Here is a 144,179-nt window from a genome sequence, read left to right as displayed (position 1 = left end):
TTGCATGTGAGATGGGTTTCCTGGATACAGCACACTGATGGGTTTTGGCTTTTTATCCAATTCGCCAGTCTGTGTCTTTTGATTGGGGCATTTAGTCCGTTTACATTTAGGGTTAATATTGTTATGTGTGAATTCAATCCTGTCATTTTGGTGCTAGGTGGCTGTTTTGCCCTTTGGTTGATGCAGATTCTTCATTGTGTTGATGCTCTTTACCTTTTCGTGTGTTTTTGGAGTGGCTGGTACTGGTTGTTCTTTTCTATGTGTAGTGCCTCCTTCAGGAGCTCTTGTAGAGCTGGTCTGGTGGTGATGAACTCTCTGAGTTCTTGCTTGTTCACAAAGGATTTTATTTTTCCTTCACTTATGAAGCTTAGTTTGGCTGGATACGAAATTCTGGGTTGAAAGTTCTTTTCCTTAAGGATGTTGAATATCGGCCCCCACTCTCTTCTGGCCTGTAGGGTTTCTGCTGAGAGATCTGCAGTGAGTCTGATGGGCTTCCCTTTGTGGGCAACCCGACCTTTCTCTCTGGCTGCCCTTAGTATTTTCTCCTTCATTTCAACCCTGGTGAATCTGATGATTATGTGTCTTGGGGTTGCTCTTCTAGAGGAGTATCTTTGTGGTGTTCTCTGTATTTCCTGGACTTGAATCTCGGCCTGCCTTGTTAGGTTGGGGAAGTTTTCCTGGATGATATCCTGAAGAGTATTTTCCAGCTTGGATGCATTCTCTTCGTCACATTCAGGTACACCTATCAAACGTAGATTAGGTCTTTTCACATAGTCCCATATTTCTTGTTGACTTTGTTCATTCCTTTTTACCCTGTTTTCTCTAATCTTGCCTTCTCGTTTTATTTCATTGAGTTGATCTTCGACCTCTGATATCCTTTCTTCTGCTTGGTCAATTCGGCTGTTGAAACTTGTGCATGCTTCACGAAGTTCTCGTGTTGTGTTTTTCAGCTCCATCAATTCGCTCATATTCCTCTCTAAGTTGTCCATTCTTGTTAGCATTTCGTCAAGTCTTTTTTCAAGGTTCTTAGTTTCTTTGCATTGGGTTAGAACATGTTCTTTTAGCTCACGGAAGTTTCTTATTATCCACTTTCTGAAAGCTGATTCTGTCATTTCATCACACTCATTCTCCGTCCAGTCTTGTTCCCTTGCTGGTGGGGAGTTGTGATCCCTTGTAGGAGGAGAAGTGTTCTGGTTTTGGGTGTTTTCATCCTTTTTGCGCTGGTTTCTTCCCATCTTTGTGGATTTTTCCACCTCCTGACTTTGTAGTTGTTGTCTTTCTGATTTTGGTAATTTTAAGTCTGCTGTGGCAGAACTCATAAACCCCCTGCTCTTCCCCCGAGGTGTTCTGTCCCAGGGAGTTACTGTTTTCTGATGTTCCCCTGTGCGGTTGCTGTTTTCCCTGCCCACAAGGTGGCAGCCTAGTCACACTCAGGTTGCAGAGGCTTCGCTAAGCTGCTGTGGGCTCCACCCAGCTTCCGTGTGAACTTCTGGGTGTAGTTAGAACTGCTTCCGCTATGTTGGCCCGCCCCTGTAGTGACGGAGTCTCTGTAGTGGCGGATTGCCTTGGTACAGAACAGCAGGGTGCCTATGGAGAACGCCCCTCCTCCACAGAGCTGGACCGTCCCAGTTTCAGTTGTGTTTCAGGTCTTCTTGCTGGGTAAGAGGGGACACCGTCTCATCCGATCTGCCTCCGGAGCCGCTGCGTTGGCTAAAGCCGCGGCTCTGAGATTCGTGGCGCTGGCCTGGCTCCCCGTTTCAGCTCCCCTTGCTGGCTTATAGGGGACTCAGACTCTCTCACTTTATACAGTGAGCCGTTGCCTCAGGGTGCCGGCCCAGCGGCTGTGCCGTTCAAGCCAGCGGCGCCAGCGGCGCTGGCGACCCGTGTGGCTTCTCTGCGTGTGAATCTCCTGTTCTGTGGGCAGTAAAAATCAGTCTGGAAATACGGCGTCCACTCACCCTCTGTGCTTTCTCTCGGAGCTGCATTCCCGAGTTCCTCCTAAGCGGCCATCTTGGATCTCGGCTTTTGTGTTTTTGTCCTTCAACTGTGTATTAGTCCATTTTCACACGGCTGATAAAGACATATCCAGGAATAGGAAGAAACGGAGGTTTAATTAGACTTACAGTTCCACATGGCTGGGGAGACCTCAGAATCATAGTAGGAGGCAAAAGGCATTTCTCACATGGTGGTGGCAAGAGAAAATGAGGAGGAAGCAAAAGCAGAAATCCTTAATAAAACCATCAGATCTCGTGAGACTTATTCACTATCACAAGAATAGCACGGGAAAGACTGGCCCCCATGATTCAGTTACCTCCCTCTGAGTCCCTCTTACAACACGTGGGAATTCTGGGAGATACAATTCAAGTTGAGATTTGGGTGGCGGCACAGTTAAACCATATAAAACTGTTATTTTAAGTTCAGGGGCACATGTGCAGGATGTGCATGTTCGTTACATAGGTAAATGGGTGCCATAGTTGTTTCCTGCATAGATCATCCTACCAGCTAGGTATTAAGCCCAGCATCCATTAGCTATTCTTCCTGATGCTCTTCCTCCCCTACTCCCGACAACAGGCCCCAGTGTGTGTTATTCTCCCCCATTTGTCCATATGTTCTCATCATTCAGCTCACACTTATAAGTAAGAACATACAATGTGGTTGATTTTCTGATCCTGTGTTAGTTTGCTTGCAATGGCTTCCAACTTCATCCATGTCCCTGAAAATGACATATCTCATTCCATTTTATGGCTGCATAGTATTCCATGGTGTGTATGTACCACATTTTCTTGATCCAGTCTATCACTGATGGGCATTTGGATTGTATCCATGTCTTTTATATTGTGACTAGTACTGCAATGAACAAATGCATCCACGTATCTTTATAATAAAATGATTTATATTCCTTTTGGTAAATACCCAGTAATGGGTGATGTTGAGCTTTTATTTCATATGTTTGTTAGTTGCATGTATGTCTTCTTTTAAAGTCCTTTGCAGAACTCAATTTTTGCAAAGAAGAATCTCATGTCCTTTGCCCACTTTTTAATTGGGTTGTTTGTTTCTTCTTGTATATTTGTTTAAGTTTCTTGTAGACTCTGGATATTGTACCTTTGCCAGAAGGAAAGATTGCAAAAGTTTTCTCCAATTCTGTAGGTTGTCTGTTCACTCTGATGATAATTTATTTTGCTGTACAGAGCTCTTTAGTTTAATTAAATCCCATTTATCAAGTTTTGCTTTTGCTGCAATTGCTTTTGGTGCTTTTGTTATGAAACCTTTGCCTGTGCCAATGTCCTGAATGTTATTGCCTAGATTTTCTTCTAGGATTTTTGTAGTTTTGGGATTTGCATTTAAGTCTTTAATTCATATTGAGTCCATTTTTGTACATGGTTTAAGATAGGGGTCCAGTTTCAATTTTCTGAATATGGCTAGCCAGCTATCCTAGCATTATTTATTAAATTGGGAGCTCTTTTCCCATTGCTTTTCCTTTTGTCAGATTTGTCAAAGATCAGGTGGTTCTAGGTTTGTGGTCTTATTTTCTGAGTTCTCTATTGTGTTCCATCAGTCTATGTGTGTTTGTTCTTGCAACAGTGCCATGCTGTTTTGTTTACTGTAGCCTTGTAGTATAGGTTGAAGTCTGATAAAGTGATGCTTCTAGCTTAGTTCTTTTTGCTCAGTGTTTTATTGGCTATTCAGACTCTTTTTTGGTTTTATATGAATTTTTAAACAGCTTTTTTTTATTATTATTCTGTGAAGAATGTCAGTGGTGGTCTAATGGGAACAGCATCAAATCTATAAATTACTTTGGGCAGTATGGCCATTTTCACAATATTGATTCTCCTCATCTATGAGGATTTAATGATTTTCTGTTTGTTTGTGTCCTTTCTGAGTACTCCGAGCAGTGGTTTGTAGTTCTCCTTGAAGAGTTCCTTCCCTTGTTAACTGTATTTCTAGATATTTTATTATTTTTGTAGCAATTGTGAATGTGAGTTTATTCATTTTTTGACTCTCTTCTTTCTTGTTGTTAATGTATGAGAATGCTAGAATTTTTCACACTGATTTTGTATCCTGAGACTTTGCTGAAGTTGCTTATTAGCTTAAGAATCTTTTGTGCTGAGACGATGGGATTTTCCAGATATAGAATCATGTCATCTGCAGACAAAGATAACTTGACTTTCCCTCTTTTTATTTGAATACACTTTATTTCTTTCTCTTGTCTGATTTTCCTGGCTAGAACTTTCAGTACCATGTTGAATAAGAATGGTGTTAGAAGTCATCCCTGTCTTGTGCTGGTTTTCAAGAAGAATGCTTCCAGCTTTTGCCCATTCAGTATGATAATAGTTGTGGGTTTGTCATAGATGGCTTTTGTTATTTAGAGGTATATTTCTTCAATACCTGGTTTATTGAGAGTTTTTAATATAAAGGGATGTGGATTTTTTTTTCAAAGGCCTTCTCTGAATCTATTGAGATAATTATGTGATTTTGTCTTTAGTTCTGCTTATGTGATTAATCACATGTATTATGTTGCATATGTTGAACCAGCCATGCATCCTGGGGATGAAGCCTTCTTGATCATGCTGGATAAGCTTTTTTAATGTGCTGCTGGATTTGGCTTGCTAACATTTTATTGGGGATTTTTGCATTGACGTACATCAAGGATATTGGTCTGAAGTTTTTTGTTGTGTTGTATCTTTGCCAGGTTTTGGTATCAGGATAATGCTGGCCTCATAGAATGAGTTAGGGAAGAGTCCCTTCTTTTCAATTTGTTAAACCAGTGTAAGTAGACATGTTACCAGCTCTTCTTTGTACCTTTGGTAGAATTTGGCCATGAGTCCATCTGGTCCTAGGTTTTATTGGTTGGTAGGCTATTTATTACTGTCTCAATTTCAGAACTCATTACTGTTCTATTTGGGGATTCAATTTCTTCCCATTCAGTCTTGGGAGGGTGTATGTGTCCAGGAATTTATCTATTTCTTCTATATTTTCTAGTTTATGTGCATACAGGTGTCTATAGTATTCTCTGATAGTTGTTTGTATTTGTACGGGATAAGTGGTAATTTCTTCCTTGTCATTTCTTATGATGTTTATTTTGTTCTTCTCTCTTTTCTTCTTTATTAGTCTAGCTAGCAGTCTATGTTATTAATTTTTTCAGAAAAACAGGTCATGAATGTGTTGATTTTTGAAGGATTTTTGTTTTTCTATCTCCTTCAGTTGAGCTCTGATCTTGGCTATTTCTTGTCCTCTGCTAGCTTTGGCGTTTGTTTGCTCTCAGTTCTCTAGTTCTTTTAGTTTTGATGTTAGGTTGTTAACTTTAGACCTTTTCAGCTTTTTGATGTGGACATTTGGTGCTATAAATTTCCATCTTAACACTGCTTTAGCTGCATTCCAGAGATTCTGGTGCATTGTATCTTTGTTCTCTTTAGTTTCAAAGTATTACTTGATTTCTGCCTTAATTTCATTATTTACCCAAGAGTCATTCAGGAACAGGTTGCTCAATTTCCATGTAGCTATGTGGCCACCAAAATTCTAATCTGACACATATAAAGCATTTTAGAACTGACAGATTATACCCAAAGAACTATAAATCGTTCTACTATAAAGACACATGCACACATATGTTCACTGCAGCCCCGTGTACAATAGCAAAGATCTGGAACCAACCCAAATGCCCATCAATGATAGACCGGACAAAGAAAATGTGGTACATATACACCATGGAATACTATGCAGCCATAAAAAATGATGAGTTCGTGTCCTTTGTAGGGACTTGGATGAATCTGAAAACCATCACTCTCAGCAAACTGAAACAAGAACAGAAAGCCAAACACAGCACGTTCTCACTCATAGGTAGGTGTTGAACAACGAGAACATGTGGACTCAGGGAGAGGAGCATCACACACTGGGGGCAGTTGAGGGGGTAGGGGAGAGACAGTGGGGGGTGAGGAGGGAGGGGAAGGAAGGGATAACATGGGGAGAAATGACAGATATAGTATGCACCTAAAGTAAAATAAATAAATTAAAAAAAAAAAAGAACTGACAGAAGCCCTTTTAAAGACCCCTGTTTCAAGGCCTTACAATCCTGCAAAGGAGGCAAGGTAGAATTTATTGCTCCCGTTTTACAATCTCAGGAAATGAGATGCAGAGTTTAATGTAATGCCTAAAATCACAAGGCTACTAAGTACAAAGCAGATATTACATATGTGTAAACCTGGTAAACAATTTAGAGCTTTTTTTTCTATAAGGACAGATTACCTTCAGTGTTTTCTTTTTTAAAAAAATATGACTAAAGGACAACCCTACAATGGAATAACTGCACTGGGGAATCAAGAGACTTGGGTTTTGTTTATTTATTTACACATTCCTTGAATCTGAAAGAATTTACTAAGTATCTACCTCATGCCAGGCCTATCTTTAGAGTACAGAGATGACTAAAACAAAATCTTTGACTTTGAGGAATCCCCTGTCCGATGGTGTGACAGAAATGTCTACAAATTATTGCAGCAGGATATAATAAAGACATATCCACAGCTGGAGGGGGCACTGGCACTGGTAATCTAGGGTGGCTTTATGAAGGATATGATGCCTAAACTGAGCTAGTGTCACCTCTGCTTCTAAATTACACTTTTTAAAGTGAGAACTTGAACTATCTAGCCTCCAAGAAAACATCTAGTGTATTTCAAGTGGTGGTAGTTCAGAATAGGAGAGAAGTACATGTCTTTAAACCTTCAAAGGGACCAAGATTAATAATTATGCTTCTTTTTTGTCTTACTGCCTTAATACTTGTAACCACCTGGCATGATGCAGAGATGACTTAGTAGAATAACTAAACACGGGTGCTTCTCAGGAACGTGAGGGTTCACAACCCATTATTCCTGTCTACTTGCCTTTCCCTGGTTCCTACTGTCATAACTCTTTAACAAATACTTTCACCTTTCCCTTCTTTCTACCTTCTACCTCCCCAAATCATCTGAAACACCCCAGTCCCTAACAAGCCCTGTCTTCTTCAGAATTTTAATCTATTTTATGTACCAAAAATGTTTGAATACCTAATATATGCCAGGTATGGTGCTTGTTGCTGGGTATAGAATCAATCATGAACCAAAACAATCTTGGTTCTTTTCTTCACTGAGTTTGCATTTTACTTCAGGAAAAACAAATTAATTTAAAAAGTCACACAGATGAAAGTAAAATTACTGGTAGAATAAGTGCTGGGAAGAAGAAGTACATGGAGCTATGAAAATGTATTAAAAAGTGAAACTTTCTTTAGTCAGAGATAGGGAAAACTTCCCTGAGCAAGTCACATAAATTAAAATTTGAAGAAAGAACAGAAGGCCACCAGGTAAAGAAAATGTGTTTGTAAAGACGGGGGAAAATGTTTCAGATACAGCAGTATGTGCAGATGCCCTGCAGCAAGATGCATTGAAGGTACTGAAATAAGAGCAATAAATCTGGAGCACAGAAAATGAGGAAAAATATAGCAAAAGTAGAGCTGAAGTGGTAGGCCAGGATAGACCATGCAGGGCCTTCAGGTCATAGTAAGGATTTTTATCTTCATACTAAAAGTAAAATAAATAAGCTGTTGAAGTGTTTCTAAGAAGGGATAAGTGTGGGTAAAATGATCAGATTCATGTTTTGAGAAGATAGCTTTGGCTACAGTGCAGAGAACAAATTCAAAAGCATTAATTCAGATATAGTTAATGAGAGATCATTTTAGAAGTCAGAGTGAGAGAATAGAATTGTGGCAGTAAGATTGGAAATAATCTTATTAGAAATATTCTAGAAATAATGATAACAAATTAAGGAGATATTTCAGAGACTGGTGTCACTGACAGGATGAAGCAATAGATTGGGTATGTGTGTGAGGGAGAAGCAAATGTCAAGAATGACTTCCAGGTCTCTGGGTAGATGGTAAAGCCACTAACTGAGGAGAAGCCTATAAAAGAATCAGATTTGGGAAGCAAGACCCGTGTTGAACAATGTTGAGATGAAGGAAGATTTATTACATCCTAATTTAAAATTCAATTACACTGTTGGATATAGAGATAGGATTTTCAGAATGGAAGAGTGGGCTGGAAATACAATTCTGGGCGTTTTCAGCATGTGCATGATAATTAAAGCCAAGAGCTTGAATAATATCACTTAGGAAGAGAGTAGATATAAAGACAACAAAGTAGAATGAAAGATCTGAGGCTCATTAAGTACTCAAGGGCAACTGGCCTCTATCTGGTAGAAGAAACACATGACTTATGTAGTGCTCCAGGGTGCAAGATAAAGGAGCATTTTCCAATAGCCTGAGTGCTCCTAAGATGGAATTGGATGCCTTGGGAAATAATGTATGAAGTTTTATCACAGAAACTAGATGGTTTGTCACCAGAGATGCTACACAAAACCTTGAAGTACCAAATGATAGGGCTAGCACGAAATACCTTGTAAGCTGTCACTAGGTCCTAAAGTCAGCCAATGCTACAAAATTCTGCCTTCCAATATGCAAAGAAGTAAACCAGCAATGTCTGTCTTTGGGAAGAAAACTTGGCATTAAACACAATGGTCCAAGGAGGCCCAGATCTCTTAAATCTACACCTTATCCTGGGTGGTCAAATACCTGAAGTGCAAAGCTGACTTACTACTCTCTTCATCTGGTAGATATTTGGTATATGAAAATACTCTAAAACTGTTGAAATCTTTGCTCGAGTTCTTCTGTGAATCCCAGAGGCAACCAACAAAGTTTGAACTCCTGAATGACAGCCTTTTTTTCCTTTTTTTGGAAACACTTGAAACTTCTGGAAAGGGAACAGATACTGAGTACTCAGTATGCTCTGGGTACTTTAATTCTCAATGCAGCCATGGAAGAAACTATTATTATCTTCATTTAACAGATGAATAAATTAAAGTATCTAGAAGTCAGGAAACTTGTCCAAGATCATATAACTAGAAAGTAGCAGACCTGGGATTTTTACCCCAGATATTCCTGACTCCAAGTCCAGTGGACCGTCTCTGAGGTCCAGGCCATTCACTCTTGCTTCATAAGCAAAATCTCTTGTATCATTTACCCTCACGATCTTGTTATTCACTATTTTTTTTATTTGAAAAGGATTTTTGACTCATAAAAGTTACAAAATGTTACAGAGAGTTCCCATGTACACTTTAATTTTCCCTGATGATAGCAACTTGCGTAGTCATAGTACATTATCAAAGCAAGAAAATTGACATTGACTTAATACTCTTAACTAAACTGTACATCTTATTGAAATTTCATCAGTTTTTACATGCAACATTTGTGTGCATGTGTATGGTTCTATAAAATTTTTATCATATTTATAGATTTATGTAACCACCACCACAATCAGAATACTAATTTCTTTTATTACAACAAAGATAGTCCCTGTGCTCCTTCTTTAAAATCACACTCTCTCAGAACTCTAACCAATGGCAACTACCCATTTGTTCACAACCACAATTTTGTTATTCTGAAGAGTCTATGTTCTGGGTACTTTAAATCTTAATGCAGCCAGGGAATGTCTTATAAATGGAATCATATAGTAAGAAACTTTTGGAGATTGACTGCTCAAGGAAATAAGAGAAGACACAAACAAGTGGGAAAACATTCCATGCTTATGGATAGGAAGAATCAATATCATGAAAATGGCCATACTACCCAAAGTAATTTATAGATTCAATGCTATCCCCATCAAGCTACCATTGACTTTCTTTACAGAATTAGAGAAAAACTACTTTAAATTTCACATGTAACCAAAATAATAAAAATAAAAAAGCTTGTATAGCCAAGACATTCTTAAGTAACAAGAACAAAGCTGGAGGCATCACCTTACCTGACTTCAAAGTATACTACAAGGCTACAGTAACCAAAACAGCATGGTACTGGTATCAAAATAGACATATAAACCAATGGAACAGAACAGAGGCCTCAGAGATAATGACACACATCTACAACCATCTGATCTTTGACAAACCTGCCAAAAACAAGCAATAGGGAAAGGATTCCCTATTTAAGAAATGATGTTGGGAAAACTGACTAGCCATATGCAGAAAACTGAAACTGAACCCTTTCCTTACCTTTTATACAAAAATTAACTCAAAATGGATTAAAGTCTTAAATGTCAAACCTAAAACCATAAACACTCTAAAAGAAAACCTAGGTAATACCATTCAGGACATAGGTATGTGCTAAGACTTCATGACTAAAACACCAAAAGCAATGGCAACAAAAGCCAAAATTGATAAATGGAATCTAATTAAACTAAAGAGCTTCTGTATAGCAAAAGAAACTATCATCAAAGTGAACATGCAATCTACAGAATGGGAGAAAATTTTTGCAATCTATCCATCTGACAAGAGGCTAATATCCAGAATCTACAAGGAACTGAAACAAATGTATACACACACATAAAAAAAAACCTATCAAAAATGGGCGAATAAAGGATATGAACAGATACTTCTCAAAAGAAGACATTTATGTGGCCAACAAACATATGGAAAAAAGCTCATTATCACTGATCATTAGAGAAATGCTAATCAAAACCACAATGAGATACCATCTCACGCCAGTTAGAATAGTGATCATTAAAAAAATCAGGTAACAGATTCTGGAGAGGATGTGGAGAAATAGGAACAGTTTTACACTGCAGTTGGGTGTGTAAACTAATTCAACTATTATGGAAGACAGTGTGGTGATGCCTCAAGGATCTGGAACCAGAAATACCAATTGACCCAGCATTACTGGGTATATACCCAAAGGATTATAAATCATTCTAGTATAAAGACACATGCACACATTTGTTTATTGCAGCACTGTTCACAACAGCAAAGACTTGGAACCAATCCTAATGCCCATTAATGATAGGCTGGATAAAGAAAATGTGGCACATATACACTATGGAAACTGCAGCCATAAAAAATGAGTTCATGTCCTTTGCAGGGACATGGATGAAGCTGGAAACCATCATTCTCAGCAAATTAACACAGGAACAGAAAACCAAACACTGCATGTTCTCACTCATAAGTGGGAGTTGAACAATGAGAACACATGGACACGGGGAGGAAAACATCACATGCTGGAACTGTCGAGGGGTGAGGGCCTAGGGGAGGGATAGCATTAGGAAAAATACCTAACATAGATGACGGGTAGATGCGTGCAGCAAACCACCATGGCGCATGTATACCTATGTAACCAACCTGCATGTTCTGCAAGTGTATTCCAGAACTTAAAGTCTAATTTAAATAAATAAGTAAAATTTAAAATAACAATAACAACATAACAATAAAAGGTAAACATTTTAAAAATTCGATATAATAACTATGTATATCCCATTTTCATTGTGTTAGTTATTACAAATAATCTAAAGACTATTTAAATTATACAGGCAGATGCACATAGGTTATATGTAAACACTATGAGTTGTTTTGATCAAAACAGATTGTAGCAACTACATTGGCTAAAACCAGCTAGGATTAGGAATTATAATACATTTCATAAGACACTCCCACTGGCACCATGACAGTTTACAAATGCCATGGCAACAACCCAAAATTTACCTTATATGGTTCCAGAAAATCCTCGTCCTTTTTCCAGAAAATTTGTAAATAGTCTGCCCCTTATGTAGTGTATAATTAGGAGCAGGTATAAATGTAGCTAACTGGCACTCCACAAGTGCTACGCTGCCTATGGCATAGCCCTGCGCTGTGTATGGAGCAGCCATCTTTCTGTACACTGTTGCTCTAATAAACTTGCTTTCTTTCACTGCCAGCTCACTCTTGAATTCTTTACTGAGTGAAGCCAATAACCCTCTTGGTTTGAGCCCCAATTTTAAGGTTCGTTTGCATCATATTTATATTATAAATTTGGAAAGACACTTAGAAAACTAGTCATATTGGTTGCCACTACAGAGGGGAACCACATGGTTGGAAAATAGAGGTAAAAGGAAGAATTTTCACTTTTTATTTTTTAAAATTTTAGAAAAAAAACTAGGAAGACCTTTGAAAAGTAAACTAAAGCTAAGTCTACTGGAGATCCCTGATATATTTTAATCAGCAACTCAGTTCTGATACAAAAATCATACAAGTCAGGTTAGATTATGAACAAATTATCAGCCTTAGACTATGGATATTTTAACTCAACCTTTTTCTATAACACAGTCAAAGCTCTCTGCAGTCTGAAAATGGAGCTAACTAATGATATGGCATCTGAAACGTTTTATGTTTGTTTTCTTCACAAGGCCTGTGAAGAAAAGAATATTCTCTGCTGTACTGGGCCAGTGGCCAAGAAAAGATCATGATGTAAAGTAGTGCTATTCCCATCTACTACCTGTGTTTAATCACCTAAGGCAAATACCTGAAATGTTGAAAAGACTCAAATATGCTCATGAACACGTGACTTGCAAAAAATGAATCCATCAGAAGTATTTTCTGAGTACTGTGCACTCAGCACTGGGTAAGGCACTGTAATTATAGGAAGCAAACTTTAAAGTTGACATTGAATGGACTGCCACCTCAAGGTTTGGAATCACTTTGAAAAACAAATTTAGTGGAGAAAAAAACACATCCAACAAACAAACAAAATAGATTCTTCTTCAGTATAATCCTTGCCCGAATTCCTCCCAGACCAAGCTGACCCTGTTTTCTAGGGCAGCGTGGCCTTTTCCAACAGGGTTCTGGTTCCATGGAGGCAGCAGGCAGAAGGATACGTGCCGGCCTGAGTTTTCAGGTGCAGGCGGAAGTGGTGCTCATCCACATAGTGCGACTCCATGGAGTGAATTACGCAAGCTCGCACAGCCAGGGGCCTTCGGTGAAGAACGCACAAAGGTGTTTTCTGGTAGATCTTTAAGTCCTTTATGTCATTCAGGAATTCAACGTCTTTCTTCTGTATCACTTTATTTGTCCATATTAAGGCACTGTAGGTCTTTGTTTTTTCTTCTTCACCTTCTTTCATATGTCCTATTGCCTCTCTTGTGACAAGCTTCAAGTCACGTACTTGGATTTTGTTAGATGAGTTATTAATTTTCTGCTGAAATTCCTTAATTTCTTGTGAAGTGAAATGTACTCTATGAGGATGGATTCACCAGCTCAATTGCAAAGGGCCTTCCATTTCCTAATGTTCTCACATCTACATCTTCTCTTCCAGAGGATGAAAAATTAAAACTCTCTGCTTTGAATACTGTCAACAGATGATCTGAAATTAATTCTTCCACTGAAGATTCCAGCTTCCTTTCTCCATTAATTATCCAAGGAGTTTGTGGTAGATTCCTGGAGTATTTATTATATCTCCCAGCCACAAAAATAGCACCATGAGCACATTCAATTTCAAGAACAGTGCATATAGCCTTTGGTGAGTTTGGAGGACAAGGAAACTGCTTAAGGAAATCCTCTTCTTTTATCTTATTCAAGGCTTTCATAACTGTCATTCTAGTGAATACAGACTGGTTTTGGCTGGCTTGAAACAATCTGGGCATTTCGCAGCTAGGAAGTGGCAGTCCTCAACTGTTTCTGGGTGAGCAAAGACTACACTCACTTCAAACAAGCTCTTTCCATCAATGGGAACACCCAATTCCTCTGAAAACGGGGCGAGTTATCCATTTGTAGGCTTCTTTTAGCTGAACTATATCATCTCTTCCCAGCGACAGACTCTGCTTTCCCATTTCCTGTTTTACCAGCAACCATGCAGCATGCTCTCTTACAGACAGTTGTGGTGGGAAGGAGACTGAAAATACCAAGCTGGTGAATTCAAACCCAGAGGCCTCAACCTTTTGGCACACCTTTTTAATGAAATCTTTCTCACAGAATTCTTGAAGAATTCCTAGGCATATATTACATACATTTAAATTTGAGTTCTTGGAAGCAATGTTTCCATATTGACTAACAGAAATCCTTCCCTCTCCATTCTGACTTAGATTATCAACACTATCTTCCAGTTCTTGCAGTCGAATTTTCTTGGGAGGTGGGTTCATAACTTCCAAAATTAATTCATCTTTTTCAGTTTCCAGAAATTTCTGTAGTTCACTGAGCAACTCCTTGTATGGAAGTTTATAAGGTGCATGAAAATCCACACCACAGAATCTCAAGATACATCTTGGACAAGTACCAGTATTGAGCAACAACTGGGCCACACGCTTGCTTTCCTCGGTCAGTGGGAACATACTGAATAATTATAACCACCTCACCTTCTCCCCAGATACTGGAGCCTCATTTTGTGTTTTTAAGAAAAATTCCAAAGGTATCTCAGTTACCTCAGTCTGTTATATTCCCTGGGGCAGAGGGCTCTGGACATGTGGTAGCCCCATCAGCGCTGTTAAGATTCCTCAATGCTTCACTAAGGGGCTTGTGTTTGATCCCTTACCTTAGATGTGAATCCTTCTGAGGTATTTATTCCTGACCTCAGCATTCCTCCCCCTGCTTGTTTTTTGTCCAGGGGAAGGGTTTGTTATGCAGCATTTAATGTATAGTTGAGCCTCGTTCTATAAGCATTCTTGCTTCCTATGGATTAGGAATTCTAGCATTCCTGCAACTCCTTGTATAATTGATTTAACCCAGAAATGCCCTAAAAGGTCCCTAGCCTCTCTGTCAGGCATATTGTGGCTACTCCTTAGCTGGGGCTGATTGACTCTTGGGTGACCTGTGTTTTGCTAGAGTAAAGTTACTTATTCTTTGCCAGTAAAAGACCCGTCATACTCTCTCACTGGCCAAGGTGAAGTTTAAGGTATGTTGTTCTGAGGGTTAAAGTCTTGATTGATCTCCAGTTTATACATTCAATTTGGTTGGTACTAACTTGTCCTAAATGGTAGCTGGGCCCTGAGTCCTTAGAGTTTTCAGTCCCCTGGAGTGACTGCTGTGATCTCTGCCTGTCTTTGCTTTGGTTACACCATGGGGTTCATATTGAAAGATGTGGCATAAAGGGGGAGTGGGTCACCAAGACTGATCATCAATTGGCATGTACAGACACAAACTTATCAATTAAATATGAAAATACATCCAATCAGAGTGGTAAACTAGCACTGCCATTGGTTTACCCAAGTGTCCTCTCCAGGCTTCCCCATTATCAGGAGCTATAGGATATATCCCTGGCTTGGTAGCCATTCTCCAGGATGGTGCAGAGCCTCTAGCCAGGGCCTTGTTAAGTATTTTCAACACTGTGTTCAACATACTATGGCCTTTGCTTCTTTGTCAAAGATCAATTGACTATACTTATATGGACCTGTTTATGTCCTCCCTAGTCGACTGAATTGATTTATTTGTCTATTCTTTCACCAAGATCACACTATCTTGATTACTACAATTTTATAAGTCTTGAAGTCAAATAGTGTCAGTCTTTTTACTTTGTTCTTTTCTTTTAATATTGTGTTAGCTATTTTGTCCTTTGTCTTTTCATATAAACTTTAAAATAAATGTGTTGATATCCACAAAATAACTTGATGGGATTTTGACTGGAATTGCATTGAGTCTATATATCAAATTGGAAAAAGTAACATCTTGACAATATTGAGTCTTCCTATTCAACTCTTCATTATTTAGTACTTAGATTTCTTTCATCAGTTCTGTAGTTTTCCTAATATAGATCTTGTACTTATTTTTTAGATTTATACTTAAGCATTTTCTTCTGCGGGATGTGCCTGCTCCATCACGATTGTACTTTTCCTAAGGTCTCCCCAGCCATGTGGAACTGTAAGTGAAATGATTTGGTTCTTTTTCCCCACCCAAATCTCATTTTGAATCGTACTCCCATAATTCACATGTTGTGGGAGGCACCTGGTGAAAGATAATTGAATCATGGCGGCAGTTTCCCCCATACTGTTCTAGTGGTTGTGAATAAGTCTCACAATATCTGATGGTTTTATTATGGGTTTCTGCTTTTGTATCTTCCTCATTCTTTCTTTGCCTGCCACCATCCACATAAGATGTGACTTGCTCCTCCTTGCCTTCCACCATGAGTCTGAGGCCTCCCCAGACACGTGGAACTGTAATCCATTAAAGCTCTTTCATTTGTAAACTGCCCAGCCTCAGGCATGTCTTCATTAGCAGGGTGGAAATGGACTAACACAGTGAGTCAACTAAAGCTTTTTTCTTTATAAATTACCCAGTCTTGGGCGGTTCTTTATCGCAGTTTGAAAATAGGCTAACACATCATTTGTTTCAGGAGCATTTACAATTACTCATGGAAACATTTTTTATGATGGCTACTGCTTTAAAATACTTCTTGGGTAATTCCCACACCTGATTTATATACACCTGATTTATATAAGTATTTGTGTCTATTGATTGACTTTTCTCAGTCAAGTTGTAATTTTCTTTGTTCTTCATATGATAAAATTCTGAGCTATATACAAATTCTCTATTGCAGCAGCCAGTCAGTCTGTTTAGGTTTAGCAAATAGGTCATGGCATAATTTTGTGTACCAATAACAACATAATTTTTAGAGACTTCAATGTGCCATTTTATTTTGCTTGATTCCTTTGGTGTCACGAGGGCTTTTACTGACCTTTGGCAGAGGCAGAGTCTCTGGATAGTGAGAGGCATTCTCTAGCTTGGAGGAACAAAGAGTGCTTCCTGGATTGGTCACCTTGCTAGGTTATGATAACCCCTTCTAAGTGCCACCTTGTGCCTAGTTGAGGGAGGGAAGTCTCTGGCCAGTGGAGAGGAAGAGCAGTTCCCCTGACCACTTAGCAAACTTCTTCTTGGTCTCTCTTGCCACTGCTGCTAGGCCCACCTGAAGTCATCAGTAAGACTCTCCTCCCATCTCAGGCTGCCTTTTGTTACAATAGGAGATGCTGGGCCTGTGTCAACTTCTATTTATGGGTTGAGGCTTATAAGATGTCAAGTTTCTGTATTGCTCTTCCAAGTCTGCATACCCAGCCAGTCTGCCTTTCTCCTTTTACCTTTTTGAATACTTTTATTGTTGTCTCTCTCATGATTTCCAGTGTCTGTTCATCTTAAAGGAGAGACAAGTCTATGACATTTTATTCAAAATAGAAGCCTAATTTATATGCAAAACATTACTTTTCTATGTGAAGAATAAATTGGACAAAGCTAGTGAGAATGTAAGAAAATTAAGCAGGAGACTACTATGATAGTTCAGGTAACATATTGTGGGAATTTTTATTTTTAATTTTTAACTTTCATGGGTACATAGTAAGTGTATGTATTTATGGGGTACATGAGTGGTTTTGATACATGCACTTCACGTGTAATAATCACATCATAGAGAATGGGGTATCCATCTATTCAAGAACGTATCCTTTGTGTTGCAAACAATCCACTTATGCTCTTTCAGTTATTTTTAAATATAAAATTATATTATTATTGATGTAGTCACCCTGTTTTGCTATTAAATCATAGGTTTATGCATTTTAAAATTATTTTTTGTACCCATTAACTATATCTACCTCCCTGTTCACTACCCTTCTTAGCCTCTTGTAACCATCCTTCTACTCTCTATGTTCAAGAGTTGAATTGTTTAGGTTTGTAGATCCTAAAAATAATGAGAACATGTGATGTTTGTTTTTCTGTGTGTGGCTGGCTTATTTTGCTTAACGTAATGACCTCCAGTTCCATCCACATTATTGCAAATGACAGGATCTCATTCTTTTATGGCTGAAAATGCGTATATGTACCACATTTCCTTTTTCATTCATCTGCTGATGAACACTTAGAGTGCTTCCAAATCTTGGCTATTGTTAACAGTGCTGCAACAAACATGGAAGTGCAGATAGCTCTTCAATATATTAATTTCTATTTTTTTCAGTGTATACCCAGAAGTGTGATTACTGGATGCTACAGTACCCCAAGTTTTAGATTTTTTTCTTTTTATTTTAGGCTTGGGGGGATACACTGAAGGTTTGTTACATAGGCAAACACATGTCACCAGAATTTTTTGTACATATTATTTATCACCCAAGTATTAAGCCCAGTACCCAATATTTACCTTTTCTGCTCCTCTTCTCTTGCCCTCCCCCATTAAATAGACCCATGTCTGTTGTTTCCTTCTTTGTTTTCTTAAGTTCTTATCATTTGGCTCCCACTTATAAGTGAGAACACATGGTATTTGGTTTTCTGTTCCTGCCTTGGTTTGCTAAATATAATAGCCTACAGCTCCATCCATGTTCCCACAAAAGACATGATCTTGTTCTTATTTACGGCTGCATAGCATTCAGTGGTGTATGTGTACCACATTTTCTTTATCCAATCTGTCATTGATGGGCATTTATGTTGACTCTAGGTCTTTGCTAATGTGAATAGTGCTGCAATAAACCTTCACAAGCATGTGTCTTTATGGTAGAATGATTAATATTCCACTGGGTATATACCAGTAATGGGATTTCTGGGTTGAATGGTAGTTCTGTTTTAAGCTTTTTGAGGAATCACCATCTGGTGATTCACTGTACACTGTTGGTGGGAGTGTAACTATACTGCTTTCTACTATGGTTGAACTAATTTACACTCTCACCAACAGTGTATAAGTGTTCCCTTTTCTCCGCCACCACACCACCATCTGTTCTTTTTTTTTTTTTCAGCTAAACAAAAACAGTTTTTATTCCAAGCACATTAAAATATACAAAGAAATCATAGCACAAGCATTGCTTTTGGCTTTTATTTTCTTGTGTACTTTGTTTTATGAACAAACTTTGAAATGCACTTAAAAATACGTGCTACCTTTAAAAGTATCATCTGAAACACTTTCATGCTGGGAGTGGTAATTAGTTCAATTTCCTGTAATGTTATGGACCTGACCACTATTTTTTTTTCTTTTATATATATATATATTTTTTATTGCATTTTAGGTTTTGGGGTACATGTGAAAAACATGCAAGGTTGTTGCATAGGTGCATACGTGGCAGTATGATTTGCTTCCTCCCTCCCCTTCACCTATATCTGGCATTTCTCCCCATGCTATCCCTCCAGAACTCCCCACCCCCCCGCTGTCCCCCCCCAACAGACCCCCGTGTATAGTGCTCCCCTCCCTGTGTCCATGTGTTCTCCTTGTTCAACACCCACCTATGAGTGAGAACATGTGGTGTTTGATTTGGGGTTCTTGTGTCAGTTTGCTGAGAATGATGGTTTCCAGGTTCATCCATTTCCCCACGAAGGATGTGAACTCCTCGTTTTTAATGGCTGCGTAATATTCCATGGTGTATATGTGCCACATTTTTCCTGTCCAGTCTATCATCGATGGGCATTTGGGCTGGTTCCAGGTCTTTGCTATTGTAAACTGTGCTGCAGTGAACATTCGTGTGCATGTGTCCTTATAGTAGAACGATTTATAATACTTTGGATATATGCCCAGTAATGGGATTGCTGGGTCAAATGGAATTTCTATTTCTAGGTCCTTGAGGAATCACCACACTGTTTTCCACAGTGGTTGAACTAATTTACACTCCCACCAACAGTGTAATAGTGTTCCTATTTCTCCACATCCTCTCCAGCATCTGTTGTCTCCAGATTTTTTGATGATCGCCATTCTAACTGGCGTGAGATGGTATCTCAATGTAGTTTTGATTTGCATTTCTCTAATGACCAGTGATGATGAGCATTTTTTCATATGTTTGTTGGCCTCATGTATGTCTTCTTTTGTAAAGTATCTGTTCATATCCTTTGCCCATTTTTGAATGGGCTTGTTTGTTTTTTTCTTGTAAATCTTTTTTAGCTCATTGTAAATTCTGGATATCAGCCCTTTGTCAGACGGGTAGGCCCAGAGATTCTGGTATGTGGTGTCTTCATTCTCGTTGGTTTCGAAGAACATCTTTATTTCTGCCTTCATTTCAGTGTTTATCCAGTCAACATTCAGGAGAAAGTTGTTCAATTTCCATGAGGCTGTGCGGTTCTGGGTTGGCTTCTGAATTCTGAGTTCTAACTTGATTGCACTGTGGTCTGAGAGACTGTTTGTTATGGTTTCCGTTCTTTTGCATTTGCTGAGGAGTGATTTACTTCCAATTATGTGGTCAATTTTAGAGTAGGTGTGATATGGTGCTGAGAAGAATGTATATTCTGTGGATTTGGGGTGGAGAGTTCTGTAAATGTCTATTAGGTTTGCTTGTTCCAGGTCTGAGTTCAAGTCCTGGATATCCTTATTAATTTTCTGTCTCATTGATCTGTCTAATATTGACAATGGTGTGTTGAAGTCTCCCACTATTAATGTGTGGGAGTCTAAGTCTCTTTGCAAGTCTTTAAGAACTTGCCTTATGTATCTGAGTGCTCCTGTATTAGGTGCATATATATTTAGGATCGTTAGCTCTTCTTGTTGCATTGATCCTTTTACCATTATGTAATGTCCTTCCTTGTCTCTTTTGATCTTTGTTGCTTTAAAGTCTATTTTATCAGAGATGAGAATTGCAGCTCCTGCTTTTTTTTGCTCTCCATTTGCTTGGTAAATCTTCCTCCCTCCCTTTATTTTGAGCCTTTGTGTATCCTTGCATGTGAGGTGGGTTTCCTGCATACAGCACACTGATGTGTTTTGGCTTTTTATCCAATTTGCCAGTCTGTGTCTTTTGATTGGGGCATTTAGTCCATTTACATTTAGGGTTAATATTGTTATGTGTGAGTTTGATCCTGTCATTTTGATGCTAGCTGGCTGTTTTGCCCATTGGTTGATGCAGATTCTTCATTGTGTTGCTGCTCTTTACCATTTCGTGCGTTTTTGGAGTGGCTGGTGCTGGTTGTTTTTTTCTATGTGTAGTGTCTCCTTCAGGAGCTCTTGTAAAGCTGGTCTGGTGGTGATGAAATCTGTGAGTACTTGCTTGTTCACAAAGGACTTTATTTTTCCTTCACTTATGAAGCTTAGTTTGGCTGGATATGAAATTCTGGGTTGAAAGTTCTTTTCTTTAAGGATGTCGAATATTGGCCCCCACTCTCTTCTGGCCTGTAGGGTTTCTGCTGAGAGATCTGCTGTGAGTCTGATGGGCTTCCCTTTGTGGGTAACCTGACCTTTCTCTCTGGCTGCCCTTAGTATTTTCTCCTTCATTTCAACCCTGGTGAATCTGATGATTATGTGCCTTGGGGTTGCTCTTCTAGAGGAATATCTTTGTGGTGTTCTCTGTATTTCCTGGACTTGAATATTGGCCTGTCTTGCTAGGTTGGGGAAGTTTTCCTGGATAATATCCTGAAGAGTATTTTCCAGCTTGGATGCATTCTCTTCATCACATTCAGGTACACCTATCAAACGTAGATTAGGTCTTTTCACATAGTCCCATATTTCTTGTTGACTCTGTTCATTCCTTTTTACCTTGTTTTCTCTAATCTTCCCTTCTCATTTTATTTCATTGAGTTGATCTTCGACTTCTGATATCCTTTCTTCTGCTTGGTCAATTCTGCTGTTGAAACTTGTGCATGCTTCGCGAAGTTCTCGTGTTGTGTTTTTCAGCTCCATCAATTCGCTCATATTCCTCTCTAAGTTGTCCATTCTCGTTAGTATTTCATCAAGTCTTTTTTCAAGGTTCTTAGTTTCTTTGCATTGGGTTAGAACATGTTCTTTTAGCTCACAGAAGTTTCTTATTATCCATTTTCTGAAAGGTGATTCTGTCATTTCATCACACTCATTCTCCGTCCAGTCTTGTTCCTGTGCTGGTGAGGAGTTATGCTGCCTTGTAGGAGGAGAGGTGTTCTGGTATTGGGTGTTTTCATCCTTTTTGCGCTGGTTTCTTCCCATCTTTGTGGATTTATCCACCTATTGACTTTGTAGTTGCTGTCTTTCTGATTTTGGTAATTTTAAGTCTGCAGCAGCTGAACTCATAAACCCCCTTTTCTTCCCCCCAGGTGTTCTGGCCCAGGGGGTTAGGGCTTTATGCTTTTCAGCTGTGTTGCTACCATTTTCCCTGCCCACAAGGTGGCAGTCTAGTCACACTCAGCCTGCAGAGGCTTCGCTGAGCTGCTGTGGGCTCCGCCCAGCTTCCGTGTGAGCTTCCCTGCAGTCCTGTTTATATGGGTGTAGTTAGAACTGCTTCCGCTATGCTGGCCCACCCCTGTAGTGACAGAGTCTCTGTAGTGGCGGGTTGTCTTGGTTACAGCAAATTGCCCCGGGAACTGCAGGGTGTTTCCCGATGGAGGACACCCCTCCCCCACAGAGCTGGACCGTCCCGGGTTCAGCCGTGTTTCCAGAGGGGCCCTCTTTGCCCGGGAATCTCTTGGCTTGCCTCCTTGCCTCAGCTCCCCTTGCTGGCCCAGAGGGGACACAGTCTCGTTCACTTTGCTCAAGGAGCTGCTGCTCCCTGCCCCTGGTGCAGGCCGAGCGGCTGCTCTGGTCCAACCAGCGGCGCTGGGAACCTGTGAATCTCCTCGTCTGTGGGCAGTTAAAATCTGCTGCCCTGTGTGCCGCTGTGTCAGCCGAAGCAGCGGCTCTGAGATTCGTGGTGCGTCCTTGCCCGGGGGTCTCCTGGCTTGACTCCCTGCTTCAGCTCCCCTTGCTGGCTCAGAGGGAACTCTGTCTCTCTCACTCTGCATAAGAAGCCACTGCCCCCCGCCCCAGGGTGTAGGCTGAGCGGCCACGCCGCTCAAACCAGTGGCGCTGGCGACCCGTGGGGCTTCTCCTCCTGTGAATCTCCTGGTCTGTGGGCAGTAAAAATCTGTCTGGAAATGCGGCGTCCACTCACCCTCTGCGCCTTCTCTTGGAGCTGCAATCCCGACTTCCTCCTAAGCGGCCATCTTGGATCTTCCTCTATTTTTTTTTATGAGGTAGCTAGAGTAGTCAAAATCAGAAACAGATTGAAGAGTGGTAATTGACAGCAGATGATCACAGGATCCCATAGTAGGCCATCTGCAAGGTGAGGATCAAGGAAGCCAGTCTCAGTCCCAAAGCTGAAGAACTTGAAGTCCAATGTTCAAGGGCAGGAAGCATCCAGCAACAGACGTGGAGACTACCAGCTGCAGGAAGGAGCTGCCAACACTTCAGGTCTTCTCAACTTGTCAGGACGACTTGCCTGCATAAAGGGTTTCCTCTCTACTGCCAGTCTCTCTGCTGAGAGCTGGACACTGGTCGGCACGACCTGCCTGCAGAAAGGAGCCACTTCAGTCTCCTGAGAACCATTCCGCTGCTCGATGACGCCCCCCCATCTGTTTTTTTCTGACTTTTTAATAATAGCCATCCTAACTGTTGTAAGATGGTATCTTATTGTGGTTTTGATTTAAATTCCTCTTGATCAGTGATACTAAAAATTTTTACATGCTTCTTGGCCATATGTATGTCTTCTTTGGAAAAGTGTCTGTTCAAGTCTTTTACCTTCTTTTTAATGGTGTTTTATTTCTCTTGTGAATTTAAGTTCTTATAGATGCTGAGTATTAGACCTTTGTCAGATGCAGAATTTGCAAATAATTTCTCCCATTCTGTAGGCTGTCTGTTTACTCTGTTGATGGTTTCTTTTGCTGTGAAGTAGCTTCTTAGTTTAAATATCCCATTTGTCAATGTTTGCTCTTGTTATGATTGCTTTTAGTTTCTTTGTCATTAAATCTTTGCCCATTCCTATGTTCAGGATAGTATTGCTAAGGTTGTCTTTCAAGGTTTTTGTCATTTTGGGTATACATTTAAGTCTTCAATATATCTTTATTTGGTTTTGTGCATGGTATATGGATTGGGGTCAGCTTCAATCTTCTGCATATGGCTAACTAGTTATCACATCACCATTTATTGAATAGAGAGTCATTTCCCCATTGCTTGTTTTTGTTAGCTTTGTTAAAGACTAGATGGTTACTGAACGGGCAAAAACTGGAAGCATTCCCTTTGAAATCTGGCACTAGACAAGGATGCCCTCTCTCACCACTCCTATTCAATATAGTACTGGAAGTTCTAGCCAGAGCAATCAGGCAAGAAAAAGAAATAAAGGGTATTCAATTAGGAAAGGAGGAAGTCAAATTGTCTCTATTTGCAGACGACATGATTGTATATCTAGAAGACTCCCTCATCTCAGCCCAAAAGCTCCTGAAACTGATAAGCAACTTCAGCAAAGTCTCAGGATACAAAATCAATGTGCAAAAATCACAAGCGTTCCTATACACCAATAACAGACTTAAAGAGAGCCAAATCAAGAACGAACTGCCATTCACAATTGCTACAAAGAGAATAAAATACCTAGGAATACAACCAACAAGGAATGTAAAGGACCTCTTCAAGGAGAACTACAAATCACTGCTCAACGAAATAAGAGAGGACACAAACAGATGGAGAAACATTCCATGTTCATGGTTAGGAAGAATTAATATCGTGAAAATGGCCATACTGCCCAAAGTAATATACAGATTCAATGCTATCCCCATCAAGCTACCAATGACCTTCTTCACAGAACTGGAAAAAACCACCTTAAACTTCATATGGAACCAAAAGAGAGCCCGCATAGCCAAGTCAATTCTAAGCAAAAAGAACAAAGCAGGAGGCATCACACTACCAGACATCAAACTCTACTACAAGGCTACAGTAATCAAAACAGCATGGTACTGGTACCAAAACAGAGATATAGACCAATGGAACAGAACAGAGGCATCGGAGGCAACACAACATATCTACAACCACCTGATCTTTGACAAACCTGATAAAAACAAGCAATGGGGAAAGGATTCCCTGTTCAATAAGTGGTGTTGGGAAAACTGGCTAGCCATATGCAGAAAGCAGAAAATGGACCCCTTCCTGACACCTTACACTAAAATTGACTCCAGATGGATTAAAGACTTAAACATAAGACCTAACACCATAAAAACACTAGAAGGAAACCTAGGCAAAACCATTCAGGACATAGGCGTACGCAAGGACTTCATGACCAAAACACCAAAAGCATTGGCAACAAAAGCCAAAATAGACAAATGGGAACTAATCAAACTCCACAGCTTCTGCACGGCAAAAGAAACAGTCAATAGAGTGAATCGGCAACCAACAGAATGGGAAAAAATTTTTGCAGCCTACCCATCTGACAAAGGGCTGATATCCAGAATTTACAACGAGCTAAAAAAGATTTACAAGAAAAAAACAAACAAGCCCATTCAAAAGTGGGCGAAGGATATGAACAGATACTTTACAAAAGAAGACATACATGAGGCCAACAAGCATATGAAAAAATGCTCATCATCACTGGCCATTAGAGAAATGCAAATCAAAACTACATTGAGATACCATCTCACACCAGTTAGAATGGCAATCATTAAAAAATCTGGAGACAACAGATGCTGGAGAGGATGTGGAGAAATAGGAACACTTTTACACTGTTGGTGGGAGTGTAAATTAGTTCAACCATTGTGGAAAACAGTGTGGCGATTCCTCAAGGACCTAGAAATAGAAATTCCATTTGACCCAGCAATCCCATTACTGGGCATATATCCAAAGTATTATAAATCGTTCTACTATAAGGACACATGCACACGAATGTTCACTGCAGCACAGTTTACAATAGCAAAGACCTGGAACCAACTCAAATGCCCATCGATGATAGACTGGACAGGAAAAATGTGGCACATATACACCATGGAATATTATGCAGCCATTAAAAACGAGGAGTTCGCGTCCTTTGTAGGGACATGGATGAACCTGGAAACCATCATTCTCAGCAAACTGACACAAGAACACAAAATCAAACACCACATGTTCTCACTCATAGGCGGGTGTTGAACAAGGAGAACACATGGACACAGGGAGGGGAGCACTATACATGGGGGTCTGTTGTGGGGGAGTGGGGGGGACAGCGGGGGGGTGGGGAATTGGGGAGGGATAGCATGGGGAGAAATGCCAGATATGGGTGAAGGGGAGGAAGGCAGCAAATCACACTGCCACATATGCACCTAAGCAACAACCTTGCATGTTTTTCACATGTACCCCAAAACCTAAAATGCAATAAATAAAAATTTTTTATATAAAAAAAAAAAAAAAAAAGACTAGATGGTTATAGATGTGTGGTCTTATTTCTGGGCTCATTATTCTGTTATATTGGTCACTGTTCCTGTTTGTGTACCAGTACCATGTTGTTTTGGTTACTATAGCCTTGTAGTATAGTTTGAAGTAGGGTAACCTGAGGCCTCCAGCTTTGTTCTTTTTGCTTATAATTACCATGGTTATTTGGGCTCTTTTTTGGTTCCATATGAATTTTAGAACAGTTTTTTTCTAGTTCTGTAAAGAATATTCTTGGTAGTTTAATAGAAACAGCATTGAATCTATAAATTGCTTTGGGCACTATGACCATTTTAATAAAATTTATTCTTCCTATTTATGATCATGGGATATTTTTCCATTTGTTTCTGTCTTCTATTATTTCCTTGAGCAATGTTTTGCAATTCTCATTGAAGAGGTCTTTCACCTCCATGGTTAGTTGTATTTCTAGGTATTTTATTCTTTTGTGGCAATTGTGAATGGGATTGCTTTTCTGATTTGGCTCTTGGTTTGGCTGTTGTTGGTATATAAAAATGCTAGCAATTTTTGTACATTAATTTTGTATTCTGAAACTTTGCTAAAGTTGTTTATCATCTGGAGGAGCTTTTGGGCTGAGAGTATGAGATTTTCTAGATATAGTATCATGTAATCTGCAAACAGATATACTTTGACTTTCTCTCTTCCTATATGGATGCACTTTATTTTATTACCTTGCCTGAATTCTCTGGCTTGGGCTTCCAATAGTATGTTGAATAGAAGTGGTGAGAGAGGGCATCCTTATTTTATGCAGATTTTCAGGGGAAATATTTCCAGCTTTTGCCTATTCAGTATAATGTTGGCTGTGTATTTTGTCATAGATGGCTTTTATTATTTTGATATATGTTCCTTCAATATCTAATTTATTGAGAGTTTTTAATATAAAAGGGTGTTGAAATTTATCAAAAGCCTTTTCAACCTCTATTGAGATAATCATTTGGTTTTTGTCTTCAATTCTGTTTATGTGATGACTCACACTTATTGATTTGTGTATATTGAACCAACATTGTATCCTGGGGATGAAGTCTACTCGATTATATGAATTAGTTTTGCAATGTGCTGCTGGATTTAGTTTGCAAGTATTTTGTTTGACAATATTTGTATTGATATTTATCAAGAATATTGGCCTGAAATTTCATTTTTTTGTTTCTTCTCTGCCAGGTTTTGTTATTAAAATGATACTGGCCTCATAGAATCAGTTCAGGAAGGGCCCCTCCTTCTCAATCTTTTGAAATAGATTTTGTAGAAATACCACCACTTCTTTGTATATCTGGTAGAATTTGGCTGTGAATCCATCAGATTTCAGGCTTTTTTTGGTTGGTAGACTACTCATTGCTGATTAAATTTTGGAGCTCATTATTAGTCTGTTGAAGTAATCAATTTCTTCCTGGCTCAGCCTTGGAAGGATGTAAGTATCCAAGAATTTATCCATCTCTCCTAGGTTTTCTAGTTTGTGTGCACAGATGTGTTTGTAGTAGTTTTTGAGAGCTGTTTTTATTTCTGTGCAGTTAATAGAAACATTTCTTTTACCATTTCTAATTGTATTTACTTAGATCTTCTCTGTTTTATTCTCTATTATTCTAGCTAGTGTTCTGTTTTATTTTTTTCAAAAAACTAACTCCTGAATTCATTGATCTTTTGGATGGTTTTTCATGCCTTGATTTTGTTCAGTTCAGCTTTAATTCTGTTGTTGTTGTCATTTCTCATCTTCTGCTAGCTTTGGGGTTGATTTGTTCTTGCTTCTTCAGTTTTGAAGTTAGATTGTTGAGATCTAACTTTTTGGTGTGGTTATTTTATGCTATGAATATTTCCCTTTTAACACTGCCTTAGCTGTGTCTCAATGATTATGGTATGTTTTATCTTTGTTCTCATTATTTTAAAAGATCTTCCGCATTTCTGCCTTACTTTCATTATGTACCCAAAAATCGTTCAGGAGCATGTTGTTGAATTTCCATGCAATTTCATGGTTTTGAGAAATTTTCGTAGTGTTGACTTCTATTGTTATTGTGTTGTGGTTTGAGAGTATATTTGGTATGATTTTATTTTTACATTTGCTGAAGATTTTTTTATGTCTAATTATGTGGTTGATTTTAGAGTATGTGCCATGTGGTGATGAAAGGAATGTATATTCTCTTGCTTGGGATGGAGGTATCTGTAAAGGTCTATCAGATCTATTTGGTCCAATGTTAAGTTTAGATCCTGAATATATTTGTTTATTTTTTGCCTCAATGATCTGTCTAACACTGTTAATGGAGTGCTGAAGTCTCCCAGTATTATTGTGTGGAAATCTGTGTCTCTTTGAAGGTCTCTAAGAACTTGCTTTATAAGTTTGGATGCTCATGTGTTGAATGCATATATATTTAGAATAGTTAGGTCTTCTTGTTGAATTGAAACCATTACCGTAATGTAATACACTTCTTTGGCTTTTTTGATTTTTGTTGGTTTGAAATCTCCTTTGTCTGAATTAAGGATTGCAATGCTTGCATTTCTGTTTTCCATTTGCTTGGTATATTTTCCTCCATCCATTTATTTTGAGCCTATGAGTGTCCTCATGTGTGAGATGGATCTCTTGAGTACAGCATACCATTGAGTCCTGCTTCTTTATCCAGCTGCCACTCTGCACCTTTTAAGTGGGGCATTTTGCCCATTTACATGAAAGATTAGCATTGATATGTGTGGATTTGATCCTGCCATTGTGCTTCTGGCTTTCATTATGTTGGCTTGTTTGTGCAGTTGCTATACACTAACACTGCTCTGTGTGTTTGAGTGTGTTTTTATGTTAGCTGGTAGCAGTCTTTCCTTTCTGTTTTTAGTGCTCCTTTCAAGATCTCTTGTAAGGCAGGTCTGGTAGTTATAAATTCCCTCAACATTTACTTGCCTGAAAAGGATCTTATATCTCCTTCACTTAGGAAGCTTTGTTTGGCTGGATGTGAGATTCTTGATTGAAGATTTTTTTTCTTTAAGAATGTTGAATATAGGCCCCAAATGACTTTAGGCTTGTAAGGTTTAGCCTGATGGGGTTCCCTTTGTAGGTGACCTTCCCTTTTCTGCTAACTGACTTTAACATTCTTTCTTTCATTTCAACCTTAGAATTTCTGACAATTATGTGTGCTGGAAATAATCTTCTTGTGTAGAATCTTGCAGGAGTTCTCTGTATTTTCTGAATTTGATTTTTGGCCTCTCTAGCATATTCTGAAATATGTTTTCCAAGTTGTTTGCTATCTCCCCCTCCCTTTTAGAGATAACAATGATTTGTAGATTTGGTCTTTTTACATAATCCCATATTTCTCGGGAAGATGCAAGTCAGCAATCACTCAGTGCAATCATCCCAGGATGAGGGGTTTGTGCTGTGTACCCAAACTAGGAGTTCTCTGGTAATGAGCAGAAGCAGTGTGGCAGTCATGGGGGACAGACTTGCCTCTTCTCCTTGGGTCCACAGCAGCTTGTTGGAGGTACTTAGGGTCTTTGCTCCTTCATTAGTCTGAAAGTGGCAAGAGCAATTCTACTGCAGAGGCAGTGGCAGAAAGGCTTTCAGTTGCTCCTGGAGGCTCTGTCCAGAGAGTTGCTGAATTGTTACTGGATCAATAGCTCTGGCAGGTGACGGCTGGAAGTCCAGATCTGGAGGACCTGCCTGGTGAGGAGAAATGGGAACAAGGAAGTTATGTGACAGTCCAGCCACTTTTTCTTAGGGCTCCTGCAGTATGCAGCCCCTACTCACCTCAGATTTTCCAGTTTCTGGAAGTCTCACCAGTGAAGCCTGTGAAACAGCAAAGATGGCAGCCTGTTCTTCCCTCTGGGAGCTCTTCATCAGGGAGATATGGGCCTGTTGCTGGCCCAAACACACCTGTAGGAGGTGGCTGAAGACCTCAGTTGGGAGGTCTCATCCAGTGAGTAGAAACAGGTTCAGGGATCCACTTTAAAAAGCCGTCTGGCCATATATTGGTAGAGCAGCTGTGCTGTGCTGGAAGTCTGCTTCAGCACCCCAGTTGCCTCAGACACTCTGAAGCCTGAAGGCTGGAATGGACATGTCACTAAGACAGCAAAGATAGTGGATCACCCCTCCCTCTGGGAGCTCACAAATCTCTGTCTGCTTCAGAACACCAACAGCAATGGTTGGAGGCCCCAACTGGAAGTTCCCACCCAGTGAGAAGAAATGAGATCGGGCACTTGATTAAAGCAGCAGTCTGGCCATGTTTTGGTAGAGCAGCTGTACTTTGTTGAGGGATTCCTTCTGCCCATGGTCAGCTTGGATTCTACAAAGCCAGAAGGCTGGAATAGCTAAGGCACCCAAACAACAAAGATGGTGGCCCACCCCTTCCCACAGGACCTCATTCTTAGGAAGGTGCAATATGGTTACTGAAGGCTGGCTGAAATTCCAAGCCAGTAGGTCTCATCTTGTGAGGTACCATGTGCCAAAGAAATTGGGACTGCTGGCAGTCGCTGCTCAGCCCTCTGAATTTAGCCTTTTTCTAGGGGTATGTATGGGGGTCTAACCTTCCACTTTGCCAAAGTTGCAGCTATTTTTGCCAAAAACCCCAAGTAGCTAAAGCTCTAGGGTCTCCATGCATGCCTGAGCAGATGCCTTGACAAGATTCCATGTAACTCTGCCTGTCAGACTGAAGGCTTCAGTGGAGTGGTTTCACCAGGTGATCTCCTGACCTGAGGGCTGTAAAGATCCTTGGGGTAACCATGGTGTCTCGGGGGCAAATATTCACTTACCACTTCCTTAGGTGGGGGAGGTTCCCCTGGCTCTATGTTGCCCCCAGGTGAGCCATTGTTCCGTCTTGCTTTTCTTCATTCTCCGTAGGTCAAGTTGTTTCCTTGATTAGTACCAAGGTGAATACCTGGATATTTCAGCTTAAACTGCTCTATTTACTCACTCCTTTCGTTCCTCTCCATGAGAGATAGAATCATGCACACTAGCTGCTTCTGGTCAGCTATCTTGGCCACTCCCTATTTTTTAGGTTCTTTTCTTTTCTTTTTTTTTTCAGAAACTTCCAAACTGTTCTCTATAGTGGTTATACTAATTTATGTTCCTACCAACAATTTATGAGGGTTCCCTGTTCTCCACATCCTTGTCAGCATGTTATTGCTTATCTTTTGGATAAAAGACATTTTAACTGGGGTGAGATGATATTTCATTGTAGTTTTGATTTGCATTTCTCTGATGATCGATGATGTTGAGCACTTTTTTGTATGACTCTTTGCCATTTGTATGCCTTCTTTTGAGGCATGTCTATTAAAATATTTTGCCCATTTTTTATTAGGTTACGCGACTGTTTCTGATATATTTGTTTGAGCTCCTTAAATATTTTGGCTGTTAATCTCTTGTCAGAAGGGTAGTTTGCAAATATTTCCTTCCATTCTGTTTGGTGTCTCTTCACTTTGTTGATTGTTTGCTTTGCAGAAGCAACTTGATGTGATCTTAACTTGATGTGATCCCATCTTTCCATTTCTGCTTTGGTTGCCTGTGCTTGTGGGATATTCCTTGAGGTATTTCTGCCCAGACTAATGTCCTGGAGATGTTCCTTAACTTTTTCTTGTAGTAATTTCATAGTTTGGGGTCTTGAATTAAAGTATTTAATCCATTTTGATTTGATTTTGGCATATGGCAAGTGATAGGGTTTTATTCTTCCATATAGGTATATCCAGTTTTCCCAGCACCATTTATTGAAGACTTTCTTTTCCCAAGTGTACGTTCTTGGCACCTTTGTTGAAAATGAGTGAGTTCACCATAGCTGTGTGGATTTGTTTCTGAGTTCTCTATTCTTTTCCATTGGTCTATGTGACCACTTTTATTCTAGTACAATGCTATTTTGGTTACTAAAACTCTGTATTATAATTTGAAATCAGGTAATGTAATATCTCCAGTTTTCTTTTTCCTGAGGATAGCTGTGGGTATTCTGTGTCTTTTATTGTTCTGTGTAAATTTTAAGATTGTTTTTTCTATTTCTGTGAGGAATGTCATTGGTATTTTGACAGGGATTGTATTAAATCTGTAGATGGTTTTGGGTCACATCGTTGTGTTTTAAACTTAGGTGGCAGCAATGGAGATGAAAACAAACGAATAGCAATGGACAGAAATGAATAGGTTAAACATATTTTGGCAAGACTCACTGATGTGTTGACATTGATAATTTCCAGCTTGAGAATCAGAATGAATGGCAATGTCACTTGACTGTCAAAAATAGCTACTACTTGCCTTCCTACTTGGAGCAAACTTACTAGAAAAATACATTCTTTCTTAAATACATGGGTTCTGAGTTTCTATTCCTTGACTTGAAGCAGGATTACAAAATAAGAAAAAATGCATCCCATCTCATCTACCACTCATAGTCTCTTACATTTATAAATGATACCAAGCTAAGAACCTACCAATTGTATGCAAATTATAACCATTAATTGACTGGAATTCCTAGCATGTACTTGGTCTTCATTAACATCCATGGTAACTGCAGGCCAAAAGAGTTCTGCTGCTGTTAAATGCATTGATTCTGCATGGCTCAAATACTAACCCTAGGATGACTAGACATCTAAATCCCCCTTTCACCTCTTAATATGTTTCTGAGATTCTCTCCGGGAAGCCATTGACCATGGTAAAACAAAAGGAATAGTAGCCTCTGGATTGCGTTTTCCCCTCCAAACTTTAATATTATATGGTAACTGAACACCAGCTTTGTGGGTTTTTACATTTTATCTGCAAGAGATCACTATCTAGACAGATAGACTGCTGGACAGACAGAAAAGTTGGAATCAATATAGGTAAGATGGATGGAGATTAGTGGATATTTTCATAATATAGGAAGATGAAATAGGTATTTTAAGTCAAATAGATGAATACTTGAATCCCTGCTCAACTTCTAGCTGAGTGGTCTTGGATGAAATCACTTAATGTCCATAAGCTTTTGTTTACTCAAATGTATAAGTGGATAACATTACTCAAATGTAAAATGACTTACCCTGAGGTAAGCCAAATGCAATCAGGAGTTAAAATGTTTTTTAAAGTGTAAAACGGTACATAATTCAGTTATCATCTTTACTCTCCCTGATACCTCTTCTGTTCTCCATTTGCCATGTGGTACAGTGTTATGGATACTGCAGTGGGATGGGCCATCTTACCCAATCTCAAATTTATGACTTGTCTGTGCTCGCTAGCCAATGTTTTACAGAGGCTCAAATTTGCATGTAACAAAGGAATATTGCTGTAAAATACCAGAAAGAATGACTCTGTCCTATAAGGAAGCCCTCAAAGTTGCAACTAGACCTCTCATACCACCACTGCCAAAAAGGCCCCACAAGATATGGTCCCACTTCCCGTGGCCCAGGGGATAGGTTTGAGTCTGATCTCAGACTTCTATTTCCCTCTGGAAAATTGTATTGGCACTCAGAAAATTTTTGTCATTTATGTGATAGCTCCTTTTCTAGGGTAGTACCCAGCACTCTTTGATCTTCCTCTGGAACAGCTTCCTTGCCTCTATAACACAAACTTGTAGGCTCTACAAAGGCTAGAAAAACCCATAATATATTCACTCACCCCCTAAGTTTTTCTGTTTCAATCATGGTCACAGAAACCACAGAGACCGTCAAAAACCGTCAAATTCAGTCTTTCAGTGTTCTAACAAGTACTTTAATGAATAGGGTTTGTTGTCTAAAACATGGAGAGATCACTCAACATTCCTTTCAGTGCCACTGTGTAGGAACTTAGAGGACTGGCTTTCTTGAGGAGCTTCTGGCTTCAGAGGTTGTAGGTGCTCATGGCAGCAACAACCCATTCACCACTTCTCCAAAGTAGTTCACTGCCAAGGTGAATCAAAATTCAATTTGGATTTCCAATTCCCAGCCTACCTTCAATTTCCCATCAAGCCTATGTTCTTAGCCCTTGGTTTAAATGTGGGTTATCTTAACAGCTCACTTGGCCTCAGTTCAAAGTGAACTTTCCTGAGTCCTTGAAAGCAGTAGAAACCCAATCAATGAGTTTTTCTCTTGGTATCTACTTTGTGAGAAGGATCCATTTCTACAAATTTCAAGACCTCCCAAGTGTCAGAAGGCAATATAATGTAGACATTGAAATTTGTGATGTAGGCTACTAAGGTACTCCCTTAGTCCCAGGTGCCCACGTGGAGCAAAGAAACTAAAGAAAAAGTAAAACTGTATCATTTCCATGTAAAATAAATAAAGGAAGAAATACCCAGATAAGCTTGATTCCCTCTTCCACTTCTCCACCACCCATACCCTTTTGACAGTGGAGTTAGCTACTAGTCTGTGGCCTGCTGCGAGTGCAAGACAGATGTGCTTTCTGAGGATATACCCGGGCTCCAGATATTACTGCTTGAGAGACAGAAGCTTGAAGCTGTCATCCAGGATGGATCTCCTATTGCGTCGTAGCTTTCTCTGTCGATGTTGGTAGCAAACCACACCACCAAGAGCCAGAGCAATGAGCAGGAAGGTGACACAAATGGCAACCAAAACAGAGGCCAGCATCTCAACATTCTTTATGGGGATCGGCATGCCTAGCATATTCACATTGCCTTCTTCAATGTCTCTAGGGGCCACTGCTGAAATGGAGAAAGAAGAAAACGAACATCCTGGGATGGGCAGTACTCTAAAAGGTAACTTTATATAGTCATCTCCTGAAAAAACAAGTCAATCCAAATAGGGCAGGAGATCCATCCTTATCCTTCACAAAACCAGCTTATGAAGACAGATTTAGAGGTTAAAGCACATAATCAAGGAAACATGATGTTACAGCTAAAAGGGTCCCTGAGAATCATTGAGGCCTCAGTCCAGTCATGGAAAGAGCTAAGACTCAGATTACGAAGGCCCTTGATACATTTTTTAAAATTTCAAAAGGCCTGTGATATAAAAAAGGATGAATTTGATTTGTTCCATACGGTTTCAGAGTGTAGAATTGGAAGCAATAAGGGAAACTTCAGAAAGAAGTTTAACTCAATCATGCAGCTGATCAATAGCAATTTTGACTATTAAACCATGACAAGAACCTGCTTCTAGGCTGTCCAGTCTTACCTGTTTGGGTCATATTAACACTGATGTAATATAGATCTTTCCGAGTGAAATATCTGATTGTTAGTTCTTGGCATAAAAACTTTTGATGATTCCCAATTAACCTACAGAGAGAAGCTCAGACTCTTAAACCAGACATTCCAACTTGAACTATCACGCTCTAATCTATCCTTCTAGTCCTATCTACTACTATTCAGCCATAGCCACTCATTCTTTCCCCCTTATAATAAGTGAGCCCCTTTCAGGCTTCTAAGACTTTGCTAATGCTAATCCCCTTGTCTGAACACACTTTCCTTCTTCTCATCTTTCTACTCCTATCTTAAATATTACATGTCTCTTCAAAGTTTTCTTTGATTTCATTAGACAATTAATTGTTCTTTCCTCTCTGTTTTCCAAGGGCCTGTAACTTGTACTCCCATAATTTACGTATTGTGTGACCTTGGGCCAAGTGACCTAATCCCTCACTTCCCATCTAAACCTGTTTCCTCTTTTATAAAATTAAAATAATAACCATACCTAACCCAGGGCCATATTGTAAAATTAAAGTGAATTAATACTTATAAAATAGCATAGCACTTAGCAGACAGTAAGTGCCCAATAAATGTTAGCTGTTATTATTGTTTGCCATTTTTGTACAACACACAGCATCCAGCATTGCAATTACTGTTTCTGTGCCTCATTCCATTTTTAGACACTGAAAAATAGTGACCATGTCTTACTTGTTTTGATATCCCTGGTACCTGACACCTGTTTGATGACTGTATAACTGGATGAATTAATGTACTAACACAACTGAGAGACTATAATATAATGAGTTCAAACAGAAGCTGAAAAACTTCCTGGTTCTGAGTTAACATTCTACCACATATTCCTTTTGTGACCTTGAACAAATCACTCTCCATTTCTCAGCTTCTCATGTAGAAAATTATTGGGTTTTATTAGACCAACAGTTTCGAAGGCTTTTTTCCCCCATTGTGGAAACATTTTAACAAATGAGAGCCCATGAGGAATGTATAAATGTACCTAAAATACGTATGTACAAATGTGCATACGAAGTATGTGTGAAGACAAATATATAGAGAGATAGATAATTTTTAAATATATGTAAAATAATTGAGCTGCTCTGGTTGAAAAAGAGACGTTCTGAAGCCCCATCCACAAAATCTCACCTTGCCTCTTCCCACCCCTTCCAGGACGTATCCTCGTCCCCTGGTTAGCAGTTCATGACATACTTAGGCAGATCGTTAAGACTTCTCCAAAACAGCTGTGAAGCCTCTAACTAAACTGATTATCTCTAATGTTCCTTTTAGCTCTCATAACTTTCCGGAGCTTTCCTCGTCCAGAGACAAATGAGTTGGAGAATAACAACACTATTTGGACCTGGGCTGCACAGAAAAATAATCTCTGTAGTATTGAAGGTCAGAAATGGCTGGTTCCAAAGGTTTAACTCTTTGGTATTTTATAGATGAAAGGGAAAGAGGCAAGAAAAAAAAATAGCTGTTGAAAAACATGTGGTGTTTGCTCTAGTTGCAAACTGTCCCTATGGGGAATTCATGTTTGTGCAACAACTTTTCCATGACCAACCTAGCAGGACCTCAATTAATATATATATATATATATATATATATATATATGTATATATATATGTGTGTGTGTGTGTGTATATATATCAACAAATATATGTGTGTGTGTGTATATAAATATATATATATATATATTTCAACAGCTTTAGGAGTACAAGTGGTTTTTGGTTACATGGATAAATTGTATAGTGGTAAAGTCTGGGATTTTAGTGCACCTATCATGCAAGTATTGTACATTGTACCTAACAAGTAGTTTTTTATTCCTCATTCCCCTTCTACCCTCCTTGCTTCTGAGTCTCCAATGTCCATTATGCCATTCTGTATACCTTTGCATACTCATAGCTTAACTCCCACTTATAAGTGAGAAAATGCAGTATTTGGTTTTTGACTAGCATCTAGAATTTTCTGTCCCCCTCTCACATTAGATGGGAGGCTAATATAGCAGCCTTTAAATGGGGAGGAGGCTGTTTTCCCCAACTCAGGAGGTTTGGGGTAGAAGCCAGAGAGAATAAACCTGCTGAGGGAAGATAAACCTTGGTTCTCTGGCTTCTGAAGTCTTACAGAAGTCTCAGGATACTTTCTGCTGATGTATCCTAACTTTTCAGTCACATAAGTCCCATCCCCTAAAGGTACCTCCTCCTACCGCCCACACAAACACACTACATATAACTACCCAGTCTGTGCGTCATTTTACGTACCTTTTTCAGTCTCTTTGGTGATGGTGGTGATAGTGCTTAAGTGTTCTGGTTGGGGGGAAGAAAGACAAGAGGTTAGCCCTGTTGTTCTTCCTACCAATCCATAGGACCCCTGTGAGAGGTCAACATTGGTTGCAGAAATTTCTCTGTGATAAAGTAAGCAAAATAAAGATAGAATTTACTACTTTGTAGTCAAATTAAATATTGGTATATTGATTTGGTTTTTAACAGTGACATGAAATATGGGCAAGAGAACAGGCTTGGAGCCCAAAATGTAAATCACCCCTCTGCTGTTATTTACATGTTTCTTGGCACTTCCTCTATTCCCACTATTGCTCTATTTTCCATCATCTGCCACACTTCCTTCAAGAAATCCCTGCTCCTTGTCAAACATACTTCCCTACACATTCAACATCTTCTCAGAACACTTCTTCCTCTCCTTCATTTAATAAAGCTGAGTTCTCTGAGGACCATACTTCATTTATGTCCTCTCAATACTTCTTTGAGGTCATTGTTCCTCCTGTTTTTGTAAAGATAGATCTCTTTTGAGGCTCCTATTATTTGGCTAGAAGACCTACAATCATTTCTTGTTATTGTTAGCTAGGAGTTCTCTTCATTTATGAAAGTCTTTAACACCTGGCTCAGTCTTCCTCTTCCTCAATTCCAACCATTGGTGCCGACCCATCAAATACTCAAGCCTTACAGTTTCTGGAGTGACTTTGTAACTCCAGTGACTTTGATGTCTACTTTAATTCTACCAACCAATCCCATGGTCACATTCACCTTGTTATCCAGAATTGTTACATCTCAGAAATCTAAAATCTAATAACAACCTCCCATTCTTTCAGTGCTCTAATACACTTTATTTCAAAAACCTGTTATCCTCCCCTGCCATGAGACCTCTAGCTTTCGAACTCTTCCATTTTTTTCCTCAACCTTGGAGCTTCATCCTGTCTTTTCTTCCATTCTTGACCAAGTGAGAGTCTAAGGTCTATTACTTCAACTACTAATCTACCAAGAGGGTTGCAATAATCTACCAAAAATCTAGTAAATGTAATTTCCCTGTGTTTGGTCTGATATGCTGAATCCTGTCATAGAAAAATCACACAATTGTAAAGATTAATATTCTTTGTGTCCAATTTCAACTAAGCCCTCAATGCTGCTTAGTGAAATAATTAATTGATTTATTTCCCATCCCCCAGAGTGGCTATTTCAAACTTTTGTCCACTTCCCTCAAGCCCTGTACCCTACCACCTGTCCTTCATTCTCAACAGATGACACTATTTGTTCCATCAGAGAGGAAAGAAAGACCATAGGCTGAAATTCTGTTCGTCTGTCAAGCCCCCTGGTCAAACCTACACATTGATCCTTATATTTTCTGTCTTCTTTCTTCTTACAGTAGAAAGATAACTTTCTTCCACTCTTGCACTAATCTTGCATGTTAGCTCTGATTCTCATTCCCTGCTGCCTTAGCAGAAGCCTTGTTCCAACAATTAGTCTTTCCTCCCTATCTTTTCAACTCTTCCTTCCTGTTGACCTGTTAACACATATGGAATTGAAACAATATGAAAAAAGACCATAGTGGGGTATAAAAAACAAAAGGGTAAATAGAAAAGATTTATGGGCTGACTCATTGTTACAGAGAGATATGAGCTATCCTTCCTCATGGAAGTACCCTGACAATATGTATTAAAATGGTCTCATATATTGCATGGCCCATATTTGAGATAACCCATTACTACATATAGAGAAAATCTGTTGTCTTGGATCTATATCATCCTGATGACCTATCAATTGATCATTTGAGTTTTGTTCTATGTACTGACAACACAGTACATAGTTAAGTGGCAGCCATATTCTAGCAGTATTGGTTGACAGAGAATAAATCTCTTAAATGATATAGGAAGTCATAATGTACAATCAGTCATCTCCATCCCTGAGGGTAAACAGAAGAGTTGTATTCTCTACCCTGGTTTGCTAAGTCTATTTAAATATTCAAAGACATTTTCCCACTTACTACTGCTCTCAATAGAATGCCAGTGGCTGACAACCCTGGAATACCATTTTTGTTTAAATGGTGGCTGTATATTCTTTAAAAGCATAGAAAAAAAAAAAAAAACAACCTTGATTTCTGTGGGCCCCAGGAGGCTCTGTAGGGCTTCTTGGAAGGCAAATAATGTTAGGGGCTGTACTCGGGTCAAGAAGCTTAAGAAGTAAGACATTTGACCCTTTAATTACCCAGAAAGACAAAAGCCAACACAGCCTACCCATCTACATTTTTTGGTGAAGAACAAAGAGTGACTGGTAAAGAAACTGCCCCAGTTACTCCCTCTCCGTATAGAATATGAAGAAAAAGGTTTTTTTCCACTCTTGTTGCTAACTCTGAGATAAGCTATAATTGAAGGTCAATATCTATTTCCATCCTTAGAAGTTATTCAGAAACCAAAAAAAACTGTCTTGCTAGATATGTTGGCTCATTCCTGTAATCCCAGTGACTTGGGAAGCTTAGGTGGAAGGATTGTTTGAGCCCAGATATTTGAAACCAGCCTAGGCAAAACCCTGTGTCTAAAAAATAAAAACTAGGCTGGGTGCAGTGGCTTATGCCTGAAATCCCAGCACTTTGGGAGACCAAGGTGGGAGGATTGCTGCTGCAGCAGGTGGCCAAGAGTTTGGGACCATCCTGCATAACATAGGAAGATCCACTTCTCTACAAAAATTATAAGAGTGTAAAAATTAGCCTTGTGTGATAGCACATCCCTGAAGTCCCAGCTACTTGGGAGACATGTGGGAGGATCACTTGAGCCTAGGAATTTGAGGCTCCAATGAGCCATGACTGCACCACTGCATTCCAGCCTGGGTGACAGACCAAGACCCTGACTCTAAGGAAAACAAACAATAAGGAAAGAATTGCCTTTCACAACCCCACAAAACAAATCAATTTAATGAGTGACTGTTAGACATATTCTCTTTTTTAAAAAGACTAATTAGCAATATTACTTGAAATAATCAGTTACTCTAATGCAGTCTAAGTAATACATTTGTATATAAATTAAATTTATTTCAAAAGAAGCAGACCTGCACTAGGCTTCACTGCATAGAGCCAAACCAGTTTCAGGCTGGGTCAACCAATATGAGCTCAACGGGTTTTGAAGTAATTAGGAGAGGGACAGGTGTCAGGAGATTAGAAATATTGGTTGGAGCAATGGAGGGATAGGTGCAATGGAGGATTAGAAATATTGGTTGGAGCAATACCTAGAAGGAGGCTATACTCTGTCTTAAGACCTGCCTATTCTGGGATCAGAAGGAGACATGCAAGAGGCTTTTTGGTATGACCTCGTTCCTATAGGTTAGATAAAGTGTTAGAAGATGATCCTTTTGGGGAAGTTAAAACTTACCTGTTTGAGACAAAACAGTGAAGAGGGTCTCCATGCCAGCATGGACATGGTCAGTCACATGGCAGTGCATCAGCCATGTCCCAGGGTTGCTGGCCACCATCTCCACAACCTCAAAAGTCCCTGGGAACAGATCCACCACATCTGCCCGGTAGTTCTCGCCATTCTTCAAGAGAGATCGGGAATGGGGGAGAGGAAATGAAGGATATAAAGATCATCTTAGAGCTTTCAGGAACTAAAAATTTGTGACATCCACATTGGGAAGATTAGACTCCAAGGTTCTTAGACCAGTGAGTGGCTTTAAAAGTTCACTTTATCCATATCTCCAATGAACCCACCCACAGAAACTAAATCAACAGAGGTGACTTTCACTGCTTAAAGTGTCCCAGAGTAAAAGAATTTCTAGGTTACTTTAGAGGGTTCAAAATAAGTATCTCCATACTTTTCAACAAGCTAAAATATGTGGAATTTGGCTTAAGCTTTAACCCCTATGAATGAGGCATGTATTTCCTTTAGAAATTGATTCAAATAAAAGTGTTATCCTTGCCATTGTTTTTCTCAGTACTTCTAAATCTCAAAGTCTCTATCAATGCCCCCAACTCTTCCTCCTTTACCTAAGACTAAACTGTCTTCAAAATCTACATATTGTTCCATGTAGCTCCTAAATTTAAGCTCTTCTTATGACGGATTAAGGGCTTTCAGCAATTCTGAGATGCTACTCTGAAATTCCTTGTTCTTAAAAATCACTGCTCATTGAGTCTCAAATCCTTGACTGAGATTTGATAATGATTCTTTTCAGTCTCCTTACCCATAAATGAGTCATTTTGTCTCTTCCATGTCGGAAGGGAAAGCTAGGGCCTAGAGGGAAGTTATTGACCCTGGGATACACAGCTGGACTAGAATTTCCAGCTCAGGACTCCATGTACTAGACCTCTGCTCTTTTAACTAATTGTTACCTTTTTCAATGCTATTACCCGTTTTCTCAATTGCTGCTAAAACACTCTTCTAATCATCCTTGAGGAACTCAGCCCTCAGCCCACTTTCCAGCTCACCCGATAGAGGAAGCTCTCTGCATGAAAGTGGATGGTGTGTAGATCCACATCTTGGCCCATGGCCAGCATGTACCAGGCCACTCGTTCTCCTTGGTACATGGTAAGACCCCTAAGATTGGCATAGAGTTTCCCATTGATTGCTGTAGAAAAAAAAAAAAAAGCTTCTTACATCTCTCCTTTTGACTTCCCATTGCCACTGTCCTAGACCTAATCTCTTTTATCTAAGATAGCAATGGACTCCTAATTTGACTCATCTTTATTCCATCTATCCCTCTTCGGGGTATCTTCTTACATTGATATTACCAGAATTATCTCTCTAAATAATTGAATCTGATGATGTCATTCTGCTGCTTAAAATATTTTAATTACTTTCTCCTGCCCCAAAGAGTAAGTCCTTACGTCAGCCAGCAAGAACCTTCAAAATATAGCTCCAAACCACCTTCCCAGACTCATCTCCCACTACCCAACACATTTATTCCAATTGGGGTTATTTCTTCACCACTCCTTAAATGGTCCATGCATGTTCTTTGTTCTTGTGTTTCTAAGATTCCTTACTAGAAATCCTGCCTTCTTTTATTCATTTTTTTAAAGTCCAGTCAAATCTTCACATCCCCCAGAAAGACTTTCCTAATCTCCTAGTTCCTCTCCATACCTCTCATTCCCTGCATCCTCTTCCTCCTGTGAGCTCCTCCAGTACTGTCTGCATGAGTCATTGGAACTCATAAGAAATTGCCTTCTACCTTTACCTGTCTTATCATGTGTGAAAGCTTACATCCCCAATTAGACTACAGGGTCTTAATATTCAGGAAAGAATGTATGTATATACTACATTACTATAGCTTCCTTGTATTTTTTCAGAACACCCAGTAGACAGCTGAGTTTACAATAGATGTTAAAAAGACCTATCACATTCATGGAATTAATAATATTAATGCATGAAATTAACAATGATATTAATGCATGGGTCTCTTCCCGGACCACATCCTATGCTCCAAGGACATCAAACTACTCATTGTTATGTTAATTCACACTTCCAGGACTTTTTCCTAGACAATTTTCCTCCACTTCTCATGTTCTTACAGAGGGAAGGTAATTTCCACTTTATTCCCCAAGAGAGGAAGCAACCACTTATAATCTGTCTCTATGTCTATCTCTACCAAATTGTGGATTTCAGAGAGAAAACTAAACATGATCAACTCAGCCTCTTATTGATCTTTTTTCTCTCTCATCAATCTGGCCGTAGAAATGGGCAACAGCTGATTCATTATTTCACTGTGGGTAAGATTCTCCCTCTGCAAAAGAGGAGAGTATTGCTGTTCATCTATGTCAGTGACAAGGTGGAAAAGTTTATCTGTTGCCAGATAATTGTTAGTAAGCCCATTTAGTTGTAGAACTTAAATCAGTTTTTCAATTAGTCTTCTTAGTAATATAATTCACATTTGATCTTAAGCATCTCTCTTTCTCAGTTGGTTCAGGAACCTGAAAGGGAAGAGAGGGATATTATTTATTTACCCCTCAGGTGCAAATATGTCCAATGCTAGCACTCAGAAAGTGCTCAACAAATACCTGCTAGATGGATATGTAGATATATTTATACCTGAAGAGTGTGGATAAATAGACACATAAACAAACAGAAGAAAGTAAGCATTAGCCAAACTGCTGCATTAACAGTACCTAACTGTACCCTCATTCTCTTTTTGTCCTGGGCCATTTCTCTGATTGGACAGGTGCTAAAATGTACATCTTGCCAAGTTTGTAAATCATCTGTTCTAATGTAAATCATTCATCACTCCATCAAGGAGAAATAGCTAAAATCTGTGGGATAATAAGATACCACTTTTTAGTTCCATTAGAATCAGTATCAAAGCTATGCCTCATCCTCATATCAAAGAAATCTTGGGCTAGAAGGAATAGTGAGAGATCACTTCATACATTCGACTGCACTTATGCTCTTCTTTCTTTCTCTTGTTTTTTAAAAGCTACACAGATCTCTTGAGCAAAGGAAGGCTTTGATGCACAATTTCCCTCCCAAATCCCTTCAAGCATCAAAAAATTATCCTCTGCATCTAACAGAAATCCAGCATGCTTCTCACTAAGGCTCTTTTTTTCAGTTATTCTATCTGTAAATTGAAACTCTGTTTTAAAAACAGACTAAAATACAAGCTTTCATCTGGCTGTATTGGAATCCATTGAGATAACAGATCCCAAAATCAGAGTGGCAAATAGGTAAGATTTTATTAGGAGACTAAAGTCAGGGTTTTAAAATAGAGGGGAACTAAGCAGTCAGCTTGACAAGTACATTGAGGATCTTGCATGTCCATTTTGCCTTCTCTAATATGTTAAAATTCGCTGGTATCACCGTGGCAACTTTACAGAATCAACTTCCTGCTTTTTGGACACTCAGTCTAATCTGGACTACATATTTGCTCTGCATATATAAATGTACAATAATAGGAAACATTTCTTTTAACTCATTCCCGTTTTACCTTCCCATATTCCTATCCTTTCTGGAATTGTATTCCCTTAGGTAGTAATGGGCCTATCAGATATCCCCATATAACCAGTAGGCACTTCTCTGGAGGAAGAGTGGGTTTTTTTTCTACTGACCATGCATTTTATTGCTCTCCAAGAAAGTTTCATCCTGTAGGTTAACATTGCCTGGATCCTGGGACCCATGGGTTGCCACATTTTCCTCCAAATACCAAGACTGGTTTTCATCAAAAATCAAAAATAACAAGGCAAATTCCCGGTCCATGTCACTCCGTCCTCCATGAGGCTCCAGGGTGCCCTTCCGGCAGATAGCCAAGGGCCCTACCAGGCCACTATACATGTCCTGAGGAAGGGAGGAAATGGGAGAGAAAGAAAGAGGTGGAATTGTTTCTGGGTAGCAGTACACTGCAGGGAGCCAGGTTCTCATACAAGCCTATTGTGCCTGTCATCATTTCCTCATGATATCTTACATTTATAAATACCTCACTATATTATTTGAATTCATTCTCACAATTAACTTGGGACTTAGTTAAGATACACTATCTAACCTATGCTTTAGCTAGGCTAAACTATTTATTGACCTCTTAGCCTACCAAGCATTTTTACAACCTAGTGGCCTGTTTGTACTGTTTCCTCTGCCTGCAATGCCCTCCTTCTCATCATAGCCCTTATCTGATGGCATAATGTGATTCAGCTTTTGAGGCCAAGAGAACATGCACCTCCCATTGTTATGCTTTCTCCAGGTTCCCTCTTGCTCAACTAGACTATACTCTTTGAAGACGGGAAATCTATCTTAAATTTATATCATCCAAAGCACCAAGTAAAATGCCTAAAATGCAGTAGGCACTAAATAAATGATTGCTGATGGCTGGCTGTAGATGGATGGCTAGATCGATAAATTCATTTTCCAGATAAGGAACAGAGGCAGAATGACTTATTTAAGGTCACTCTAAAAGCATGCTATAACCAAATTTGGGACTATAGCCTCAATCTCTGTACAACCAACCTGAGGTGTTTTTTGTTTGTTTGTTTTTGTGTTTGTTTTTTAATAATAAGAACATGTTGCTTTATAGGATCCAAAATGAAAAGGTAAGGAAGGCAATCTTCATGACAAATATCTGATGCTACCCATTCCCTTCCTCTCTCCTCCTGTCTATCAAAATAAGTCCAGCTTTTGAGGAATGTTTCCCAAATTCTAGGCTCTAGTATCTCAGGAGTAAGATTCTTACTACATCTGCTTAATAGCTTCTTTTTGCCAGAGAGTTTGACCCACCTCCAGGCAACCAATCTTGTTTTTACCTTGATGGGATCCACTGCAGAATAATAGATCCAGGAAACGCAAGCAGAGTCATTGGGCCCAGGGCCAGATCTCTCTGGGATGTTCCATTGATAAGTGAGCACCTCACCTAGGAAGTATAACAAGGAAACTACAGTTGCACCGGGTCAGAAATTTCTCTCAAGTCCCAGGTCTCCCCAAGAGACAGTGGTGGGTGAGTCCTATCTTCTTTAAGATCTTTCTTTATCATTCCTCTATCATTTTATTCTTGTGACCTTGCTCTTCTCCCCCATGGGATACCCTCAACCTTTCTTTTCTACTTTCCCTATCCTCAAAGGCCCAGGTCCAATCCTCTGGTAAGGCAGCCTTGCTACTTTTTTTTTGCTTATAATGTCCTTTTTGGAGTGGGGGGCTCTGCTTTGGTTTATTTTTTCCAGCTGCTACCTCCTAAATGCAGTTGATTGCACAAAGTTCTGTCTCAGTTCTCTTCTCTCTGTCCATACTCTTTCCTCGGAAGCTTTAGTCACTTTTCTGAGGTCAACTATGATCTGCACATCAATGACTCTTAAATACTTAGTTCCAGCCAGACTCCTCTTGTTAGTAAGCTCCAACTCCAAATTTTCAATTAGATGCTGAATATCTTTTAAAGATTCTCCTGACAGCACCTGGAAAACAGATTGCATGAACTCCCTCCCTCCTTTGAAAAACAACCCTGTTTCCTAATCTGTGCTCCCAGTGTCTAGAAATAGCATTATCACTCTCCTACTTACTCAGACTAAAAACTTTAATCTTCTTTACTTCTTCACTTTCATAATTCAGCATCTAACCAAATGGCAGGTCTTATTGATTCTACCTCTACACTACATTTTAGAACCATCCTCTTCTTTCAATTATCACTACTCTTGCCCCAGTTTAGACCCTTGCTTTCTTAACTATTACAAAGCTCTTAACATATTTCTCTGCCTCCAGCCTTGACCTCTCCAATTTATCTCCCAATTGATGCTATATTAATCTTTTTAAACAACTTTATTGAGATATAATTTGTATACCATACAATTCACCCTTTTAAAATGCTCAATTCACTGTTTTTAGTAAATTAACAGAACTTTGTAACCACCACCATGATTTATTTTACAACATTTCATTACCACCAAAAAAACTCCTGCACTGCCCTCACCCCCTAATACATCCACCCACCCTCAACCCATCCTACCCACCCAAGGTAATCACTAATCTACTTTCTGTCTCTATAGATTTGTCCATTGTGGGAATTCCATAGACATTGAATTATATTGTATAGTTTATTTTGTGACCCACCCAAGGTAATCACTAATCTACTTTCTGTCTCTATAGATTTGTCCATTGTGGGAATTCCATAGACATTGAATTATATTGTATAGTTTATTTTGTGACTGAATTTTATTTACTATGCTTTCATTGCCCACCCACATTGTAGCAAATATCGAAACTTAATCATGTTTATTGCCAAACAATATTTCATTGAATAGATATACCACATTTTATTCATTCATTCTTCAGTTGATGAACACTTGGGGCATTTTCACTTTTTAATTATTAAGAATAGTGTTGCAAATAGTGTACACAAATCAGTATTTGTGTCCAAGTTTTTATGTGGATATATTTATTCCTGAGTTATATGGTAACTCTATGTTTAACCACTTAAATAATTGCCAAACTGCTTTCCAAAGCACGTGCACCATTTTGCATTCTCATCAGCAACATATTAGGGTTCCAATTTCTCAACATCTTCATGAAAACTAGTTATTGTCTGCTTTTTAAAATTTTTTATTTTAGTTATCCTGGCATGTGAAAAGTGTTATCTCACTACGGTTGTGATTTACATGTCTCTGATGAGTAACAATGTGGAGCATATTCTCCTGTGCCTAATAGCTATTTTAACATCTTCTTTAGAGCAACATTTGTTTGAATTCTTTGCCCATTTTAAATTATGTTATGTGTTTTTTGATAACATTGTCAAGTAACAATGACATCAAGTGATAGTTTCTTGTAGATTCTGGGTAGAAGTCCCTTATCAGGTATATAATTGTCAAATTGTTTCAAATCTTGTGGGTTGTCTTTTCACTTTTTTGTGGTGTCCTTCAAAGCATATTTTAAATTTTAAGGTATTTCAATTTATTTGTTCACTCGTACTTTTAGTGTTGCATATAAGAAACCATTGCCTAATCCAAGGTTATGAAGGTTTTCTCCTTTGCTTTCTTCTAAAAGTTTTATAGCTTTAGCTTTTATGTTTAGGCATTTGATTCATTTTGAGTTGACTTTTCCGTATGTTGTGAGTTAGAGGTCCAATTTCATAGTTTTGTATGTGGAAATCCAGTTGCCTCAGCACCATTTATTGAAAAGACTATTTTTTTCCCATTGAAAAGTCTTGGAACTTCTGTTGATAATGAATTGACCAAAAATGAGAGGGTTTATTTCTGGATCTTCAATTCTATTCTATTGATCTATGTGTCTATCCTTACGCCAATGCCACACAATCTTGAATTTTATGCTTTGTAGTAAGTTTAAAAACCATTAAGTATGAGTTCTCCAACTTTGTTCTTCTTCTAAACATTGTTTTGTCTATGCCATATTAATCTTTCCAAAACCTTTATTTGTTCATGTCATGCCTTTTCTCAAAGACCTGTAATGGCTTCCTAATAATCAAATAATAATTTTCAAACATTTTCCAAGCATCTAAGTTCTCTCTAACTCAGCTCTGGCCTACCTTTTCAGCCATGTCTCTTATTCTTTCTAGTTATGCAAAATACATACTGGCCAAACTTTACTACTTGCTCATCTCTGGACATACTTCATACTTCCACAGCTCTGTATCTTTGATTATGTTGTTCTGTTTAATTGAACTTCTCTCCAACCTCTCTGTTGAGTTCAAGACTTATTCAGCTGCCTTCTTGGCACCTCCATTTGTCTAATTGTTATCTCAGATTCAACATATTCAAAATAAATATTTGACTTCTCCCCCAAACTTATTCCTTTGCAGTCCTTTTTATCTTAATAAATAGTGCCACCAGTTATGTAAGCCAAAAACTCAAGTTATCTTTCATTCTTCTCACTCCCTCACATCTCATATCCATCAGCATGGATATGAGGGATCTATCCAAAAAATATATCTCATATCTATCTACTTCTACCCATCTTCACTGATACCACCATAGTCTGTGCCATTATCTTCTGTCACCTGGACAACTACAATAGCCATCTATCTTGTTCCTCTCATAACATATGCTTCACATAACAACAAATACAACCTTTTAAAATACAAAGTAAACTATACCACATCTCTGCAACAGTTCCTCACTGTGAGTAAAACAAAATAAAAATTCCCTTCCATGGCTTGAGAGATGCTACATGATCTTACTGATCCTTCTTTATCTCTAAAAACTGATTTCTTATTATTCTTCATCCTTCTCAGTATGCTACATCCACACTGTCTTCTTCTTATTCCTCAAATACACTGAGATAATTCCTATCTCAAGGTATTTACACTTGCAGTTGAAGTTGTCCTGTAAGTTTCTTAGTATGGCTGATTTCTATGCTACATTCAATTATCAGCCTAAATATAATTTCCTCAGACAGCCCTAGACTGACCATAGTAGCCAAGGCTTCACTCTTGTATCCAAGATATATAATTCTTAAATTTTTAACAAAATAAAAACAAACAACCCAATTAAAAATGGGCAAAACAAAGTTGATCTGACACTTTACTACATAATATATGAGTGACAAATAAACATATGACAGATGTTAAACATTATTAGCCATTTGGAAAATGCAAATCAAAATTACAATGAGATATCATTACATACCTGTCACAATGGCCTTTAAAAATCAGTGATAACACCAAATGCTGGCAAGAATAGGTAACAATTGAATCACTCACACATTGCTGATGGGAATGTAAAATGGTTCAGACACTCTGGAAAAAGCCTGGCAGTTCCTTATAAAGTTAAATATCCCTTTACTGTATGGTCCAGAAATCCCAGTTCTTTGTATCTACCATAGAGAAATGTGAGCAATGTTCACACAAAAGCTTCTACACAGCACCTGTTATCCTAACACACTGGAGGCCAAGGCAGGTAGATCACTTGAGATCAGGAGTTTGAGACCAGCCTGGCCAATATGGCAAAACCTTGTCTCTACTAAAAATACAAAAATTAATCAAGTGTGGTGGCAGGCACCTGTAATCTCAGCTACTTGGGAGGCTGAGGCATGAGAATCACTTAAACCTGGGAGGCAGAGGTTGCAGTTAGCCAAGACCATGCCACTGCACTCCAGCCTGGGTGACAGAGTCAGACTCTGTCTCAAAAAATAAATAAACAAACAAATAAATAAATACTTCTACACAGATAGTCATAGCAATTTTATTAATAAGAGCCAATGATTGGATACAATCTAAATTTCCTTTAACAGTGAAAGGTTGTACATTCATGCCATGGAATACTACTCAGCAATAAAAACTAGTAAACTATTAATACATACAACAACTTAGATGAATCTCCAGAGAACTGTGCTGAGTGAAAAAGGTTAATCCTGAAAGACTGCATACTGTATTATTCCATTATATACATAAATATATCAATTTTTATGTAGGTATCACTTATGTAAATCAAAATATATATATGCATATATATGTATTTCTTTTCTAGGAAAAATGTAACTGGGAATTGAGAACAGATCAGTGCTTGAAAGAGGGTGGGGAGAGCAAGTAAGCAACTGCTCTAATTCCTAATTGTGGTGGTGATTATACTAATCTATACATGTGTTAAAATTCATAAACTGTACATCAAAAAAGGCAACTATACTGTTACCTAAACAACTACAGGAGTCCAGAGGTATTGATCACTGGAGAAAGTGTTATAGGAGAGTTCAGACTTGGTCTGAATCTCAAGGAATGGGAAGAACTTAGAGAAGAAGCGTCAGAGGTGAAAGCATGCAATTTTTTCTCACTCATACAATCAACAAAACTGTATTGAACACATATTATATATTGAGTGTTGGCAAGAGTCATAAACAAAACAACATACTCCCTGTCCTCTTATAATCTAGTGGGGAGAGGAAACAATATACAAGTAAACCAACAAAAAACATGTAGAATTACAAACTAGGATAAGTGCTATGTCCCTGTGAAGATCCCTACCCTCCTCTACCTTTTTTAATCAGATCCCTACTGACTCCATTTTTTTCCCTATCTGGTCTAAATTCCCTCACTGGCATGGTCAGCATTTGAACTACTCTTTTACAAATATCCTGCACTCCCACGTCTTCTTGCCTGTTACTCTATTCTACACAATGCATCTCTTTCACCATTACCACCCCGTAATAACTTCTTGTAAATCAGTGGTCCTCAAAGTGTATTCCTCGCACCAGCAGCATCAGAATCTACCTAGCAGTTTGTAGAAATGCAAGTTATAGGGAATCTCTCCACACCTAAAGATTCAGAAACTCTGAGGGTGGCCTCAGCAACCTATGGGCAATATAACAATCCCTACAAGTAATTTTCATGTTCACTAAAGTTGGGCATCACTAACTCCCTAGGTGTATCTTACAATCCACATCTTCTGATCTTAGACGTGATGTGCTGAACACAGCTGAAGGAAACTGTACAGCCTTCTGTAGTGCTGCTTCTTCAAATTTCTATTTTCCAGTCTCAATTGTGTCCTCATTGCTGTTTGGTTCTACAGCTTCCAATCCTGTTCCTCTTGGCGACAATTTCAAACTTTCACTACACTCCTCAAGCCTCATTTGTTCCTTACCTCCTCACTCCCAGCAACTGACTTCAACTCATATTTCACAGAATAATATTGGCAAAAGCTTGCATCACACTTATATTAACTTAAAATCCCTATGAGACTGATATTACTATTAATTCCATTGTGCATATGAAATAACTAAGGCTTCATCTCATAGATATTATAGCACTTTCTAAACATCACACATCATAGCTGAAATCTGAGCCCATGCCGTCTAGCTTCAGAATTCTTGCCTTTACCACTCCCTTTACTACTCTACAAAGGCTCTCATCCCTTAAACCTCCATTTCTTATCCACATCTTACAAGCCCTTGAGCCTCAAAGGGGGAAGTGTTCCTACTCCAATCCAAGGTTCATGCTTTCTCCTATTTCTTGCCAGATTTAAATTTCTTCTTCCTCCTGGATCTTTTACCTCTCCTCTGCTTGTTCCTTTCCCCATGTAAATAATGATAAAGTCTCTCCTTTCTCTCTCCTGTAACCCTCAAGCTACTGCTCTCCCTTGTTCTGCCTTCAACATCTAAGCATTTTTAAAGTCCTGCCAAAATCTACTTTCTTTACTTCCTCACTTCCGGTACACTCCTTAATGAGTCTTTCTTCATAGTCCTCAAAAGGAACAAACCCTGCCAACACCTTGATTTTGGACTTCTAGCCTCCAGAATTATGAGACAACACATTTCTGTTAAGTCACCCAGTTTATGGTACTTTATAATGGCAGCCCTAGCAAACTAACACAACCTCCAACAACTTTCATATTATCTGATGTAGTTTGAATTTTTGTCCCCTCCAAATCTCATGTTGAAACTTGATCCCCAGTATTGGAGGTGTTGCCTAGTGGGAGGTGTTTGGGTCATAGGTGCGGATCCTTCATGAAGGGCTTGGTGCTGTTCTCTGAGCAATGAGTGAGTTCTTGGTCTATTACTTCACATGAGAGCTGATTGTTTAAAAGATCATTGTACCCCTCCTCCTTTCTCTCTTGCTCCCTCTCTCATCATGTAATACACTTGCTCCCCCTTCATCTTCCATCATGATTGGAAGCTTTCTTGAGCCCTCAGTAGAAGCAGATGCTGATGCCATGTTTCTTGTATAGCATGAAGAACCATGAGCCAAATAAGCCTCCTTTGTTTATAAATGACGCAGCTTCAAGTATTCCTTTATAGCAAGGTGAGATGGACTAAAACACTCTCAAAAGAAATAGATAATTTAAAGCCTTTATTCTTTTCTTGACCTTGTGCCTAATTCCTGAAAAAGCTTAGCTAAAACAATATGCTAACACACAATCACCTAAAAATATGCAAATGTTTGACATCATGAAGGTGTCCCCAGCAACTACTCAGAAACTTCCTCTCTTAGTTCCTGATGCCCTGTTATTCTGATTCAAGTCTCTTTCTCCACTTCACTTCTGCATCTTAGGTCAATCTCCCATTGCAGCTTGGTTTCTGTACTTTAGAATCCAGCTTTTACAATTGAATAAATGGAACTAGCAATGTGTGACCCCTTCCATTTTCACTGAAGGTCTCAAACCTGACCTCTTACCTTCATTTTCTCTGGGCTACTTCTTTATTTAATGTGCTCCAACCTAAGAAGTTAGCCATATGAAGTTTATGAGTCATCTGCTGTAATGTCAAACATCCATTTCCTCATTAAAGAAAAGTAGCTAAAACCTGTGAGCCAATAAGATACTGTGCATCAGGCTGCATTAAATGTTACAGCTACATTTTACTTACAGATCAAAAACAACAACAACAACAAAACAACAACAAAATTTTTATTCGTTCTTTCAGGAATCAGAAGTTAATTAAAGAAACCAGTGGATATCTGAAAGCACAGATAGAACTGAAGCCGATTACTGTCAATTGAAACATATTTCTGTTCGTATCTTCCACCCACAAATGTAATGCCTTTTTCATCTTAACTAAGCACTTATCATACATTGTGGACATAACTTTTGTAGTTTGAGGTGCTACAGAAAAACTTGCATGAATTTCTTTTTCCTTCTTCACAATTGCATAGATAGAATGTTCATTCTTACCATCAATCTTAGCAACCTCAGCACACATTTCTTTTCCTTGTTAATTCAAGAACTTTCACCTTTTCACTAAAAGAAGCACTTTACGGCTTCTCTTTGGCACATACAAATTGCCAGCATCACTACTCTAGCACTTTGAGGCCATTATTAAGTAAAGTAAAAGTTACTTGAACACAAGCACTGCAAAACTGTGACAGTTGATCTGATAACTGAGACAGCTAAGTGCCGAATGCAGAGGTAGCATATCCAGTGTGGATATGCTGGACAAAGAAAAGAGTCATATCCCAGGTGGGACAACATGAGATATGAGTATGAGTATCTCATGTACACACATGAGATAAATACACAATTTAAAACTTATAAATAGTTTATTTCTGGATTTTTAAATTTACTGTTACCAGATTATAACTGACCATGAATAATTGAAAGCATAGAAAGTGAAACCAGGGATAAGGGGTTACTGTACTAGAGCATGTTGATCTAGCAGAGAGGGAGAGAGTCATGATTAGGTGGGAGAGAGAGAGAGAGATAATAACCATAGGACTATGGTAACTAAGAAAATGAAAAGAGAATGAGATCCAGAGCATGAATTATAGGAATTAATATTTAATGAGAAGAAAGATGCCTTATTATTTGTAACAGGAAAAAAAGGAAGATGGTGCAGATGACAGGAGTTTTTGGTGCTGTACAATACTATAGTCACATGTAGCTAGTATAACTGAGGAACTTAATTTACAATTTAGTTTAGTTATAATAAATTTAAGTTTATATAACCATATGTGACTAGTGGCTAAGGTATTGGACAGTTCAGCCCAAAAGATACCATTTAAAAAAGCTTCCTTGGTCACACATTTCTATTGAGCTACAATATCCCATTTTTTAATACCCTTTAAGACAAGCCTTGAGAAAAGTTGCTGATACTCCCTATTTTCACTCCCCTACCTCCTTTTTACCCTTTGGTTCATGTAACTTGACTTTTGTTCCCACTATTCCACTGAAATAATTATTTATAACAGCTGTTTAAATATGCTTAAAGAATTGAAATAAAACATAAATAAAAACTAAAGACAACCTCTTAAAACTATGTCTGAACAAAATTCAAATATAAATAAAGACATAGAAATAAAAAGGAACCAAACAAATTCTGCAATAGAAAAGTAGAATTAAAATTTTAAATTCACTAGAAGTGTTAAACAGCAGATGTGAGCAGGCAAAAGGCAGAATCAGATAATGATGATAGGAAAATTGAAAATATATAGTATGAGGAGCAGAAAGAGAAAATAATGAAGAAAAGTGAACAGCGCATAAGGAACCTGTAGGACAACATCAAGAAGATTAATATATGCATTATGGAAGTCAAAGAAGGAAGAGAGAGAAAGAAGGAGAAAAAGTATGCTAAAAATAATGTCTAAACATTTCTCACATTTGATAAAACATATGACTCTACACATCCAAGAAGCTCAACTGACTAAAAGTAGGATTAGCAAAACTCTACCCACACCAAGGCACCTTGTAATTAAATTGTAAAAAAACAAAAGGCAAAGAGAATCTTGAAAGATGTAAGATAAGATTTGTCACAGAAAAAAATTCTCAATAAGATTAAAGCTGATTTCTTCTCTGAGATCATGGAGGTTAAAAATAAGTCAACTGACATATTTAAATTGCTGAATGAAAAAAATACCTGTCAACCAAGAATTCTATATTTGACAAAATGGTCCTTCAAAAATGAGAGGATAGGAGGGGCCAATATTGTAGAATATAAACAGCACATATACTCCACTCTCACAGAGAGGAAACAAAAAGGTTAGTGAACACTGACCTTGCTGGCCAATGCAGCAGGGCGACAGAGATCAGAGAAGAGGGCAGCTGAGCACCAGCCTGTGTGGGCACAGCAAAGAGCCAGAACTTCTCCAACAGGGGAAAGGGTAAGTAAACGAGAATCTTCTCGGAAATTCACCTCCTCCACAGAAACCTATGCAAGATGAGGAACAGGAAAATCACACTGGCCCCCATGCACCACCCCCACCATGCATCTAGACTGAGGCAGAGAGCAACCTGGATGTTTTACAGGGGAAACTTTTGACTCCAAGGGGAGCTCTACAAGTCTTAGGCCACAGAATAGACGAGCACTGACACCACAGCCCCAGTAGAGACTAAGGTGATGGTGCCTAGAAGGAGAAAGATTGCTCTATCCCCTGATCAAACAGGGATTAGCACCAGTGCCTGGCACAGTGGTCTCACTTCTACCTAAACTCAGCCAACAGCTGTAGCCACCTGCTGTCTTAGAAAGCACCCAGATGGCAGGGAGCTTAGGGGATCCAAGATGGCCAAATAGGAACAGCTCTGGAGTGCAGTTCCCAGTAAGAACAATGCAGAGGGTGAACAATCACTGCATTTCCAAATGAATTTTCACTGCCCACAGACCAGGAGATTCCCAGGCTGAAAACTGCCATGAGTTTCCAGCATGGGTGTTTCAGCCGGCACTGTGGTTCTCCACACAAAAACTCACACAAATCTGGGTGGCCATTTCAACTGCCACCTTGAATGCCTGGGATACAGAGCCATCCATTCAACTGAAAAAAAGAGGGTGAAACAGGGAGCCAGGTGATCTGGCTCAGTGAGTCCCACCCCCACAAAGACCAGCAATCTCAAATGCTCGAAATTGAGAGTTTTTCAGCAAGCACAGCTGGACCCAGGACAGTCCAGCTCAGTGGTGGGAAGGGCGTCAACCATTACCAAGGCAATCCACCAGTACTGAGGCAATCCACCTTTACTGAGGCAGGCAGCCATTACTGAAGCAGTCCACCATTAGTAAGGCAGACCGCCATTACTGGGGCAGTTCTAACTGTACCTCTGTAAACAAAACCACAAGGAAGTTCAATCAGCAGCTGGGCAGAGCCCACAGCAGCTCAGCAACACATCTGCTGGAAGACTATGAATAGACAACCTACTTGCTAGGCAGAGTATCTCTGAAAAAAGGCAGCAGCACATCAGGAACTTATAAATAAAGCCCCACCTTCTCAGGACAGAGCACCTGGGAAAAAAGGCAGTTATGAGTTCTGCTACAGCAGACTCAAACGTACCTGCCCAGCTGCTGTGAAAAGAACAACGGAGCTCACAGCTCAGCACTTGAGCTCCTATAAGGGACAGACTGTCTCCTGAAACAGCTCCCCGACCCCCATATATCCAAAGAGACACCTCATAAAGGAAAGCTCAGGTTGACATCTGGCGGGTACCCTTCTGGGATGAAGATAACAGAAGAAGAAACTGGCAGCAACTCTTTCTGTTCTGCAGCTGCTGCAGGTGATCCCCAGGCAAGCAGGGTCTAGAGTGGACCTCCAGCAGTGCTACAGCAAAGGGGCCTGTTAGAAGGAAAACTAAAAAACAGAAAGAAACAGCCTCAACATCAACAAAAAGGATGTCCACACAGAGACCTCATCCGAAAGTCAACAGCTACAAAGACCACAGGTAGATATAGCCACAAAGATGGGAAGAAAGCAGCACAAAAAGGATGAAAACACCAAAACCCAGAACGGCTCTCCTCCTCCAAAGAAGTATCACAACTCCTCACCAGCAAGGGAACAAAGCTGGATGGAGAATGAGTCTGATGAATTGACAGAAACAAGATTCAGAAGGTGAATAATAACAAATTTATCTGAGCTAAAAGAACATGTGCTAACCCAATGCAAAGGAATAAGAACCTTGAATAAAGGTTAGATGAAATACTAACTAGAATAAACAGCTTAGAGAAGAATATAAATGACTTGATAGAGCTGAAAAACACAACACGAGAACTTCGCGAAGCATACATAAATTTTAATAGCCAAATTGACCAAGCAGAAGAAAGGATATCAGAGATTGAAGAGCAACTCAATGAAATAAAATGAGAAGGCAAGATTAGAGAAAAAAGAGTGAAAAGAAATGAACAAAGCCTACAAGAACTATGGGATTATGTGAAAAGACCTAATCTACATTTGATAGGTGTATCTGAATGTGACAGAGAGAATGAATCCAAGCTGGAAAACACTCTTCAGGATATTATCCAGCAGAACTTCCCCAACCTAGCAAGGCAGGCCAAAATTCAAGTCCAGGAAATACAGAGAACATCACAAAGATATTCCTCAAGAAGAGCAACCCCAAGGGACGTAATCGTCAGATTTGCCAGGGTGAAAGGAAGAAAAAAATGCTAAGGGTAGCCAGAGAGAAAGGTGGGGTTTCCCACAAAGGGAAGCCCATCAGACTCACAGCAGATCTCTCTGCAGAAACCCTACAAGTCAGAAGAGAGTGGGGGGGCGAATATTCAACATCCTTAAAGAAAAGAACTTTCAACCTAGAATTTCATATCCAGCCAAACTAAGCTTCATAAGCGAAGGAGAAATAAAATCCTTTACGAGCAAGCAATTTCTGTGAGATTTTGTCACCACCAGGCCTGCCTTACAAGAGCTCCTGAAAGAAGCACTAAACATAGAAAGGAACAATGAGTACCAGCCACTAAAAAAATGTATGAAATGGTAAAGACCATCAACACAATGAGGAAAATGCATCAACTAATGGTCAAAACAACAAGTTAGCATCAAAATGGCAAGATCAAATTCACACATAACAATATTAACCTTAAATATAAATGGGCTAAATGCCCCAATCAAAAGAGGGCAAATTGGATAAAAAGTCAAAACCCATTGGTATGCTGTATTCAGGAAACCCATCTCACATGCAAGAACACACACATAGGCTCAAAATAAAGGGGTGGAGGAAGACTTACCAAGCAAATGGAGAGCAAAAAAAAAAGCAGGAATTCTAATCCTAGTCTCTGATAAAATAGACTTTAAACAAAGATCAAAAGAAACAAAGATCAAAAGAAACAAAGAAAGGCATTACATAATGGTAAAGGGATCAATGCAACAAGAAGAGCTAACTATCCTAAATACATACATACCCCATACAGGAGCACCCAGATACATAAAGCAAGTTCTTAATGACCTACAAAGAGACGTAGACTCCCACACAATAATAGTGGGAGACTTCAACACTCTACTGTCAATATTAGACAGATCAACGAGACAGAAAATTAACAAGAATATTCAGGACTTGCATTCAGATCTGGGCCAAGCAAACCTAATAGGCATCTACAGAACTCTCCACCCCAAATCCACAGAATATACATTCTTCTCAGCACACATCTCACCTACTCTAAGATTGACCACAAAACTGGAAATAAATCAAATAAAAAATAGTCTCTCAGACCACAATGCAATCAAATTAGAACTCAGGATTAAGAACATAACTCAGAACTGCACAACTTCATGGAAACTGAACAAGTGACTCTTGAACGTTGACTGGATAAACAATGAAATGAAGGCAGAAATAAAGATGTTCTTTGAAACCAATGAGAACGAATACACAACATAACAGAATCTCTGGTACACATTTAAAGCAGTGTCTAGAGGGATATTTATAGCAATAAACACCTATATAAGCAGCAAGGAAAAACCTAAAATCGACACTCTATTATCAAAATTGAAATAGCTAGAGGAACAAGATCAAAAAAACTCAAAAGCTAGTAGAAGACAAGAAATAACTAAGATCAAAGCAGAACTGAAGGAGATAGAGATCAAAAAATCCTTCAAAAAATCAATAAATCCAGGAGCCAGTTTTTGAAAAGGTCAACAAAATAGACAGACTGCTAGGAAGACTAATAAAAAAGAAAAGAGAGAAGAATCAAATAGATGCAATAAAAAACGACAAAGGGGATATCACCACCAATTCCACAGAAATACAAACTATCATCAGGGGTTACTACAAACAACTCTATGCACATAAACCAGTAAACCTAGAAGAAACTGATAAATTTCTGGACACTTGTACCCTCCCAAGCCTAACCCAGGAAGAAGTTCAAACCCTGAATTGACCAATAACAAGGGCTGAAGATGAGGCAGCAATTAATAGCCTACAAACCAAAAAAAAAAAGCCCAGGTCCAGATGGGTTCACAGCCGAATTCTACCAGACATTGAAAAAGGAGATGGTACCACTCCTTCTGAAACTATTCTAAACAATACAAAAAGAGGGAATCCTTCCCAAATCATTTTATGAGACCAACATCATCCAGATACCTAAACAAGGCAGAGACTCAATAAAAAAGGAAAACTTCGGGCCAATCTCCATGATGAACATAGATGCAAAACTCTTCAATATAATACTGGCAAACCGACTGCAACAACACGTCAAAAAGCTTGTCCATCACAATCAAGTAGGCTTCATCTCAAGGATGCAAGGCTGGTTCAACATATGTAAGTCTATAAATGTAATCCACCACATAAATAGAACCAAAGACAAAAATCACATGACTATCTCAACAGATACAGAGAAGGCCTTTGATGAAATTCAACAGCCGTTTATGTTAAAAACTCTCAATACACTAGGAATTGATGGAAAGTATCTCAAAATAATAATAGTTATTTATTACAAACCCAAAGCCAATATCATACTGAATGGACAAAAACTGGAAGCATTCCCTTTGAAATCTGGCATTAGACAAGGATTCCCTCTCTCACCACTCCTATTCAATATAGTATTGGAAGTTTTAGCCAGAGCAATCAGGCAAGAAAAAGAAATAAAGGGTATTCAATTAGGAAAGGAGGAAGTCAAATTGTCTCTATTTGCAGATGACGTGATTGTATATTTAGAAGACCCCATCTTCTCAGCCCCGAATTTCCTTAAACCTATAAGCAAATTCAGCAAAGTCTCAGGATACAAAATCAATGTGCAGAAATCACAAGCATTCCTATACACCAATAACAGACTTAAAGAGAACCAAATCAAGAACGAACTGCCATTCACAATTGCTACAAAGAGAATAAAATACCTAGGAATACAACTAACAAGGAACGTAAAGGACCTCTTCAAGGAGAACTACAAATCACTGCTCAACGAAATAAGAGAGGACACAAACAGATGGAGAAACATTCCATGCTCATGGTTAGGAAGAATCAAGATTGTGAAAATGGACATACTGCCCAAAGTAATTTACAGGTTCAACGCTATCCCCATCAAGCTACCAATGACCTTCTTCACAGAACTGGAAAAAACCACCTTAAACTTCATATGGAACCAAAAGAGAGCCCGCATAGCCAAGTCAATTCTAAGCTAAAAGAACAAAGCGGGAGGCATCACAGTACCAGAAATCAAACTATACTGCAAGGCTACAGTAATCAAAACGGCATGGTACTGGTACCAAAACAGAGAAATAGACCAATGGAACAGAACAGAGGCCTTGGAGGCAACACAACATATCTACAACCATCCGATCTTTGACAAACCTAATAAAAACAAGCAATGGGGAAAGGATTCCCTGTTTAATAAGTGGTGTTGGGAAAATTGGCTAGCCATATGCAGAAAGCAGAAACTGGACCTCTTCCTGACACCTTATACTAAAATTAACTCCAGATGGATTAAAGACTTAAACATAAGACCTAACACCATAAAAACCCTAGAAGAAAACCTAGGCAAAACCATTCAGGACATAGGCGTACGCAAGGACTTCATGACCAAAACACCAAAAGCATTGGCAACAAAAGCCAAAATAGACAAATGGGACCTAATCAAACTCCACACCTTCTGCACAGCAAAAGAAACAGTCATTAGAGTGAATTGGCAACCAACAGAATGGGAAAAAATTTTGGCAGCCTACCCATGTGAAAAAAGGCTGATATCCAGAATTTACAACGAACTAAAACAGATTTACAAGAAAAAAACAAACAAGCCCATTCAAAAGTGGGCGAAGGATATGAACAGATACTTTACAAAAGAAGACATACATGAGGCCAACAAGCATATGAAAAAATGCTCATCATCACTGGTCATTAGAGAAATGCAAATCAAAACCACATTGAGATACCATCTCACGCCAGTTAGAACGGCGATCATTCAAAAATCTGGAGAAAACAGATGCTGGAGAGGATGTGGAGAAATAGGAACACTTTTACACTGTTGGTGGGAGTGTAAATTAGTTCAACCTTTGTGGAAGACAGTGTGCCGATTCCTCAAGGACCTAGAAATAGAAATTCCATTTGACCCAGCAATCCCATTACTGGGTATATATCCAAAGAATTGTAAATCATTCTATTATAAAGACACATGCACACGAATGTTCATTTCAGCACAGTTTACAATAGCAAAGACCTGGAACCAACCCAAACGCCCTTCGATGATAGACTGGACAGGAAAAATGTGGCACATATACTCCATGGAATATTATGCAGCCATCAAAAACGATGAGTTCACATCCTTTGTAGGGACATGGATGAACCTGGAAACCATCATTCTCAGCAAACTGACACAAGAACACAAAATCAAACACCCCATGTTCTCACTCATAGACGGGTGTTGAACAATGGGAACACATGGACACAGGGAGGGGAGCACTATACACTGGGGTCTGTTGGGGGGGAGTAGGGGGATGGCAGGGGGTGGGGAATTGGGGAGAGATAGCATGGGGAGAAATGCCACATATAGGTGAAGGGAAGGAAGGCAGTAAATCCCACTGCCACGTATGCACCTATGCAACAATGTTGCATGTTTGTCACATGTAACCCAAAACCTAAAATACAATAAAAGAAAAAAAAAATACTTATCTTTTCCACCTTCGAAATCCAATTACTCATCATACCCTGCTTATTTTACCTCATTAATTTTTTTATAATCTATTCTTTTACCTCTACACCAATGTTCATCTCTTGGCCTTTGCACACTGCATTCTTTACATCTGGAACTTCTTTTTTCCTGCTTGTCTTACAGACTGCACTTCACCTCCACCCATATGTCACTTTTTTCATCTTTAGGTCAGCTGTTTACAAAGTGTAGTTCCTGAGCTAGCAGCATGAGAACTTGTTTGAACGAACAAATTCCTGAGCTATATCACAGACCTACTGAATCAAAGACTTTCAGGGTTAATTTCGGCTGTCTGTGTTTTAACAAGCCTCCAGGTGATCCTGATGCATGCTAAGGTTTGACAATTACTGATATAGGTCTCAGCTGAGATATCACCTAATTTAGAAAGCCATTCCTGACTATCCAAACATTAGATTAAATACCATCTTCTTCACATGCCTATCACACTGTAAAAACCCCTATTAACACTTAACACAGTGGTTTATAGTTACCAGTTTACCTGTTTCCATCATAATAGCTCAAGTTTCTTCAGGACAGGAGCAAGTGTTTATCACTGCATCCATAGATTTTAGAGTTGTCCCTGTCACCCAGTAGGCCTCCAGTAAGTGTTTATTCAATGAATGAATTAATAAAAGAGAATGTGGCCAAGATTGTGCTCATTCTACATTTAGTATCAGGAGTTTAGTATGTGACTGGGGAATTAATAATTTAGTCTGCAAGAAGGGTGTAAGACCTTTATCTACTGGGCTAAGGGGTGAATTATCAGTCTGTGGTCTGGGCCAAGTCACTCTCTAGCCAAGATTAGGTGCTTATCCTGTATCCAAGGGTATTTTCTTAGAGATGAGAAACAGGAATATTAGCCAAGACTAAGCCATAGCCTGTTCTGGGATTGAGAGAATGAATATTTCATGGAGAAAAACTCAGCCTGTGGCTTAGTTTTGCCCGTATTCCTATTTCAGGTCTCTAAGCTCATAATTTTTATTTTGAAATGGAGTCTTGCTTGTTCCCCAGGCTGGAGTGCAGTGACATGACCTTGGCTCACTGCAGCTTCTACCTCCTGGGTTTGAGATTCTCCTGCCTAAACCTCCTGAGTAGCTGGGACTGCAGGTGCGTGCCACTGCAACCAGCTAATCTTTGTACTTTTAGTAGAGATGAGGTTTCACGATGTTGGTCAGGCTAGTCTTGAACTCCTGACCTCAAGTAATCTGCCCACCTCGGCCTCTCAAAGTGCTGAGATTACAGAAATGAGCCACCACTCCAGACTGAAGCACATAATTTTTTAAAGAACCATCCAGAAGCCTGAAGCAGAGGTGATGTATATCCTTTGTTCTTTCACTAAGTGTCCCCACTCACCAGGCTCAGCAGCCAGTGGCCAACCGGTACTAGATTCTAGCACTCCATGGGCATGCACAGAGTACGGGCGGCTGGCATTATTCTTGAATACCACAGTCAGGATATCACCAACTTCTGCTTTGATAAGTGGACCTAATGTAAGTAATAAAAAAATAAAATAATTAATTAATAAAGTTTTATTAGTGAAGGAGTAGAACAGTAGGCATTAAAGAAAAGGACATACACGAGCACTTCATAAAATTAGGGGTTTACCCTGAGAAAAGATCCTTCTAAGACCTAGAAGTCATGGGTGGCACAATTTTTAGATTCAGAAAACCTTAAAGTGATATTACTACCCACAGGATGAAGGTACTTCAACAACAAGATTGTACATCCAATCACCTCTACTTTTCCCACCCCTACACTCTGTCTATAACAGTCCAAGTGTCTAGGGAATCACGGTGCTGTGGAATCATTGATGATAAAGAGTGGTAAGTTCGACAAAGAATATAGAATTGAGAGGATCTCTTCAGGAGTCGGTGGGTCCCTTTTGTACCATAACTAGAATAAGGGGGGAAAACCTAAAGCAATAATTATTATTTAATTAAACAGTGGTACAATGTAAAAATGGATTCCCTGTATATATACATTTTTCATTTTTTGATATTCCTAAGTTCTCCTGCCCCTAGCATTTATTACAACCTACCATCCTCAGAGACTCATACTTGAGGATATAGAAAATCCAGTAAAACCTCGTTCATGTTGCAGCAGAATTCGATTTCTTCCCTCCCACTTCTGTGTTTATTCTCATGGTTGTTTCATAAAATATGACCATAATTACAGTATATCATATGAAAAGACTGAGAATGGGGAATAGTGAGGCCATTCTGGTATAACATAGCTGCCATAGGTGCAGTTCAGGCTGCTAAACACTATGAGAGAAGTGGAATTTCCTTACCCAAGATTCCCAAGTGTTCTTCTGGTCCAGTCCTTGGCCGGAGGATCCTGAATGTACCATCAGTGTATTCCCTGAATACAGCTTTCTTGTATCTGGAACCCAGGAGCCCATCCTTGTTACTTAGGAAAATGTGACCATAACTAGAGGAATCCAAAGAGTAGTATCAGCATCTGGCCATCGACCCCTCACTTTCATTTGAATATTTATGGGGAAGCTAAGTCAGAAGCACCTTCATATCACAGATAGAAAAAAAGGGGACCTATTTCTTTTTTTTTTCAGAGATAATACATTTTAATTATAAAATTGTTAAACACGCAGATAAATAATGATGTAACAGACACCCTTACTGGCCATGAAGAAATAACCCATGAAATCCCTCTGCTTTGGAGCTCTTTCTCTATCTACTAGAAATAAATCACTGTAGAGAGAGCTGATGCTCATCCCTTCTACCCCTTCTCCTCCCCCCAGTGGTGCAGCTGTTGATATGTAGTACTGGTTACTCACTCTGTTAAGTAGTCAGCTGTAAGGTCTAATTGACTTTTCTACACTTTGATATATGTGTATATTTCCATTAATGTTATATATTACAGCATCACTGTCTTTCACTTTACATAAATTATGATAATACTATGCATATCATGTTGCAGTTTGCTTTTTCCCTGCATCAGGGACCTATTTCTTCTGTCAGACTTCTCACCACATTGGTTGCATAACCACAATTAAAGATGGCAGGTATGCCATGCACAGTGGCTCATGCCTGTAATCCCAACACTTAGGGAGGCTAAGGCAGGTAGTTTACTTAAGCGCAGGAGTTCAAGACCAGCCTGGGCAACATGACAAAACCCCATCTCTACTAAAAATTAAAAAAAAAAATCAGCTGTGCATGATAGCTTGTGCCTGTAATCCCAGCTACTTGGGTGGCTGAGGCACAAGAATCGCTTGAATCCGGGAGGCAGAGGTTGCAGTGAGCCAAGATCATGCCACTGCACTCCAACTTGGGCAACAGAGCGAGGCTTTGTCAAAAAAAAAAAAAAATGGCAGGTTTCAGTATCTATGTTCCTTGTTTGCCATAATCCAGATAGAAATTTGTCATACAATTCAAACCACAAGAGCACTGGGTTAAGAATCAGAAGCCATAGGCTTTAGCTCTAATCTTCATGATGTCTTAATGAAATTAGTTTTACAAAAGGGCAAGGTACAAGGTGGCAAAAAAGTATTAACTGCTGCTGCAACCAGAGGGTAAAGGATGGTGAGACATAGGGAGGAAATGAAATCTTACAGATTTTCTCCTTGTAGGATTCTTTCTAGTTTACAAACAGATTTATCATTTGATATTTCTAATAGGACTATGGGATAGGTAGGTGTCAGAGGTGCAATCCATTGCTCAGAGATGACAGGACTTATCTGCGGTGACACTGTTAGCCAGAAAGTGAGCCAGGATTTAGATTCAAGACTGCTGCTCCTTCCCTCCCTTCTTTTCTAGTCCTGTTATTTCATCCATACTGCATCATTTTCAAGATGAGTATACCCAGCCTCAGAGAGGGGAAGTCATGTTTTAAAATTTTCAAAAACTTAATTCAACAAGCAAAAAGCAAATCACCATGCACCTATAGTAGGGAGGCTGAGGCAGGAGAACTGCTTGAACCCAGGAGGTGGAGGTTGCAGTGAGCCAAGATCACGCCACTGCACTCCAGCCTAGGTGACAGAGCGAGACTCTGTCTCAAAAAAATAAAAAAGAAAAGAAAAAAGAAAAAAATAAAATGGGCAAGAAAAATAAAATAAATCATTCTACCAAAGAGGTACATGTTCACAATAGCACAGACATAGAATCAACCTAGGTGCCCATCAATGGTGGACTGGATAAAGGAAATGTGGTACATATAAACCATGGAATTCTATGCAGACTTTAAAAAGAATGAAATTATGTTCTTTTCAGCAACAAAGATGTAGCTGGAGGCCACAAATTTCTAAGTAAATTAATGCTGGAACAGAAAAACAAAAAGTTCTCACTTATAAGTGGGAGCTACACATTGGGTACTTATATACATAAAAATGGCAACAATAGAAATTAGGGTTGGGGGCAAGGGTTGAAAAATGAAACACTGGGTACTATGCTTACTACCTGTGTGATGGGATCTGTATCCCAAACCTCAGCATCACACAATATACTCATGTAACAAACCTGCACATGTACCCCCATACTAAAATAAAAGTTGAAATCAATTAGAAGAAAGACTTAACAAGACACACTGGAGATTACTAAAGGGGGAGGGACATGGGGAAAACGGTTGAGAAACTAACTACTGGATACTATGCTCACTACCTGGATGACAGGATCATTCATACTCTAAAACTAAGCATCACACAATATACCCATGTAACAAACCTGCACATGTACTTCATAAATCTAAAATAAAAGTTCAAATTATTTAAAAAAATTCTCACTTGGGCCCTACCTGAATGCTAGCAACTAATAATATATTTTTAACAAACTGATGTAAATATCTCTTTTTCTTGTTTTTTTTTTTTTTTTTAATTATAAGATCTTGTTAGGCATATCTCACTGGGTTCTGATTAGAAATAAATGAGAGGAACTAAATAAATAACATATTTCTACATAAAGTCAAATTTTATTCTCAGTAGTTGTAGTCAATTGTGACTTAAATTAGTGTTTCCAAAGTAAATATCAACTAGTAATATATTTTCCTTTTAGCATGTACATAGACAGAGCTAATAGAAGGAATCTTCAAACAAACGTCCAGCCCAGTTATCTGCTTCTGTTCATAGAAAACTTATTGTAGGTTCAATGGAGTTTGGTTTTGATAATTGTATGTCTATCTGAACATCAAAAATAAAGAATTAAAAAGGAAATAAAAAATGTTCAGACCATTAGCAGGAAGACTTCAACTTTCAACGAACAACATAAAGAGTAAGAATTGCTAATGTGTAGTGAGAGCACTGAAAACAAACTAGTGGAGACTGCTAATTTGTATCTACGTTTCCATTCTCTCCTCCTTCATTGTCAGTAATAGAATCACCTAACTTTTAGCTGAGCACATGACAGACTAATCAGAGATTACAGTTTTCAGAATTTTTTTGCAGCCAAAGATGGCCATAAGAATTAGTTCAGAACAATAGAGTATAAGAAAAAGTGATATATACAACTTCCACGCCGTGTCCTTATAGACAATGCTGCGTGCCTTTGACTTCTTTCTTTCTTCTTGATGGCTAGGAATAGCTACAACTGGAACAGGCATCTTGGCCCCAGAGATGAAAGGAAGTGCTGAGGATGACAGGGTTCACCTGCCCACCCTGAATTGCTCATATTTGTACTATTATGTGAATAAGAAATAAAATTCTAGTTTCAATCACTCTGTTTTAAACATTTTCTGCTACATAGCTTAGTCTGTACTTTAATAAATGCAATGCCATTTTGTCAAGGGGCAGCTGAACTTGAGACATTCAGTCTCTTGAGTAAATTCTATGAAATTTAAGTCCCAGGGTAAATACTTTCAGCTAACCGAAAGAAGAGAGACAAAGATTGAGGGTGAAGGTGCGAGCAAGCTTTATTCCCTCACTTTATCAATATAGAAGTGGCACTGAGCTAGAATTCATCAGAGCTGCATTACAGCCCCATCTCTCAAATCTGTTGGTATCATATTAGGTGACCTGAGATAAGAGTCTCCTCATCTCACAGTTGCAGTATTTTCATTTGCAAAGTGATTTTCGGAAAGTGTAATCTCTCCATTTCTGAAGCCTTACCTGTCCTTCTCAGACTGGTTATGCCATTCCAGTTCCCAGCTCCTGTCAGGGCAATAGTCCCACTCTACTTCTTCTGCCATGATATAGTAGATCCTTGCAGCTTGGTAGCGTTGGCGAGGGGTGGCTTGGCGGCCAGGACACTGGGACACATTATAGATTGCCTTCATCCCTGCTTCTCGATGGCTGCCTGCCTGGCAGTAAATCTCAAATGTCCCTGAGGGAGGATCAGAGAGAAAAATCTGACTCAGAACACCCCTGGGTGGTGCCTGGGGAATTTCCTGCCTCTCCCTAGGCAGACTGCAGAAAATAGGTAGTTTCAGATAGTCTCAGATAAGGCTCTTGTCTTAACTACACATTAAATAAAACAGTATTAAAAGTTTATTGAGAGTAATGAGCTCAAAGGTTAAGAGCTCCAGCTCCAAAGCTACATACACTGTCTGGGTTTATTAAAACTAAAATCTGCCACTAGAATAACCACCCTCTATCAGGGTGTTTCTAGTTTTAGCACTGTAAGTCCCATATTCCTAGCAACCCCTTAGTACTAGGCAAACTGCCATGGTTGTTAACCCTATCTGTTATTTATTATATATAACTTTGTGGCAATTTCTAAACCTGTGTGTTTTTCAGTTCCCTCATCAGAAAAATGAGGATTATTTTATATGTTTTACAATTAAACACAATAATATGTGAACAGTGTTTAGTATAGAACATATTCAATGTTCAGTTAAGTGAAGCTATAAATAAGTAAATAAAGCTGTAATAATTATTATTTCAAGAAAAACATTGATGAGTTGTCTCCTACCAAGTACCAAACAAATAAAATAGACTTCAATAGTTAGCTAAAAAGAAAGAGAACTTCTTGATTGCAGAGGGATGCTTACTTAAGACAGCTTTAGAAGGCCCTTCACTCGTTTTTTACAATGGAAGGCTCAGGTAACAGTCTGTCTGTTTTGTGGAGTTGCCTGGACAAGATCTTAAGCTCCAAATTTCTACGTCAAGGATACTCAAACTCACTGTTGATCAAGAGAAGCTAACTTTCTTAGAACATTACTCTCATTGTTTCCTTACTTTGCTGTTCAGTGCTTATCCCAACACTACAAATTCTTCTTCCTGACTTTCAAAGCCTTCTATGAGTTGGCCCCAAACTATCAATCCAGTTCTACTTCCCACACATTGCCTTAAACTCTACTAGCTCTCCAACTACACCAAAACCTGATTGCGTCTCACATTTTCCATTCATTCCTACCTCCGAATCTTCATTTTATTACCCTATTTCTGGAACATACCTGCAAACCCCACCCCCAAGTATCTATGAGAGTTCACTCATTTTCCAAGACGCAATTCATTTTTCTTTTCCAGAAAGCCCTCCCCGACTATTTTGGCACAAATTGAGTTCTACATTCTTGGCCTCTCCACTCCTAATGCACTTTATATCTAAACCACATGTTAAAGGGCTGAGTGCCTCCCTCTTTTAAAATGATCCCTTCTACTAGTTTATAAACACCTTGAAAGAAAGGGTCTACTCTTTTCTTTCCACATCTACTTTTTCTATTTCTCTTACCACCCATATCTATTCCATCAATATATCCTATCAGAAATTCCTTCGAAATTATTTTTTCTTTTCCACTGCCACTTCCCTAGTCCAAGCCCCAAACTTCTCTCACAGAGAAAATTGCAATAGCCTTCACACTGTTCTATTTCTCAGGAGACCAGCTTTATATCAAGTGTTTGTCAAACTCAGGACTAGGTTAAAATTATTAAAATGTTGAAGACACTTGTTCAATGATGTTTTCCCCAAAATATGAATGGAATTTATAGAAGTAAAAAAGAAGTTTAATACGAACTGCGTGGAACTGACAGGTTTTTCTTACAAACACTATTTACATCTAATGGTTGGGAAAAAAATACACCATAGGGACTAAAGAAAAGATAACTGCTGCATTATGAAATGCTAGAAATACATAGAATCTGAAGAAATATTATAGTCAAATATCTTCATAAAAGAAAGAAAAAGGATAGGGAGGTAAGGAGAGATGGAGGAAGGACAAAAGGACTGAAGGAAGGAAGGCAGGAAGGAATGAATCAATGAAAGAAGAAATCTAGCTAGGGAGAAGGGAAGTGATTAGACCAAATTTCAAATTTACACACCAAGTTAATGGACGAGGCTGAACTAGGGCTCCTGTTTTCTGATTTCCAGGCTGAAATAGTTACATCACCACACACACACACGGGGTGGCAGGGGTGGGGGGGCTTCACAGGGAGAAAGAGAAAGGGAGAGACCAGAAGTGAGAGTCTGCAGAAATCCTCACAGAATATAAATTTGATAGCACTTAAAAGTGAATCTCATTGACCTTCCTCCCAATAAAAGTACTGTATCTATAAAATCTCTATGTGGTCAAGTCCACTCCCTGCCATATAAGAACTTCACTAAAGCTAAACAGCATCTCAAATTCTCTTCTGTTGTTCCAGAAAAGAATTTTCTCCACCTTCTACTAACTCTATTCTGCTTGCAGCTGAGTAGAGAATCCAAGTAACTAGAACATGGAGAGCACATTGAAGAAGAAAAAGACAAAAGTGTTTTACAAACTTCTTAGAACCCTCAACATGCCTCTCCTTTTCTCTTCACCATCCTCCCTCTTCCCGATCCCATCCCAGGCCCTATACCCAACAAAGCCTCTAGGGCCTCTGCTAAGGCACTTACCAAGGTTGTCAGGCTGCATGATGGCCATGACAAAGGTATGAGGAAAGAGCATGGCTGCACCCTTCCTCATGCCCTGAAGCTGCACAGTGTTGCCCTCGAACATGACCCCGTGCACATCAGTCTCTGTGCCCAGGCCGAGCAGGTGCCAGGCCACTGTGTCACCCTTGCACATGTCCAGCCTGGGCAGGTTAGAGAACAGAAACCCATTAATGGCTGGAAAACAAAAACACAAGACAAGATAAGGAGATGAGACCAGACTACTCCAGCACCGGCAAGCAGCATGGCATCAGCTATGTATTATGGTTTCACACAACTTGAAACTGCTGAGTCATCCTCAACTCCTCTGCCTTCTTCTCTAAGTCACTTTAACTCTAGTTGTGAATATCTGTTTCTTTGGGATGAGCACTCAACTGTCCTTTCTGGCCTCACGTCCATCATGATCCACATCCTGACAACACTAAACTACTCTCCACTACCACAACCATACACACAGACAAACACACACACACACACACACACACACACACACACACATCTCTCCTATTCCCCATTTCTTGAAACTCTTTTTCCTTGGTTTCTGTGGCAACATACTCTCTGGTTCTTTTACAACCACTTTGTTCCTTCTCCACACTGATCTTATTTTCCACCCCTCCATAACGTGTTTGGGTTCTGAAAATTCCATCTTCAGCTCTCAAACCTGTTTCCTCCTCTTCATCTTCACTGCCACTCCCCTGGTTCTGGGCCTCATCCTCTATGGCCTGAACTCCTAAAATAACCACCTCTCTGGGACCCCTACCTGAAGTCTGTCCTCCCATCCTCTTCCACACACACACACGCATACACACCATTGTCCTCTGAGCTCTATTTCTCTCTGCATTACCAACGCTTTAAACATTGTAGGTGCCCTGATAATACCTGTTGACTTTTCACATACTGTTTCCTCTTGATGGAATGAACTTCCCTTACGGTATCTTTCTATGGCATCCTACCATTCACTCGTCATATCTTTATTCAAATATCCTCTGTAAAGCAGTTATTACTCTCGCTTTGATCCATGAAACTTTTATCCCACACAATTTTATAAAAGATTATCTGCAATATCAGTTACCATGGAATGTAACTGATATACTTTCTGGTGATTTACTTAGAAATCTATTTGCTGCAATGGATTGACCTAACAGGAAGCATATCAATTTTTTTTTTCTATATCTATGTGACTGCCTGAGCACCTCATACTAATTAGGTGCTCAGTAAATTCTAACTGGAATGAACTTTGCTCATGAGACTGTTTTATTTTTTCCAAATGATGGAACTAACTAGTAATGGAAACCAAGAGATGGAACCAAAAACAACTCACTCATTCTTTTTTCCCTCCTATACCACCCTCCCAATGCAAAATACAGGAGGGAGACTTGTTTGAAGCCTACTCCTTTTCAATGCCTTCATATCTACTGGAATTAACTTTAATGTGTCACACTGTGTGATAATCCCCTAGAATGCTAATAGGAACACTACTAACTCCATGATTATGCTTCCCTTGCCTGGTTGAAAATCTATTCAGTCTTCAAGCCCAAGCTCAAGCACTTCTTTCTTCCAGAAATATTTTAATGTGATACTTCCTCATTAATGATCTCCTTCTCTTATGAAACAGTTGTTCTACACAGCTTTTAATTCAGCACTTAGTTTTTAATTAAGCACTTAATAATAGTCTTTCTTGGATTATTCTATAAATGTTTCATAAATTTTATTAATCGCATCTCACTGCAAATTGCCGGAAGCTCCTTGCAAACTGGAACCATGTCTTCCCATTCATTTACTCATCCATCCACCCATTCATTTAGTAGTTTACTAATTCAATAAACTATGTATTAGACAGTGTAGAGGATACAGAGATAAGCAACATTTAATGCTCATGTTTAAAGAGACTACACTCTTGCAGAAATCAAAATCAATTTAACAAACGGATACAATGTTGAAGAGTATATGGAACTTGCTATTAAAATGGTCTGATTGAAATGCAATGGTAGTTCAGGAAAGGTTGCCATTACCCTGAGCTTGGCTGATAAGAAATGGTTACATGGAGGAAGTAGCTTTTGAGTTGTGTCATAGACAATGCATAGAATTCCCGCAGGCTGAGGACAAAGATGTAAGCAGTGACATTTCAAGTGAAGGGAACAACACTGCAAAAGAATGAAATCAGCATGTTCACAAAGAAAAATAGTTCCAGCTGGCAGGAGTATGGGGTGGGGGAAGCAAAGGTAGTGAAAGATAAGGAAGTGGGGAGATAAGATTGGAAAGGTATCATTTGGCTTATTCTTCACAATCCCTTGTAGATTTCTGGTGCACAATCCTCATCTCACAGTACTTTCTTCCAGTGTCCCCCATATTGTGTAACACAGGACACAGCACCCAAAGGTACTAAGTATCAGATCTGTTGTGTTAGGTTGAATCTCTCAATCTAGCTCGTCTCTTGGACAGAGATGACCAATAAAATCAGTATTTTCAGGATTGGTCATGATTACAGTTAAAGTTAGATTTGACTTGGGACCCCTCAATTTAGCCCAGGGCAAAAGTACTCCCCATACCATGCATCCGATTGGAATCTTGGAAGCCCTCGATATCCTCTGAAAGCAGTCGGAAATCCAACATAGCAGTTGCTTGATTGGCATTGCTGTACCAGCTCTTGTTCTCATCCAACACAGTGAAAAGAAGAAAGAATTCTTTATCCACCCCTTTCTGCAGGCCCAATAGAAGAAAGTAGAGGGAAAAACGACAATGGTTTCAGCAGTTGTGGACTGTGTTGCTACAGATCCAGGGATTCCAGACTCCTTCCCATTTTCTTTTCCCATTTTGAGCCCATATCTCCTACCCAGAGATGCAGCTATTGCTAAGCAGTTTTCCTTATCCTCAAATTGCAGATGAGAGAAGAGGATCAGAATAAAAGGACAAGCCTGACGGGGAAGAAGTGTATGAAAGGGGTCAGGGAAGGAGCATAGGATAAGAAATAAGAGGTACAGACTGTGAAAAAAGAGAACTTGGAATCACCTGGGGAGAGGACTGAGGGGAGGTGGCTAGAAAAGCAGAGTAGGGTCTTGGGGGAAACAAGAAAATAAAAGATAAGTAATATGAATAGTAATTATTGTCACCACTAACATTTACCGAGTGCTTACACTGTACTAAGCACTCTATATGGATTATTTTAGTTAATCCTCACAGAAACCCAAGGTGTCTTCTTCCATTGTTATCCCTTTTTTACAAATGAGAAAACTGAGTCAAAGAGAAGTTCAGTAGCTCACCCAATGTTACACAATAGAAATCGTGGGCTGAATACAAAAGAAGACAGGCAAATATTAAAGCAGATTTAGGGATCAGGAGCAAGGTTTAGGAGCCACTGACGTAAGGGAGAGGGAGAAGGAGACGGGAGGAAGGAAGGAAGGAGGGAAGGAGGGAAAGGAGGAAGGGAGGAAGGGAGGAAAGGAGGGAGGGAGAGAGGGAGGGAGAAAAGGAGGAGATGATGGAAGGATATCGTGAATTATCTATGAGGCTAAGGAAGATATGTTTGCCAGTACAAAAAATAACATGCAAGATAGCATGAGGTCACCAAATATTAATTTCGGATGGGCCAGCTTGATTATTTTTCTTTTATTCCCTAAACTTCAGAACCCAGTTCCATGCTTAACTGCTATCCAGCAAGCCAGCTTCATCCTTATCCCAGCAGGCTTCCTAGCCAGATAACCCTGACATACCTGCTTGCCATCTGTACCCAAGGCACCAGCCCTGCAAACCAGCAGGGGGCCCACCAGGCCAGAATTTGTGTCTCTTATGGGATCCGCAGCAGAGAAGTACATCCAGGTGAGACAAGCAGGATCCTGAGCAGTGGGACCAGCATGAGGGGGGACTGTCCAGCGGTATGTTACTTTCTCAAAGGGCTTAGCAACCAAGCCAGGGTGAGATGAACCTGTAGGGAAAAATATGGTACTCATTACTTACATTGACTAGAATGAGAATCATCAGCTCAAAATGGTGAAATAAAGATTACAAACTACAAAGGCATTTTGGAGCAACAGTAGCAGCAACATGGAATATTGAATATTGAAAGGACTCTGGTCTAGGAGTCAAGAGATGAGTTTGTTTTCTCGTTCTGCCATTACTTGCTATATGAACTGCAGCAATTTAATCTTCCCTATGTTTCGGTTTTCTAAAATCATAGGACCTCGGGATTAAAAGGGACTTTAGCACTTAATTTGGAACATCCCTCACTTGAAAACATACGTTAATCTGCTCTTACATCACTACTTCTGCTTAAAACTGTGCAGTGATGTGAGACTCACTATCTGCCATTATAGCTCATTTCATTTTTAAACAGCTGTGATTATTTTTTTTTCCTTTCAATATGTACTATGTATATGTGGATGTGTATATGTTATATATGTATGTATGTGTATATATGTGCATTTATATACGTATATACATATAACACTAAGGCTGCAATTTCTAAAATGGAAACAAAACATGGCCAAGCAATGCACATACTTTTTTCAAATTTTCATGCCATCAGTAATCAAACAAGTACAATTGAAAATAGCTAGATAACTTTTTTTACAAGTTAAGTTAGCAAAGATTTTGCAAATTATAAAAATGCATGATGGTAAGAAATGGTTTAAATGGCACCTACCCTACTCACTCACCTATAAAGAGGGTAAGTGTAAAAGGGAATAATACTTTTTTAAAAAATGTAGACAGAATTTGAAAAAAAATGTTTGCAATCTACCCATCTAGCAAAGGACTTATATCCAAAATCGACAAAGAACTAAAACAGATTTACAAGAAATAAAAAAACAAACCCATTCAAAAGTGGGCAAAGGATATGAACATACACTTTTCAAAAGAAGACATATATGAGGCCAACAAACATATGAAAAAATGCTCATCATCACTGGTCATTAGAGAAATTCAAATCAAAACCACATTGAGATACCATCTCACGCCAGTTAGAATGGCGATCACTAAAAAATCTGGAGACAACAGATACTGGAGAGGATGTGGAGAAATAGGAACGCTTTTACACTGTTGGTGGGAGTGTAAATTAGTTCAACCATTGTGGAAGACAGTGTGGCGATTCCTCAAGGACCTAGAAATAGAAATTCCATTTGATCCAGCAATCCCATTACTGGGCATATATCCAAAGGATTATAAATCATTCTATTTATAAGGACACATGCACACTAATGTTCATTGCACCACTGTTTACAATAGCAAAGACCTGGAAGCAAGACAAATGTCCATCAATGATAGACTGGACAGGGAAAATGTGGCACATATACACCATGGAATAATATGCAGCCATAAAAAATGATGAGTTCATGTCCTTTGCAGGGACATGGATGAACCTGGAAATCATCATTCTCAGCAAACTGACACAAGAACAGAAAATCAAACACTGCATGTTCTGACTCATAGGTGGATGTTGAAAAATGAGAACAGATGGACACAGGGAGGGGAGCATCACACACTGAGGTCTGTTAGGGGGGCCTAGGGGAGGGACAGTGGAGGGTAGGGAGTTGGGGAAGGGTAACATGGGGAGAAATGCCAGATATAGGTGATGGGGATGGAGGCAGCAAATCACACTGCCATGTGTGTACCTATGCAACAATCCTACATGTTCTTTACATGTATCCCAGAACCTAAAATGCAATTATATATGTATATATATATATATAACAAAAAAACAAAAAAAGAGACAAAAATGTAGACAAAGCTATTTATTTAAAAGGTTTATATCCACAAGTAGAATAATACATGCAATAAATACTGAAAAGAATGTTCAATCTAAAATAATCAAACAAATGTAAATCAAAGCAACAGTGAGTTTTGTTGATGTCGTTGTTTCCCTACAAGACAGTCATTTTGACAAGATTAAAAAAGATTTCCCCAGTGCTGATGAGGTTGTAAGGAAAGGAGCCCTCTTCAGATACTGCTAATAGAACTCTAAACTGATAATACAGCAAATCTCTCAAGAGAGCAATTTGGGTGTAGGTACCAAAAATTTTAATGTATGTATCCTCTGATGTAGCAATTCCTCATCTTAAAAATATATTCTGAAGAAATGTTTATAAAAGTGTGCAAAGAAGCATATGGAAGAATATTTGTAGTATAGCTTACAACAAGGGGTTATAATTTAGTTTGTAATTTACAACCTCATCAGCACTGGGGAAATCTTTTTAATCTTGTCACAGTAACTGTCTTGTAGGCAAACAATGACATCAACAAAACTTACTGTTGTTTTAATTTACACTTGTGTGATTATTCCAGGTTGAACATTCCTTTCAGAATTTATTGCATATATTATTCTACTTGTGGATATGAACCTTTTAAATAAATAGCTTTGTCTACATTTTTGTCTACTTTTATCTTTTCTTATTCATTCATTATTTCTTACTCTTCAAATTTTCAAATATACAGAAAATTTTTAAAAAATAGTGCAATGATCACCCTGTCACTTAGAGTCTATTGCTAACACTCCACCACCTTTAATTTGTCTAATCTATGTGTATGTACACATACACACACATACACACAGTTTTTGTTTGTTTGCTTTTGTTGAATCATTTGGAAGTAGAATGTAAACATCATGACATTTTATAGCTAAAATATTAGCAAGCATCTCATATTTCACTATAATGCCATTATTACACCTAAGAAAACTCCCTAATAACATCTAATATTCAGTCTATATCAATAATTTTGCTATTATCTCCAAAATGCCTCCTAAAGCTGTTTTTTACAAGCAGATTCACTCAAGGTTTGCACACTGCATTTGATTATTATGTCTCTAATCCTCCTATTGATAGTATTGACTTCTTCAAGAGACTAGACAAGTTGCCTTATAGAATGTTCATTCTAGATTTCTCTGCAAATTTTCCATTAATGCTTTCAATTTTTCTTTTATATTTTGGCTAGAATTAGCATGCATTAATATTCTTAGAGAAAGTAAAAAATTAATTACACAATACTGTCACTTCTAGGATTCTCTTCTGATACAGTAATCCAAAATGCAAGCTAGGATGTATGCATTCATTCATTGCAGCCTGATTTACAATATTCAAAAATACTGAAAAAACCTACATATCTAAGCAACAAACGATAAAGTAAGTAAATTATGACAAATCCTTGAGATAAAGTAGTATATAGTCATTAAAATGTAACATTATAATGGCATGGGAAAACGAACACAGTACAATGGTAAGTGAGAATAGTAGGATGCAAAACTGTACAAACCATATGATCATATATCTCTATACAAACTTGTATAAACACATAAAAATATTTAAAGTTATATCAAAAGTTATATGACAATTTATCTATAAATGATGTTTATTTACTTTGCAATTTTCTGCTTTCTGAAGTTCTATAATACACTTGTTTTTAGAATTAGGTTATATTTAAATACATTTTTAAAAGTTTTCTCTTATTAGTGAAGCCTAGCTCTGTTTTGCTATTATATTATTGATTCATTCAACAACATTCACATATGGAAACTAATTCTGCCTACTTCTCCCTCCCCATCCACCATTTATTTGTTTTCTAGAGACACCTGATACCTCCTGGAGCCCACATTTGCTAGAAACCCTGCTGGCTCACCGTCATTGTATACAGCGCCTTCATAGTCTTTCTCATAAAAGACTCCATGAGGCTGCATGCTGAATGGCTTGGAGGCACGGTTGTAGAAGACCACCTGAATGATGTCACCAACCTCAGCCCGGATAACTGGCCCTGGAAAATGGGAAGGAGAGACAATGAGAATGACTAAAGGGATGAACAGGGAGGAAGAAAATGGAAGAAGAAGGAGGGAGAGAAAAGGAAAGTCAATGTGAAGAAGATAAAGAACTCTTTTCTTTGTAATAATAAGAACAATCCCTTTCAAGTGTATTGAAATTTACAGTTATAAAAGACACTGGAAAATTCATTACATTATTCAATTGTCAAACATCATTTTATGGCATATAGGGCAGGAATTAACTCCAATTTACAGATGAGAAAATTTCAGCTGAGAGAAATTTAAATGGTTGATTAGCCATTCAACCAGGACCAGAGGCCAGGACTTTCTTTCATCCCACTGTCAGGCCCAATCTCATTTTCACTTACTTTATTGTCCCAGATCCCATAGCTGCATCTCTTGGTGGAACTATCTAAGAGAATTAGTATATCTTCTATCCAGGCACTGGAGTAGGTAAATAGAGCCACAACTTCTAAACTCTTCTGAACTTCACTACCCACCACATCTAATCTAGCTTAGGCCACCTTTGAGGCAGACCAAAAGTACCAAAACTGAGCACTTATGCTGGCTCTAACCCTTGGTCAGCGTTTCTAGCTTGGTGTCCTACTCAATTTCCATATCTAACATTACACCTCTTCTCAAAGACTGGGCACCCATACTGAAATCCAGTCAATAATAACTCCTTCACACTCACCACTCCTAGGGTGGATTTCTCATCATTATATCTCCCTATCCAGCTGATGTAAGATTTATTGTCCATTATTAGAGCTAGAATCAACTGGCACACACCTATCCCGAGTATGGTCTATTATATTAATTTCCAAAGTTTTTTCCATCTTGCCTATTTTATTTTCTGGTTCCATCGTGTTACTAAACCTCATCTAACTTTGATTTAGCCTTTCTAGAGACCTTCTTCAAGTTCAGACTCTAAGCCTATTCTGCATGCTTCCTGTTTCAAGCATGTCTGCATGTCATGCCAATCCGCTACTGGCCCCAGATTGCTGAGAACCTAGATAGTCTTACTTCCTTGTATAACCCTTTAGGAATACCTCTAGAGAAGGAATTCTAAAAGTGTGTACTGTATATCAGTGGTATTGGAAGACATTCACTGAAAAAAAGTGGAGATTCATGATAAACAAAAATAAATCTAAGGCTCTTAGAAATCCTGTAGCAAAAAAGCACTATTTAACTACTTAACTTAGTGTTTTTTCGAACACATTCAGACTCGTAACCCTTTTTCACAAAACAATCTTCTCATAAGACTCACTTTAGAAGACGCTGGTCTATAATGTGCTCCTAAGTCATGTCCAGGCCCAAGTTTCAAAGTCCTCCTCACTTTTCTGGCTCTAGTCAGTGAATTTCATAAGTTAAAAATTCCTCACCCAGGATTCCAAGATGCCTATCTTCTTCCAACTGCATCTTCTCCTGGAATGTTTCATCTTGAAAGGCTTCATATCTCACTTTCCAGTAAGTGCCCCCAATTCGGCTGGAACTCTTCTGGAAAAACTTATCTGAGTTACTGATGTATAAAAAGGAAAATATGATATGATTTATTAGGTATTCAAAATAGACTCCCATCTCACCCTTTGTCTCATCAAGTTACAAATGTTTATGTTTAGAAAGGACCTCAGAGCTCATCTGCGTTAACTCCCACCAGTGAAGATATCTCCTTTGATGACACCACTATTAAGTTATTTACAGCTTCTGCTTGAGCCTTTCCAAAGACAGGAAACTCATATCCAGAAGAGACAATCTCCCTTACTGTTTATTTTAAATTATTAGAATTCTTTTTTAGGGTAAGTTGGAATATTCTTGCTTGTAAGTTCCAGGCTCTGGAACCAGTTCTGCCCTCCAGAGACTCATAGTTTACCTCTGTTCTTAATCATCCTTAGGTATTAATAATCCTTTGTCTCACTCTAAAATGAAAGGCCACTAAATTAATAAGCCCAATTGGAGATCCTGGAATCTATGCTGAGACTCAAACACCAACTTTCCTGTTTGCTGCAGATTTACACTATTATTTTCTGCTAGAAGTATAACCATAAAGGATCTTCCCCCAACCCCTCTCTTAGTCATCTATCAAGTGCCTCCTCTGTGGAAGACCTGTCACAATTGATTGCCCAGTGAGTGGTGTGACATAAGACCCAGCAACTGAGTAGGGCACTAACCTCCTACTCTATCTCACCCACATCTGGGTAATGCATGAGGCAGGAGAACTTGGAGAAATTCCTTCAAAAGAATGAGCATGGAATAGCCAAAAGGCAGATTGCTTCCCTTCCTATATTTCTCAGAGTGCTTTTTATACGCCTACTCAAATGCCTCTTTCGGACTATAGAAAAGAAATGAAGAAGCAAGGAGGTAAATAATGGGTAAAGTGAATAAAAACTGGAAAAAATAGCTATTTCAACTGATACAGGAACTGGTCCCAACTGGGCTTTCCTTTATGATAATGGCCAGGAATTATAGTAGAACCAACTTGAAACTCTGCTTTGACCCTTTGCTGGGGATATGGAATAACCTCACAAAAAGCTTTGCTACCTGTATCACCCCAAGAGCAAGCTCTCTAGAGGGCCACAAGAACTTGGCTAACAGTTGTGTCATGTAACCCCAGCCAGACAATTATGTGCATCCCCAAGTAAAGTGAGAGGTTTCTAGGAAAAAGATAATAGGTGTTTGGAGCTGGACACAGAAGTAAGGAGAGGGAGCCTACTGCCTCTTACCTGCCTGGCTCTCTCAAACTCTTCCCAGTACTCCCATCATGTCCCATCGGGCCATAGTCCCACTGAATCTCATGGGCCTCAATGAAGTACTGTCGAACTTTGCCTGTGAGCAGGTCCACAGGAGGGGTCGTGGAGCAAGACTTGATGTTGTAGAGTGCCTGCATGCCATCTGAAGGAAGAACATTATAACTGGCCCCATTCTATCCAACAGGATTTTTACCCAGAAGACTCACTTTCCTCCTTCTGCTAGTGTTTCCTCCTCCAACTCTCCACTACTCTCTTTACTCCTGCTCCAAAATGGGCCACTTTCTCTCATTTTTAAAGCACCTGGCTGAGAGAGAGAGCCCAGGTAAAATTCAAGTACCTCCACTTGCTTATGCCACCACTGAGGCATTTACTAGATCCTCATTCCTGCCTCTGCATAAAGGCTCACATTGTAGCAACATCACAGAGACAGAAGTAAGGAAACCTGAGTTCAAGCTGGACCTTTAACCACTATCTGCAGGACCTTAGGCAAGTCACTTCCTCAGTCCGAGTTTCCCTCTTTTGCCAAAGGAGAGAATAGGAAAATCCACCTCACAGGACTGGTAAGAGCATCATATTTAAAATAGGGTTAATTATTTATAAACTGGGAAGCTCTCAAAATAAAAGAACATCTTCTCTTCATGGAGTTGAAGCTTCAGACTTGGGACTGTCAGGAAAATGTAGATTCTAAGTAGTGCTTTCAAATGTGGAATATACTATATTAAGTCAGCGTGGCAATGGATAGTATTGTCTTATATTGGCTTAGCAACTTATAGAACTCACTCAGCTACATTATTTTATTAGAGTCCCACAGCTTCCCAGCGAGATTGGAAATTTGTAAATTAGAAATCTGAGATATGATGAAGGTAGACGAAAGAATATTCATTCTCTTCAATATGTTTTATGTTAGGTTCTGTGTCAGGTGCTTTACATATTTTCTAAAGTTTCAGTCCCAGGGAGTATATATGTTACTTCTATCAATCTTCACAACCATCATACAAAATAGACTTTTAATGTCCCCTTTTGCAGATGAAGAAAACTAAAGATCAGAGAGGTTAAATAACTTGCCTGAGGTTGCACAGCTAGTCAGAGGTGGAGTTGAGACTTAAGCTCCCATCTTACGTGCTCATTTTCTTCTCTTAAATCTACTCTCTTGGTCACATGATCCCCCTATTCTCTAAGATTCAAAAATCACATTTTCTCTCTAAAATCTCATTACAGTTTTACGAGGTATACATCACTACTGCCATTAATAGGCTCAGAGAAGTGACATGACTTATCAAAGCTGGCTAAACAAGTGATGGAACCAGGATTTGAATCCAAGCATGTCTGTCTCTAAGGTCCATACTTATTCCATGATCATGCTGCATCTCTAACCCCAATCCATATTTATATTCTATTACCTAGAAAGCTTTGGTGGTAAGACATACCCAGGATAAAGGAGCACATGTAACTGGCCCTTATTGTGTCAAACCTGACACCCAAGATTTATTTTCCTCTTAATCTAATCCACTTCAAGTACTCACATATCATTTTTCTGACACCCTTCTAATTTACCATAAGTCAAATAATTCTTAAAATGGAAAGCTGAAGAGGATTTTGGAGACTATTTAGACCAACTTTCCCATTTTACTGATGTGGCAAATGTGGCCTAGAAATGGAAAGACACTTGCCTGAAGTCTTATAATACTTTTTTTTCTTTTTTCATCTTTTTTTCTTTTGAGGGCTTGGAGTTAGTTAGATGCCCTTGAACCTCGTTACACTTTGGAATTCATCATTATGTAACATGGGCTTCCTTCTTGGAGCTTGGAGCATCACTTCTCTCACTTTAAAGTACACATCAATCTCTCTAGTCAGAGAAAATGCTATCCTCTCAACAAACCTAGTGAAGAGACTCAAACTGAGAAAGATATGAGTTTTATTCTCAGATCTCTCATTTACCTACTATGAGATCATAACAGCTCTGTTCTGTGTTTCTGTTCCTTTGTGCTACAGATAAGGGAACTGAGATACAGAGCTATTAAGTAAATTTTTCAATAGCTCTGGATCTCAGTTCCTTTATCTGTAGAACAAAGGATATAACAATAAAAATGCATTGGGAAATTGAAAACATTTCAATAATATGATCTATGTAAAGAATATTTAGAATATTGTAAGCATTAGCACATACTCGTCCTATGGTCAATAGTAAGAGGTCAATAACAAATTTGCTGAATAAAGAACATACGAAAGAATGAATGATCAATTCTGACATTGCTCATTATATACCCTAAACTTCTCTTAAAGTTTTCATTTCTTTTCTGGATGAAATTTCTGTTATATATTTATTGGACATTTGCCATGGTGCCCTGGAGATAAACACTCATTCAGAAAAAATTAGCTGATTCCTTGATATGAGTAGCAATTAGAAATCATCTATTTCAACACATAATTTTTTTTTTAATCAAGGAAGGAAGGAGGGAGAGAGGGAGGGAAAAAGGGAGTGAGGGAGGAAGAGAAAAAGAGAAGAAAGAAAGAAAGAGAAAGAGAAAGGGGGAGAGAGAACAGGAGCCTTGCTCTATTGCCCAGGCTGGAATGCAATCTAAAAATAGGTATTAAAAACCTCTTTTATGCCGATAATTGTGCTTAACAGCAGAGACAGGAAGGAATAAGGCAGGAAAATAACAAACAAACAGCCAACCAATATTTCATTTAAGTCTGTGAAATGCTATGCAGATGCTGAAGAGTGATTTACTTCCAATTATGTGGTCACTTTCAAAATAGGTGTAATGTGATACTGAGAAAAATGTATGTTCTGTGGACCTGGGGTGAAGAATTCTATAAATGTTCACTGAATTTACTTGTTCCAGGTCTGAGTTCAAATCATAGATGTCCCTGTTAATTTTCTATCTCATTGATCCATCGAATATTAACAATGTGGTGTCAAAGTCTCCCGCTATTATTGTGCGGGAGTCCAAGTCTCTTTATAAGTCATTAAGAACTTGTCTTATGTATCTGGGTGTTCCTATATTGGGTGCATATATATTTATGATCATTGACTCCTGTTGTTGCATTGATCCTTTTACCATTATGTAATGTCCTTCTTTGTTTCTTTTAGTCTTTGTTGCTATTAAAGTCTATTTTGTCAGAGATGAAAGTTACAACTCTTGTTTTTTTTTTTTTTTTTTTTTTTTGGCTCTCCATTTGATTGGTACGTCCTCCACCAACCCTTTGTTTTAAGTCTTAGTATGTCCCTGCTTATCTGCTTATGAGATGGATCTGGATACAGCGTACCAATGGGTTTTGACTTTTTATTCAATTTGCCTGTCTGTGTCTTTGATTGGGGCATTTAGTCCATTTAAATTTAGGATTAATATTGATATTTGTGAGTTTAATATTGTCATTTAATGCTAGCTGGCTATTTTTCCCATTAGTTGATATAAATTCTTCATTATGGAGATACTCGTTACCTTTTGGTAAGTTTTTGGGATGACTGATACTGGTTGTTCCTTTCTGTGTATAGTGCTTCTTTCAGAAGCTCTTGTAAAGCAGGCCTGGTGGTGATGAAATCTCTGAGTGCTTGCTTGTTCGTGAACAATTTTTATTTTTCTTTCATTTATGAAGCTTAGTTTAGCTGGATATGAGATTATGGGTTGAAAATTCTTCTCTTTGAGGATATTGAATATTGACCCCCACTCTCTTTTAGTTTGTAAAGTTTCTGCTGAGAGATCTGCTGTGAGTCTGATAGGCTTCCCTTTATGGGTAACCTGACCTTTCTCTCTAGCTGCCCTTAGAATTTTCTCCTTTATTTCAACCCTGGTGAATCTAATCATTATGTGTCTTGGGATTGCTCTACTTGAGGTATATCTTTGTGGTGTTCTCTGTATTACCTAGAGTTGAGCATTGTCCTGCCTTACTAGGTTAGGAAAGTTTTCCTGAATAGTATCCTGAAGAATATTTTCCAGCTTGGATTCATTCTCTTCATGACATTCAGGTACACCTATCAAACGAAAATTAGGTCTTTTCACATAGTCCCATATTTCTTGGAGACTTTGCTCATTCCTTTTTACTCTTTCTTCTCTAATCTTGTCTTCTCATTTCATTTCATTAAGTTGGTCTTCGACCTCTGATATCCTTTCTTCTGCTTGATCAATTCAACTGTTAAAACCTGTGCATACTTCGCGGAGTTCTCGTATCATATTCTTCAGTTCCATTAATTCACTTATATTCCTCTCTAAATTGTCTATTCTCGTTAGGATTTTGTCAAACCTTTTTTCAAGGTTCTTAGTTTCTTTACATTGGGCTAGAACATGTTCTTTTAATTCACTGAAGTTTCTTATTATCCACATTCTGAAGGCTAATTCTATTAATGGAATGCACTCGTTCTCTATCAGGCCTTGTTCCCTTGTTGGTGAGGAACTGTGATCCCCTGTAGAGGGAGAGGCATTCTGATTTTGGGTAATTCTCAGTCTTTTTACGCTGGTTTCTTCCCGTCTTTATAAATGTATCCACCTGTCGTCTTTGTAATCACCGACTTTCAAATTAGGTCTCTGAGTGGACATCCAACTTGTTGATTCCCAGCTCCAAAATCTGAGCAACCCACTGCGCTGGCTAAAACAGCGGTGTTAAGTTTCATGGTGCTTTTCTGCCTGGGAATCTCCGGTCTGGCTTCCTTCTTGAGTCCCTTTTTCAATCAGCTAAATAGGTGACTCTGCCTTCCCGGAGCTCCAAAAGTCGACCAAAAGGGGACTCAGTCCTGTTTACTCTGCACCAGGAACCACCACACCAGGGCGCTGGCAAAATCACCACGCCTGCCACAAGAGTCGCACTGGCGACCTGTGGGGCTCCTCCACTGGGAATCTCCTGGTCCATTAGCAACAAAAATTCGTCTGAACGTGTGGTGTCTTCTCGTTCTCTATGCTTGCACTGGGACCTACAATCCTGAGCTGTTAGTAATTGGCCATCTTGGATCTCTCCCCTCAAGTCTTATAATACTTTTCACAAACCTAAGACTACAATTCAAACCTAATCAATTATCTACTGCTCTTTCCATGACCTCATATGCTCTTCCTCCCTTCTGATGCCTTTGATTTTTCTCAGTACATTGCTCTGCAATGCCATTACTTTAATGTTTCTCCCTTTGAAAACAAAACCTTCCACTCTTACCGTTATTTCGTTCCAACCAGAGTGCAACTATGTACCCACAATACACCATGATCTCCTATGGAAATGTTACTGTCTTTTAACTAATCTCTCCTTTACTCCCTGTTCAATAAGTTGAAAATGTCTCCAGGTCTTAATTGTTTAGAATTCTAAGCAAACAATAAAAAGCTTATTAAAAGAATTCCTATTCATCCCCAAAGCATCTTATGTTCAAGAGGGGGAAGGGAAGATTAAACACAGAGAGATGTGTCCAAGGTTACCGAACAAGTTTCCCAGCAGATTCAGGAAAAAACTTGGGTCCCCTGACTTCTAATCTAGTGTGCTATCCTTTGTCCCAAGATGCCTCAACTGGAAGACTTAACTTATCGCTGCAGGCCAGAGGCCCAGCCTCCTTTGACTATTATCATACCTCCCTCTTACACCCCAAGGGTTAGAAATGTTGGATCTCACCTCGAAAGTGACTGTTCACTTGACAGCTAACTAACCAGGTACCAGGTTCCCAGGGCACCATCTCAGCAGTCACAAAGGTAGCTGGAAAGATGTGAGCCACATCAGTGCGGTGTCCACGAGTGGTCAGCATCTGTCCATGGAAAAAAGCTGTATGGACATCAACTTCATTGCCCATGCCAAACAAGTGCCAGGCCACACGCTTCTGTGCACACATGTTCAGCTCTGGTAAATTCCCGTAAACAAAGCCATTGATTGCTGCAAAAGAAAACGCAAAGAAAATATCAGAATTAGGAAAGGATTGCCCAATGGAAGAAGCCTTACCATTTAATAATAATAGTAAGTAACATTTAAATGAGGTTATAAAGAGTACACTGTGTTAACCATGTGTATTATCTTCTTTAAATCTCAAAAACATCCCTGAGAAATAGGCAGATATTATTAGTCTCATTTAAAAAAAAAAAAAAAGAGAGAAGACCAAGGCTCAGAGAGGTGAATTTACTTCTTTCCTAAGGCCATAGAGCTACTAAGTGCTTAAAGCCAATATTCCAAACCAGAAATGTGAAGAAGCTCTCTAAGGAATTGAGTTATTTTGCAGGCTATTCTTTCAGGGTGGTTTTATTCTAAAAATTTCCACAGGACAATTGTCAAATTGGCTGACTAATTAGCATGGCTATTATAATCAATTGGTGTAAAACTCAAGAGAAAGTTGAGTTGTCTAAGCCATCCTTTACATCTTCTTTCTGAATTTTCACTTCCTTTTGTGACTGTCTGGTTTTTAGTCCACCCCAGTCACTAACGGCCAGTAAATGACTTCCTTAATGAAACAAAAACAAAATCGACTTGTTTATATTCCTAAAATCAGTTCTCCATTCATGCCTCAGAGATTCTGTGCCTTTAGTTTCTTTTTAATTTAATTAATATGGTCAATGCCCTTATAGACATAAGCACAGCGTTGGAAAGGGGATATAAGCGAGGTAGCTTGAAGGAAACCATTTTTCTCCACAAAATGGATAATTTTGCTAGGTTCTTCCTTTTTAAAACAAATCAATATTAATTAATTGTATCAGTGGGCAACCCCCAGAAAAGTAATTGAACATATAGTATATAACTTTTGCCTGTGTGCTATTCCACAGGCTGTCACCAGCCTATGTGCTATTCTACATTATGAGGCAGGGTAGCCTAATGGAAAGAGCACAATCTATGCAGTCAGAGAGATGAGGGTTGGAATTTTAGCTGTGCCATTTATCTGCTGCATAATCTTAGGTGCCTCTGTGTCCTCACACATAAAATAAGAAAGATCCATCTACTACTCCTGGTCCTTGTGATGATTAAAAAGGACTATGTATGTGAAAGTATCCACCAAACATTAGACCCAGTGGATACCCTTCAACAATGTTCCCTGTCACAATCTGACCACCTATTCCCCACTCACCATGCATCCTATTGCTTTCCTGAAAAGTCTCATCTTCCTTGTTCACTGATGCAGGATCTGAGCAGTAAGTGGCAATGTTCTCATCAAGATGCCAGCTAAGATTCTCATCTATCACACTGAAGAGCAGGAAGAATTCATGGTCCACATCCTGCCGTTGAGGAGGAGAGTTCCCATCCAGGGCTCCTAGGACAAGTAATAAAGTTTCCCTTGAGAAAATTCTTTCCTTAGCAATAGTAAGCCGAAAAGGTTACTCATAAGAAAAGAATAGGGGTCTTAAGAATCTGTAACCAACAGAAGAGCAGATATAATCTTCTTATGTGAATTTCCACTTCCAAACTCCCCATAAAACCACCAATTCAGGTGAAGCTAGGACTTGACGTTAGAACACATAGGATCTACAATAATTCCCTCCCACCACCCCTACCTATGTCTTCAACCCAGGGCCTGAATCTGACCACATTCCTGTAACCCTCTGATCTTCAAGTCTGACTATTCCTGGAGCATATCCTACTACCAGCAAAATCCTACCCAAACCCTGATGACCACACTCTCAATCTTATCCATATCTAAACTCTTACCACACATCTGATTTCAATGTGACCTGACTTTATAATGACTAATTTGAGCTTTAAAAGTAAAAGAAGAAAAATATAAAGAGTAGAAAAGTTGGGTGTTTTGTTGTTTTTAATACTTAAAAAAAGAAACATTCCTAGGATCATGATGACAGACAGGAGGCAGGACGAGATTGCAGCTCAGATTCAGATGGACGGAGCAGCATGCAGAGGCTGGCATCACAAATTTTAGCTCCAGCATCCTGCAAGAACAAACCAGGAATCCCAAGAGGACCCACCGACCCTCTGAAGGAAGTGGACTGCTCCTGCAGGACTCTGGAGACACCTCAAATACTGTGCTGGTATCCACAGCTGAGAGATCCATACACAGTTCATATCACAGGACTCAGTGCAGACAACCTTCAGTATCAGCCTGGAGCCAGGTAACTTGCTGGGTGGCTAGACCCAAAAGAGAGATAACAATTGCTGCAGATCAACTCACAGGAAGCCACATCCATAAGAAAAAAAAAAAAAAAGAGGGAGAGCACTACATCAAGGGAACAACCTATGATACAAAAGAATCTGAACAGCCTTCAGCCCTAGACCTTCACTCTGACAGAGCCTACTCAAATGAGAAGGAACCAGAAACTCAACTCAGGTAACATGACAAAACAAGGTTATTTAACACCCCCCAAAAATCACACTAGCTCACCAGTAATGGATCTAAACTAAGAAAAAAAATCCCTGGTTTACCTGAAAAAGAATTCAGGAGGTTAGTTATTAAGCTAATCAGGGAGGCACCAGAGAAAGGTGAAGCCCAGTGAAAGAAAATAATAAATATATAAATATATACAACAAGAATTGAAGGGAGAAATATTCAAGGAAATAGATAGCATAAAGAAAAAAATGATCAAAACGTCAGGAAACATTGAACACACCTACAGAAATGCAAAATGCTCTGAAAAGTCTCAGCAATAGAATTGAACAAGTGGAAGAAAAAAATTTGGAGCCTGCAGACAAGGTCTTCAAATTAATCCAATCCAACAAAGATGAAGAAAAAAGATTAAGAAAATATGAACAAAGCTTCCAAGAAGTCTGGGATTATGTTAAATAACCAAACCCGAGAATAATCAGTGTTCCCGAGGAAGAAGAAAATTGTAAAAGTTTGGAAAACATATTTGGGGGAATAATAGGGAAAAACTTCCCTGGCCTTGCTAGAGACCTAGACATCCAAATACAAGAAGCACACAGAACACCTGGGAAATTCATAACAAAAAGATTACCACCTAGGCACATTGTCATCAGGTTATCTAAAGTTAAACAAAGAATAAAAGAATCTTAAGAGCTGTGAGACAAAAGCATCAGGTCATCTATAAAGGAAAACTTATCAGATAAACAGTATATTTCTCAGCAGAAACCCTACAGGCTAGAAGGAATTAGGGCCCTATCTTCAGGTTCCTCAAACAAATCAATTATCAGCCAAGAATTTTGTATCCAGCAAAACTAAGCATCATATATGAAGGAAAGATACAGTCTTTTTCAGACAAAAGAAAAAAAAAATGAGAGAATGTGCCACTACCAAGCCACCACAACAAGAACTGCTAAAAGGAGCTCTAAATCTTGAAACAAACTTAGGAAACACATAAAAACAGAAACTCTTTAAAGCATAAATCAATCACACAGGACCTATGAAACAAAAATACAATTTAAAAAGCAAAAACAAAACAAAACAACAGCAACAACAAAAAAAGGCACGCAGACAACAAATAGAACTATGAATGAAATGGTACCTCACATCTCAATACTAACATTCAATGTAAATGGCCTAAATGCCTCACTTAAAAAATACAAAAATGCAGAATGGATAAGAAGTCACCAACCATCTGCTGCCTTTAGGAGAATCACCTGACACATAAGGACTCACAGAAACTTAAAGTCAAGGGGTGGAAAAAGGCATTTCATGCAAATGGAAACCAAAAGTGAGTAGAAGCTATTCTTATATCAGGCAAAACAAACTTAAAAGCAACAACAGTTAAAAGAGACAAAGAGGAACATTATATAATAGTAAAAAGGCCTTGTCCAACAGGAAAATTATATAATTTATAATTTTCTATATATAGAAATTTTTATAATTTTCCTTATGTTTATATAAAACTATACAAAATCCTAAACATATATGCATCTAACACTGGAGCTCCCAAATTTATAAAACAATTAGTAATAGACATAAGAAATGTGACAGACAGCAACACAATAATAGTGGGTGACTTCAATACTCCACTGACAGCACTAGACAGGTCATTAAGACAGAAAGTTAACAAAAAAAAAAATGGATTTAAACTATACCTTGGAACAAATAGACTTAACAGATATATACAGAATATTTCATCGAACCACCACAGATTACACATTCTATTCAATAGTGCATGAAACTTTCTCTAAGATAGATGATACAATAGTTCATAAAACAAGCCTCAACAAATTTAAGAAAATTGAAATTATACCAAGTACCTTCTCAGATCACAGTGGAATAAAACTGGAAATCAACTCCAAAGGAACCTTCAAAACCATGGAAATTAAATAATCTGCTCTTGAATGAGCACTGGGTGAAAAACGAAATCAAGAGGGAAATTTAAAAATTCTTCAAATTGATTGACAATAATAACACAACCTACAAAAAAATTCTGGGGTACAGCAAAGGTGGCACTAAGAGGAAAGTTCATAGCCCTAATACCAAAATCAGGAAAGGACATAACCAGAAAGAAAACTACAGACTGATATCACTGGATGAACGGAAGTCCTAAAATCTTTAACAAAATACTAGCTAATTGAATCCAGCAACATATCAAAAAGATAATCCACTGTGATAAAGTGGGTTTCATACCTGTACTTGATTGGTATGAAAGGGATGCAAGGATGGTTTAACATATGCAAGTCAATAAATGTGATGCACCTCATAAACAGAATTTTTAAAAAATCACATGATCATCTCAATAGATGCAGAAAATGCATTCAACAGAATACAACATCGTTTATGATTAAAATTCTCAGCCAAATTGGTATACAAGGGACATACTTCAATGTAATAAAAGCCATATACGACAAACCCACAGCCAACATAATACTGAATGTGGAAAAACTGAAAGCATTCCCTCTGAGAACTGAAACAAGACAAGGATGCCCATTCTCACCACTCCTCTTCAACATAGTACTGGAAGTCCTAGCCAGAGCAATCAGACAAGAGTGAGAAATAAAAGGCATCCAAATCTATAAAGAGGAAGTCAAACTGTCGCTGTCTGCTGATGATAAGATTATTTACTTTGAAAACCATAAAGACTCCTCCAGAAAGCTTTTAAAACTGATAAAAGAATTCAGCAAAGTTTCTGGATACAAGATTACTGTACACAAATCAGTAGCTCTTCAATACACCAACAGTGACCAAGCAGATATTCAAATCAAAAACTCAATCCCTTTTACAATAGCTGCAAAAAGAAAAAAATTAAATACTTAGGAATATACCTAACTGAGGAGGCAAAAGACCTCTACAAGGAAAGCTACAAAACACCACCAAAAAAAAAAAACTCATAGATGACACAAACAAATGGAAACCTCCCATTCTCATGGATGGGTAGAATCAATATTGTGAAAATAACCACACTACCAAAAGCAATCTACAAATTCAATGCAATTCCCATCAAAATACCACCTTCATTCTTCACAGAATTAGAAAAAACAATTCTAAAATTCATATGGAACCAAAAAAGAGCCTGTGTAGCCAAAGCAAGAATAAGCAAAAAAATCAAATCTGGAGACATCACACTACCTGATTTCAAACTGTACTATAAGGTCATAGTCACCAAAACAGCATGATACTGGTATAAAAATAGGCACTTGGACCAATGGAACAGAATAGAGAACCCAGAAATAAACCCAAATACTTACAGCCAACTCATCTTTGGCAAAGCAAACAAAAACACAAAGTGGAGAAAGGATACCCTTTTCAACAAATGGTGCTGAGATAATTGGCTAGCCACATGTAAGAGAATGAAACTGGATTCTTATCTCTTACTTTATACAAAAATCAACTCAAAACAGATTAAACACTTAGATCTAAGACCTGAAACTATAAAAATTCTAGAAGATAACATTGGATCAACCCTTCTAGACATTGGCTTACTCAAGGATTTCATGACCAAGAATCCAAACGCAAACGCAATAAAAACAAAGATAAATTGCTGGAACTTAATTAAACTAAAAAGCTTTTTCACAACAAAAGGAACAGTCAGCAGAGTAAACAGACAAGCCACAGAGTGGGAAAAAATCTTTACAATCCATATGTCTGCCAAAAGACTAATGTCCCAAATTTACAATGAACTTAAACAAATCAACAAGAAAACAAACAATCCCATCAAAAAGTGGGCTGAGAAGATGTCTAGACAATTCTCAAAAGAAGATATACAAATGCCCAACAAACATATGGAAAAATGCTCAACATCACTAATGATTTGGGAAATGCAAATCAAAACCACAATGTGCTGTCACCTTACTCCTGCAAGAATGACCATAATCAAAAAATCAAAAAACAGTAGATGTTGGCTTGGATGTGGTGAACAGGGAACACTTCTACACTGCTGGTTGGAATGTACACTAGTATAGCCACATGGAAAACAGTGTGGAGCTTCCTTAATGAACTAAAAGTAGAACTACCATTTGTTCCAGCAATTCAATTACTAGGCATCTACCCAGAGGAAAATAAGTCATTATACAAAAAAGATACCTGCACATGCATGTTTATGGCAGCACAATTCACAATTGCAAAATCATGGAACCAACTCAAATACCCATCAATCAAGGAGTAAATGAAGAAACTGTGGTACATATATACAAGGGACTACAACTAAGCCATAAAAAGGAATGAATTAACAGCATTTGCAGCGACCTGGATGAGATTGGAGACTACTATCCTAAGTGAAGTAACTCAGGAATGGAAAACTAAACATTGTATATTCTCACTGATATATTGAAGCTAAGCTATGAGGACGCAAAAGCATAAGAATGATACAATGGACTTCCGAGATTTGGGGGAAAGGGTTGGGGGAGGTGAGAGATAAAAGACTACAAACGGGGTGCAGTGTATAGTGCTCAGGAGATGGGTGCACCAAAATCTTACAAATCACCACTAAAGGACTTACTCATGTAATCAAATACCACCTGTACCACAACAACCCTGAAAAAAAAGTTGTTCCTAACCCATGAGAAAAAGAAAGAGTAATGAAATTGAAAAAAAAAAGTGGAAATTGAGTTTAACAGAAAATTTTCTTACTAATAAACAAGAGTGCTGAATTAACAATCCGCAGGCTGCTGCCCAATATGTAGGTGGTTCAACCATACCACTGCTACCCCTACATGTCCCAAACTGCACCTCATAACTTATCTCTGGGACCTGTACCTCTTTTACAGGTGATGAGAGGCCCAATCAGGCCAGTTGCAATGTCTCGTGGAGCATCTACATGAGAATGGTAGATCCAGGTGAGGCACGCTGGGTCAGCATCAGTGGGTGCATGGCCTTCTGGAATGGTCCAGTTGTAGATATGGCTGCCACCCGGAGGAACAGAGTCATCAGCTTTCAGTGGCCCAGAGGAGCCATCTGGGTACAGGGAACCTAGAAATGAAATTGCACATGCCCAGGCCCAGAATAAGTGAGGGACCATGGCAAATATACAAATTAAGAGACAGCTAACATGTAGAACCCTAGGTTCAGTATTGTAAAATGTAGCATTCTAATATCCTGCACAGTGTTCCTCACAACCTAAGGAGAGCACAGATTTAGGTAACGTTTAACCTAAAAATCTAGTCCTCATATTAACAATGGGTGGAAAGGTTGTAGCCACTGGAAAAGTTCTGTGGCTAGGAAAAGCACAGCTTGGCCTGATCTGGTAATGCCCTAGCATAAAGCTGGTGGCATAGAAGCATGGAAGAAGACAGAATTCCCTCCCTTCAGACACTCACTTAAAAAAAAAGCAGGCAATCACAGAATTTCAGTCTACAGTCAACTTAATGATTAGTTGGTTCACTTCTCCATTGTATGGAAGAGAAAATTGAGCTAAAGTAAGTTGTCCAGAATCATACAGGAATTTAGTGGCCCATCTAGACAGTCTTCTGACTTCCCTTTCTATTCCTCTCACTCACTGTTATCAGTATTATAAATCACTGGGCCAGGAATAAGGGAGGTACAGATAAATAAGCTGAATTCCCCCTTAAGGAAATATAAAATGGAGCTTTCAGAAGACTGCGACACTAGAATAACCATCCTTCACATTTATAGAATTCTCTTTTCTTTTCATAGAATATTCAAATATTCTATGGAGATGCCATTCAAATAGTTCCTTGTGTTAAGTGGTAGACCGTCTTCAAATTTCTGAGAAGGAAACTGAGACCCAGAGAGAGACAATGACTTGTCTAAGTCACACAGTATATGAATGGCAGAACTGATACCAGTGCCCAGACTTGATTACTCTAAGGAGAGTCTTTGCCACCTCCGGTAAATAAGGAAGAAAAGACAACCTTCACTCCCAACTCTTCTCCTTCAACTGACAGTAAAGGAAAAGTAATATTTGAATATTTGTTGGGCATAAGAGAAAGAAACGGTGGAATGGTTTACCTTCAGAGTCCTTCTCATAGAAAACGCCATGGGGGTGGATGGTATAGGGACGAGTGGCAAAATTCTTCAGGTGGATAAGAATGACATCCCCTACTTCAGCCTTCAATACTGGCCCCAGGAAGCCCAACCAGGCAGGCTGGGCCACTTCATCTGTGTATGAGTTGTCCTTGTATTCTTTATAAATGGTCTTTTTGTAGTTTCCCCCTATCCGGTTCTTGTCAGACTTTAAGAAGCTGGAAGCCACTCTGGGAAAGAAGAAAGAGAGTCATAATTTTGCCACAATCTTCAAGCCTTGGGAGGTTCCTTTTCCAGAGGAGACTGACCAAAAAGTGCCTATCTTTGTTTAGGACAAAACAAGAGGAAATGGAATTGTACGGATCAAAACACAAAAGTTTTAGATTTAACTGTCAAAAATTTCAAATATCAGCATATGAAATTGCTGATATTTGACAACTTTAAACTCACATAAAAGGCAATTTCACATAGTTTGACACAATACATAGTAACAGACAATCAACTGTGGACTACCTCTTTAAGTGATCGACTCCTCATCCATGTAGCCTGACTTCACATCATTCTGATGTATATGGGAGTTCTTAGGGCATAGTGGTTATAACCACAAGCTTTGGAGCCAAGCCACTTAGACTGATTGCTTACTCTGCCACTTCCAAATTAGTGGGATGTTGAACAAGTTACTTAACTTCTCTGTACACAATTTGCCCATCAGTAAAATGAAAATAATCATAGTTCCTAACTCAGACAGTTTTCACTGGTGACTAAACAAAATTCAAATACACAAAGAGCTTAGGACAGTGCCTGGCAAATAGTAAAAATTCAATAAATGTGGACTATCATTTCAAACTATTAGAGATGGAAGATAATGAATTTATTCCCTCAGAAAAATAATACAAGGGCTCCGTGACTCTGAAACTGGATGAATACTTTGTGTCAAAAAAGATAGAGTTGTTATTCCTAATATGCTATAATTCTTCTCAGAGAGCTCAGAGATGTTACAGCCAACTTTGGAAAACTCCAAAGCTTAAGAGAGAAAAAATGAGTTGTGGTCACAAAAGATTTTTTCATACATTCATTTATTTTTAACAGATATTTGTGGAGCACTTGCAAGTTTCTAAGATCAGGAAAGGTTAATCCTGTGGGATCTATGAGAGACAGAATGGTGAGAAGAGTGTTAGTTTACATTCACATTATCCAGGTTCAAATCCTACCTTTTTCATTTACTAGCTATAGTACTTGGATAAGTCACTTATCCAAGATCTCCCTGAGCCTCAGTTTTCTCATCTATAAAATGACTACACACATACTTACCTTCTAGAGTTTCTGTGAGAGTTGAGACAAAGTATGCAAATTGCTAGTGTGGTGTGTGTCATAGAGTATTACGTAAGTGAGAGCTATTACCATTACTTCCTTGGTTCTAAGGCTTACTTTCTTTTTTCATATTTTCACATATCTGAAATAAATATACAGTAGTTTCACCAAACTATGGAAGCATAGTTCCCACATATACATCTTATAAACACGGTATATATTTCATTATTCTTTTATAAAGTCTAACAGCTGTTATTAATTAAGCAATGTGAGTATCAAAATTAGAATACAGCAAATGCGGAATTCTCTTTAGGACTCTAAAAATGTTACGGCAAACTCCAGATGAAATGCTGGCTTCTGAGTCAACTAGCCTTCTTCTCAGGAAATCTGCCACTGAGTATGTACAGCTCAGAGAGATCAGGAGCTGATTGCTACCTCACCCTGAACAAGGGCCCTCAAGCAGCTACCTCGTGACCTCAAGGGCACTCCTCTAACTTCCCATCAAATACCACAAGAGATTAAACCTACGTGTCACTGTCCAGAGGTTGGTTTGTGATGACATTTTTTCCCTTGGGAGCATAGTTCCACTGCACATCCCGGATGCCCAGGTAGTAGACTCGAGTGGCTCCATCAGTCAGTTGAGGCCACAAAGATTGCATGAACAGCAGTGCCCAGAGGAGGTGGCCTGACTCCATGGCCCACATTACTCTGTGAAACAGGCAAATGAAAACTGTTGGTGTAGAAGAAAGAGAACAAAGGGTCTTTCTACATGTCCAGAAAACTGAAGAAGAGCCAGATTGAGTGACTGAGAAAGCAAAACCCAATTAGCCCAGTTTATTTAACTTACCTGATTCCTTTAAGTACAATAAGTGTTCAACGATTGGATTTTGAAGGGCATAGTTAAAAAGTCACCCTTGCTGCTTGCTAATCATGTATCACTACTTCCTTCAGAAGAAAGATCTGGATCGTTTTGTCAACGGTGTAGCAGGAAGAATGAGCTCTGTCCCAAGAATCAGGAAACAGGCACCAGAAGCCCTATCGGGCCACTGACTCACTAATTTTCCCTTTGCCTCTGTTTTCCCATAGGCAAAAGGGAACATTCATTATTGTTACTACTTCCTGTCCTCTACAAATTGTGTTTAACAACAAGTGAGAATTTACCAAAAAATATTTACTAGAATATTCATAAACCCGAAATAGAAACACTCAAAATGTTTGTGAACATTAGAATGAATAAATACATTGCATTTTATTCATAAAATGAAATTCATTATAGCAATAATAATGAACAAACTACAACTACACATAACAATATGAATAACTATGACAAACGTAATGTTTCAGAAAAAATAGACACAAAATAGTACATATTGTATGAGTTCATTTAAATAAAGTAAAAAATCAGGCTAAAGGAATCTATGCTGGTAGTAGTAAGGATAATGTTTGCTTTGAAGTAGGATTACGTGACTGGGAAGGGAAGAGTAGGGGTTCTAAGTAATGCTCTGTTTCTTGATTTATATGTTGGTTGTAAGAGTGTGTTCAGTTTGTGAAAATACATTGAGCTCTAAACAGAATTTGTGCACTTTATGTGTATTATACTTCAAAAGTTAACAATGAACCAAAAATAAATGACAGTATGTGAAGGAAGTATTTTGAACTTCTCAGAAGAAATGCTGTCTGCTGATTCCAAAGGTTATTCATAAACTCATTTCATACGTCTAATCCTGAGTCAGAATCAGACCCAAGATTCTAACCTCTCATTTCAGTACATAAGTCAGGACGATAGACTTCCTGGGACTGGAATGAAGCACTCATTGATACCATACAGTTACAGTCAAACACAGAAACACAGATAACATTATATAAATACACAAATTTACACACACAGGTACATGTAGTCTTACCTAAAAGCAGAGATGCACACACTTGCATTTACACGTAAAACCACTCTGTTACATAAAAGCTTAGTCACCTTCAGAACAATGATAATAGTAATAAAGCTATATTCATTGTATGCGCATGCTGCACCTGTAACAAGTGTTTTACACAGATTAAATCATTTAATTCTCACAACTGTCCTATGAAGTAGACACCAGCATTATCCCCATATTACAATGGAGAAACTGCAGAACAGAGGTGTAAAGTAGTTTGCCCAAGGCCATCTAGATAAAAATTGGTAGAGTTGGGATTTGAGCCCAGGAAGTGAGGTTCCAGCATAATCACCATGCTATACTACTTTCCACAAAAATATACTTGCACACGCACATGTATATACACAGAGAACATATACCCATAGCAACAACAATATCTATGAAAAAACACATACATCCTGAAACAAGTAATTACATGCAGTTATAATCACTTTACAAACAGACATAAATACTCATGTAGGCAGAGATACACCTAATAGATTGCATTAATGATAATGATAATAATGATGATAATGGCTACTATTCACTGAGAGATTACTACGTAGTAGCACCATGTCCAATGCCTTATATAAATTATTTCACTAAATCTTCAACCCAAGCATATGAAATAGGCATCGTTAATAAAAAATAGAGAATCAAAAATATGCACAGACTCACATATGGATAGAAAATCCCCAGATTTTTACCCTATTTAAGAAACAAACTTATAGATTTCCTCACAAACTCTCAGTCCTCTCCATATGCAGCAGTGACCCAAGTGTTAATCCATCATTTTTACATCATATTTGGCAGAAAGCCCTTGATGTAAGAGAGTATCTGTTTTGGGGTCCTCTTTTCTAAAATCTAACTCTCCCACTGACCAGCTGTGTAGACTTGGGGATTACTTAACCATTCAGAATCTGTTTGCTCATCTGTAAAAAGGTTATAATAATATCAGCCCTGGAGAAATAAATCAGAACACTTACATGAAAGAGCCCAGGAATGATCAATGTTTGGAATACACTAGGCAGCAGTAACTACTGGTTTCCTTCCTCTTCCTCCTCCCGCCTGGCTACAGTTTGTTAATTCATCTCTACAGTCTCTCATGCATCATACTTTCTATATTTCTACTCCAAGGGTTAATTTGAATACTAACTACTCCAGAAGGCCACCTCTAGCCTCTTCATATCACTGTCCTCTGAAGGGCTACTTACTCTCTATAGCACCCAATTAGATTAAGTCAGACGCTACTATTGTTGCCTTTCCGTCTCATGACCTGCCTCAGGAACTGTCTTCATTTCCCCGATGGGACTACAGATTCCTTGAGAGTGGATGTAATTTCTTAGAGGTCTCTGTGTATCTATTACAAAACATGGTGATGGAGGCCAAGTAGATGGGTCATCACAGCTTTGTTAAAGTGACATAAAGAAACACAAGCATACATTTTGCCATCTGTTGGGTCTAGTTCAAGTTCTAAAACTTGTTCAGGGTGAATTTAGGTAAGTTTCTTCATCTATTTCCCCATCTATAAAATAATTTACTATATAAAGACTATATACTTCTTACCTTTTGAGAGAGTCATAGAAGTTTGATAATCGAATGAAATAGACAAGTGCAGAACCATAAAAATGTGGTATATAATGAGCTCTTGAAGAGTCCTTACAGCTTTCACATATTGCCAATACTCACACTCACTGATGAAACACAGGCATACTCACATACGCCTACAAATAGCTCTATATATGGTTATGCAAATAGTCATGCCTTGGAATTCTCAACAGGGAGAGAGTGTCCTTGGTTCGTTCCAAGTCTGAATGCAACAATGGACCCCTTCCAATCTTCTTTCTCAGAGATGTGTCAACAAAGCAGTTGTGCTTTGAACTCATTTACCTAGACAGAAAACTGTCCCAGGCAAGAACTCCACAACTGATGAAACACATGATAAACTTGAAAATATTCCTGGGAGAGACAAGTACAGGCCTTCAGCATACAGTGAGCAAACATTCAATAGTAGTGACTTATGATCCAAAAGGCTTAGACAATAGAATTTGGTGAGTAGGGGGAAATGCTACCTAACATATCCCTAGCCGTTTCCATTTTACAATGTGTTTTTCATATCTGCCATCATTCTCAGCAAACTGACATAAGAACACAAAATCAAACATCGCATGTTCTCACTCATAGACGGGTGTTGAACAATGGGAACACATGGGCACAGGGAGGGGAGCACTATACACTGGGGTCTGTTGCGGGGGAGTGGGGGAGACAGTGGGGGGTGGGGAGTTGGGGAGAGAGCATGGGGAGAAATGCCACATATAGGTGAAGGGGAGGAAGGCAGCAAATCACACTGCCACGTATGCACCTATGCAACAATCTTGCATGTTTTTCACATGTACCTCAAAATCTAAAACGCAATTAAAAAAAAAAAAAAAGAAAGAAAAACCAGGTCTGACAGACTTTAAAAAAAAAAGATCTTGAGAGAGAAGGAATACTTATTCAATTTTGCATCCAGGGTAAAGGCTTTGGAACCACGTTACCTAAGTGAATCTTGGCTCCACTTTTCCTAGCTGTATGACTTAGGAAACTTCTTCATTTATCTAGCCACAGTGTCTTTATTTTTAAAGTGGTATTAATACTATTAACTACTTCATAGAGTTTTGTGGTGATTAAATTAATTAATATATACTGAAGTACTTTAAGGGCACACATAAGTGATCCAAAGTTGTTAGTGGCTATTACTATCACAAGGAAGGAAATAGTTTGGAAATGAAACTTGTCAGGGTCATACAGATTTTCCATTTTATGAATAGCAACAAATAGTGCACACTCATAAATTCCCATGTACAGTAACACATAATAAACACAAAGGAATATGTACATGGGTATGAAAATGCACACAACCCAGGCTGAACTCTCTTCTTGGAAACAAGATGGTATAACGTAAAGAACTAGAACTTTTGAGTCAGATTAACTTAGGTTTAAGTACTGTTTTACTCTGTATTTAAATAAGATAACATTTTACAGCGTCTGGGATTTAGTAGGCACCTGATGAGTATTTCTCTTCCTTTTAATTACTGATATCCTTTCTTTCCTCCTCAAATCTTAATTTTTCATTGTTGTTTCTGCTGTTTAACTTGGTTTTATCATATACTATAAGAGCAGAAAAAATGAAAAACCCACATGTTCTCACTCATAGGCAGGTGTTGAACAATGAGAACACATGGACACAGGGAGGGGAGCACTATACACTGGGGTCTGTTGGGGGGAAATAGGGGAGGGATAGTGGGGGGTGAGGAGTTGGGGAGAGATAGCACATATAGGTGAAGGGGAGCAAGGCAGCAAATCACACTGCCACGTATGCACCTATGCAACAATCTTGCATGTCCTTCACATGTACCCCAAAACCTAAAATGCAATAAAAATAAAAAAATTAAAAAATGAAAAAAAATGAAAAACCCATGAAATCTCTTTATAACCACTTAAGTATTTCATGATAAAGTGAAAAGAGTTCAGGCACCAGAAAAAAAGGAAGTGCTAGCTCTGGATTCATCATTTATTGGTTATATGACCTTGAACAAGTCCCTAACTTCCTGAGCCTCAGTTTCCTCATGTCTTAAATGGGAATTGTCTCTACTTTGGGCCACTCATTAGTTTGTTATAAAGATCAAATAAGGGCCGGGCGCGGTGGCTCAAGCCTGTAATCCCAGCACTTTGGGAGGCCGAGGCGGGTGGATCACGAGGTCAAGAGATCGAGACCATCCTGGTCAACATGGTGAAACCCCGTCTCTACTAATACAAAAAATTAGCTGGGCACGGTGGCGCGTGCCTGTAATCCCAGCTACTCAGGAGGCTGAGGCAGGAGAATTGCCTGAACCCAGGAGGCGGAGATTGCGGTGAGCCGAGATCGCGCCATTGCGCTCCAGCCTGGGTATCAAGAGCGAAACTCCGTCTCAAAAAAAAAAAAAAAAAAAAAAAAAAAAAAAAAAGATCAAATAAGATGGAAGATATGTAAGCTTTTCACTTGAGCAAGGCTATTTTTTTCTCAGCTAAGCCCACAGAGAAGAATCAGACTGATGAAGAAAAAGAATAGGAAGGAATAAAAGGAGAAATCAAATAAGTAAGTTGAGAAAGAATCCTGGGAAAAAGTAAAAAAAAAATTAAAAAGGAAGGCAGAAGGAAGAGGCACTCAAAAGAAGGAAAAGAGGAGAAAATGTCTAGGGTATTTGGACAGCTTAGTTAAGATATACCGAAACTTTGTGCCAACCTGGAAAGAAGATGGGCCAATATAAAGTCAAGCCTCCCTTATCTTTACCTTACCTTCCTGTCACCCCAGTGTCACCTGGGTCTGATCCCTATCATCCATAACAATTTGCATTGCTGTGTTCCCTAGAATTTGCAAACAGCTCTTTTAATGTGACAGTGTTCTTTTCTCTTTCTCCATCTCCCTTTCTCAGTTATACTACTTTGGGCTAGGCAGGCTCAACCTAAATAAAGGAATGCCAAGCTATCTTTGGGGCCCTGTCTCCAATCTCTCAGCAGCCTTCCTAATAAACCCTCCATCAAAATTGACCTTTCGGTCCTCCGCTTTCTTAACTCTATGATAGAAAATATACCAATTTGAAGCTTAAGACCTTGATTCAAATCCCATCTCTTGTCTGTGATAACTACGTGACCTTTAAATAAATTATTTTTTTACCTAAGCCTTAGTTATCTCATCCAAAAAATGGGATGTTATTTCACAGGATTGTCTTGAGGCAAAAAAAAAAAAAAAAAAAAAAAAAACAAACCATGGATATTTGAGTCTCCGGCAAAAGGATTGCTTGTCATATAATAGATGCTGAGTAATGAAAAATTGAATGTGTTGTAGATTCACACATTCATGAAACCTTTAGAAACCATCTTTTTCAACCACCCTCATGTGATATATAAAAAACTGAGACCAGAGAGGTCCAGGGATTTGGTCAAAGTCAGGCAGCCGGTTGTTAAAAAAGCCAGAATTTGAACACATGATTTCTAAAAGATTTCTGCTATTTAGACACTAAGACTACTCAAATTCAGATGGTCAGCTTAGTTCAGGTATCATTTATTGGCTTATTCTGTGCCAATCTGGTCTTGAAATATGAATCCAAACATGGTTGTTTTTAAGTATTTGACTTACCACTTATATAATCCTCAGATCCATCACCTCAATAAATTCCTCAACCTGTGAGACGGAAGATGAGCAAGCTGTTTCGACAGGAAAATGAACTATTCTCTATGGCTCTGGGATTGGCCCTGAAACAGTCAAGTCAGTGTGGACCTGGCTATTTTGGCGAGAGGAACAAAAGGAGCCTATTGTCTCCTTTAACTTTCCTGCACACCAGTCAAACATCCTCCAACTTTCTGGCCACTGACTTTTTTCCAGTGGCCAAGATTCCCCTTAACCCAGTTAAATAAAGATTTTTGCACATGAAGGCAGGTGAGGTAGAGTTTGAAAAGAGGGAAAAAAAGCTTACCTTTGATAGAGAAAACTACTCCATATTCATGTCAGCGGCCCATTAATGCTGCACCGCAGACCTCAGCCTGAGCCCGCCAGCCCTGTTCAGTCAGTATCTTGGTTACAGGGCTTTTCTCATAAATTAAGTCCAGGATTCCAATTTGGCAGGGGTTACTGGGATGGGAGGATAAGGGAGGGGGAAGGGCTGGGTGCCCTCTTTTCCAGAAACAAAACTACTGGAATGTCCTTCTCCTCTGGGGCCTGGTTTGTTACAAAACCCGGTATGGTTCTTTACCCGTATCCGGGTGTTTTACAAATCCTGGTTAGGATCTCAGGAGGAATTACAAGGGAGTGGGTTGTACTTCTGTTATCAGGACTTGCTAATCGGTTTTTGCTGAGACGAGGACACTGTCAGTGTGGCCAGGCAAAGCTCATGGGTAGATTTCAACAGCTCCATTTAAAAAATGGGGTAGAAATGGAAAGAGCCTCCATCTCACCAGCTCTTTCCCTTCCTGGTCTGAAGCAGAATTGTCAGTCCTGACTATTATTCTGATGTCATGACTTCTTAGTAATAAGTAAAAATAAAACTGGCAATAAAACAAAGAGGTTTTTTTCTACATGCTAAGCCCTATGTTAAAGATTTTACATGTATTCTCTTATTTAAGTCTTATAATTATCCTGTGAGATGGATACTCTAATTCTATTTTAAAACTGAGGAAAATTCAGCTCTGAGAGGGGAGATAACTTGTCCAAGGTCACACACTTAGGAAGTAAAAGAAAATGATGTTTTACTGGGTCTGTCTAAACTTTTAACCATGAAACCACCACAAACACTGTGCTGTTTAGGGGAGAAACACAGTCCTTTCCAGGGGGTAGAAGGAACTTTACAATTATTGAAAGCCTACTGCCTACCAGTCACTCACTGGTAGATATTTTTATATATACATTACCTTTGCCTCTGTCATTTCTAGCAGATCCTGGAGTGAAACCCTGATGCTACATTAACATTTTCCAACGGAGGAAACTGGATATAGCTAGAAGATAGCCTGGATTAACACAGATCAACAGCCTAAAAACTAAGACACAGAAGAATTGAAAATACTAAAAAGAAAAAAAAAGCGAAATGTTCCCCCAAAATTCAGGATCAAACTGGAGTCTGGATTTGTTTAAAGCCAAAAGTCATTCCCATTCCTGATGGAAAGAGAGAGCAGTGAAAAGTCACTGTCCTGAGTCAAGTGACCAAGGTTCTCGCCCCACTTGCTCTAGCAGTAATGAGCTATGTGGATTTGGCCCAACCCCTTCTCTTCTCTGGGCCTTTTTCTATTTCTACAATAAAGGTCTTATACTAGATATGGACCCGCCTAGCCCTGTAAATTTACATATCTAGAATTCCATGAAGAAAGTACAGTCTAGATATTAAACATGGAAAATAAAGCGGTTTCAAAGACACAAAGTATAGGGAAAGAATGAGTGAGGAGCAATTTGTGGCAATAGATCTGAGAATACTATGCCTCTCTAAAAAGGACTGCATCTACCCACCAGATCCAGGTATAGGAAGAGGACAGGTATGACGGAGGTTCCACCGCCTGATATTCTTTGTGATGTGGAGATCTTGGCTAGGAGCAGATGCTGTTCTCCAGGCAGGCTGGGCACATTTTCCTCTTCTTAAAGTGTCTGGAACAGGTTCCAGGGAAGAGAACATTCAGAAGGCTGAGCTGGTAGGGCAAAGTCTGGGTCATAAACCACTAAAGGTTCTTAAATGTGCTCAGACACTTAGGCGCTGCCCCATAGAACGCAACATAGACCAAAGCTGGTGGAAGCACCAATAGGAAGGAGGGTGGAGCCACCAACCTCAGCTCCCTTAGAAATGCTCAGTTGTCAAGGGAAGCTTAGCCAAGCCATGGTACCCCCTAGAATTATCTGCCTGGCACACATGTGAACCTTGAAGCAAGAGAGAGGAGGTGGAGACAAAACTCATTAAGCAGGGATCCAAGTCCAAGCTCTAAGGCATTTATGACAGGGAGGGGAAGGGATAAGGCCTCTGCTATGACTCATGAAAGACAACAAGAACAGGTCGTAATAGTCTTGAATCAACACAGTGAAGACTGCAGGAGGCCAGGTAGGCCAGGTTTCCATGCTTGTATTATTCATTCACCAATTTCACTGAGAGTATAAACAGTGCCCACGTCTCCTGCAAATCCAGGGTACATTTCTGGTTCCTTCCCCTGGAGGTCACTTGAAAAACATTTTAAAGTTAATGTCTATAGACCAGATGTTGGCAAACCGTTTCTGTAACAGGCTAGTTACTAAATATTTTATCTCCAGAGCATATAGTTTCTGTTTGCCATAACTACACAAATTTGCCTTGGTAGTTCATAAGGTATATCATTGTTCCAACAAAAATTTATTTACCAGAAAGCAAGCGGCAGGCTAAATAATAGACTTTTTTGCAATATAGGCATTTGCAATATGGCATCATTGTTCAGAGGATGAGAATTGAAATCAGATATTCTGGACTGAAATCTCACCTCTGCCATTTCCTGATTCTATGATTAAAGCAATTTAATCCTCCTACATCTCAGTTTTCACATCTTTAAAATGGGGATAATAATATCACCTATTTTATAGGGCTGTTATGAGAAGATAAATAAGGCTATACATATTAACTATTTAGCACAATGACTGGAGCATAGTAAAGGCAAAAATTAGAGTTATAATTTTTAATTTTTCAATTCTAAATAATTATTTAAATTGAAATAATTGTTTTCTCATTGTTAGGACACAAACTGTATTAACTTGTGTCAAAAAAGAAGAATATTTCAAGAATCCTGGGTTCGCATTCTAGTTATGGTACTAAAGAGCACACAGTGACCCTGGACAAGTCTTTTTGTCTTTCTAGCACTCAGTTTCTTCACCTATAACATGAATAAGGTAGTCTAGATTTGTGTTTTTCAAAACTGATTTTGGCAGCAGAACCCTTTCCCCAAACGGAATCTTAGTAAACATCCACTATTTAAGGAAGATGAAAGTGGATTTGTTCTAGATAAGGGGAATGGGCAAAGATGAAGGGACACAGGAACCTGTCCACTGTGTATGACTGCTCTCCCAGATAATGTGATTATGTCCAGAGCACCCCAGTAAGAAATGTCTAAAAACAGATTTGAAAACTATAAAACCAGAATACTTTTAAGGGGCCCTCACGTGTTAAAATCTGTCACTAGAACATTCTTTTATTTATTCATTTCAATATTTCCAGGCTACTCATCTATGGGCCATGACAAACACACAGCTCTGGGGTGGCTACAAAGAGGAGAGGACCCCAAGGGACCTTCAAATTAGAGACAACATGGTCTAGTGTGAGAAGCATGAAGTTTAGAGTCAGAAAGACTAAGAATTGTATCTTGGCTGCCTTTTTCTGAGCTGTGTGATTTTGGGCAAATCACTTAACTTTTCTGAGCCTCTGGTTCCTCATCTGCAAAACAGAAATAATAACACTTCCATTACTGAAATACTGTGAGGATTAAATTAGCTGGCATTTGTGTGAACCCTTAGCACAGTGCTCAGCATGTTGGGACCCTCAATAAATGTTTTCTTCCTTCCTTCCCATATTTTCCACAGTAAAAATTTGTGACAGTATCACGTACCAGGAGAAAATAAAAAGCCATGGGCAGTGCCTTGGCACAGGCAGTCTAACTCCTTCACCACAGGATCCTCTGATGAGCTTTCCCTTAGCAGTTTCTTAAAAAGAAGACCTCTAGGGAAAGTTGGAGGGGTCCAGGGAAGAGGGGTTGTCTCCTAGAGACCAAATATCTGAAGCCTCTCCCCACCACCACTTCTGACCAGCAGACTCTGTTGTGCTTTGGAAATGTTGCTCTGCATTGCTGTGATATGTGACAGTCCTAGGCTTGCTCTGGGGACACTGTTTGGTTCTTATACTCTGGTTCTTGAACTCCACTTGCTGCTTTCCCTGATCCTCCAAGGCTGTAGGTCCCAAACTTGAACATGTACCAGAATCTCCTGTAGAGTTTGTTAAGACATTGAGTTTTTGCTTCAGTAAATCTTGGGTGAGGCCCAGGAACTTGCATTTCTGACAGGTTCCCAAGTGATGCTGATGCTGCTGGTCTGAGGACCACACTTTGAGGACCATTGCTTTAAGGAATGCTTGCTCTGAAGCTCACCCGCCCGCCACTCCCACCGGCTTACTTGCATCTGCTGACTGACTCTTTAGCTCCCAACTCCCCTGGTCTTTGAGTATTCACTCTTTGGTCCTAGGTCAAAAGTATTATTTTCTTCAGCTTCCTGGTACCTCATTCATGTGGAGTCTCCCTGAGCGTCCTCCCAACACCCAGTTCCCCACTCACTTTGCCACAGAATCTTTATGCTTGCCTGAGTAAAGCTTTCTCTCCTCTCTCTGTGCAATTAACATGTTTTCCTCTTCGCTGACTGCCTGGAGCAGCTCTATATATGGCATCAGCTCCTCCTCCCAATTCTTCTACACTTTCTCATTTGGCTTCCTGATGGTGGGCTCTGGGCATGGACAAGGCTGGTTTGAATCTTAGCTCTGTCTCTTCCTAAAATGTGTGATCTTGGGGAAGTCACCTGAGTACTCTAAACCTTCGTTTTGTGTTCTGTAAAATCAGGCTGTGAAAATAAAATGCAATGTCTGAAAAAGGGCCCTGTGCAGCACCTGTCACATAGTAAGTTCTCAGCAAATGTTAGTCTCTTTTTCGTGCTCTATTTTCCTCATACCTGCCTACTTCCAGCCACACTACTAAGGAGTACATAGCATGTAAGAAGGCTAAAACAAAGTACAAATAAAGTATTTTATTACTATAAATGGACACAGTAAAAGAATAGAGGTCTGAGCAATGTGATATAACATTTTAGAGTAGGGAGAGGAGATTTTCAATGGGTGTCATTCAGAATAAGTCTCCTAAATGACTGAATGTCATAATTAGCATTCTCATTCATATGTATCAAACCAGAGACTTGAATGTCATCTGAGGTTACTCTCCTCTCTCACTCTCTACAACCATTTCATTGATAAGTCCTGTCATATTTATATTTTACATCTTTTCAATTCACCCACTTCTCTCAGTGCATTGTGCACTGCCATAGACTTGGTCTAACCCACAACCATCTTTTAATTGGATCAGTGGAATAGCCTCCTTATAATTCTTTATGACTCCACTCTTGACCCCCATAATCTAGTCTTCAAATAACAGCCAAAGCTATTTTTTTTCCAAACACAAATGTGGTTGTAAATCCTTATTGCTCAAAATCCTCCAGCCATGCCTCCCTTATTGACTGAAGCTGGAATAATAATGCGATTAGTAGGACTCCCGTGTAAGGATGACATTCAAACTGATGAAATATTCCTTGTGTGTGTGTATGAATGCACACAAGGAAATATTTTCAATATACGTCATTAAATAAAAAGCAAGATGCAAAACAGTAAGCATCTTGTGATTGGTTATAAATATAGATATAGATATCTCCATATATATGGAGATATATATAGAGAGAGATAGATATATAGATATCTCCCTATATAGAGAGAGATATCTATCTATCTATCTATCTATATATATATGGAGATATATCTATATATAGATATCTATATCTATATAGATATCTCCCTATATAGGGAGTTCCACATTCCGGAACTCAGGGTGTCTGAATTCCAGAAGCACCAAATGTCTGTATTCTAGAATCAGAATATGGCGGAATTCTAGAATGCATCTCCCTATATAGGGAGATATCTATATACGTATATATATCTATCTCCATATATATATGGAGATATCTATATATTGTTTATAGATATAGATATAGATATCTATAACCAATGTAGATATAACCAATATAGATATCTATATCTATATCTATAATCATATATATATATACTTACATATATATATGTATACTTACATGGGGGAACAAGGAATTTTTCTTCTGTAAATAACACAAAATATTCTGGATAGTGGTTTTCCTTGGGGAGAGTAACTTGGCTGGGGGAAGTTTGACTTTCATTTTTCATTTTGAACTGTTTGGATTTTCAAGTGTTATACGTTAGTTACTTTTGTTTAAAAAAAAAGGTCACCTGGAAAATGAATATGAAGCCACTTTTGTTTTCTTCCTTGTATTTCTATTCTCTCAAGAAAGAAACTCATATCTGTTACATTAAGAAAATTAATTCCTTATTATTTCATGAGAATAAAGATCAAACTTCTTAGCATGACCTATATGGCATTTTAGGCCCAGCCCTTCCTAATCTTTCTAGGTCACTGCCTGCCTTTCCACACCTCACACTCAATGAGTCACACTCATGTCAGAGCTCTGCCAGTTTGTCAGTTTCCAATGTGCATTGTGCTCTCTCTTCCCTCCAACAGATTCTTATATGTTGTTTCATCTGCCTCAATCACTTTTCACCTATTCATCTACCCACTAACTTTTTGGGTCTCAGTTTAGAAGTCCCTTCCTCCAAGAGGTTTTCCCTGACTTTCTGTGCTGCTGGGTGACATCCTCCTGCCATGTGCTCCCAAGTCACCCTGTACATCTATAACCACAATTTGTTGAAATTGTTTGTTTAACTACTTCTCTCCTCACCTTATAACGGAAGCTCTGTGGGATCAGGGATTACATTTTCTTGCTCCTTACTGTAGCCTCAGTGCCTAGCACAACACTTGATACAGAGTTGGTGCTCAATAAATATTTGCAGGATGAATACATGAATGATTAGTGAAATAATAAGACAGCCTTAGAGCTGAACTTCAAGGTCAGCAAGATCCTACTAGAAAAAAAAGTGCGTTTGTGAACTTCACATTTGAGAAGATGACTTAGGTGACGCTTTTCTAGTTAAAAGGTTGACTTGATTATACTCGACAGTTTCACTGTTTGATCAAGTTTGTTTCCAAAAGGCCTGTGTGTATGTCATTACCAACCCCTATGCTATTCCAATCAATCCATCCACTGGCCCAGCCCTATTCCTCTAAGCACCTAATCCTCAAATTATATTTGGTCACCTTGGGTGATAGTGAACAAAAAGAAGCCTCAGAAGGCATAGTTGGCATTTACTTTCAAGTTGTCTTTCCTGATAGGGCCCTTCAGAAGGCTACATTTGTCCATTTAACAGTCTGGATAAGAGAAGATCCAAGATGGCTGATTAGGAGCAGCTCAGGACTGCAGCTCCCAGTGAAAGTGCAGAGGGTGAGTGGATGCCACATTTCCAGACTGATTTTTAATGCCCACAGACCAGGAGATTCCCAGGCGGAGGAGCCCCACTGGTCGCCAGCATGGCTGTTTTTGCCCACTCAGCTGTTTTGGCCGGTGCGGTTGTTTTGCCAGCGCCCCAGCGCGGTGGTTCTTCATACAAAATACTCTGGTCTGGGTGCCATTTTAGCTGGCCAGAGGAGCTCCAGGAAGGCACAGTCGCCCATTCAGTTGATTAAAAAAGGGGACTAAAACAGGGAGCCAGGCCAGGAGATTCCCGGGCAAAAAAGCGCAACAAATCTCAGCGTTGCTGTTTCAGCTGGCACAGTGGGTCGCCACACGGGAAATCACACAGATCCTGGCACCTTTTCAACAGGCTACTGGAACACCTGGGAGAGAGTCAACCATTCAACTAAAAAAAAAAAAAAAAAGGCTCTGAGGCAGGGAGCCAGGTGATCAGGCTTGGCTGGTCCCACCCCCACAAAAAAAAAAAAAAAAAAAAACAGCAATTGGAAGTGCTCTGGGTTGAGAGTTTCACAGCAAGCACAGTTAAACCCAGGACAGTCCAGCTCTGTGGGGGAGGGGCATTCGCCATTACCGAGATACTCAATCACTATGGAGGTAGTCCACCATTGCTGAGGCAGCCTGCCATTGCCAAGGCAACCTGCCATTACAGAGAGAGTCTTCCATTACAGAGGTGGGCCACCATTGCCGAGGCAGTTCTAACTACACCCATATAAACAGGACTGAAGGGAAGTTCACATGGCAGCTGGGTGGAGCCCACAGCAGCTCAGCAAAGACTCTGCAGGCAGACAGGGACTAGGCTGCCTCCTTGCTGGGCAGTGCAGCCCTGAAAAAAAGGCAGCAGCACAACAGAAACTCATAAATAAAGCCCTAACTCCCCAGGACACTATACATGGAAAAAAAGGGGTTTATGAGTTCTGCTGTAGCAGACTTAAACGTACCTGCCCAGCAGCTCTGAATGAACAACAGAGCTCACAGCTCAGCACTCAAACTCCTATAAAGGACAGACTGTCTCCTCAAGCAGCTCCCTGACTCTCGTATATCCAAAGAGTCACCTCATAAAGGAGAGATCAGACTGACATCTGGTGGGTATCCTTCCAGGACACAGATAGCAGAAGAAGAAACTGGTAGCAACCCTTACTGTTCTGCAGCTGCTGCGGGTGATCCCAAGGAAAGCAGGGCCTGGAGTGGACCTCAGCAGTCCTACAGCAGAGGGGCCAGACTGTTAGAAGAAAAATTAAGAAACAGAACTAACTTCATCATGAACAAACTGGATGTCCACTCAGAGACCCAATCAGAAAGTCAGCAACTACAAAGATGGCAGGTGGATAAATCCACAAATATGGGAAGAAACCAGCACAAAAAGGATGAAACACCCAAAACCAGAACACCTCTCCTCCTACAAGGGATCACAACTCCTCATCAGCAAGGGAACAAGGCTGTATGGAGAGTGAATGTGATGAAATGACAGAATGAGGCTTCAGAAGGTGGGTAATAAAAAACTTCCATGACCTAAAAGAACATGTTCTAACCCAATGCAAAGAAACTAAGAACTTTGAAAAAAGATTTGATGAAATGCTAATGAGAATAGATGACGCTGGGGGTTTTCAAGATGGCCGATTAGGAGGAAGTCGGGATCACAGCTCCAAAAGAAGGCGCAAAGGGTGAGTGGACGCCGCATTTCCAGACAGATTTTTACTGACCACAGACCAGGGGATTAACAGGAGGAGGAGCCGCACGGGTCACCAGCGCCGCTGGTTTGAGCGGAGCGGCGCGCCGCTCGGCCTACGCCCTGAGGTGGGGGGCGGCGGATCCACGTACAGAGCGAGAGAGACTGAATCACCTCTGAGCCAGCAAGGGGAGCTGAAGCAGGGATTCAAGCCAGGACACTCCCGGGCAAGGGTGCGCCACGAATCTCAGAGCCGCTGCTTTGGCTGATGCAGCGGCTCACAGGGAAGTGGATTTTTACTGCCCACAGACCAGGAGATTCACAGGTGGAAAAGGTCCATGGGTTGCCAGCGCCGCTGGTTGGACTGGCGCGGCTGCTCTGCCTGCACCCGAGGCAGGGAGCAGCGGCCCCTTGTGCAGAGTGAGCGAGACCGGATCCCCTCTGGGCCAGCAAGGGGAGCTGAGGCAGGGATTCAACCCAAGAGTTTCCTGGGCAAAGAGGACGCCTCCAGAAACACGGCTGAACACGGGACGGTCCAGCTCTGTGGAGGAGGGGCGTCACCCACCAGGAAACACCCTGCAGTTCCCAGGACAATTTGCCCACAGCAGCTCAACGAAGCCTCTGCAGGGTGAGTGTGACTAGGCTGACACCTTGTGGGCAGGGAAAACCATTGCAACAGCGGAAAATCATAACGCCCTAATTCCCTGGGACAGACCACCTAGGGGGAAGAAAAGGGGGTTTATGAGTTCAGCTACTACAGACTTAAAATTACCAAAATCAGAAAGACAGCAACTACAAAGTCGATAGGTGGATAAATCCACAAAGATGGGAAGAAACCAGCGCAAAAAGGATGAAAACACCCAAAACCAGAACACCTCTCCTCCTACAAGGGAGCACAACTCCTCACCAGCAAGGGAACAAGACTGGATGGAGAATGAGCGTGATGAAATGACAGAATCAGCTTTCAGAAAGTGGATAATAAGAAACTTCTGTGAGCTAAAAGAACATGTTCTAACCCAATGCAAAGAAACTAAGAACCTTGAAAAAAGACTTGACGAAATGTTAACGAGAATGGACAACTTAGAGAGGAATATGAGCGAATTGATGGAGCTGAAAAACACAACACGAGAACTTCGCGAAGCATGCACAAGTTTCAACAGCCGAATTGACCAAGCAGAAGAAAGGATATCAGAGGTCGAAGATCAACTCAATGAAATAAAACGAGAAGGCAAGATTAGAGAAAACAGGGTAAAAAGGAATGAACAGAGTCAACAAGAAATATGGGACTATGTGAAAAGACCTAATCTACATTTGATAGGTGTACCTGAATGTGACGAAGAGAATGCATCCAAGCTGGAAAATACTCTTCAGGATATTATCCAGGAAAACCTGCCCAACCTAGCAAGGCAGGCCAATATTCAAGTCCAGGAAATACAGAGAACACCACAAAGATATTCCTCAAGAAGAGCAACCCCAAGGCACATAATCGTCAGATTCGCCAGGGTTGAAATGAAGGAGAAAATACTAAGGGCAGTCAGAGAGAAAGGCCGAGTTACCCACAAAGGGAAGTCTAACAGACTCACAGCAGATCTCTCAGCAGAAACCCTACAAGCCAGAAGAGAATGGGGGCCAATATTCAACATGCTTAAAGAAAAGAACTTTCAACCCAGAATTTCATATCCAAAGTAAGCTTCACAAGTGAAGGAAAAATAAAATCCTTTGTGAACAAACAAGTACTCAGAGATTTCATCACCACCAGTCCCGCTTTACAAGAGCTCCTGAAAGAGGCACTACACATAGAAAGGAACAATCAGTACCAGCCACTCCAAAAACATACCAGATGGTAAAGAGCATCAACATAATGAAGAATCTGCATCAACTAACGGGCAAAACAGCCAGCTAGCATCAAAATGGCAGTATCAAATTCATACATAACAATATTAACCCCACCAAAAAAATTAACTCTAAATATAAATGGACTAAAAGCCCCAATCAAAAGACACAGACTGGCAAATTGGATAAAAAGCCAAAAATCATCGGTATGCTGTATCCAGGAAACCCATTTCACATGCAAAGATACACGAAGGCTCAAAATAAAGGGATGGAGGAAGATTTACCAAGCAAATGGAGAGCTAAAAAAAGCAGGAGTGGCAATTCTCATCTCTGACAAAATAGACTTTAAAGCAACAAAGATCAAAAGAGACAAAGAAGGACATTACATAAAGGTAAAAGGATCAATGCAACAAGAAGAGCTAACGATCCTAAATGTATATGCACCCAATACAGGAGCACCCAGATACATAAAGCAAGTTTTTAATGACTTAACAAGAGACTTAGACTCCCACACAATAATAGTGGGAGACTTCAACACACCATTGTCAATATTAGAGATAGAAAATTAACAAGGATATCCAGGACTTGAACTCAGACCTGGAACAAGCAAGCCTAATAGACATTTACAGAATTCTCCACCCCAAATCCACAGAATATACATTCTTCTCAGCATCACATCACACTTACTCTGAAATTGACCACATAATTGGAAGTAAATCACTCCTCCACAAATGCAAAAGAACGGAAATCATAACAAACAGTCTCTCAGACCACAGTGCAATCAAGTTAGAACTCAGAATTCAGAAACCAACCCAGAACCACACAGCTTCATGGAAACTGAACAATTGGCTCTTGAATGTTGACTGGATAAACAATGAAATGAAGGCAGAAATAAAGATGTTCTTCAAAACCAACGAGAACGAAGACACCACATACCAGAATCTCTGGGACACATTTAAAGCAGTCTCTAGAGGAAAATATATAGCAACAAGTGCCCACATGAGAAGAAAGGAGAGAACTAAAATTGACACCCTATCATCAAAATTGAAAGAGCTAGAGGAGCAAGATCAAAAAAACTCAAAGCCTAGCAGAAGACAAGAAATAACTAAGATCAGAGCAGAAATGAAGGAGATAGAGACACAAAAAACCTTCAAAAAATCGATAAATCCAGGAGCTGGTTTTTTGAAAAGATCAACAAAATAGACAGACCACTAGCCAGATTAATAAAAAAGAAAAGAGAGAATAACCAAATAGATTCAATGAAAAACGATAAAGGGGATATCACCACAGATTCCACAGAAATTCAAACCATCATCAGAGATTATTACAAACAACTCTATGCACATAAACTAGGAAAACTGAAAGAAATGGATAAATTCCTGGACACTTGCCTCCTCCCAAGCATAAACTAGGAAGAAGTTGAAACCCTGAATAGATCAATAGCAAGGTCTGAAGTCAAGGCATCAATTAAGAGCCTACCACCCAAAAAAAGGCCAGGTCCAGATGGGTTCACAGCCAAATTCTACCACACATACAAACAGGAACTAGTACCATTCCTTCTGAAACTATTTCAAATAGTCCAAAAAGAGGGAATCCTTCCCAAATCATTTTATGAGACCAACACCATCCTGATACCAAAACCCGGCAGAGACTCAACAAGAAAAGAAAACTACAGGCCAATATCCATGATGAACATAGATGCAAAAATCTTCAGTAAAATACTGGCAAGCCAATTGCAACAGCACAGCAAAAAGCTTATCCATCACGATGAAGTAGGTTTCATCCCAGTCATGCAAGTCTGGCTCAATATACACAAGTCTATAAATGTAATTCACCACATAAACAGAACCAAAGACAAAAACCACATGATTATCTCAATTGATGCAGAGAAGGCCTTTGATAAAATTCAACAGCCCTTTATGCTAAAAAGCCTCAATAAACTAGGTATTGATGGAATGTATCTCAAAATAATAAAAGTGACTTACAACAAACCAACAGCCAATATCATACTGACTGGGCAAAAACTGGAAGCATTCCCTTTGAAATCTGGCACTAGACAAGGATGCCCTCTCTCACCACTCCTATTCAATATAGTACTGGAAGTTCTAGCCAGAGCAATCAGGCAAGAAAAAGAAGTAAAAGGTATTTGAATAGAAAAGGGGGATGTCAAATTGTCTCTATTTGCAGATGACATGAAGACCCCATTATCTCAGCCCAAAATCTCCTGAAACTGATAAGCAACTTCAGCAAAGTCTCAGGATACAAAATCAATGTGCAAAAATCATAAGCATTCCTGTACACCAACAACAGACTTAAAGAGAGCCAAATCAAGAATGAACTGCCATTCACAATTGCTACAAAGGGAATAAAATACCTAGGAATACAACTAACAAGGAATGTAAAGGACCTCTTCAAGGAGAACTACAAACCACTGCTCAACAAAATAAGAGAGGACACAAACAGATGGAGAAACATTCCATGTTCATGGTTAGGAAGAATTAATATTGTGAAAATGGCCATACTGCCCAAAGAAATTTACAGATTCAATGCTATCGCCATCAAGCTACCAATGACCTTCTTCACAGAACTGGAAAAAACCACCTTAAACTTCATATGGAACCAAAAGAGAGCCCACATAGCCAAGTCAATTCTAAGCTAAAAGAACAAAGCGAGAGGCATCACACTACTGGACTTCAAACTCTACTACAAGGCTACAGTAATCAAAACAGCATGGTACTGGTACCAAAACAGAGATATAGACCAATGGAACAGAACAGAGGCCTCAGAGGCAACACAACATATCTACAACCATCCGATCTTTTACAAACCTGACAAAAACAAGCAATGGGGAAAGGAATCCCTGTTTAGTAAGTGGTGTTGGGAAAACTGGCTAGCCATATGCAGAAAGCAGAAACTCGACCCCTTCCTGACACCTTACATGAAAATTAACTCCAGATGGATTAAAGACCTAAACGTAAGACCTAGCACCATAAAAACCCTAGAAGAAAATCTAGGCAAAACCATTCAGGACATAGGCATAGGCAATGACTTCATGACCAGAACACCAAAAGCATTGGCAATAAAAGCCAAAATAGACAAATGGGACCTAATCAAACTCCACAGCTTCTGCATGGCAAAAGAAACAGTCATTAGAGTGAACTGGCAACCAACAGAATGGGAAAACATTTTTTGCAGTTTACCCATCTGACAAAAGACTGATATCCAGAATTTACAATGAACTAAAACAGATTTACAAGAAAAAAACAAACAAGCCCATTCAAAAGTGGGCAAAGGATATGAACAGACACTTTGCAAAAGAAGACATGCACGAGGCCAACAAACATAGGAAAAAATGCTCATCATCACTGGTCATTAGAGAAATGCAAATGAAAACTACATTGAGATACCATCTCATGCCAGTTAGAATGGCGATTATTAAAAAATCTGGAGACAACAGATGCTGGAGAGGATGTGGAGAAATAGGAACACTTTTACACTGTTGGTGGGAGTGTAAATTAGTTCAACCATTGTGGAAGACAGTGTGGCAATTCCTCAAGGACCTAGAAATAGAAATTCCATTTGACCCAGCAATCCCATTACTGGGTATATATCCAAAGGATTATAAATCATTCTACTATAAGGACACATGCGTGCGAATATTCACTGCAGCGCAGTTTATGATAGCCAAGACCTGGAACCAACCCAAATGCCCATCGATGATAGACTGGACAGGGAAAATATGGCACCTATACACCATGGAATATTATGTAGCCATCAAAAACGATGAGTTCATGTCCTTTGTAGGGACATGGATGAACCTGGAAACCATCATTCTTAGTAAACTGACACAAGAACACAAAATCAAACACCACATGTTCTCACTCATAGGCGGGTGTTGAACAATGAGAACACACGGACACAGGGAGGGGAGCACTACACACTGGGGTCTGTTGGGGGGAAATAGGGGAGGGACAGCGGGGGTTGGGGAAGTGGGGAGAGATAGCTTTGGGAGAAATACCAGATATAGGTGAAGGGGAGGAAGGCAGCAAATCACACTGCCACGTGTGTACCTATGCAACAGTTTTGCATCTTCTTCACATGTACCCCAAAACCTAAAATACAAAAAAAAAAAAAAAGAAACGCCACAAGGAAGTTGGTAGTTATTACTCACAAACATCATTTAAAAAAAATAGTCTGGATAAATATTAAATGAGCAAATGGCTAAATATTAAGTGGGTAAATGCAGCCACATAGACTTTCCTTTGAAGGAATAAATTTTGGTAAAATTAACTTTAACTCCCTAATATACCCACAACATTATTTCCAAATGGCTATACGAACTCTGCTTTGATACATGTAGTAACTGAGAACTCACTCAGTTATCTCTCAAGGCAACTCTAGATGATGTTTTCCCATATTAGATAGCCAAACATATGCCACCTTCTACCTTGTGTTCATTGGTTCCTTTTTCTAGTGAATTTAGAACTCCTCAGCAAAAATGCCAGTTAGTGCCATCTCGCCCTCTTCTAACAGCAAAAGAACTAGCTCTCTTTTGGAGAGTGTTTCTTTTCTTGAGCATCTACAATGCAATTCTGACTTTCAAGCCCCATTTTTCTTTATAGTCGTGCCCAACACTTTCTTCATCCCCATAGAACCATGTTAGAAAATGCCTCTATGATGGCTGGCCTAACCACTGGTTGAAGAAAGTGATCATGTTCATGATATAATTTAAGGGACTAAAAAAATCTTATTCTTCCTCTCCAAAATGGCAACTTAGTTTGGTAAAATTGGGCACAATAGTGAAGGCTTCTTTCCAGTCCTCTCTGCCACAAACCTAAGTATTACCTGGGGTAGGTTAATTCCTTCTTTGGACCTCAGTCCTCTCACTTGTAAAATAAGAGCCTTATGTAAGCTGGCCTTTGAGGTCCCTTCCAGCTTTTGTATCCCAAGGTTCTGTGACTTGAGCTTTTGGATTAGAACCCACAAACATGCAGAAGACATACACAAGTGTCTGAACACCACTTACACACTCTGTATGAGAGATTCTGGCAAATTGACCATTATGAAAAAGTGAATTGTGTGCAATTTCAAACTCTGACTCTGTTCACATGCAGAACACTCAGACGTTCTTAAAATACAACTGCTCTTTCAAGAAATGTGAACACAATCAAAGGTATATCCTAGACCTACTTTCCAAACCTATTGATCTTAGCCCTACTGCTCCTCTGGCTACTTGTTAGTCTGTTAAGTGGGAAAGATAGTAGATTGAGGGTAGAGGTAGACAGAATAATGGCTTTCCCAAAAATGTTCATGTTCTAATCCCTGGAACCTGTGAATATGTAACATTACATAGAAAAGGGAAATTAACATTGATAATCAGCTGTTCTTAAAATGGAAAGAATATCCTGGATTATCTGGGTGGGCCCAGTGTCATTACAAAAGTTCTTTAAAGCGGAATAGAGAGATAGGAGAGAAAGTTTGAGTAATGAAGTATGGTAAGTACTGAATTCACTGTTACTAGCTTCGAACATGGAGGAAGAGGGCCATGAAGTAGGGAATTCAGGTCTCTAGCATCTAGAAAAGTTAAGTAAATAGATTGTCCCCTAGAGACTCCAGAAGTAATACAGCCCTGTTGACACCTTGATGCTAGCACCGTGAGACCCATTTTAGATTTCTAATCTATTAAAATGATAAGATAATAAATACATGTTCTTACATGGACACATGGGAGGGAAACAACACACTTGGGGCCTGTTGGAGGAAGTAGGGTAGGGTGAGGGGAGGGAGAGCATCAGGAAGGCTAGTTAATGGATTCTGGGCTTAATACCTAAGTGATTGGATGATTTGTGCAGCAGACCACCATGTACCAATGTAACAAACCTGCACATCCAGCATATGTACCCCTGAAGTTAAAAGTTGAAGAAAAAGTCCAAATAAATAAATAAATAAATATTGTTTTAAGAAACCAGGTTTTTACTAATTTATTATAGCAGCAATAGAAAACTAATACAGGAGTCAACAGACCTAACTCTGAGTCCTGCTGTTGCCACATACTAGCTGCTTGTTATTGGACAGGTTTTTTTTTTTTTTTTAATCTCTCTACAATTTAGAGTCCTCTTCTACAAAATGAGAATGAAATCATCTTGCTCATTAACTTCACAGGTAGCCTGAAGATAAACTAAAGTAAAAGTGCCATATTAAATGTAAGATGGAATAGTTCTGTACACAACATAAGTGGAAAGATGACAATAGACAAGGGAAATTATTTGCCAAATATATAACAGATAAATAATTACTATCCAGAATATATGTGAAAAAGATTATCCAATGAAATTATAGTCAAAGGAAAAGAATGATAACAAAAGCCAAAATGGACAATAAAACATGGAAAGAAGCTCAAATCACTAGTAATGAGAGAAATACAAATTGCAAATAAAAGCAGAAAAAGAAATCATTTACCACCATTTCACTATATTGGCTAACATTTTAAAAACACTTTAGTAATTGATGAAGGCATGTGAAACTATGTGAGGAAACAAGCCTTTCATACTCCAATGAGAACTACAAATTGGTAGAACTACTATGGAAAGTAATTTGTTAATATCTACTAAATATTTAAAATATATTTTCTATGTATATTACAGAAATTTCTGCTCCTAATTATTCACTAAAATGGGCACAAATAGAAAAGAATATTAATTTCAACATTGTATATAATAGAAATAAACCTCAGACAAACTATATTATCACGATTCTATGAAATGCTATGTGACAGTTTAAAACAAGGCAAAAAGTTTAAGATGGATTTATGGCAAAATATAACAATACATAGATTGATAGATGTGATAAAGGAAACATAGTAAATTGTTAATGTTAGAATCTAGGTTGTACGTATATGAATATTCCCCGTAAGATTCTTTCAAGTTTAGTGTTTGTTGAAATTTTTCATAATAGAATAATAGGAAAAAAATGTCAATTAAATTAAAAATCATCATCAACAACAAAAACTAATAAATCATATTTGTATTACAAAGGTATGTATTTAAGACAGACTGGAGCAGGCACAAAATCATATGCCACTTAGGTTAAAATATGCTAATTAATATTGTATATTTTCCTTTTTTTTAAATTTACTTTTTTTTAGAATTTGACTTGCATCACATAGTATGTATTATTTTTTGTATGGCTTATTTCACACAACATGATTATCTTGAGATTCCATTACATTGCTATGTGTAACAATAGTTCTTTCTTTTTTTATTTTTATTTTCCACATTATTGATTCTTCCTAACCATGAGCATGGAAAGTTTTTCCATTTGTTTGCATCCTCTCTTATTTCCTTGAGCAGCAGTTTGTAGTTCTCCTTGAAGAGATCTTACATCCTTTGTTAGTTGTATTCCTATGTATTTTATTCTCTTTGTAGCAATTGTAAATGGGAGTTTGCTCATGATTTGGCTCTCTGTCTGTTGTTGGTGTATAGGAATGCTTGTGATTTCTGCACATTGATTTTGTATCCTGAGACTTTGCCAAAGTTGCCTATCAGCTTAAGGAAGTTTTGGGCTGAGACGATGGGGTCTTCTAAATATATAATCATATTGTCTGCAAATAGGGACAATTTGACTTCTTTTCCTAATTAAATGTCCTTTATTTCTTTTTCTTGCCTAATTACCCTGGCTAGAACTTCCAATACAATATTGAATAGGAGTGGCGAGAGAGGGCATCCTTGTTTAGTGCCAGTTTTTAAAGGCAATGCTTCTAGTTTTTACACATTCAGTATGATATTGGCTGTGGGTTTGTCATAAATAGCTTTTATTATTTTGAGATACATTCCATCAATACCTATTTTATTGAGAGTTTTTAGCATAAAGTGCTGTTGAATTTTGTCAAAGGCCTTCTCTGCATCTATTGAGATAATCATGGGATTTTTGTCTTTGGTTCTGTTTATGTGGTGGATTCCATTTATAGATTTGCATATGTTGAACCAGGCTTGCATCCTCAGGATGAAGCTTAATTGACCATGGAGGATAAGCTTTTTTATGTGCTGTTAGATTCAGTTTGCCAGTATTTTATTGAAGATTTGGGCATCAGTGTTCATCATGGATACTGGCCTGTAGTTTTCTTTTTTAGTTGTGTCTCTGCCAGGTTTTGGTATCAGGATGGTATTGGTTTCATAGAAAGAGTTAGGGAGGATTCCCTCTTTTTGTGTTATTTGGAATACTTTCAACAGGAATGGTACCAGCTCCTCTTTGTACATCTGGTAGAATTCAGTTGTGAACCCATCTGGACCTGGACATTTTTTGATTGTAGGCAATTAATTGCTGCCTCAACTTCAGACCTTGTTATTGGTCTATTCAGGGTTTCAACTTCTTTCTGGTTTAGTCTTTGGAGTGTGCAGATATCCAGGAATTTATCCATTTCTTCCAGATTTACTAGTTTATGTGCATAGAGCTGTTTGTTGTAATATCTGATGGTAGTTTGTATTTCTGAGGATTTGGTGGTGATCTCCCTTTTATCATTGTTTATTGAATCGATTCGATTCTTCTCTCTTTTCTTTTTTATTAGTCTAGCTAGCAGTCTATTTTGTTGATCTTTTCAAAAAACCAACACCTGGATTTATTGATTTTTTGAAGGGTTTTCTGTGTCTATATCCTTCAGTTCTATCTACTCCACTCTTAGTTATTTCCTGTCTTCTGCTTGATTTTGAGTTTTTTTTTGATCTTGCTCCTCTATCTCTTCATTTTGATGATAGGGTGTCGATTTTAGATCTTTCCTTGTTTCTCATGTGGGCATTTATTACTATAAATTTCCCTCTAGACACTGCTTTAAATTTGTCCCAGAGATTCTGGTACATTGTGTCTTCAGTCTCTTTGTTTTCAAAGAACATTTTTATTTCTGCCTTCATTTCATTGTTTACCCATTCATCATTCAGGAGGAAGATGTTCAATTTCCATGTGATTGTGCAGTTTTGAGTGCTATCCTGAGTTCTAATTCGATTGTGCTGTGGTCTGAGAGACTGTTTGTTATGATTTCCATTCTTTTGCATTTGCTGAGGAGTGATTTACTTCCAATTATGTGGTCAATTTTTGAGTAAGTGTGATGTGGTGCTGAGAATAATGTGTATTCTGTGGATCTGGGGTGGAGAGTTCTGTAAATGTCTATTAGGTCTGCTTGATCCAGATCTGTGTTCAAGTCCTGGATATCCTTGTTGACTTTCTGTCTTGTTGATCTGTCCAATATTGTCAGTGGAGCATTAAAGTCTCCCACTATTATTGTGTGGCAGTCTAAGTCTCTTTGTAGGTCATAAAGAGCTTGCTTTATGTACCTGGGTGCTCCTGCACTGGGTGCAGATATATTTAGGATCGTTAGCTCTTCTTGTTTCACTGATCCTTTGACCATTATGTAATGCCCTTCTTTGTCTCTTTTGATCTTTGTTGGTCTAAAGTCCATTTTATCAGAGACTAGGATTGCTACCTCTGCTTTTTTTTTTTTGCTCTCCATATCCTCTTCCATCCATTTATTTTGAGTCTATATGAGTCTTCGCATGTGAGATGAGTCTCCTGAATACAGTATACCATTGGATCTTAACATTTTATCCAATTTGCCAGTCTGTGTCTTTTGACTGGGGCATTTAGGCCATTTACATTCAACGTTAATATTGTTACATTTGAATTTGATCCTTCCATTTTGTTACTGGCTGGTTGTTTTGCCCATTAGTTGATGTGGTTTCTTCATTGTGTTGTTGTTCTTTACCATTTGGTATGTTTTTGCAGTGGCTGGTATTGTTTCCTCCTTTCCACGTTTAGTAGTTCCTTCAGGAGCTCTTGTAAGGCAGGTCATGTAGCTATGAAATCTCTCAGCAATTGCTTGTCCATGAAGGATTTTCTTTCTCCTTCACTTATGAAGCTTAGTTTGGCTGGATGTGAAATTCTGGGTTGAAAGTTCTTTTCTTTAAGGATGTTGAATATTGGCCCGCACTCCCTTTTAGCTTGTAGAGTTTCTGCCTAGAGATCCACTGTGAGTCTCATGATCTTTCCTTTGTGGGTGACTCGACCTTTCTCTCTGGCTGCCCTTAGGATTTCTTTCCTTCATTTCTTTATTTCTTTTTTTTTTTTAATATAACTTTTTTAAAAATTGCATTTTAGGTTTTGGGGTACATGTGAAAAACATGCAAGATTGTTGCATAGGTGCATACGTGGCAGTGGGATTTGCTGCCTTCCTCCCGTTCACCTATATGTGGCATTTCTCCCAATGCCATCTCTCCCAAAATCCCCATTCCCTGCTGTCCCCCCATTCTCCTCCAACAGACCCTAGTGTATAGTGCTCCCCTCCCAGTGTCCATGTGTTCCCAATGTTCAACACCCATCTATGAGTCAGAACATGCAATGTTTGATTTTGTGTTCTTGTGTCAGTTTGCTGAGAATGATGGTTTCCAGGTTCATCCATGTCCCTACAAAGGATGCAAACTCATCGTTTTTGATGGCTGCATAATATTCCATGGTGTATATGTGCCACATTTTCCCTGTCCAGTCTATCATCATGGGCATTTGGGTTGGTTCCAGGTATTTGCTATTGTAAACTGTGCTGCAATGAACATTTTTTCATATGTCTGTTGGCCTCATGTATGTCTTCTTTTGTAAAGTATCTGTTCATACCTTCGCCCATTTTTGAATGGGCTTGTTTGTTTTTTTCTTGCAAATCTGTTTTAGTTCATTGTAAATTCTGGTTATCAGCCCTTTGTCAGATGGGTAGGCTACAAAATTGTTTTCCCATTCTATTGGTTGCTGATTCACTCTATTGACTGTTTCCTTCACCGTGCAGAAGCTGTGGAGTTTGATTAGGTCCCATTTGTCTATTTTGGCTTTTGTTGTCAATGCTTTTGGTGTTTTGGTCATGAAGTCCTTGCCTACGCCTATGTCCTGAATGGTTTTGCCTAGATTTTCTTCTAGGGCTTTTATGGTGTTAGGTCTTATGTTTAAGTCTTTAATCCATCTGGAGTTAATTTTAGTGTAAGGTGTCAGGAAGGGGTCGAGTTTCTGCTTTCTGCATATGGCTAGCCTGTTTTCCCAACACCACTTATTAAATAGGGAATCCTTTCCCCATTGCTTGTTTTTATCAGGTTTGTCAAAGATTGGATGGTTGTAGATATGTTGTGTTGCCTCTGAGGCCTCTGTTCTGTTCCATTGGTCTATATCTCTGTTTTGGTACCAGTACCATGCTGTTTTGATTACTGTAGACTTGTAGTATAGTTTGATGTCCGGTAGTGTGATGCCTCCCGCTTTGTTCTTTTAGCTTAGAATTGACTTGGCTATGCGGGCTCTCTTTTGGTTCCATATGAAGTTTAAGGTGTTTTTTTCCAATTCTGTGAAGAAGGTCATTGGTAGCTTGATGGGGATAGCGTTCAATCTGTAAATTACTTCAGGCAGTATGGCCATTTTCACGATATTGATTCTTCCTAACCATGAACGTGGAATGTTTCTCCATCTGTTTGTTTCCTCTCTTATTTTGTTGAGCAGTGGTTTGTAGTTCTCCTTGAAGAGGTCCTTTACGTTCCTTGTTAGTTGTATTCTTAGGTATTTTATTCCCTTTGTAGCAATTGTGAATGGCAGTTCATTCTTGATTTGGCTCTCTTTAAGTCTGTTGTTGGTGTACAGGAATGCTTATGATTTTTGCACATTGATTTTGTATCCTGAGACTTTGCTGAAGTTGCTTATCAGTTTCAGGAGATTTTGGGCTGAGATAATGGGGTCTTCATGTCATCTGCAAATAGAGACAATTTGACTTCCCCCTTTTCTATTCAAATACCTTTTACTTCTTTTTCTTGCCTGATTGCTCTGGCTAGAACTTCCAGTACTATATTGAATAGGAGTGGTGAGAGAGGGCATCCTTGTCTAGTGCCAGATTTCAAAGGGAATGCTTCCAGTTTTTGTCCATTCAGTATGATATTGGCTGTTGGTTTGTTGTAAGTCACTTTTATTATTTTGAGATACATTCCATCAATACCTAGTTCATTGAGGCTTTTTAGCATAAAGGGCTGTTGAATTTTATCAAAGGCCTTCTCTGAATCAATTGAGATAATCATGTGATTTTTGTCTTTGGTTCTGTTTATGTGGTGAATTACATTTATAGACTTGCGTATATTGAGCCAGCCTTGCATCCCTGGGATGAATCCTACTTGATCATGGTGGATAAGCTTCTTGATGTGCTGTTGTAATCGGCTTACCAGTATTTTTGTGAATATTTTTGCATCTATGTTCATCATGGATATTGGCCTGTAATTTTCTTTTCTTGTTGAGTCTCTGCTGGGTTTTGGTATCAGTATGATGTTGGTCTCATAAAATGATTTGGGAAGGATTCCCTCTTTTTGGATTATTTGGAATAGTTTCAGAAGGAATGGTACTAGTTCCTCTTTGTATGTCTGGTAGAATTCGGCTGTGAACCCATCTGGACCTGGGCTTTTTTTGGGTGGTAGGCTCTTAATTGCTGCCTCGACTTCAGACCTTGTTATTGGTCTATTCAGCATTTTGACTTCTTCCTGGTTTAGGCTTGGGAGGAGACAACTATCCAGGAATTTATCCATTTCTTCCAGGTTTTCTAGTTTATATGCATAGAGTTGTTTGTAATAATCTCTGATGATGGTTTGAATTTCTGTGGAATCTGTGGTGATATCCCCCTTGTCATTTTTTATTGCATCTATTTGGTTATTCTCTCTTTTCTTTCTTGTTAATCTGGCTAGTGGTCTGTCTATTTTGTTTATCTTTTCATAAAACCAGCTCCTGGATTTTTTGATTTTTTTTTAGGGTTTTTCGTGTCTCTATCTCCTTCAATTCTGCTCTGATCTTAGTTATTTCTTGTCTTCTGCTAGGCTTTGAGTTTTTTTGATCTTGCTCCTCCAGCTCTTTCAATTTTGATGATAGGGTGTCAATTTTAGATTTCTCTTTTCTTCTCATGTGGGCACTTATTACTATATATTTTCCTCTAGAAACTGCTTTAAATGTGTCTCAGAGATTCTGGTATGTCGTGTCTTCATTCTCGTTTGTTTTGAAGAACATCTTTATTTCTGCCTTCATTTCATTTTTTATCCAGTCAACATTCAAGAGAAAGTTGTTCAGTTTCCATGAAGTTGTGAGGTTCTGGGTTGGTTTCGGAATTCTGAGTTCCAACTTGATTGCACTGTGGTCTGAGAGACTGTTTGTTATTGTTTCCATTCTTTTGCATTTACTGAGGAGTGATTTACTTCCAATTATGTGGTCAATTTTAGAATAGGTGTGATGTGATGCTGAGAAGAATGTATATTCTGTGGATTTGGGGTGGAGAGTTCTGTAAATGTCTATTAGGTTTGCTTGGTCCAGGTCTGAGTTCAAGTCCTGGATATCCTTGTTAATTATCTGTCTCGTTGATCTGTCTAATATTGACAATGGTGTGTTGAAGTATCCCACTATTATCATGTGGGAGTCTAAGTCTCTTTTCTAAGTCATTAAGAACTTGTCTTATGTATCTGGGTGCTCCTGTATTAGGTGCATATATATTTAGGATCGTCAGCTCTTCTTGTTGCATTGATCCTTTTACCATTATATAATGTCCTTCTTTGTCTCTTTTGATCTTTGTTGCTTTAAAGTCTATTTTATCAGAGATGAGAATTGCCACTCCTGCTTTTTTTAGCTCTCCATTTGCTTGGTAAATCTTCCTCCCTCCCTTTATTTTGAGCCTTTGTGTACCTTGCATGTGAGATGGGTTTCCTGGATACAGCACACTGATGGGTTTTGGCTTTTTATCCAATTTGCCAGTCTGTGTCTTTTGATTGGGGCATTTAGTCCATTTACGTTTATGGTTAATATTGTTATGTGTGAATTTGATACTGCCATTTTGTTGCTAGCCAGATGTATTGCCTGTCAATTGATGTAGATTCTTCATTGTGTTGATGCTCTTTACCATTTCGTGTGTTTTTGGAGTGGCTGGTACTGGTTGTTCTTTTCTTTGTGTAGTGCCTCTTTCATGACCTCTTGTAAAGCAGGTCTTGTGGTGATGAAATCTCTGAGTACTTGCTTGTTCACAAAGGATTTTATTTTTCCTTCACTTATCAAGCTTAATTTGGCTGGATATGAAATTCTGGGTTGAAAGTTCTTTTCTTTAAGCATGCTGAATATCGGCCCTCACTCTCTTCTGGCTTGTAGGGTTTCTGCTGAGAGATCTGCTGTGAGTCTGATGGGCTTCCCTTTGTGGGTAACCCGACCTTTCTCTCTGTCTGCCCTTAGCATTTTCTCCTTCATTTCAACCCTGGTGAGTCTGATGATTATGTGCCTTGGGGTTGCTCTTCTTGAGGAATATCTTGGTGGTGTTCTCTGTATTTCCTGGACTTGAATATTGGCCTGCCTTGCTAGGTTGGGGAAGTTTTCCTGGATAATATCCTGAAGAGTATTTTCCAGCCTGGATTCATTCTCTCCATGACATTCAGGTACACCTATCAAACGTAGATTAGGTCTTTTCACATAGTCCCATATTTCTTGTGACTTTGTTCATTCCTTTTTTCCCTTTTTTCTCTAATCTTGCCTTCTCATTTTATTTCATTGAGTTGATCTTCGACCTCTGATATCCTTTCTTCTGCTTGGTCAATTCGGCTCTTGAAACTTGTGCATGCTTCGCAAAGTTCTCGTGTTGTGTTTCTCAGCTCCATCAATTCACTTATATTCCTCTCTAAGTTGTCCATTCTCATTAGCATTTCGTCAAATCTTTTCTCAAGGTTCTTAGTTTCTTTGCATTGGGTTAGAACATGTTCTTTTAGCTCACAGTTCTCTCTTATTACCCACTTTCTGAAGGCTGATTCTGTCATTTCATCACACTCACTCTCCATCCAGTCTTGTTCCCTTGCTGGTGAGGAGTTGTGATCCCTTGTAGGAGGAGAGGTGTTCTGGTTTCGGGTGTTTTCATCCTTTATGTGCTGATTTCTTCCCATCTTTGTGGATTTATCCACCTGTCGGCTTTGTAGTTGTTGACTTTCTGATTGTGTCTCTGAGTGGATGTTCTGTTTGTTGTTGATGAAGTTATTTCTGTTTCTTAGTTTTCCTTTTAACTGTTTGGCCTCTCTTCTGTAGGACTGCTGAGGTCCATTCCAGGCCCTGCTTGCCTGGGGATCACTTGCAGCAGCTGCCGAACAGTAAAGGTTGCTACCAGTTTCTTCTTCTGCTTTGTCCCAGAAGGATACCTGCCACATGTCAGTCTGAGCTCTCCTTTATGAGGTGACTCTTTGTATATATGGGGGTTGGGAGCTGCTTGAGGAAACAGTCCTTTATATTACCTCATGTGCTCAGCCGTGAGCCCCATTGTTCATTCAGAGCTGCTGGGCTGGTAAATTTAAGTCTGCAGAAGCAGAACTCATAAACCCCCACTTTTTTTTTCCCAGGTGTTCTGTCCCAGGGAGATAGGGCTTTATGAGTTTCCATTGTGCTGCTGCCTTTTTTTTCTTCAGGGCTGCCCTACCCACAAGGAGGCAGCCTAGTCACTCTCAGTCTGCAGAAGCTTTGCTGAGCTGCTGTGGGCTCTGCCCAGCTGCCATGTGAACTTCCCTAATGTCCTGTTTATATGGGTGTAGTTAGAGCTGCTTCCGCAATGTTGGCCTGCTTCTGTAATCACGAATTTCTCTGTAATGGTGGGTTGCTACAGCAATGGCAGGCTGCCTCAGTAATTGTGGACGCCCCTCCCCAACAGAGCTGGACCATCCCGGGTTCAGCTGTGCTTGCTGTGAATCTCTCAACCTAGAGCATTTCCAATTGCTGTTTTTTTGTTTTTGTTTTTGTTTTTGTGGGGGTGGGACCAGCCAGGCCTGATCTTCTGGATCCCTGCCTCAGAGCCTTTTATTTTTTCATTGAACGGCCGGCCCTCTCCCAGGTGTCCTGGTCACCTGTTGAATAGGCACCGGGATCTGTGTGATTTCCTGTGCGGTGACCCACTGCGCTGCTGAAATCTTGGCTCTGAGATTCATGGCGCTTTTTTTGCCTGAGAATCTCCTGGCCTGGCTCCCTGTTTCTGCTCCCCTTGCTGGCTAAGTGGGAACACAGTCTCGTTTACCCTGCACTAGGAGTGGCTGCGCCGGGGCACAGGCAAAACAGCCATGCCGGCCAAATCAGCCACGCTGGCAACCCGTGGAGCTCCTCCACCTGTGAATCTCCTTGTTTGTGGGCAATAAAAATCCATCTGGAAATGCTGCATCCACTCACCCTCTGCACTTTCACTCAGAGCTGCAATCCTCAGCTGGATCTAACCGGCCATCTTGGAACTTCCTTCTTTCTCTTTACTACTTCTATCTCTCCCTTTTTCTCTCTCTCTCTTTGACTGTTTGTCTCTCTCTTTTCTCTCTCTCTCTCTCTCTCGACTTCCTCTTTCCTTCTGTCAGTATTTCTCATCTAGGATTTTTTCCTATTTATTTATATATGTTATTTTTCCTGTTAATATTTGACCAATTGTTAGTGACAAAATGAAGTTTTAACATTCCCTGCCCAAGAGGATCCTCAAGATCTAGACAAGCATATTTTCATACATGTTTTCTTAGTGGGCTGTGTTGCCCTTGTCCCACCCGGGGTCTTCAGCAGAAAGTTTTTGATTGTAGGAATGTTTTGACTGGTGGGGTGTTCACCTTCCTAGGATCCTATAGCAGCACTACAGATTATACTTCTTTCTTTCCCCAAGAAGAGGGGAAAGGGAAGTCTGAATATTTTTTTTAATTGCTCTATCTCACATTGAAATCCATGTAGGTAAGGGTATTCAGCATGGCAGTGAGTGAGCTCTTGGGAAGATTCCCAAGAGAAAGTGTTATAAGGAAGGGGACAACAAGGATAGGGAAGGGTCTGGGACACCAGCTGCCTTTTCTTGGTTTTAATCCCTTTATTATTCTTCTAATATTTTAACATTAGGCCTAGGAGATTATTAGGGGTAATATTGTTGCTAGCTTTATTCTTTTTACCTTTACCCTACTTGAAGTATTTCCCATTTTGGGGGTAAGGCTCAATTTCCCTTACAGGAAATGTCCTGTTTTGGGGGACGATTTTCAATTTCCCTTACTGAAAATGTCTTGCCTGTTTTTTTTCTTTTTTAACCCCACAGACATCGCAACCAACGAATACTTCACTGCACCTGCCCCCACCCCACAGTTTCTCTTGCCTTCATATGTCTCAACCAAGGAATCAACAACCCTGCCCCCACAGCTTCACTTACCTTGGTCTGTCCCAACCACCAAGGAAATACTTTGCCAGCTCCCAGGCATTTTGTTCCTTGGTCTGTGCACAGATTTGCATGGTCACCATGGTATGTGAAATTTTTTTATTTTAGGTCACCATCCAGTTTCCTTCCACGTTACTGAGAGTATGAACTTATTCCTCACACCAGGTTGGTCCTGACTTCTCACTCATGAGGCCACCTCAATGAGACATGGGGAGCACTCCTCCTCATGAGAGAGAAGCAGAGACCAATTCTGGAGGGGAATGGGGTCCCCGTATGGGCCACCAAGATTGTTATATGTAAAATTTTTGGTGCCACAAAAGGAGAAGCACTCAAATATAAATTTCCTCAGCAAGGCAATTTACTTCTATAGAAGGGTGTGGCTCACAGATGAAACAATGATGAGTGGACACCTGGAGAAAGGAAGGAAAAGGGTATTTATTCCTGATGGAGGTCATCCCTACTGCTGTGTTGTTTCCCTGTTGGCTAGGGATAGACCGCACAGTCTAGACTAATCCCAATTTGTTAATTTAAAGAGTGCAGGGGTATGAGCTAGAGTGGTGGGGTGGGTAGCTTGGTGGGAAGGACAATAATGGGCAGGTTAGAGCAGGTAACCAGGGGTGACCTAAGTCAAAGCAGGTGACTGAAGCAGGTGACCACAGCAGGTGTCCAGGGCAGGTGACCGGGATGAGTCAGGACAGAGCAGGATACCAGGGAACAGATGTGAACTACTGATTAGAACTGGTGGAAAATATTGTTTACTGAAACTAAAAGGAATTTAAACTTTAAAATGGAGGACAAAGAACTGAACATACTGACATACTAATTCTTTGAAGAGAAACTTGGAGTTCACTATGTCTAACACTATGATGGTATAAAGGATGTGATTCATATACTCATCAGGACATTTAAAAAGCACTGACCATAAACTGGAATAGGACAGAATCTCTCTACATGTCTTTGGAAACTATTGTCACATATTCTGGCAAACAGCTGCTGGTATACTTTGCTTCTTTTCTTACTTAGTTTCTTTGGACTATGAATCTCTGTATGTGTTAATTAATCCAGATTAATTAACAATGTACAAAGAACTTGACTTACATCTTATACAGTTTTAACATTCCCTGCCCAAGAGGATCCTTGGGCAAAATATATACATATATAATACATATGTATATATGTATTATATACATATACCCACATGAACTTAAAGGAACAGGGTAGGTAAATCATAGCTAGTTTCAACAAACATTTCAAAGTACCACATTATGCTTAACCATTACCATCCTTTCTCAGACATGCTATTAAGATGGACTAGACTGCACCTGGAACGTGGCAGTTCATTACATTTTATAAAGTATCTTACTGATACCTATTTTGCTTCCTCTGGATTAGTTACATAGTCATTGTTGTGACTTTTTTCTATTCTTTATTATCATACTTTTATGTTCTGGGGTACATGTGCAGAACGTGCAGGTTTGTTACACAGATATACAAGTGCCATGGTGGTTTGCCACACCCATCAACACACTATCTACCATAGGTATTTCTCTTAATGCTCTCCCTCTCCTAGTCCCCCACTCCCTGACAGGCCCCAGTGTGTGATATTCCCCTCCCTGTGTCCATGTGTTCTCATTGTTCAACTCCCACTTATAAGTTAGAACATGTGGTGTTTTCTGTTCTTGGGTTAGTTTGCTGAGAATGATGGTTTCCAGCTTCATCCATGTCCCTGAAAAGGACATGGACTCATCCTATGGCTGCATAGTATTCCATGGTGTAGATGTGTCACATTTTATTTAACCAGTCTATCACTGATGGGCATTTGGGTTGGTTCCAAGCCTTTGTTATTATGAACAGTGCCACAATAAACATACATGTGCATGGGTCTATAATTGAATGTTTTATAATCCTTTGGGTATATACCCAGTTATGGGATTGCTGGGTTCAATGGTGTTTCTAGTTCTAGATCTTTGAGGAATCGCCACACTGTCTTCCACAATGGTTGAACTAATTTACACTCCCACCAACAGTGTAAAAGCATGCCAATTTCTCCACATCCTCTACAGCATCTGTCCCCTGATTCTTTAATGATAAACATTCTAACTGGTATGAGATGGTTTCTCAATGTAGTTTCAATTTGCATTTTTCTAATGATCAGTGATGATGAACTTTTTTCATGTTTATTGGTGGCATAAATGTCTTCTTTTCGGAAGTGTTGGTTCATATCCTTCACCCACTTTTTTATGGAGTTCTTTTTTTGTTGTAAATTTAAGTTCTTTGTACATTGTTGATATTAGCCCTTTGTCACATGGGTAGATTGCAAAAATCTTTTCCCCTTCTGTTGGTTGCTGGTTCACTCTAATGATAGCTTCTTTTTCTATGCAGAAGCTCTTAAGTTGAATTAGATATCATTTGTCTATTTTGACTTTGGTTGCCATTGCTTTTGGTATTTTAGTCATGAAGTCCTTGCACATGCCTAGGTCCTGAATGGTATTGCCTAGGTTTTCTTCTAGGGTTTTTATGGTGTTGGGTCTCCTGTTTAAATCTTTAATCCATCTGGAGTTAATTTCTGTATAAGATGTAAGGAAGGGATCTAGTTTCAGCTTTCTGCATATGGCTAGCCAGCTTTCCCAACAACATTTATTAAATCAGAAATCCTTTTCCCATTGCTTGTTTCTGTCAGCTGTGTCAAAGATCAGATGGTTGTAGATGTGTGGGGTTACTTCTGAGGCTTCTATTCTGTTCCATTGGTCTATATCTCTGTTTTGGTACCAGTACCATGCTGTTTTGATTACTGTAGCTTTGTAGTATAGTTTAAAGTCAGGTAGAGTGATGCCTCCAGCTTTGTTCTTTTTGCTTAGGATTGTCTTGTCTGTGTGGGCTGTTTTTTGGTTCTGTATAAAATTTAAGGTTTTTTTTTCCAGTTCTGTGAAGAAAGTCAATGGTTCATGGGGATATCTTTGAATCTATAAATTATTTTAGGCAGTATGGTCATTTTCAGAATATTGATTCTTCCTAACCACGAGCATGAAATGTTTTTCCATCTGTTTGCACCCTCTCTTATTTCCTTGAGCAGTGGTTTGTAGTTCACTTTTAAGAGGTCCTTCACATCCCTTGTTAGTGGTATTTCTAGGTATTTAATTCTCTTTGTAGCAATTGTGAATGGGAGTTAACTCAAGATTTGGCTCTCTGTTTGTCTGTTACTTGTGTATAGGAATGCTTGTTATTTTTAAACATTGATTTTTGTATCCTGAGACTTTGCTGAAGTTGCTTATCAGCTTATGGAGATTTTGGTCTGAGACAATAGTGTCTTCTAAATTTACAATCATGTCGTCTGCAAATAGAAACAATTTGACTTCCTCTTCTCTTGCATGATTACCCTGTCCAGAAATTCTAATACTGTGTTGAATAGGAGTGATGAGAGAGGGCATCCTTGTCTTGTGCCAGTTTTCAAAGGGAATGTTTTCAGGTTTTGCCCATTCAGTATGATATTGGCTGTGAGTTTGTCAAAAACAACTCTTATTATTTTGAATTATGTTCCATCAGCACCTAGTTTATTGAGAGTTTTTAGCATAAAGGGCTTTTGAGTTTTGTCAAAAGCCTTCTCTGCATTTTTTGAGATAATCGTGTGTGTGTGTGTGTGTGTGTGTGTGTGTGTGTGTGTGTTTATTGGTTCTGTTTATGTGAGGGATTACGTTTATTATTTTGCATATGTTGAACCACCCTTGCATCTCATAGATGAAACTGACTTGGTGGTCATGGATAAGCTTCTTGATGTGCTGTTGGATTCGGTTTGCCAGTATTTTCTTGAGAATTTTTGCATCAGTGTTCATCATGGATACTGGCCTGAAATTTTCTTTTTCAGTTGTGTCTCTGCCAGGTTTTGGTATCAGAATGATGTTGGTCTCATAACATGAGTTAGGGAAGAGTCCCTCTTTTTGCATTGTTTGGAATAGTTTCAGAGGGAATGGTATGAGCTCTTCTTTGTACCTCTGGTAGAAATTGGCTGTGACCCCATCTGGCTCTGAACTTTTGTTGGGTAGGCTATTAATTACAGCCTCAATTTCAGACCTTGTTATTGGTCTATTCAGGGATTCACCTTCTTCTTGGTTTAGTCTTGGGAGGGTGAAAGTGTCCAGGAATTTATTCATTTATCATAGATTTTCTGTCTTATTTGCATAGAGGTGATTATAGTATTATCTGATGGTTGTTTATATTTCTATGGGATTGGTGATGATATCACCTTTATCATTTTTTATTGTATCTATTTGAATCTTCTTTTTTCTTCTTTTCAGTCTGGCTAGTGGTCTATTTTGTTGATCTTTTTAAAAAAAATGGCTCCGGAATTCATTAATTTTTTTAAATAGGTTTTCTTTTTTGTGTCTCTATCTCCTTCAGTTCTTCTCTGATCCTAGTTTTTTCTTCTCTTCTGCTAGCTTTTGGATTTGTTTGATCTAGCTCCTCTAGTTCTTTTAATAGTGATGTTAGGGTATCGATTCTAGATATTTCCTTGTGTCTCTTGTGGGCATTTAGTACTATAAATTTTTCTCTAAACACTGCTTAAATGTGTCCCAGAGGTTCTGGTGTATTGTGTCTTTGTTCTCATTGGTTTCAAATAGCATCTTTATTTCTGCCTTCATTTCATTATTTATCTATCAGTCATTCAGGAGCAGGTTGTTCAGTTTTCATGTAGTTGTGTGGTTTTGAGTGAGTTTCTTAATCCTGAGTTCTAATTTGATTTCACTGTGGTCTGAGAGACTGTTTGTTATGATTTCTGTTCTTTTGCATTTGCTGAGGAATGTTTTACTTCCAATTATGTGGTCAAGTTTTGAGTAAGTGTGATGTGGTGCTGAGAAGACTGTATATTCTGTGTATCTGGGGTGGAGAGTTCTGTGGATGTCTATTAGGTCCGTTTGGTCCAGATTCGAGTTTAAGTCCTGGATATCCTTGTCAATTTTCTGTCTCATTTATCTGTCTAATATTGACAGTGGGGTGTTAAAGTCTCTCACTATTATTGTGTGGGAATGTAAGTCTCTTTGTAGGTCTTTAAGAACCTTCTTTATGTATCTGGGTGCTAATGTATTGGGTGCATATAAATTTAAGATAGTTATCTCTTTTTGTTGCATTGATCCTTTTACCATTATGTAATACCCTTCTTTGTCTCTTTTGATCTTTGTTGGTTTAAAGTCTGTTTTATCAGAGAGACTAGGATTGCAATCTCTGCTTTTTTTGCTTTCTATTTGCTTGGTAAATATTCCAGCATCCCTTTATTTTGAGCCTATGTGTGTCTTTGCATGTGAGATGTGTCTCCTGAATTCAGCACACTAATGGATGTTAACTCTTTATCCAATTTGCCAGTCTGTGTTGTTTATTTGGGGCATTTAGCCCATTTACATTTAAGGTTAATATTGTCATGTTTCAATTTGATCCTGCCATTTTAATGCTAGCTGGTTGTTTTGCCAATTAGTTGATGCAGTTTCATCATTGTTTCTATGGTCTTTACAATTTGGTACATTTCTGCAGTGGCTGGTACTGGTTGTTCCTTTCCATGTTTAGTGCTTCTATCAGAAGCTCTTGTAAGGCAGGCCTGGTGGTGACAAAATCTCTCAGCAGTTGCTTGTCCATAAAAGATTTTATTTTTCCTTCACTTATGAAGCTTAGTTTGGCTGAATATGAAATTCTGGGTTGAAAATTCTTTTCTTTAAGGATGTTGAAAATTGGCCCCATCCCTCTCTTGTGGCTTGTAGGGTTTCTACTGAGAGATCTGCTGGGAGTCTGATTGGCTTCACTTTGTGGGTAACCTGACCTTTTTCTCTGGCTGCCCTTAGCATTTTTTTCTTCATTTCAACCCTGGTGAATCTGATGATTATGTGTCTCTGGGTAGCTCTACTCGAGGAGTTTCTTTGCGATGTCCTCTACTTCCTGAATTTGAATGTTGGCCTGTCTTGCTAGGTTGGGAAAGTTCTCCTAGATAATGTCCTGAAGAGTGTTTTCCAACTTGGTTTCATTCTCCCCATCACTTTTAGATACACTGATCAAAGACACATTTGGTCTTTTCACATAGTCCCATATTTCTTGGAGGCTTCATTTGTTTCTTTTCACTCTTTTTTCTCTGATCTTGTCTTCTTGCTTTATTTCATTGAGTTGATGTTCAATCTCTGATATCCTTTCTTCTGCTTGATCAATTCGACTATTGAAAGTTTTGTATCCTTCACAAAGTTCTTGTGCTGTGTTTTCAGCTCCATCAAGTCATTTATGTTCTTCTCTACACTTATTACTCTAGTTAGCATTTCATCAAACATTTTTTCAAGGTTCTTAGTTTCCTTACATTGGGTTAGAGAATCCTCCTTTAGCTTGGAGAAGTTTATTATTATGATCACTTTCAGGAGGAGAGGCATTCTGGTTTTTGGTGATTTTATCCTTTTTGCCCTTGTTTCTTCCTATCTTCATGGATTTATCTACCTTTGGTCTTTGGAGTTGCTGTCTTTCAGATGGGGTCTCTGAGTGGATGTTCTTTCTGTTGATGTTGAAGCTATTTCTTTCTGTTTCTTAGTTTTCCTTCTAACAGTCAGGCCCCTCTGCTGCAGGATTTCTGGAGCTACACTCCAGGCCCTGTTTGCCTGGTAATCACCAGTAGGGGCTACAGAATATCAAGGATTGTTGCCTGTTCCTCCCTCTGGTAACTGTGTCCCAGAAAGGTACCCATCAGATGTCAGCCAAAGCTCTCCTGTATGAGGGATCTGTCAGCTCCTGCTGGGAGGTGTCTGCCAATAAGGATACATGAGGGTCAGGGAGCCACTTGAGGAGGCAGTCTGTCCTTTATCAGAGCTCAAACACTGTGCTGAGAGATCCACTGCTTTCCTCAGAGTTGCCAGGCAGGGATGTTTTAAACCTGCCAAAGCTGCACCCACAACCGCTCCTTTTCCCAGGTGTTCTGTCTCAGGAATGTGGGGGTTTTATTTATAATTCCCTGATGGGCTGCTATCTTTTTTCAGCAATGCCCTCCTTGTCGAGGAAGGAATCTAGTGACACAGTCTGCCTGCAGAGGCTTTGCTGAGCTGCCATGTGCTCTGCCCAGTCACTGTGTAAACTTTCCAGTGAGTTTGTTTACACAGGCAAGGTTAAAACCTACCCAAGCCTCAGCAATGGTGTACACCCTCCCCCCACCCTCACCCCCATCCCCAAAAATTCAAACGCCCCAGGTCAAGCTCAGAATGCTGCACTGGCTGAAAGAATTTCAACCCAATGGATCTGAGTTTGCTGGTTTTCATGGAGGTGGGACCCTTCAAGCCAGAACACTTGTCTCCCTTGCTTTAGCACCCTTTTTCAGGGGAGTGAGCAGTTCTCTCACTGGCATTCCAGGTGCCACTGAGGTATGAAAAAAAAAAAAAAAACTGCTGCAGCTAGCTCAGTGTCTTCCCAAATGGCCACCCAGTTTTGTGCTGGAAATCTGGGTTACTGGTGTTGTAGGTACTGGAGGGAATCTCCTGGTTTGCATGTTGTGAAGACCATAGGAAAAGTGCAGTATCTGAGCCAGAGTGCCAGAGTGCTGAGAAAACTCCCTAATGGCTTCCCTTGGCTAGGAGAGGGAGTTCCCTGGCACCTTGCACTTCCTGGTTGAGGTGATGTCCCACCCTGTTTTGGCTTGCTCTCCTTGGGCTGCACTCACTGTCTAAGTAGTCCCAATGAGATGAACCAGGTACCTCAGTTGAAAATGCAAAGATCACCCACCTTCTGTGTCACTCTTGCTGGGAGCTGTGCACTGGAGCTGCTCCTATTCAGCCATCTTGCCAGCAATCCCCTGTTGTGACTTTTTTCTTACATTAAAAATACATACATATGCATATGCAATTTACATACATATGCATATGCAATTCCTCCAATTATTGATTATTCATGGGTAGATGATCTAATTTGTCATTTCTTCAAGTCTCTTTGCTTATTTTTCTCATACTACCTTTCTTTACATCTTTTCCAAAGAGTGAGCAGAGCATTAAAAGGAGATGAAATTTAAATCAGTTAAATTTGTTCACACTTCATAATCCTTAGACAAAATATAGTACAGTGGCTGCTGCAGATAGTTGAAGCTATTGGGTAAACTAAGACTTAGGGATATATATAGATTTCAATTATAAATTACTGTGATCTTAGATTCCAAATTTGACATTAGTTTAACTATTATTAAGTACCAATTTAGTACTTTGTAGAGGTAAGATATTTTTTCAGTAGAGCTTATTTGTTCTGATGATTTTTAGCTCTCCTGTCAACAGTCTATTTTATTACCTTTGTTCTTTTTGTTGTTTTGTTTTGTTTTCATTTCTGTTTTATTAGATGGTTTCCGAAAAGTGATTACATTGGAAAATGGTGCGACTTGCCAGAATGTAGCTATGGAATTTCAGCATCCATTCTCCAGAAAAGAGGAAGACAACCTTCTGCAAAATATCAAGCACAAAGTAGGGGGACTCTTACCACACATTTTTTTTATTGCATTTTGAGTTGCAGCCAGGTCTTCCCTTCATCTAAACATTTTACAATTTCTCTAAGTCTTAAGAGTCAAGTCATTTGAATTTGAGATTTGCCAGGTAGAAACTCATTTCTAGTTCTCTGGAAAGATGACATTTAGATATCAATTTATCCAAAAACTTATGACCACTCTTCCTAATGCACATTTTATCACCTGTTGTATTTCCATATAGATGGGGATATAATATTTTAGAAAGTAGGCAGGACCAGGCACGGTGGCTCATGCCTGTAATCCCAGCACTTTAGGAAGCCAAGGTGGGTGGATCACTTGAATTAAAGAACTCCAGAACAGCCTGGGCAACATGGCAAAACGTTGTCTCTCCTAAAAATACAAAAATTAGCTGAACATGTTGGCACATGCGTGTAATCCCAGCTACTCTGGAGGCTGAGGATCAAGAATCACTTAAACTCAGGAAGCAGAGGTTGCAGTGAGCTGACATAGTGCCACTGCACTCCAGCCTGGGTGACAGAAAGAGACTCTGTCTCAAAAACAAAAAAGAAAAATGTAGGCACATGAGACTAGGGATAGTTATGAAGTAATAACTTTATCTTGATATTTCTCTTAATAAGCAAAATATCTGCTGAACCTGCCTGCTCACACTCAGAGCTGCTTACAAGGCAATAGTAACAGTTTATCATTTATGAGATGTCTGTGTAGGTTAATATTTTGCATGAACCTTACATACAGATGATGTTATGTATTGCAAGTTAGAGACAAAAAGCAAAACCAGAAATATTTGGAATATTACTTAGATTAGTGGTTCTCAAAGCATGATTTGTGGACCCCTGGGGTCTCAAGATATTTCATGGGATATTTGAGTTCAGAATTATTTTTATAATAATATCAAAACATCAGCAGACTTTCTTCACTCTTTATTCTCTAATAAGTATGGTAGAATTTTCCTAAGGATACATAATGCCTTATAATATAATTCTAATGTTAATATATAACGTTCATATTCTTCTTCTTCTTCTTTTTTTTTTTTTTAAAGAGAAAGAGAGAGAGAGAATAGGAAGGAGGAAAAAGGAAGAGAAAGAGAGAGAGAGAATGGGGAGGAGGGAGAAGGAAAAGAAAGAGGGAGAGAGAATGGGAGTATTGCTTTCTTGCCCAGGCTAGAATGCAATTTAGTAATGGGTATTGAAAATCTCTTTTATACTGATAATTATACTTAATGATGTAGTCAGGAAGGAATAAGGGAAGAAAATAACAAACAAACAGCCAACCAATATTTAATTTAAACCTATGAAATGCTATGCGATTACTGAGGAGTGATTTACTTCCAATTATATAGTCACCTTTGGAATAGGCGTGAGGTGGTAATGTATGTTTTGTGTATTTGAAGTGGAGAGTTCTATAAATGTTTATTAAGTTTACTTGTTCCAGGTCTGAGTTCAAGTTCTGAATATCCTTGTTAATTTTCTATCTCGTTGATCTATAGAATCGTTAGCTCTTCTTGTTGCATTGATCCTTTTGCCATTATGTAATGTCATTCCTCGCCTCTTTTGATCTTTGTTGCTTTAAAGTCTACTTTATCAGAGGCGAGAATTGCATCTCCTGCTTTTTGTTTATTAGTTTATTTTTACTCTCTGTTTGATTGGTAAATCTTCCTCCTTCTCTCTGAGTCTTTGTGTATTGTTGCATGTAAGATGGGCCCGGATGCAGCATACCGATGGGTTTTGGCCTTTTATCCAATTAAAATATATCTATGTTTAATACCGGCGTTTGATGCTAGCTGGCTGTTTTGCCCATTAGTTGATGTAAATTTTTTATTGTGTTAAAGTTCTTTGCTTTTTGATATATTTTTGGAAAGGCTGATATTGGTTGTTCCTTTATATGTATAGTGCTTCTTTCAGAAGCTCTTGTAAAGCAGGCCTGGTGGTGGTGAACTCTCTAAGTACTTGTTTGTTCGCAAAAGATTTAATTTTTCCTTCGCACATAAAGCTTAGTTTGGCTGGATAGGAAATTCTGGGTTGAAAGTTCTTTTCTTTAAGGATGTTAAATATTGGTCCACACTCTTTTCTGGCTTGTAGAGTTTCTGCTGAGAGATCTGCTGTAAGTCTGATAGGTTTCCCTTTATGGGTAACCTGACCTTTCTCTCTGGCTGCCCTTAGTATTTCCTCCTTCATTTCAACCCTAATAAATCTGGCGATTATGTGCCTTGGGGTTGGTCTTCTTGAAGAATATCTTTGTGGTGTTCTCTGTATTACCTGGAGTTGAATATTACCCTGCCTTGCCAGGTTGGGAAAATTTTCCTGAATGATATCCTGAAGAGTATTTTCCAACTTGGATTCATTCTCTTCATCACATTCAGGTACACCTATCAAACGTAAATTAGGTCTTTTCACATAGTCCCATATTTCCTGGAGACTTTGCTCATTCCTTTTCATCCTTTTTTCTGCATTCTTGTCTTCTCGTTTCATTTCACTGAGCTGGTCCTCGACTTCTGATATCCTTCCTTCTGCTTGATCAATTCGACTGTTTAAACTTGTGCATGCTTCGCGAAGTTCTCGTGTTGTTCTTTTCAGCTCCATCAATTCACTTATATTCTTCTCTAAATTGTCCATTCTCGTTAACATTTCGTCAAACCTTTTTTCAAGGTTCTTAGTTTCTTTGCATTGGGTTAGAACAAGTTCTTTTAATTCACAGAAGTTTCTTATCACCCACGTTTTGAAACCTGCTTCTGTTATTGGAACACACGTGTAATCTATTAAGCCTTGTTCCGTTACTGATGAGGAATTGCAATCCCCAGTAGAGGGAGACGCATTCTGATTTTGAGTATTCTCTACCTTTTTACGCTGGTTTCTTCCCTTCATTATATATTTGTCCGTCTGTCGTCTTTATAATTACCGACTTTCTAACTGGGTCTCTGACGTCCAACTTGTTGATTCCCAGCGCCGAAATCTGAGCAATCCACTGAGCCGGCCAAAACAGCGGTGTTAAGATTCATGGTGCTTTTCTGCCCGGGAATCTCCGGACTCTGCACCAAGAACTGGCATGCTAAGGCACCAGCAAAACCGCCACGCCGGCCACAAGAGTTGCCCTGGCGACCCATGGAGCTCCTTCACTGGGAATCTCCTGGTCCGTGAGCAACAAATATTCGTCTGAAAGTGTGGCGTCCTCTCGTTCTTTGTGCTTTCACTGGGAGGTATGTGCCCGAGCTGCTAATCATCAGCCATCTTCTATTATTCTTAAAGAAATATGACAATATTCAAAATTTTTATCAGTTTTAAATTTTAATATTGATAGATATAACCCATATGAACAAGAGCTTTTGGGGTTTCTAAAAAGTTTTAAGAGTGGTAAGGGTCCCTAAGACTAAAGAGTGAAAAACCAATGGAATAGACCAAACTTGGTTCACAGTGCACTTTTTTTCATAATACAAAAGCATCATGGCCTTTGTTTTAGTTGTGGTGACCTTGTAATGACTTTCTTCATTATGTGAGGTAGAAGAAGGAGAAAGGTAACTAAGATGAATCATTATCCATTCCTATTGAAAAAGGAACCATATAAAGATATCTCTGAATCTATGTAATTCTTCATCTTCTTGGTCTCATTGAGAGTAATGTTTAGACATATGAACTTACCAATATGTAATTTGAGGTTAAGGCTTCAAAATGTGAAACAATAATTT

At 39.1% G+C, this 144,179-nt stretch overlaps 1 protein-coding gene and 1 pseudogene across 9 annotated transcripts; both read right to left on the bottom strand.

The window, feature by feature from the left end:
• Positions 1-12,628: 12,628 nt before the first annotated feature.
• LOC105722955 (tRNA pseudouridine synthase Pus10-like) lies at positions 12,629-14,163 on the bottom strand (annotated as a pseudogene).
• An 18,326-nt stretch (positions 14,164-32,489) lies between these two features.
• On the bottom strand, positions 32,490-105,974 carry HEPH (hephaestin). Of its 9 annotated transcripts, none has more exons than XM_064367742.1 (21): positions 105,673-105,974; positions 97,220-97,399; positions 95,366-95,610; positions 94,154-94,366; positions 88,154-88,336; positions 86,722-86,976; positions 81,106-81,274; positions 79,768-79,904; positions 78,250-78,381; positions 74,355-74,566; positions 73,194-73,344; positions 70,609-70,821; positions 67,908-68,121; positions 64,146-64,285; positions 63,209-63,340; positions 45,397-45,503; positions 44,215-44,440; positions 41,608-41,747; positions 40,559-40,721; positions 37,167-37,211; positions 33,470-34,419 (listed from the first exon to the last, which is right to left on the bottom strand). In XM_064367742.1, the coding sequence occupies exons 1-21, from the start codon at positions 105,777-105,779 to the stop codon at positions 34,187-34,189; spliced, it is 3,597 nt and encodes a 1,198-aa protein (XP_064223812.1). In that variant the 5' UTR covers positions 105,780-105,974; the 3' UTR covers positions 33,470-34,186. The 9 variants fall into 9 exon arrangements, with proteins under 9 accessions (XP_064223814.1, XP_064223816.1, XP_064223812.1 ...); XM_064367740.1 differs by having other exon boundaries at positions 33,470-34,416; positions 105,673-105,766; XM_012460851.2 differs by lacking the exon at positions 105,673-105,974 and adding an exon at positions 104,097-104,628 and having other exon boundaries at positions 33,470-34,416.
• Between the last annotated feature and the right edge of the window lie 38,205 nt (positions 105,975-144,179).

This window comes from Aotus nancymaae, unplaced genomic scaffold (genome assembly GCF_030222135.1).
Source record: "Aotus nancymaae isolate 86718 unplaced genomic scaffold, 86718_ANA_hifiasm-v0.15.2.pri h1tg000073l, whole genome shotgun sequence".
Classification (NCBI taxonomy): domain Eukaryota; kingdom Metazoa; phylum Chordata; class Mammalia; order Primates; family Aotidae; genus Aotus; species Aotus nancymaae.
This window is presented reverse-complemented; position numbering and strand designations above follow the sequence as displayed.

Coding starts and splice junctions, on each gene's coding strand:
- HEPH (XM_064367742.1), bottom strand. CDS start 105,779: ATGTTCTCTTCCCTGGAACCTGTTCCAGACACTTTAAGAAGAGGAAAA. Junction 70,822..73,193: donor AGATTCCAATCGGATGCATG/GTATGGGGAGTA, acceptor TTTGTTTTCCAG/CCATTAATGGGTTTCTGTTC. Junction 34,420..37,166: donor CACCAAAGAGACTGAAAAAG/GTACGTAAAATG, acceptor TCTCCATTTCAG/CAGTGGCCCCTAGAGACATT.